Source organism: Astatotilapia calliptera, chromosome 14, assembly GCF_964374335.1.
Source record: "Astatotilapia calliptera chromosome 14, fAstCal68.1, whole genome shotgun sequence".
In the NCBI taxonomy this organism is placed as follows: Eukaryota; Metazoa; Chordata; class Actinopteri; order Cichliformes; family Cichlidae; genus Astatotilapia; species Astatotilapia calliptera.
Genome location: NC_137435.1, coordinates 24221010 through 24342905, shown reverse-complemented (window position 1 = coordinate 24342905; position 121896 = coordinate 24221010). Strand labels below are relative to the sequence as shown.

The 121896-nt window shown below is 40.7% G+C and overlaps 1 protein-coding gene across 2 annotated transcripts; it reads right to left on the bottom strand.

Annotated features, from left to right (window-relative positions):
• Positions 1-9954: 9954 nt before the first annotated feature.
• clmpb (CXADR like membrane protein b) lies at positions 9955-89650 on the bottom strand. 2 transcript variants are annotated; one of them, XM_026193119.2, is made up of 7 exons: positions 89238-89650; positions 35876-36027; positions 26571-26775; positions 23504-23671; positions 13407-13529; positions 12762-12903; positions 9955-10535 (listed from the first exon to the last, which is right to left on the bottom strand). In XM_026193119.2, exons 1-7 carry the CDS (start codon positions 89284-89286, stop codon positions 10199-10201), a joined length of 1176 nt encoding a protein of 391 aa, XP_026048904.1. In that variant the 5' UTR covers positions 89287-89650; the 3' UTR covers positions 9955-10198. The 2 variants fall into 2 exon arrangements, with proteins under 2 accessions (XP_026048904.1, XP_080145128.1); XM_080289002.1 differs by lacking the exon at positions 89238-89650 and adding an exon at positions 65570-65708.
• Positions 89651-121896: the final 32246 nt, after the last annotated feature.

Genomic DNA, 121896 nt, shown 5'->3' with positions numbered 1-121896 from the left:
ACAAGATACAGCAATTTGTATATTTGCTAATTGTACATTTCACATTTGGATGTGCACGTGTGCATTTAAATGTACATCTATACAGTTAAAGGTTAAAGAGGAAGATTAAAAAGGTATTACCTTTATTCAATAAAACAGCGTACTTTAAATGTTAGCAAATTCAGGCACAGAACTCTGAGGTTGCTCAACATTAAAGTATATCAATTTGTTTATGAATATTCCTCAATTGCATTTACTTACTGAAAATATCCTGAGCTTCCGAGATGCTTATGCTAACTAGCTAGCTGATAGGCTAGCTGTGCTATTTTCTACTCCTCAGGTAATAGCTACCGTAAGTTATCCTCGCTCAACAGTGTGTCACCCGTAATCTGTGACATTCAGAAACCAAAACAGTGATCTGCACTCACAACTGTTTCTTCTGACTGAAAAATCTTGAATAACTTAATGGTATCCATGCAAGATAGGGCTTTTCAAAAAGCTTGTTCTCTGCTGCCTCTCCTAGTCTTAGCTGTAGGAGAAGATGCCCAATATCCACAGAAAATGTGTGCGCTGTTATTGTTGCTCAAGGAGCAGCTAGACCACAGTTCACTGATAGTGATAAATAGTGTTTACTATCTGAACTGTAGACCAGCCACAGTATCCCACATTAACTTGAAGTAGGAGAAGCCTGCAGAGTCAGGCAAAAATCCCCTAGAGGTCTCTGTTTATGTGGACATTATTTCACACACAGCTTCAATAGTGAGCTGTTATTTTCTCTATAAAATCATCATTCCTTACTGTTTCTCTCTCTATGTATATTAAAAATGGGATGTGTAAAGACGACATCCAGAAGGACAGTGGAATTCATAATTTAAACACTATTGTTTTTCTATTTTTTTAACAGAACTCCATAAAGCATTTAGCATATTAGCTAAATAAAACAAAGGCCTACACCTGTAAGCTAGTCCTAGAGCACACAGTGCACCTTTTGTGTCATTTATTTTTCACTACTAAATAACCACCTGCATCATTTCCTACAGTTGTAGAGGATTTGGATGAATCTTCTGTAATAGCTATGTTTGAGCCATTGTGCTCATTGTGAATTTTGTATATATAAATAAATGTTTCCAGTGCAGCCTGCAAGAAAATGCTAGGTTACATTAGATTTAGTAAAACATGTATTTTGTTTTTTTTTTAAATGGATTCTGAAAAAAAGTAGTACAAGAGTAGAAGAAAAAAATGTGTTTACTATCACAGACTGAACTTGATGGTAAAGTCCACAGATGTGTGGTTGTTTTTGCAAGAGGACAGGGACAGTTAGGTGTGCTATAGCTGTAACAATAAAATTCTAGTTTACTAAATTCATATCGATCCATATTGTTTTGTGTTTTAAGTCTCATGTTTTCATTATTAAACAACTATCAGGTATTTCAAATCATATTTGGGCTGTCAGTGTTAGTTTGCTATTGCACAGTTTACCCTCACACATGCATAATTTTTCCATAACTCTGAGTGTTTTTAATGTAGAATGACGGCCAGATATAGTAACACTATTAACCTCACTATCTGAACTAATGGCAGCACTATAATTAGTACAGTTGTCAAAGAGTTAAATATAGTTGAGATGTGGGGCACAGTGCAATATTCATTATCCAGAAATGATCTGTGTAAAGACTCCTGTTATGTGATAAGTCCATACACTGTATTGCTATCAGTGTTGTGGTAAAATACTTATAATAATAATATTTCAGGATTAGTAAATACATGGACGCATCTTAAAAGGAAAGACTTGAGCATATCCCACCTTTTCAAAACAAGAGTCTACACCCCTTCTTAATAATTTCTATATGCCTGTGTGTTTGTCTTTGTACACATGTCAAGTGCCACCAGAGGCTTTAAGAAGAGCTTCATGTATACAATACCTGCATGAGACCCAGTGACATTATTACTTGGATGCTTTCTCCTAGGGCATATTGAACAACAGCACAAGCAGCTATATAATCTGCTAAGTCTGCTTTCTTTTTGACAAACAGGCTTAATGATGTGTGGTGTGTATTCTAGAAGTTACCTGCCGCTCTGCATTTAGTTTTTTAATTTTCATTTGAGATTTCTGATTATCGACTGATGCCTAATAGTGTGTCACTTAGGATTTCAGTCATCTCATTAAGAGCCTCTCTGCTTCACAGATAGTGAGAGCTATCACCAGTCAACACCAGGGGGTGCAATTATATTAGTGTCTTCAGTTCAGGATGCCTCGTGCAGCAGTCTTTGGCTTACTTTGCAGATTACAGAGGGCCACCGAGGGCAAAATATGAATCTTTATTAATTAAACTATAATGCCTGCTCGGAGCCAAAAGATTTCTTATCTGTGTGATGACACATTAGATCATTTTAGTATTTATTTGGGTTAATTAGTGTATCTGTGCTATTTCATTATTGTGACACATCATGTTGATAGATGATCTGAAGAAACCAGTAGTGTGCATCTTTCGATCCACTGAAATCTATTTTTTATGAGGCATGGTTTATGCAAACACATGCTTCATAATGTGATTAATGTTTTTTATAAGTCACTGTGAGTCTAATCCACTCTTTCAGGCAGTTCATTAATTTAACTCCAGGTTTGCTTTTGTTGTTGTTGTAAAATGACGCCACTTATCATATCACTTATTCTTTCAGCTACCTATTTGTCTATTCATTTAAATTTGCTTGCATACCGAAGTGCTTACCAATATCATGTCTGAAAAGTAAATTAATTTCAGTGCTTCACATCAGTGCCTAACTATTTAATGCTTGTTTGATTAATGCGCACAATTTGTTTTTACTGAATATTAATATTTTTACAATATTAGCCCACCGTACAGCTACTGCTGTTATTTAACAAAAATAGCAGAGACATGCATGCGTGATATGTGAACACATTTGTAATGCGCAAATCTGGAAATTTCCCAGTGTGTGCCTAAATGTCATTGATGTTGCGTACGCATACATTGATAAGTTTGTGCATGTGTGTGGGTGGGCATGGCAGTGCGATGGGTTTATGATGGTGTCGTCACACATGGCTAATCATGTGGAACAATGGGCACGGTGGCATGGAACGGGGTGGGGAAATGTGATCTGGCCTCGAAAATGTGATCCTGTTTAATATGGATGCTGTGTTTTGAAAAGATGTAAATTTAGCAAGCACTCTGCAGCCAACTACTTAACAAGCAGATGTCAGGGAACACATTGGTAATTGTATTATCCCTCACAGTTTGCTCCTGTGCCTTTATCAGTGTTTTCCTCCACATATGGGACTATGCATTTTTGAAGCAGAGGCAAAGTCACCCCAATCTCCTTAACCAGAGAAGACGCATGCACTCCATCTTGGCAGCTGGACAGATTGTCAACATAAGAAGAACTTTTCAGAGGGAAGAGATGAATGTCAGTCAATAAGTGGCTGACAGGTTGATAGATATATCGCTGACCTTGTTGTCAGTGGCTTGAGTGTCACGTTGAGAGGCAGAAGAACAGCAGACGGTTGAGGAGGAAGCAGAAGAAGGAGCCCTCTAACAAACGCTGCCTCCTAAGCAGACGAGAGGTTCACATTTGGATGGGCTTAGTTAGTACAGAATGTAATGGCTGTTTTTAATATACAGAACTATAACAGTAAATTTATGTTTAAAAAACTGACTATGGTGTTCTGAACTGTAGTGAACCAATAATTCCAGGGCTAGTTGTTCTGCCAGTCCATATACTGTACAGCAATGGTCCCCAACCTTTTTTGAGCCTAGAACCGGTTTATGTCCGACAATATTTTCACGGACCGGCCTTTAAGGTGTTGCAGATAAATACAACAAAATAAAACCAGTACCACTACCAAAAAAAAAGAAGAGTTGTTCATAACACAAGGGAAAATACCCAGGGAAACTGAATTAACAATAAAAACTGATAAAAACCCTGAAAACCATAAATTTCACATCTGAGCCTCAACTCTCGTGGCCCGGTACCAAACGACTCAGGGATTGGGGACCACTGCTGTACAGTACACAGGACCTAAGAGTAAAGTTTTAACACAATAACTATTTTACAAAGCTACACTATATGAAGCTTTACAAAATGGTTCACACTCTTCAACATTTACCTTTTTTTTTTTTTTCAAAAACCATGCACTGTTAACATTCATGTTTGCTTTTGTTTTCCCCTTCAGCGTTTTATTATTTCCTGCAAGTAGGTCATGAATGAAATGTTGCTGTCAGCTGTCAAATTCCAGTCCCATCAGCCAAATCATACGAATATGACGATTGCGTGAATACATATTTACAGTACCTTACTCAGTAAAGAACATCAAGCAAGTTTATATTCCACATTAATTCTTGACATGTCTGAAAAAACAAAATGTGCAAAATATGAGAACAGGGAGTGAAAAAAATCGTCTAAAGAGCAGTGAAAGGGCTGTGAAAGTATTTGCCTTTTTCCTTTCTTTTTTTCCCCACACTTATATTTTTCAGATCATTAGCAAATTTGAATATTAGACAAAGATAACCTGGGGAAAAACAAAATGCAGTTTGAAAATTGTAATTTTGTACGCAAAAAACAAACAAATTTAAAAAATAATTTACGATCCAAATCAAGATGCCAGACGACAATATAAGTTGTCATTGAATATTTTATTTGCAAATGAAAGAGTAATAACTCAGAGATCGTAAAAATATACATTTTTTTGACTCGTGATATTTACATGGATTGTTTTCATCGAACGAAGAAACCAAAAAATCGTATACTGTTTTACAAAACCAAGAAGACGCCACATTAGAAAAACAAATGCGAGTAAAGAAAACAAAGGTGTCTTACATTTCCCTTTAGTAACGCCGTGATGAGCGTGTCTCCCCTTGACACTGAAACAATGGAGCCAAGAGAAACAGCCAACCACTCAGATCCCACACAGGCCGATGATGAGCTTGGCGCACAAAATAGTGTGATATACAAGGATTTTGGAAAAAAAAAAAAAGAAATCAAATAAAAAAACAAACTAAGGAAGATAACAAAATAAAGCTTCATAAAATTTTTATGTGGATATATTTACAAGTTTTGATTTGTATTTTTTTTAAACCGATTACAGTTATGTTACATCAAAGCAAAGCATTCCCAATCATCTGCTCATTTCCTATATAACATGCAGGTATCTTTGCTTTCTTTCCCTCTTGAAGTTGAATTAAGCCCCATCAGTCTCCTTTTGGAAAAAAGTATTAATACATCACATTCCCTTATGCTGACATACAAGGCCAAACCACAAAGTCCGAGCATCACTTTGCCCTGCTCAACAACTTTAATCAGAACACAACTGACATTTAATTCAAACATAAAACAATGTGGCTACATGAGAGTCATACTCCTATCATATAATGCAAGATAACCATTACTGATTTTACTGCACCTTTGAGTGATGATAATAAGACAGTATATAGTACTGATGGATACTGTACTAAGGGATGATAGTGGATGCGCTGCTGACACTGACTTGTTTTAAGACTTTCCTCCTCCTCTCTGCTGAACTGACATTGAAGCGCCTTAAAATTCATTTGTTGGAAAGAGCACAAGTTTGCCGGGCCACTAAGCTGCACACATGAGAGGAGAGATGCAACGCGAGGGCTCATAAACTGGGGAATCTGCCACCTGAGACTTGCAGATGCTGGAAAGCAAATCAAAAAGCTTGGAGGAATTTAACAGCTGGAAGACTCGCATCCCATCCTCCACCTCCACTGCTACTTTCATCAGTGGTGGAGGGAATTTCAATGACAAGAGCCTACATTCCTGGCTCAGTATCAATCCTGTTACACCACTCCTAATTCCCAGGACTACACTTGCAGATTCCTAAAAAAAAGTCTTTAGGCATATGCCATCCAGATTGTTAAGATGCATAGCAGTGTCTGTCTTTCTAAGTGCAAGTGTGTGTGTTTTGTTACACTAGCTGCTTTTGTATATGTGCATGTGTGTGTGTGTAAGACAGCAGATGTCCTCTGGGTGGATGCACTGTTGTGTGTCCCTTTCTGTGCTGTATTTAGTATCCTGGTTCCATCAGTCAGCTGTAATACCTTCAGACATTCGATCCATCAAATTGATTCTGAAGGAGCAGAAAAAACAAGAAATGTGGTTTGGCTTTTGTTTGCGTACACCGTGTACGTGTTTGTGACGATGTGCGTGCCAACTGTGAATGTACATGAGGCACACACCTGTGTTTTTGTGTGCACCTGAATACAGCGTATACATGTCTGTATGTGTGTGTATATACAACTTTTACCTGTTTGTGTTAAATGTGCGTACGCATGCACCTTGAGATGCCATCAGTACACCCAGGGCCAAGTGCATTCTGTGTTAAAAGACAGCAAGACCAAGGAGGGAGCGCACAAGTGGCCTCCAGAGCTCATGATAGTTATGAATTATGGACGTGCTTTATCTCAGGACGCCACCCCCACGAGCAAAAACAAGACTACCGCCTGCGAAGCCAAGTTCAATAGGCATACAAGTCAGTGAAAACTAAAATAAACACTGCCAGTCTGCAGTCATATCAATTTGGATAGAAGTTGCTTTGCCTGGCTGGATCCTTCTCATTCAGTGAATGGCTAACATGGGAATGTGTGGGTGTGGCCCGAGGGCTTGTACCGAATTTACATGCATACACCCACACACTCACGCACATTCACATGCATGCATGCACGCATGCACCCTCGCACACTCAGACGCACACATACACAGTAGCTTCCCTGCTCAAATATGAATTGCTGTCTGTAGTTAAATATAAAAGGCATTGTTTTGTTTCGTGTTTTTCTAAATTTACCTCACACTTAGTCATGTGTGAAATCCCGTGTGTGAAATCAAACCAAGTGTGCTTTTCAGACAGATGCTGGTTTTCTGAACATTTTAGGTTAAAAAACTTCATTGCACAAGAAACATTTCACTATAATGTGGAATTCAGATTTAGAAGTTACAGGTATATAAGTATTGATGGAGGAAAGAGCAACTTACTTTAAACCAGTAAAGGGATCTTCAGTTACCGTTTGTCCTGAGAGGCAATGGGGTCATAAAACTAACAAAAAAAAAATTTTTTTTTATATGTCCAAACCAAGATAATTAATTTATTTGCCAAACATTCATCATCAATTAACTATACAGACTGTGCATGGTTTGATTATACTATAAATTTTGCTCATTTAGTGGTCTTCCACTTTCATAGCTGAGCTCAGCAATTTAAAAACACAAGGACTGAAAATGCAGAATAGTGAATTTTTCTTTTGGCGAGCTAGAGTTCAGAGTAGTATAAATTCTGCTCTGATGAAGATTTTCATCATAACTAGCAAATTATCGCTGTGGAGACCTGGTCAAGGATACACAATGATAGCTAGATAGTTAAAATGCTATCTCAGAGTATATGCTAGGTAAGATGGGATTGCCACGGTTACTGGTTGAGCACCTTCATCATGTAATGCTCTCTGTTGTTCCCACCTGTTTGTTCATTTAGAACAGGTATGTGCAACATAACTCTCCAGAAGGCCATGCTGACTTAAATAAAGTAAGCATAGGTCAACATACTGGATGGCCACTAATTGGTTAACATAATTAATATTTCTAACATAAATGAAAACTCCACCTGATTGCTTTAAAACTATTACATATCTTTACATATTACGTTAAATATCAGTAAATATCTATTTCATACATTCACCTTGAAATTCCTATCTGAAGGCAGCTTCTTATAGATTTTTAGTTAGGGTTAGTTTGTTTTCCTTTGTTGACCATGTTAAGATAGTGCTGGCAGTGGTTTTAGTTCCAGTTTAGCATGATTTTAAACCCAACTAATCCTAAATTAATAATTCTTTTTTTTGTCAGTTGTTGGAATGAATTTGGGAACTTTTTTACATATCAAATGTGTTGATATTGGGTAAAAGGGCAATTTTATCCCAATGGTAGGATAAAATGAGGAAGGTCAAAGGGTCACTAAAACAGAAAGAAAACAATTACTGTCACACTAATTAATAAAATCTATACCTCTTATGGGAATCTGTCCAGTATGTATGATGGGATCTTGTCTTAGACAAAACAAATTGATTTTAATTGTTTATACCTTGTGTTGCACCGAATTTGTTTTGATGTAAATCTGGTGACACAGGGGCTTCACATGTTCACACAGCATGTGTATAAAAACACACGGTCTAAATTCACTTTGGGTTTCCCTTTTGACTCTTTTGTAAGGGGGGGGGGGGGGGGGGATCTCCCCTTACATACCCTTGTGTTTTAAATTAAATGACATCATGTGCGTATATCTATCTGTATGTACAATATAAAACAAGACTGATTACAGAATGTACAGTACATAGTCCCGTGGCATGGGATTGCTTTGCTCACCAGGGATAATTCACTCTGCTTGGCGGTCCCTAGGCTGCCTCGCTTATTACTAGGGGCAAGTTTGTTTAGGTGTATCTCTCAGTATTTGCTGCTGTTGACCTTCAAAGCTGGATGTGAGACTTAACCACTGGTGTGCTGAAGATAAGGACAAAGAAAAAAAAAACATCAAAGGAAAGAGGGATTGCGAAGGCACACTAGATAGGCTACTTGCCCTTTTTTCAGCTACTTTCAATCAAATTGCACTGGGTATGTCTGAGGACATGACAAAAGCGGGACTGGCTGATAAGCACAGTTTAACCAATGACCAAGCAGGACCTGGTGACTGAGCAAGACAGCAATCAAGTGCCACACCACTTTAATGGATCCAATGAGAGTACTGACAATGATACCACACACACGCTGTACAATAGAAATCTCTAGAATCATACTCCTTGCTCCCTTCATTCAAATTGAACCTCGTGGTCAATTCTTTGTGCCTTGGCTTGAGCATTGATTCGGTATGTTTACAGGAGGCTGAAAACAATGGGATCCACCATCTTTGTACAGCACACATTCATGGTGAAAAATTTTGGTTTCAGTTCAGAAATGTAGTAGGTAAACAAAAGAGTTAAAAAAGCCATAATAACAATAATAATTGTAATAATAATAACCCATCCTAGGGATTGGTGGCACTTCTTAATATGAATGAATGGACACATGGCTGTCTGTCACTCTTTACAACCTGTTCATAGAGAAGATACACAGAAAAGAAAAACAAGTCCAGCTGGTTCTAATAGAATGCTTATCCCTATATTTAAAGTATCACTACAAGCCTAATAAATACTATTTAATTATTCAGGGAGGATATTTGGTACCAGAAAAAGATGTCCATAGATGCACACAGGATCCGCGAGGGGGAAGAGGGGAGGCTAACGACTGGGGGTAAGACTGATTTGACTTAACATCAGTGCTACATCCTTGTACCTGAAGTATCCCCTGCTGATTGGTAAAGCAGATGAGCTGTTTGTGAGGCAACTGAATCAGTCTCACAACTGTCATGGTTTCTCATGGGTTCCTCATGAGAGCACGAAAAGACCAAGAGCACCGAGGCAGATGATGCACATGCCACGCGCCGTGCCTGTCTACACGGATGGGCACGATTGGCCCAGCCCATGGGAAGCAAAGGGGGGCTTTTGTGGTTTCGGAGCAGGTGCTGGAAGCAGCAAGTCAGGGCTGCAGGGTGACATGAATCTGAGAATCACCACCAACCCCGTCCTCCGAGAGGGAGAGAGAAAAAAAAGTTGCTGTCATACGTTTTTCTGCTTTCGTCCTTATTTTTCTCCATCCTGCTTGCACTCATATCTTACAACTGATGCTCAAAAGCAATGAGACTCCATTGGTTCAGACTTTAGATTTACGCTATTATCCAGACTATTTCCCTTTTTTCCCCCTACTGTATGCCTAACCCTTGGATTTCATGAATAAATAAAAGCTTTACTAGGGGCTTCTTCCACCTCACTGCTCATGGTGCTTCCCTGTGCCTTCCGAAGTCAAGTGAAGGAACTCAAGAAAATAAGTTCTGCCTTTAGCCATGAGACAAACTTAGGTCACTGCTTTTTCTTTTGTTTTGTTGTTTTATGTAATTCAATAGGGGGCAAGCATGTCTTATTTTTCCCTTTTTAAATATGCATTCATTAAAAGTACTTTTCGACTTATAGTATTGATTCTTTTAATTACATCCTTTTAACTAGTCGCATTTCTTTGTTTATGGAAGAGTCTTAGTCTTTGGGACGGGGCTGGTGGGCTTGGAAAGGGATGGGAGTCTCGCATGGCTGTAAGAAGGGGCTGGCTTTCAGTCCTACACAGTCTGAAAGGCCTTGGTCTGGGCGGGCACCATGAGGGTTGGGGGTGTAGGCGCGGACATGTTCCTGGAGTTGAATTTGGGAGTGGCAGGGGGCTCAGTGGTTTTAGGGGGCACCACTGTAGTGTAGGATGGAGGGGACTGGGGGAAGCCAGGAGGGTGTCCATTTTCCTTGAGAGCTGCTACAGCAGGTGGGCGAGGGCGGTGACCACGCTGGGCAGTGTTGTGCACCATGGACTGGGTGGAGGAGGCACCGGAGCGTGAACTGCCGGAGCGGGATGAGGACAAGGAGTTGGGCTTTACTAGCTTGGCCTTGGGAGCCTCGGCATCCTCCCTGTGGTTAAAAACACACAGAAAACACAATCGTGACAAAAGTCCATATCATTTTTAATTTAGCTGAATTAACTGTACCTGTACTTGAAATTAGAACCGTACAAACATACAATAAACTGCAAAAGAGTACACGGAAGTGCCATTTCAATATATTATTCTAAGGTCTAGGACACATGGGAGTAGTATTATGTAGGGAGGCTCATGTAATTCATGAGATTCCTGCAGCGTCTAACTTTTGTGAAACACATTTGCATGAAATAATGAAATCTGCTGAAATCACTTGTTCCCCAGATACAATTGTTACAAGGGGGGGATAAAAAGTTTTTGCTGTGAACACAGTGAAAACTTTATAATTCTACTTTTGCCTCAGCTTTTAATAACAGGGTTAAAATATTCCAAGAAATATTCCAATAAACTGCTGGGTAAAAGTAACCTGAAAGAGTTTGTCCCTGACCCTACCATTAAACAGCAACTCTGAAGACATTTTTGCTGTCATTGGTGTTTGGATGGTACTTGAATTAGTGAGGATCTGTTCAGAAAGTTAGAAATAGAAACTTCTCAGCTGTGCACTACTGGCAACACTGCAACGTCTCACCAGGCACACCACAGAGGGTCCCCATAGCCCTTGCATAAAGTGAACAGTTTTTAAACAGTGTTGGGTGGTTCAAAAGCCATACCCATGAGATCTGCATCGCTCTGGTGGTCTGGTACAGCAACAACAGTGGAAAAGCTCAGACGTAGAATGTTATGAAAACAGAAAGCACTTCATTACACCTACTTTATTTACTCCTAAGCTATGCTGCATTATTCATTGTTACATCGGTAAATATGCACCTACACCAAGTCCACTCTGTCACAAAAACGTTGCTCTTACAAGGTCCACAGAGTCCACCTGTGCATTCAGGTCTTAAAGGGATAAATAAAAACTATTGTGAGATCTCAGCTCCATGAGCACACAGGCACACACTGAAATACAAGGGTGGTTTGAAAAGAAAGCTCCTAAAAGATAATCGATGAAAACTACCTTGTAGTCGTTTCCCCTTTTAGACACACAGAAACACAAAAAAAGCACAGGCAGCACGACGGGATGACATCGAGCACATGCAGGCATAAAGGGGCTGTGGCTGTTTCAATTAGAATGTGACTTGCTTAGCTGTAGTTTAAAACCGTTCCAGTGGAATCAGTGCTCACACACAGCAGGTTAACATGCACCAATCAACATCAGTTCATCCAACCAACCACGTGTTACACAGCGCTGCAGCTAAACTGTCTTACACTTATCTTATTTCAGAAGCATGTTGTCATATAACAATTTTTACTTGAGGGCGATTTTTTAAATATTTCATTATTTTATGTTTTCATTTTTGTCTGCAAAAAAAACCTGTCACATGGACACTTAAACATGCATAAATTATTAATAGAATATTTATGTTTTTCATAAAAATTGTAACAGGTAGTCTTTACTGGGCTACTGGTGAGATTTTAGTGAAACTTGCACACAGTGGTCACTTAACAGCTCTTCACCCAAACTGTGCTCAAGGTCACGTACACGTTTTTCATTCTCAGTGGATTTTAAACAAGAAAACTTCTCACCTTCTTTCTGTACTTCACACTTTTCAGTAACTTGTGAACTGTGAAGGACTATGAGCCAGGTGAACTACTACATCACTGATGTAGTGAACAAAAGTGCTCTGCCGGTGTCATAACCGTTGCAGTGTGCATAATTGCGGCAACCAAGGAAATTTACACAAGCTTGCAGCAAATCAGAGAAGTTTGCATCTTTCTCACTTTGGACAGCAGCGCTAAAAGCAAATACTTTTAGCCTTGCGAAAGTTTCTGAAAATGATACAGACAGAAAATGATACAAAAGGAATGCCCCTTACATTCTAGTACAAATTGAAGGGGTTAGAATATATTGCATACAGAGTATGCAGAATACAAGTATCTGCAAAATCAATGTGCTGGTCGTCAGCTGATTTGTGCAACGCAGCAACTAGATTAAGGGTAAAATGCAGAAATACTCAAAAAAGTCATCACCATTGATTACAAGTGATTACAGCCAGGAAACAAATGTTTGAGTTCAACAAAAAATTTAAACTGCAGCTAAGCAGAACGCAACAGCCCCACAGAGCCCCACAAGTAACAAAGACTGACACGCTAACACACATAAAACCTGCAAAATGGTGAAAAAATGAAACAATCACTGGACAAATGATGATTAATAAACCTGATCTCATTTGGGGTCTCCTCTTCCTCGTACTTCTTCTTCTCTTTCTTCCGGAAGACGAGCCAGATGATTAATATCACAATGAGGACACCGAGGGATATACCCACCACTGCGCCCGCAACCATCCCCACATCCCTCACGTCTGTGAACAAGAAAGGAGGTAGTTGATGAAAGATTGAGTCACTTACGGTCTCTGGTCTCATATTATTCATAGTTTTCCCATGAACTCTTAAATTCACAAATACTTATCCTTCATGCCCATTTGCTGGAAAAACACTCCCTATCTTTTTGCTACAGCACCTGAGTTCTAGTTAAGAATTGAAAACTGTTTATGCTGAACCACTTGATTTGCCTTGTGTCTACACATGACCATAATCGTGCTGGGCCTTTGATGCAATGTACTAGTTTTAGAGTGAAACGTGACATGGGGCAGGGGTGGTGACCATAGCCAGCAATTTTGGTTTAGTCCAGTTGAAGCACTGAAGGAGAATAAAGAGGGTGAAAGGAGCTAGATGGAAAGGCAGGGAGGGGAATAAATGTATTTCTAGCTGCTGTTTGAAACAATAACCATCAATCAGAGTGGCAGTTTGGTGCGAGGTGAATGCTGTTAGGTCAACTCCATCGCCCTTTTCTCCCCAAACTCACGTTTTATTGTGACCTCGATGGTGCAGTTTTCCTCTCCCACGTCATTGCTTGCAGTGCACCTGTAGACACCTGTGCTGTCCATGGTGAGATTCCTCAGGGTCACAATCTCTGGGTTCTTCAGATCTGGGGAGAACAAGAAAAGCAATGCAATATCAATTATAAAGGAGAGACAACTGAAATGTCTATAATGACGGAAGGAAGAACTTAGAGGTAGAGAGACAGACAGACATTGGAGTGTTTATCTTAGAGAGAAGCCCATCATGGGAGCGTGTTTGACAGACCGATGTAGCCCCAAAGTCCCATGGGATATTTAGTCATCCCCACCAATGACAGCCATCCCAGACCAATAAATAATGGCTGTGTATTACTGTCCAGTGAAATCTAATTAGGTTGAACAGGTGTTGTTTGGTGGATGTAATTAATTTTGAAGGTTTTTAGTTGGACACGTGCAATTATGGATGCAAGTTAATGTCTCTGTGTTTAGTCTGTATAGTTTATCTCCCCACTAAAACACATTAACCAATCAAATAAAATAAAACCCCCAAAACATTTAAAGTTTTAAAACTAATTTTCCTGTTCACTTGATGCCAGTTCAGATCGTTCTCTGCATGTCACTCACTCGCTGATACGCACACACACACACACACACTCTGAAAATATTCTTTTTTTTTTTTTATTTAATTTAAATTTTTTAAATTTGAGATTCTTGAGTTTAGACATATAAACATATAATACAGAATCCAGCTCTTCCAGTGATTTAAGGAATATGAGTTTTCAATATTTCTTCAGATGTTTTCTAGCTCAAAATTTTCTTTTGCCATTAGACATGTTTTGCTTATGGCTGTTCAGCTAGTTTCCAAGTTCTTCTGTGTGAATTTCAGTTCTGCACTTTGGCTGTCAGGTGAATGATTCGGTGTATTTCAGCCCATTAAACATGTTTTTCATCAAAGATCTAATTAGTTCCCGGATCTAAAAAACAAAACAAAACTATGCAGACTCGCTGCCTCAAAAAACAAAATTGTGTACAGCTTACTTAAGATGACTAAGTTAGGGCAACTTATTCATTTTGAGTATACTGTACAACCTCATTAGTTCCCAGAACACAAAATCTATGCAAACTAGTGCCTAAAAAAATGGAATAAAGCTTACTTAATATACTGAACAAGTATCGTACAGACCGCCTGGACTTACTTGGTAATTTTGGCTGTAAAAGGGCCAGAAATCATACTGTAAGTCAGTGGTTCTCAAACGTTTTTTCCGAAGCCCCACTTTGTTTTACAAGAAAATTTCGCCCCCCCACCCGGCACAAAGTACATCAACACACACCCATATTTTGTTTTCAAACTCCACTGCAGTTTATTTCACACCTCAAACACTTAGTAAACAATTAAACACAGGAAAGTAAACTGAAATAAATTACAGGTAGCAATAAAATAAACTACTAAGGCTACAACCACACGTACACGGGTATTTTTGAAAATGGAAACTTTCCGTTTTCGTTTAAGAAAAAAAAAAAAAAGAAAAAAAAAGCTCCATCCACATGTAAACGCTAAAAACGAAATGTTGGCCAATCAGAAGTCCAGAAGCCTGGGAGGGAAAGACTAAACAGGGTTTTGTACACTGACAAAACCTGAAGTACTTCCTAAAAGTTTGTGTTTTGCTGGAAAGTCAGATAATTTTGTGTTACTTTTCAAGTGCCTTCAAAATTTCAAATGTTAATAACTAAAGACAGCATTTTGGTTGGTGTAGACTCACAACTAGGAAAGAACAAAATGCATACAGCATATACAAATTTAATTTAAAAAAATGTATTCAAATGTCCGATGTCCGAACTTCACTGTGACGCCTCTGTCTTTCTAAATGGAGCGACAGTAACTGCGTATGTATATGTAAATGTGTGTATATGTTTACGTGTGGACAAAAGGCCCAAACCATAGAAAAAGCTGCGTTTTCACAGGGAACATCAGGCACTGGGACACTTTCTGAAAGAGATTCTTCAGCTGGTGGAATGTTGGTCATTGAGACTGTCAGAAGGACGTTCTTCATTTGAAAGAACATCAGATAATTATAGATTTTCAAAGGGAACTCCTTCACTGGGAAGAACATCAGATATTTGCAGCTTTTCAAATGGAGGTCCTTCACGGGGAAGAACTTCAGACTTTGTAAGAATTTCTGTAGGAGGTTCTTTGACTTGTGTAAATTTAGGCACTGGCAGATTTTCAAATGGAGGTCCTTCACGGGGAACACTATTGGACATTGTCAGTCTTTCAAATGGAAGTTCTTCATTTAGAAGAACCATCAGGAAAACTTGAAGGGGGCTTGAAGATTTTGGATATGTGGATCTTTGCTACATCAGCAACCATCCTGAACAACACTGGTGCAAAGTTACATAGAATTTCTTGAGGATATTTCTGTCTGATCTTCGTCAGGATACTTTGGACCGTATCGTGTCAGATGGAGTGGGTGAAGATGGCATGGCCTTCCATCACTGAGATTTTTGGGGACACGATCCAAAGTGGCCTTGGTGACACTCGTGGAGAGTATGCTTAAACTCTGGGAGGCCATGTTCAAGACGGGACGAGGAGGAAGCTCCCAAACAACCTGCAGGATGTGGGGAACGACCTCTATCACCACCTCCTGGGCGGTGGGAAGTTTGGTGCTTTGTGGTTCCTGCTGCTTCTCTTTCAGGATTTGAATGTAATCCTCCAATGCGCTGAGGAGTTTAGGTGTTCGGTAGAATAAAAATTTTTCCTGCTAAAGTCTGAGAAACTCCATCATCATTGCAATCTAAAAGTAAAAGGAGACATTTAATCACCACAACTCTCAGTTCCTCAGAAATTTCCTGATATTTTCTGTCAGTTTTGGTTTGCATGGATCTGGGTCTTACCTGAGCCCTGTAGCCGGGAAGATGGCAGTAGATCTTTACAGCTGTGTCATAAATGGGTGTGTTGAACAACACCTGTCAAAGAAATAGCAAATTACTCACTGTTATTTAAAACGATTCTCAATTTGTCAACTTTTCTACATCAAATTCTGAAAATTGTTGAAATGCAGTATAAACAAAAGCTGTCACATACCCTGATGGGTTTGTAGATTCCTCGACTTGCTTCCATTTAGATGTTATAGTCGTATCGCAGTCTGGAACAAAAACTGTCAAATACTCTCCAATGATGGTGTAAGGTAAGATCTTCACCTGAAAATGCTCTGAACATGACGGTTTTGCTTGCACAGATGAGCTGTTCTTATCCAGTCTTTAAGTCTGACATGATTAGCTGTGTCTGGGCCCAAACGTCGCTGCAGGTCCCTAAGTCAAACGATCACTGCGGCATCACTGAGAGTTGAAAAACTCTCCAAACTCTTTCATCTGTAATAAAATAATCAGTGTGGCTGCTCTACCATGTGTAACATCCATGCAGCATCCACGAAAACAGAATTTATTAAATTTAACAGAGTTAGAAGTTAGCACGGAATTAGCTCGCTAGCTTCCATCTAAATATAATATATGTTGTTCTGACTGAGGGATTTCTGAAACCAATTAAGACGTTGAGCTTTGCTATCACTTCAGACATAAATGAAGACAGTAAAGTAAACAGCATTGACTTTTTTTAGAGTTACTGAAGTTTGGCTAGCTGGTATATAATGATGTGCTATGTGGTGGCTAGCAACCAGTGTTGGGACTAACGCGTTATTAAGTAACGCGTTACAGTAACTACGTTATTATTGTGATAACGAGCACGGTAACTAGTTATTATGCCAAAACCAGGAACGCGTTACTCGTTAGATAGGCTCGTTATTCGTTACTTCGTGTGGTGGCTATCGCGGAGCTTCCACAGATTCAATAACATTAGCAAGTGGTGGAAGCCAGCAGGTGGATGAAGGAAAAGGGAGGCAAGAGGAGAGACCCGAAGCGGCCGCTGGTCCAAGAGTGTCAGGTGAACTGAACTTCAGGTAAGAAGTTATGACCTGCAGTCCATCTGGGTCAGATATAAACCAAGTTTAGGTGGAGTTTATTTTCGTTATACTGACTTTTTCGTACTGCGTGCTAGCTAGCATGACGGAGTTTCTATACAGCTGGGTGGGTGCTATGTTACTGATGTTGAACTTTATTTTGTTCGTAAGGTTAATTATTAGAGTTGCCAACCATCCCGTAAAAAACGGAATCGTCTCGTATTCAGAGAAAATATTACGAGTTTCGTGTTGGGGTGAAAAGAAACAGTTTGTCCCGGACTTCAGCTACAATGAAAAAGACACAAAGCTGGAGTTATTCTGTGTCTTTGTTGCAAAGTTTCCTCTTCTTCTCTCATCCTCACCCTCCCTCTCCTGTTTCTACTTCAATCATGAAACTGATCAATGATCAGCTGATCGGCTTTTCTCTCTTGTTTATTTATCGCCCACTTTGCGCCAGAAAGAGGAAACCAGCGGATGTCGCGCTAAACAACAGCAGCACTTTTAAGCTTGATCAGCTGTTGTTAGAGTTTATTTAATATTAATTTCTAGTATCAGCTGATGTTGGCTGGAGCCACAGCTGTAAACCTGCTGGTCATGATATCAGTTTGGTTATCTGGTGAGAGGGAAACATGAAGATGAAACCAGGAGATGTCCTTACTGAATCATCAGAGCTGTGATGGAGAAACAGGTTTACCTTTTAGGTGACATGAATGAGTTGAAGAGAAGCTATGAACTGTTTCTGAAAGATAAATAACACCAGGTTCCTTTTTTTACTTAGCTGACAGCTGGTAACTGTGCAGGGGCGGGTCTAGCAAAGTGTTGCCAGGGGGCCAGGTAGGGCATTAAAAGGGAGAGGGGGGCACAAAGAAATACTTTCTTATTCTCATTTAAAATGTCTCACTTTTAAAAAAATAATTATCTGAGTCTTACAACAAACAATATATATACATATATATACCATCAAGACAGTGTACATCACTGTCACAACAGTGTTTATTTTCATTCAAAGGCTTTATGGTTTTTCCTATAATGGTGGGCCGGTCTCTAGTCAAAATGCCCGGGACGATTTTTTTGTCCCAGTCCAGCTCTGTATGCAGCTCATCTGCAGTCTGGTGTTACCTACATCTTCCTATTCAGAAGGCAGAATTTCCGAGTTCTGAGTACAATCGAAAGCACCACGACTGCAGTTTTTGTGTTGGATGTAAAAAGCAGGCTAGGATAGAATCAGGCGTGGGATTTCTCTCGTGGAAATGTGCACACTATTTTTTCCTTTCTATTGGTAGGTGGCACAGTGCACTTGTGGCAAGTAAGCAAGCTAGAAGACTGGCAATCTTGCTGGGTATCCAGTTACGGAAGCAACACATCAACAAGAGAATTCTGAGTAAAACCAAAGTTACTTTCCCTAGTAAACTAGTTACTCTGAAAGTAATGAGTAACTTGAAGTAACTGAGTTACTTTTGATAGAAGTAACTAGTAATGTAACTAAGTTACTAATTTAAAGTAACTTACCCAACACTGCTAGCAACACAGAAGGATAAATGCAAACTTTTTTCCACTCGATAAAAGTTAACGTGAGGGTTCCCGATGGTTAGGGACAAATGCAGTTGCATTGCAGGATGCTGTAAACGGACCAAACTTCAGTCGGGAGAACAACTGAGATAATCCATCCACAATATAAGGTTAGTTGTTAATATACTGCTGCACTGCCTGGGCTGTAGTTACATCGTAAGGTTTATAAACTGAGCTTTAAAATGAATAGCGGTAATAAAAACCGAGAGAGACCGACAGTGATCACTGATTGTTTTTAGAGGCTTGTTGTGTCATGGTCCTGGGCCATGTGGGCCCAGTATTCTTAGTTTTCATGTATTTTTGTATTTTGTTCTTTATTTAGGCCATGCTTCCTGGGTTGATCTGTTACGTTGTTCCTTATGTGTTTTCCCTTCGTGACTCTTACCCCCTGTGTGCCCCTCTGTGTATTTATGAGCCCTCGTCTCTCTTTGTGCTTTATTCTATGTTTTCCCCAGCCCGTTATGTCTGCGTTCTCCCCGTGCTCTCTCTCCTCCTGTTTGAACCTCTGTGTACTTCCTGCTTTACTTTGCCCATCTCCCATCAGTGTTACGTTCACTCCTGCCGTGTCTTGTTATGATTATCAGTGTCACCTGTGTTCCCCGTGTGCATCCACTTCCCCTGATCTTCCCTCATGTGTATTTAGTCTCTGTGTTTCGTACAGTCTGTGTCGCGTCGTCTGTGTTCTCACCTCCATGTTTTCACGGTCAGTCCTTGCAGTGATCATCATAGTCTGAGTTTTCTTAGTTTGTCGCAGTATTAGTTTTCCCAGTTTAGTTATAGTCTAGTCACGCCATCCCTGCTTTGTTTGTGCACTTTGTCTTCAGCCATAATAAAGGCTCGCTTTCTGTTAAGTCCACTCCCGTCTACTCACTTGTGTATGCACCTGGGTCCATCACACACACCACCGCACGGCCTGTCTCTGCAGACCGTGACATGTTGAGATTAAATAGAACAAGATAAAAGCATTAAAACATGCTAAAAACACAACAGCCTTAATAAAAGTAGAGCAGTTTGAGCCCTAAATCACTTAAAGACCAGATAGTCTGATTTAAGAATGCAAAATTCTAGAACAGCCAATATGGAAACTCTTGATATGAGTTTTATCTTATTAACTGAAAAGAAATCACGCTATGTATTTTGCACTACATTACACTAAACAATTTATTGTATAAGTAAATAAAGTGTAGGTTAGGTCACTCCTGTGAAAAGATGCATACAAACTGATGAATCACAAAAGATAGAACGTCAACTTACAGTATGCCTTTTCATATTATATGCTTGCTTATCTTCATTTTCTAACAGTAGATGGGAACTTATGCAGTAAAGCAATGGCTTACAACACAGTGGACTGTGCAGTGGACTAATGCATACATTTAAAGCCTGACAGCAGCTGGTATATACACAGCTACAACAGTCTACAAAGGTTGTTTTCTGTTCACCAAAGCAAATATGATTGAAGAGATTTTTTTACTTCCCCAAAAAGCAAATAAAGAGATTAAACAAGGATTTATTGAACAATGGTTTATGCACTTGAATTAGGAAGGATAAGAAAAGTGACTCTATTGACTGCAATCTGCAATCTACTGACATCTAATGGTGAGATTTTACACACTGTAACTTTAATGATACTTGAAAATAGGCCAGGAACTGCACTCCTTGGTCTGACCCTGTTCAGTCAGCACACACAGTCTGTGTAATATGTGAATAATAATAAATATGACTTTTCCTCTTTTCCATAAAAAGTTCCCAGTAGGGTTTTTGACCTTTGGCACCATGGAGCTGTGGGCTTTAAAAAAAAAAAAGTCTTCCACACTGTACCCTGTAATTACTGTACTTCTAATTTCTGAAAAAATACTCTAAAGCATCTTCTAATACTTCAAAATCTATTTGGGTGATTTGGACACGACAATGATTAACTGAAGTATAAAAGTATGCGCTCCAAGGTTCATGTTGGGGCCTTTGGGGTCAGGAGCAAATTAGATTTAGTCCCTCCGAAGGTCAAACTTAGCATCAGAATGGTGCGAAGGAAAGGTGATTGAAGTGACTTTGAACTTGGCATGGCTACGGGTGCAAAATGGTTTGATCTGAGTATTTCTGAAACTGCTGATCTACTGGGTGGGAATTTCCCACACGACCATCTCTGGAGGTGAAGGACAAAAGAAGAAGTAGCAAGCCTGAAAAAACACATCTAAGAGAGTCTTTACTGGACTGTGTGCACATAGATAAAATACAGATTTTCAGCCTGGTAACCTCAATTACCTTTTTATGCCTTAACCTGCATAATTTGTGTCAACTGCATTAGCCCTTTTAAGCATGAATTATGACAACCTCAATCTGGATTTTTTTCTTAAGTATTTTTATTCATCTTTAGGCATGAAAAAAAGATTTTTGAACTTCATTTTTTTTAAACATGCACTTTTCAAAGAGTTTTTTACATGTCCACTTAGGTGGACAACATACATTTTGAGTGGGTGGCACGGTATGGAGTGACACATCAGTGTCCAATGTAGTGGTTTATGTGCAAGTATACCATCAGCAATGTGTTTTTTTGTACTATGATACATCAGTACTCTGCATACTGCAACAGAGCACTGATTTTTCCTGTCATTTAACATTGACTGTGTTTGGAGTGCAATATAAGATTTTCCATTTATATTATGTTCCATACTTAACCTTTTCCGAGACTTAGGCAGGATGTTAAGCAGGATCATGGCATCACATAGGTGTTAAAAATACACAGTGGCTGATTTTCATGTAAACAAATAAAAAAACATTCTGATGAAGAGCCACTAAAGGAAGTTTTTGGAGTAACCCTCAGCAGTAATTTGGACATGAAATAGTTAGTAGACATGTTATTAACCCTATGAGGAAATCTTTAAGTCTACTGAGGTACAGAGCCATAATTTAAACTACAGGAAACAGTTTTATTCAAATACAGTTTATTGTCAAAATGTTCTGGTGCTGATCGGTGACTGCCTTTGTACAACTTACCCATCATAAAGTGACCAAAATATTGTGGAACCAGTTCATAGTGTTTAATTGCTTGTGTGTTGGAATATATTAAACACGAAAACCAGGAGCTGCAGAAACCCAGTAATGCTGAAGACACATGTAAGGAATTTATCTTGGTTTCATGATGCAAAAAGGGAGTTACAGTCACATATGATCAAAGAATTCAGGCGAAGAAGTAAAACTAGCAACACATTTAGGTAACAACGGCATAACTGTGAAGACCATGTAGACCAATTTCTAATTTCCACAAACAAAGTTCATTCCTTCAGACTTGAAAATGTTGAAGTAGAATCATGATAAACACTTCTCTCCACACTTGTCACCTTGGTAAATCAAGGCAAGCCTTGAAAGCCCCTAGAGTCTCATATTTCAGTCCCAACACTCATTTAGCAGAGCACAAAGAGAGTTTCTGGGAAACGTTATCAGAGGCATAGATCTGTGTGGGCAGTATAGGGGTGTGAGTCTGAAGCTGAATGCGATTAGATTAAATGTTCTTGATGGCTTATGCTTAAAGGCATGAAGACTGTTGCTGAATGTTGACCTCTTGTTGGCTCCACAACATCAGTGAGCTGCACAGATTTTACCTACACTACTAAAATTTACTTACTCCAACTGAATCACAAACTTTTTGGATGCCTGTGTCACATTGCAAGCCATTAAAAATTAACCAAAAGACCAATATTGATGGTAACAGAGGAGAGAAAACAGAGATTGGCACCCTGACGTTGTTTCTCCTGGTTTAGAGAATGCACAATAGGGGGGAGGTGCCCTGCTATTAGCTTTTCTGTTACAACCCATCCCTGTTCTTATTTAGAGGCAGATATGCCTGGTTATGATTCAAGAGGAATGCCAGAATCCACACCATGTGAGTGAAGTATGCCTCAAGGCTACTGCGGAGCCAGTGCCTCTTTGGTACAGAATATAGTCTGAGCTGCCAATCCAGTTCTGCCTATTACATTTGATTTTCTCCACTTTACACACAAACAGTCACACTGACTTCGTGCATGTAGGTATTCACTTGAGCCAGGCTGACATTTCAATGTCACAGAAATATTCATCAGATCACAGCATCAGCTCTTGTGTTTATATAAGTCATCCCAATAGAATACAACTAGAAATCACAAGGCTGTGTTCTGTTTGATTTTCTGGAAAAAAAATAAAAAACTAGTACACATTATGTGGTCCTGGGTTTACTGTTCAAATTTGGAGAGAGAGGCGAACTAAAGATAATAGAGGCATGAAGAATCAGCGGATTAACTGGGACAGCCTGAGCCCATCAAAGTGCCCTTGAGCAAAGTGCTGCAAGTGTTAATTATTCCAGTGAAGCAGCTCAAGGAGCAGCAGTAGACAATATAGCTGGCACTGGCAAATTTAGGTGTCAGTGTTTGCAAATGTATGAATGTGAAAATGGGAAGAGGTGAAGGGAAGATGACGCGCTCAGCAAAACTTGCCTTCGACAAGCAGCCTATGAAAATCACTAATATGAAAATGAATCTTCGTGGCATTCCTCTGCAGAGGGGTCGAATAGTGAATCAGCATGTAAGCGTAGTGCCGATTATTTTTCTTACCTATCAGCGCCAGGTTTGGCAGTTTTCCCAGGCTCTTGCCTTTGTCCAGCACTCGCTCCCACTTGTAGCTAATGGGGTCTGAACCATCGCTGGATTTGCAGCTCAGCTTGACATCACTGCCCTCTTGGAGCTTGCCATCCATCCGGCATCTCGGCTTGGAAGGCTTGACTGCAAGAAAACAAAAGAATCAAAAAATGCTTGAATCAATATTTGCAACAAAACTTCTTATCACAGTTAAACATAAAGTGTATAAAAGACTCACAGTGTTTAACAAATTTACTAAACCACATGCCATAAAAACAAGAACACACTAAACCTGTCATCTTTCAAAAACTTGTTTAAAGCTAAGACGCATATAACAAACTGAATTCATGTTTTTAAATCCAAATCTCAGCCAGCACACTGGACTTCTCCAAGAAGTTCAGAAATAAATCAATCACTACAATTAATGTTTCTGTTCACGAATGTAAGTAAAAGACTGTAAATTAGCATCTCAACCAAAGGAAATAATGTGCTTTATTTTATTCTGCTTTTTCATAAGTAAAACAGTGAATCTTAAAAATCATGGATAACAACATAAAATATATTTAGCAATAAAAATGTCAATTAAACAGCTTTCACATGCATACAACCATTACAGGAACATCAATAATTATTTTACAATTACATTGCTGCTAATTTAGGGCAGTTGTGACATAAACCTTACACTGCATGGTGGTCTAGTGAATTCGTTAAGCAGCATATATATTAATACAATAATTAAGCAAAAATAAATGCGTTCACCGAAATGATTAATTTTTAATATGTGCATATAATGTAGTCATCAATTTGCCAGTGACGCATGCATTAAAATATGGTTTCCATTACTACTCTGCAGAAAATCGTGGCCTACGTGTATCATGTGGGCTTGCCACAACATTTCCTATGCCAATTATAGGAACTTTGCATTTCATAAAATGAATCTTTATTTTGAAAGGGAAGGGCTGACATTTTTTATTTTGAATGCTGAATATTGAGTTATGTTTGAAATAGACTTCTTTGAACATAACATCTACTGAAGCGGGAGTTATTTTATAATGTGAAACTGTCCACCACCTGTGTTTATCGCCCCAGACTAAAGCACTACATTCAAATGAAAAGCAAGAAATAAAATGTAGATAATAACATAGCTTGTTAGGCTGCATAAAGCTGAAATATTTGACGTAGATTGTAAACTTTATTTGATGTGTTCTATCAGTATTTTTTATTGGTGCAACTGTTTGAGGGATGTTCAGTTACCTTGCCATCACAGTCATTTCTGGTAACACAAATTGAAGAAAAAAGCAACATCCTCCCGTAGAGAATGGATCAATTCAACCCCAAGGCTGGCTGTGAATACTTATGGTAATATGTTCTCATGTCAAAGGTTTTGGTCATAGTCTATTAGCTAAAGGCTTAATACAGTATAGCTAGAATCTGCTGAGCCCTGCTCTGTTGGATACATGCTGAAAGGCACTGCGACACTTTAAAAGCATGAAAATAGCATACTGTTTCCCCCTCCCGAGTGACATATTTTTAAATCAGTGGTGAGCTAAATTTAAATATCTATTTTTTATTTTTGTCACGCTGACATATTTCCAATGCTGACTTTTGTGTTTGGCTTAGGATGCTTGTCAGTGAAGTTGCAGCAGTAGTAACTGCGAAATGCTAACATGCAGTGAATTAACAGTAGCCAGTGGAGAGAAAAAAAAATCAGATAGCTTATGTGCATTTCTCCTTTTGTTTGTCTTTCTTTTCTCGACACCCTGCAGGCAGTATTCTGCTCACAGACTTTGTAAAGAATATAATGAGAGAAGCTGATCAGGGAGCATTGATGCATTCGTCTGTGCGTCTCTGAGCTCTGTCGGGGTCGGTTAAGCCATACTGCAGAAGGAGCAGTTGGACGGCGTAACCTCAGCTCATAACCCCAATACTAATAAACGCAACATATACACATTTAAAATCTTCACATGCAAATCCATACGCTCATTCAGGCGTGATTGTGCAAGCTTGCACAGAAACATACCCGACCACTGGAGAAGCGCACAAACTATGGCACACACACACGCCGTCTCATGCCAAGCCAGCTACCAGCTCAGCTGCCAAGCCATTATCTTAGCGTAGGGAGCGCGAGAAAAAAATGCAAATGTTCGCCTCTCTCAAAATCGAAAGTGTCACTGGGAAGCTGAGGGCAATTTGTAAAATTCGAGGCACTAACTCACTGAAATGTCTTTATGGAAGAGAGAGGGGAGTGAGAGCGAAAGGATTAACAGACTGTTCCATTAGAAAACCAATAACCACGGGTTGAACTAATCTCCCATGATGTTTTAATAAATCGCATGCTTTTTTGACATTGAGAACGATCTCACTCCTCCCGCCGGACTTTGTGGCCAGCTATTGCAGCTGTCTGTCCTTCATAGTTGTTCAGCTATTTCTGATATGCAGACAGAGAAGCGCATTACCACTGAGGTAGTTGTATTGTTGAGTCATTTATAGCCATCTGCATAATGTGCAAATTAGAACAACACGCTTCCCGTACCAAAATGGGATTTTCTGTATTTATAAGATCTAAGAGTCACTTGGGCAATTAATATTTCTAAGTAGCTTATCTGTACTTAAACTGATGTAAGCTAACTTTTTAACATGATGAACATCAAACTGGTCTGTTGTCTTGTACTGTATATGTCATAGAGGACACGAGTACATTAGAATCTAGCTTGAAATTTGCCCATGTAATGCAGTCTCTAACTCAATCATTTCTGTGCCCTGCCAAACCTACTTGCATGTTTCTGGTCTCACCTCATCAACAAACCAATCCAAATGGACCCAAACAGCACGAACAAAATCAAATCACACTGTCTGAATCAAATTGAATCATTAGATCAGTCAGCATGACAGAGGAAATGTGCCAGGCTAATGATCCAGTGATTAGGTCTGTGTGTGTAAGAAGTGTGTGTATGTGTGTTTGTGTATGAGGATTTTCCATGTACAAATGAATTTCTTCATAACCCAATGGTATGCGCACGTGCATTGATGTATCCACACTTACCCAATACAATGAGGTTGACTTGGCTCCAGTGGTACTTTCCCCCACTCTTGACTTTACAGTAGTACTCCCCCGTGTCGCTCAGCAGCAGGTCACTGATGAGTAGGGAGGCGTCTCCACCCAGGTACTCCCCAGCAAAGGACAGATGGTTGGGCTCAGTATCCATGGGGTCGCTGATGTACACGTTTCCCCCAAAGAAGGTAATAATCTAGATGTGGAGAAAGAAAAGATAATCAAGGATTTAGTTCAGACCAGAGACTGTTGTCTGAAATGAAATTCTTGCACAAGTGAAAAAACTCCTGATGTATTACAGCGAGGGATTGACTGATTCATAATTGCTCCGGTTCTACTTATCTTGATTCTATCTTTCTTTTGAAGGAATTCTCCCATTTCTTCCTGGACCTGGTACTAACATTTTAGCAGCTGGTGATGTCATTTCTTAACTGATTTATGCAAGTAATTCCCCAAATAAGATTTTCATCTCTTAACAGCACATTTGGTTCGCTTAATTCCTATGTCCCAACAGTATTACCCTTGATATATTTCACTAGTAGGCTGCCATTTACATTTTAAATAACATGGCTCTAATGGCTGTGTATGCTCAGTTAAGACAGTTCCACGTAGTTCCTCTCTGGAGGCACAGTCTTGAGAAAAACAGAATACCAGCACTCATGGGTAACATTGTTAACAATCACTTTTTAATTAACACTTGGGAAATAATATTTTACAAATGAATGCATTTGCTGGAATGCCAGTATCCTGCCAGTGTTCATTTAGCTGATTATCTGTGAGTGTTGTTATCTCTTTATGGTGTTTCCACAAATAAAGCTGTCAAATGAAAAAGAAAAAACCCCCACAACACCCTCCCAAACAATTCTATTTTATTATTCTGGCCCTAAGATAAAAGATTAAAGTGCACACAGTGGCACTAAAAGTGATGTCACCAGAAAACAACTTCAGAAACAGCAAAGTACATAATATCATACAGATGATACAAAATGGCTATAGAATGACACGTTTGTAACTCCCCTTTTCAAAGGATATACAAATAAAACTGAAAAGAAAAATGTAAAAAAAAAAATAATGGAAAAGGTAAAAATCAGCTTTTAGGCCATTTTAGTCAGATTATGATCAGGCTTGGCTTCAAACACCATAATTCTCAATGATTAGTCCCTTTTAAATGAAATGGTTCTTATATAGTGCTTTTCTACTCTACTTGAGCACACAAAGCGCTTTATACAGCATACCTCATTCAGCCACTCACACCAGCACTTTCTTTTATGCTTTAGTACTTTCATTCACACACATTCACACTCCAATGGCTGCATTGGAGAGCAACATGGAGTTAGTATCTTGCCCAAAGATCTTTGGCATGCAGACTGGAGCTGCCGGTTCTCAAATGGCCAACCTTCTGATTAGTAGATGACCTGCTCTACTTCTTGAGCTAAGGTAGAAAGGTAAATCCCCTCAGAAAAAATGCTTGCGAGTCACACAGCTTCACTCACCACCCCCACTACCAGTATCACATAAACCAGTGAGTTTGTGTATGCTACTGCCACTGTAATCATAGAAACATTTGGTTATAAGCTCAAGAATATGTGCAGAGCGTGCCTGTGGAGGAAGCCCAGAAGGATATTGGCTATTACAGTTGGCTATCAGAGCTGGAGATAGGCATCATCACAGAGATCAGATATCCATAACAGGATAACAATGTGTTCATAACAGAGCTTCTACAAAGTACCAAACAAAGGCTCATAACACTGGCTATTAGGTTAAAGGGATACACAACCAGAGAGAATAAATGGCTTGTTCTCCAAAGACCTATCCAAGGTGTTTTCCCAGCTGCAACCATAACACCTTGGATAGGCAACAATGGGACAAGGACGGATCTCACCACAGCTGAGACTGAGTAAGAGCAAGGATGTGGTGTCATAAAGCCTCCAACTCCAAGTGGCTGGTGGACCTAAGAGCAGACCACAGCAACCTCTCAGAACAAAATCAATGACAAAGGTCAACAAAATAGCTGGGCAGTACCAGTACCTCACACGACTCATGCCTGTTAGTTTAAGAAGCTTACAGCACTCCAGAACACGTGGCAGCATAAATAACTGGGGTGCTAACAACAGGTGCTAACATAGGGCAGGACAATCCTGATCACAAAGGTTTTGTGCCCCATAAGGGCACAAAGCTGTTGAGCTCCTAGCTGATTACCTGCTTCTCTGCAACATGAAAGCTCAGGTGTCATAGCAACCGAGATTAGTTAGTTAATTAGTTTATTAAGATCCCCATTAGCTCCTGCAATAGCAGTTTTTTCTAACAGAAAAACTTTTACATAAATAAAACATGTGCTACATGAAAGACCATAAGATGTAGTTACTAGTCATCACATAAGCAAATCTCATAAAGTCATTGGAAACAACAGAGCACCAGCTACTTGACACGGCAGAACACCAGGACTCCAAGACCAGGCAGATCAACCTGAGCACCCGCTGTTCTGACTACAAGAAAGAGTATGAACCGGCACCCCACACTTACAAAGTGGAGTGCTGGACTCAACACACTGATAACCTTAATCGGAAATTCCTTGTAGGTACGCAAAAAGATGTTGTTGTTAGAGCCTGCGATTGACATAATCTGTTTGATTCTCCCTTTTTTCCCTTCTATTTACCACCAAGGTTCATTGATGTTTGCAGACACCGGGTGTTCAAAGGAAAAAAATGAGCTAATTTGAAGTTTGTAGCATCTGTAAACCTGCACCAGAAAGCTTTCATTTTCTCTTCCCTGGCTGTTTACAGTTTGTCTTTGTTTATTTCTAGCCTTTCCTTGTGTGTCTTTTGCTCTCTCACGCTCTTGCTTTATCCACACACACAAACAGAAACAAACACAGCTGTCACAGTGGCCTATTACTCAGGGCAAGTGAGAGCCTGCAGATGGGGACCGCTAAATGCTGGTGCCACAGCGCATCAGTGCCTAAGAAGCAGGGGCACCTGCTGTGATCACAGGTGATGACTGGCCATTTACACACACACGTATATACCCAAACCTACTCACAAACTTGCCGTTTACCAAACATGTGGCACACCATGAATGCAAACAGAAACATATCACTGTGCCACAGCTACACACAGAAAGTAACCGGGCTCTAACACCAAAACAAAAAAGGGCATACCTGTACCTGTCCTGTGGGCATGCAACTGTTGCCTTCATGAAATCAGAACATTAATTACTCACAAACCAAACTACATGTGTATATGTGTTTTTGCTTCTGGTAATGTCTGTACGGTCTGTTAGTGAATTGTTCTATTAAGGCAAGGTGTTTTGTTGATTCAGTAAAATACTGTACACAAATAATTAAGTGTCTCTGCTTTTTCACACAGGTCATGAAATGATGATAATGATGACAAAATGCAACCCCAAACCATGAAAAAGCTTCTTCTGCTTTACAGATGGCTGTAGACGCTCACTCTTGTACTGTTCTCCTGACTTTCCCCATGCTTACTGTGGACAGTTTGAAGCAAACATTGACATGCTTCAGTCTTTTCTCCTTGTTTCCCTTCAAATGACTTAATGACAGCTACTCGTCCAGTTTCCTCAAATGTTTTTAAGGCAATTCTGTACATGATGAGGAGATTTGGAAAGCTTTCAGCTAATAAAGCTTTGGGAATCACCCTGTTGGTGCAAAAATACAGTTTGGCAGAATTTCTGCATGTGAATGTCGCGCACTTTTCATAGGTTTAAGTATATAAATGGAAACAAATGATGTGTTTTTAGTTTCTTTGCTAAGTTGTCTGTTATGTGCAGATGCAACATTCTTGAGTCAGGCGCCTGTTTTATGCTTAACAAACAAAAAGCATAATTCTGAAAAAGGTACAAGGACTGGACTGAAAATGACTGAAACATGTCCAAAGAAAAACTTTGACCTTCAGAAGGCCTGGAGAAAGTCTGGCTCCTTGGAAGCAAACTATAAAGACATGAGGGGTGGCTCAAAACTTTTGCACAGCACAATATAGAATTTTTTATATCACATCATTTTATCAAAAACATTAACACAGTAGAATTGCTGCTCTGATCAAAGCAGCTTGTTAAAGATTACTGGAAGCAGATTATATGAACAGTGTGGCTAACATTCAAATATTTAAGCTGTTCGGTTTTTAAAGTGTTTTCCATAAATAATTTTATAGTCAATGAAGAATACACAGAGGAAACAAATATACAACAATGACTCTGTCATTTTACTCTACTACTAATATATTTATCATCTCTGTGGACGATAATTGTCCTCGCAATAATGCCAGTTCAATATCTTCAGTTTTACATGCTGAAGGGCAGCAATTATGCATAGCAAATAGCAACAACACACAATATGCACTAACTAATGTGGCACTGTGGCAGGAGCAATTTCCCAAGAAAGGATGGAAATGAAATTAATAACTTCATCTTTATTAACCATCGCTGGTCTTTGCTGAAACTACACTATGATAGGCTATAAAATGCCGTCTTTGAGTAACTCTCATCATCTAAGACCAACACAGCTGAGAACAGTGAGAGAAGGGCAGTTTTTTTTGTTTTTACTCTTCATCTGACTAAATGGAGTTGAATTTTGTGCCCCTCTGTGTCTTAAACACATGTAGCCTGTACATTTGCTAACAGAGGCTAAATGTTGACAAGATGCTCTTTCCATCTCAACACGGCCTTGGAGCAGAACAAAAGAATGATTTATTCATTCGGCTACAGGCGTAGTCTCTTTCCTAATCAAATTTTCAAACGTTTGATTTTAATTAATGGTGCCTTCAATGTTATCCTCCCGTTAAATATTCATCGCAATGTGGCAGCCCCAGTCTGAATAATCAAAGTGTAAGCCACCAGTTTCCCCCTTTCTTTCATTCCTAGCCCCGCCGCTTCCCTTCCACACTTTGCTATTCATTCCTTTCTCTGTGCCAACGCAAGAGCGCATGAAGAAATGGGTTCAGAAGAAAATGGAAGTCCCTTCCTTCCAACAGAACGCTGTTGAGATGTTTTGCTCTCTCGCGCTCTCTTATGAGATTCTAAGCTCAATTTGAATGAAAAAAATGGCGGTTTTTCAAACACCAGTGAAATTATACCAGAATGTTATCAAAGGCTTTAAAAAACAAAACCAAATTAGCCGTTTAAAGATTTCAGTTATCAGAATCAGAATCAGAATACTTTATTGATCCCTGGGGGAAATTATTTTTTGTTACAGTGCTCCATTTTAAACCAACATTAAGACAAGACAGACAATACGCTAACTAAGAATAGTACAATATATACATATATATACATACATACATACATAAGTCACTTATAAATAAATATTTGGAAAAGAAACATGTGTAGTTGTAGCAGCAAACAGTGTGTTAAGTGGATGCGTTGTACAGGGAGATGGCCACAGGCAGGAATGATTTCCTGTGTCGTTCAGTGGTGCTTTTCGGTAATCTCAGTCTCTCACTGAACGTGCTCCTGTGACTGACCAACATGTCATGGAGTGGGTGGGAGGTGTTATCCAACATTGTCTTTATCTTGGACAGCATCCGCCTCTCCGACACCACCTTGAAGGAGTCCAGCTCCATCCCCACAACATTGCTGGCCTTACGGATCAGTTTATTAAGTCTGTTGGCATCTGCGACCCTCAGCCTGCTCCCCCAGCATGCAACAGCATAGAGGATCGCACTGGCCACCACAGACTCATAGAAAATCCTCAGCATTTTCTGGCAGATGTTGAAGGACCTCAGTCGCCTCAAAAAATAGAGACGACTCTGGCCCTTCCTGTAAAGTGCTGTGGTGTTTTTAGCCCAGTCCAGTTTATTGTCAATGTGTACTCCAAGGTATTTATAGTCCTCCACAATGTCAACACTGACCCCCTGGATTGAAACAGGGGTCAAGTGTTTCCTGGTCTTCCTGAAGTCCACGATCAGTTCCTTGGTCTTTGCCACGTTGAGCTGCAGATGATTCTGCTCACACCACGTGACAAAGGAGTCGACCACAGCCCGGTACTCTGTCTCATCATCCCTGCTGATGCATCCAACCACCGCAGAGTCATCAGAAAACTTCTGAAGATGGCAGGTCTCTGTGCAGTGGCTGAAGTCTGTGGTGTAGAGGGTGAAGAGGAAGGGGGAGAGGACAGTCCCCTGTGGTGCCCCTGTGTTGCTAATCACCTTGTCAGACACACACTGTGGGAGACGTACATATTGTGGTCTTCCTGTCAGGTAATCAACAATCCAGGACACCAGAGAAGCATCCACCTGCATCGCTGCTAACTTATCACCCAGGAGGGTCGGCCTGATGGTGTTGAAAGCACTGGAAAAGTCAAAAAACATGACCCTCACAGTGCTCGCCGGCTGGTCCAGATGGGTGTAGACACGATTGAGCAGGTAGATGATGGCGTCCTCTGTTCCGAGACGAGGCTGATAAGCGAACTGAAGGGGATCCAGATGTGGTCTTACTATGGGTCGCAGCTGGTCCAGGATGAGCCTTTCCAGGGTCTTCATGATGTGGGAGGTCAGTGCCACGGGCCTGTAATCCTGGGGGCCACTGGGACGAGGCGTCTTTGGTACAGGGACGAGGCATGATGTCTTCCACATCACCGGGACCCTCTGCAGACTCAGACTCAGCATAAACAGTTTATGAAAGACTCCACACAGCTGGGGGGCACAGGCCTTGAGGACAAGGGGACTCACTCCGTCTGGTCCAGCAGACTTGCCTGAGTGAAGTCTCCTCATTTGCATCTCAACCTGGTATTGAGTGAAGGTGATGGGTGGGGGAGGGGTGTCAGGAATCTCACAGGAGGCAACATGTGAAGAGAGAGGCTGGCACAGTGGTGTGGCTCTGGATTCCAGGCTGACTACAGGTGAGGTTGTGGGGGTGTGAGCAGACACTGTGGTGTCGAATCTATTGAAAAACAGATTCAACTCGTCGGCTCTATTCTCACCTCCCTCAGCTCCCCTGCTGTTGGTTGGCCTGAATCCAGTGATGGTCTTCATGCCCCTCCACACCTCTCTCATGCTGTTCTGCTGGAGTTTCCACTCCAGCTTCCTCCTGTAATTGTCCTTAGCCTCTCTGATCTTGTCCTTTAGTAACACCTGGACCTTCCTCACCTCCTCTTTGTTGCCCCCTCTGAAAGCCCTCTTCTTGTTGTTGAGGAGGGCTTTGATGTCCTTAGTCACCCACGGCTTGTTATTTGGGTAACAATGAACAGTCTGAGCTGGAACAATGGAGTCGGTGCAGAAAGTTATGTAGTCTGTGATACACTCAGTAAGCCCATTGATGTCCTCGGCGTGAGGCTCACAGAGTGTTTCCCAGTCGGTCACCTCGAAACAGCCCTGTAGTTCCGCTATTGCCTCCTCTGACCACCTCCTAACAGTCCTGGTGGTCACAGGTTCCCTCCTCACAATTGGCACATAGCGGGGGGTGAGGTGAATCAGGTTATGATCTGACCTACCAAGTGGGGGGAGGGAGGAGGAGCTGTATGCATCCTTGACGTTAGCATACAGTAAGTCTAAAGTTTTCTCTCCCCTGGTGGGACAGTCCACATATTGTTTGAATGTTGGTAGTGTATTGTCCAGTGATACATGGTTGAAGTCACCCGAGATCACAATAAAGGCACTCGGGTGCTGAGTCTGTAGCCGAGCTATGGCAGAGTGGATAGTGTCACATGCAGCTGTGGGGTTAGCAGAGGGGGGAACATAAACAGCCACCAAGATGACGTGAGAGAATTCCCTGGGTAAATAATACGGCCTGAGTCCAACAGCACACAGTTCAGTGTCCGGGCAACAAATCCTTTCTTTGATTGTTATGTTGGCAGGGTTACACCACCGGTTGTTAACTAAAACAGCAAGCCCACCTCCTTTACGCTTACCGCTAGCGATGCTGTCCCTGTCCGCCCGAACAGTGTGGAAGCCTTCCACGGAAGCATTCTCATCGGGAATGACCTGGTGCAGCCATGATTCGGTGAAACACATCAGGCTACACTCTCGGTATTCCCTCTGACTCCGTACCAGTGCAGTTATCCTCCTGGTACAGGCTGATAGACTTTATGAAGCCAGAATTAGAATATTTTATTGTGCCAACTAAAACTTTAAAATACAAACAAGGGGAATTTTTTTTTATAAATGCTGTAATTCCTTTACAGTTAATGCAATACTTTTTGTAAAGCTGAAACTGCACTTAAAGCACACCTTGACTGCTTGATTTAAAATTCAGTGTGACTGCACACAAAGGGGGAAAAAAACTTAAACCTTTAAAAACTTTAAAATGAAGGAATTTCTTTATTTCGTTTAACAGATGTTTTCCTTTTTTAAAGCATTGAATTTTACTATTTCCAGAAAAAGCCTATACACTTCTGCAAAAACAAAAAAACAAAACAAGAAAAGAAGCACAAAACTAAGTACTTTATGTCCTTGCCCCAAAACATTTGGACATATTTGCCAGAATGTCTTTGTACCCACAGTGTACGATTATTGCATTTACCTGACTGCTGATTTTGACTACTTTTCAGAGAGTTCTCATGTATGATCTGTTTTGAGACCGTTTCCTGTCAACCTTGCCAATTCTGCTTGCGTCCCTGAATGCCTGATTGCACGTGAGCCCTTGTATGTTTATTAAATAGTAGATTTGAACCTGATTCTGTTGTTTGGTCTAATTTCTGATTTCAATTCCTTTTGGGGTGGAAGGTTGCTGCAGCTGTAATCTTCAATTGCCTCTATAATTACATATTTTACAAAACTAAGATGAATTTGTCAGCTTGATAGTAATGAAAAGGTCATTAGGTTTGTTTTTTATTTCCACTTGTTACAGTGTTTATCTCCCACTAGTTAAAAAAGTTAAAAGTAAAAGTGCCAAGGTTAGAAATATATAATGTGTTGGTGAACACAATTGCTCCTTTGTGAATGCCACTGAAAGTTGAAGTGCCTTAGTAATTTTGGGATTGTGTTAATGTGCAACTATTATAGGTCCTGCTGGAAATCAGCAAGCGTAACCCAAATGGAGAAAAGCTAAAATGTTTTTTTTGTGTGTGTGAAAAAGGGAAGTGGAAAGAGAGGAAGAAAAGAAAAACTATGCAAGGCATATACAGTCTATACATATACCTCACATGTTGTTCTTCTGGTTTTTAGCCTAAATGTCACTGTCATTGCCATTTCATCCCAGTAAAGGTCAGTCTTGGTGTTGCAATAACTTTGCAGCAACTACTAAATATTACCCAAGTCATGGCAGAGTAAGACGGCAGGGACTTTTAACAATTCAGATGCTTCTAAACTGTATTAAATGCAGGGAAAAAAGGAATACAATCTTACCACTTTCTGTGGGGAGTTTGGTTTCTGCAGTAGCCACTCAATGTCAAGAGGGACGGATGATGAGAACTGGTGGTGGCATGGCAAGGTGGCATTGTCCCCAACGACCTTTTTCATCTCTGTCTGGGCCCCCACTGACAGAAGGCTAACTAGAACTGAGGGAGAACAAGAGAAAGAGAGAGAGAGAGAGAAAAAAACTTGAGACAGAGGTAGAGACATGTCAGACGGGGTCACTAGCTCGATCTAAGCTTGAGGCAAGAGACAGATGCTGTGGACAGGAAGCGAAACCACAATGATAGAGGAAACCGGGTGCGAGGATACATCCAAATATTGAAGGGAGACAGAACAGATGGATTCTGTTCAGAGGGAATAAAGTTTGATTGAGGAGTTGAAGGAAAAATACTAAAAAAAGCTATTCACAGCTGCAGTTTGGGGGAATTATGGATGGGTACTGTGCCGACACATCTGACACATGGACAATTCTGCCAGAAAACCCCGAAAAGATACAATTAATGAGTCACTTCCATTGCAAAAAAGTCCAAAAGCTATCCCAGGCCACCTTCCCATTAACAGTGAATGTCAGTATGGAAAGTCCCAACCGCACAGAAAACGCACATACCAAAAACTCCCACTGTCGACTCAGTTAAGACCGACAGTCGCAGTAAAAGGTAGCAGTAATTGCGAGCGTGTGCACAAGTGAGTGACTCTGGGCACTGGCCAGACTAGTGTGGCCTGCGTATCAGTGGGGGAGCAGCAGGGCTAATTTATTGGAGGATGCTGGACAGCCTAGAGGGCTTGAATGGAATTAGCCAGAGGCGTCACAGGGGATGCTGGGAAAGTGAAACTGTGGATAGTGTTTGTGCGTGCTCGCGTTCGTGCATGTGCTGGACTGTGTGTGTCAAGAAGCAGTGGTGCAATGGTGAGATATGTTTAGAAAGACTGCAGAGCTTGACTGTGCTTACGCACTCACGTGTGACGTACAGTTTTGGCCCTGCTATATTCATCTTAACTACCTGCCTTTAATTTAAGTGTGCTGTGCTGAATAATCATATAGCTCCAGGGGAATTTGACTGCTTGGAATTAAAGTTATCCTGCCTAACAGATGCTCATTTGAAGTGAAATGTTCAGACTGTGTAAATATTGTTGCTCCTATTCATTATCATGCCACCTTACTAGACACTCAACATGGCCTGCTGTTTGAACAGAATAAATAAACGTAGTGTGGGACACACATCTGAATGAAAGCTGTGCACTTTGTTTTGTCTGTTATGCTGATACTGACTGACAGAATAGTTTTGTGTTTAGAATATATCCTCATATACGTTCCACGGGAAGCCATGTGAATGCATCAGCGCTTACTGGGCGCCTGTCCACTTGTGAACCGGTTCACCCTCATAGGAGCTAACGCCCTATCCCATAAGTGATCTCAGGGCCAATGAAAATGTCAGCTCAGTGCTGTGAAACGGGTGACTCAGTGCTGATACAGCACACAAAGAGATGAAGAGTAACCTCACAGAAACTAATTCTCCTTAAAGAGCTTCATCCTTGCTGAGATGACGTCATCTGCTTGAGTTCAGTTGCTCTTCAAGTTTTGATTAAAGGTTGTGCGGATCGGCGGCGGTGTTAAGAAACCCCCCCCCCCCGATGGGGAAGTGATTAACACTGAACATCTTGGGAGGATGCAGTGCTTTCCTAACGAAACCATGGGTTCAGGCGTTCACAGAGGCAGCACAAAGAGGGACAACACAGTTTTAAGCTAGAGGCTTTTATGCTGTGGTTTGTGTACAGATTATTCCTAATTTTTTTGATTTTTTTCTGAGACTTGTGCCACAATTCCTAGGTGTGTATTGTAGCTTCTCTGTTCCATGTTTTAATGGCCAGAGAGACATGTATATTAACGGATCTAGGACCTTTCTGTGTTTATAAAAAGACTAGAAAGTACTTGCTCCTCTTTCCTCCAATAAACCAAAGACATGCTTATTTGGTTAACTGGTGATTTCAAATTTTGGTAGTCTCAGTTTGATAGCCCGTCACTTTTTCACGCCTTTAGCTGACGTCAGCCAGGTTATGCTTCACTCCTGACCACCCTAAGTAGGGAAAGAAGTTAAGAAAAAGATGAATGAGAGGCTGGATAGAAAGTAACCTCCAAAGCCACTTTATATGCAAACCCAAGCGTTTAGCAGAAGTTAGTCTTTCCACTTTTTCTCCAGTGAAAAAACACAAAGAAAGGTACAAGACCACATATGACACAACTTTTTCCTAAGATAGATTCATGCCTGTTGCTAAAGGGCTTCACTGGGGTTCTTGGTTAGGTTTGTTTTGCTCTGAGAAGCTGATGCTCTAGTGTGCCATCCAGTGGCAATAAAAGCTTGTGCACAGTGTGAATCCTCAACATTATGTCTTGATTTTCCGAGTCCCACATTCTAAACTTAAGATTTGGGCTACTCGTTGCCAGTTAAATGTAAAGTTTCCAATTGGAATTTGCCATTTGGAGGAACAAAGAGAGGGAATTGAAAGTACTTTGTGGCTGGCTGAGAGCTTCTGTGTCCCTTTGGCACCCGAGGAGCAACAGGACAAATTGCTGAGGTCCTTCTGCTCTGCTTGCCCACCTGCCCAGTTCAAATCATTAGTCAGCAGAAAAGGATGGGCCACCCCTCCTCACAGAGAAGCTTCTGCACCTTAAGGGTATCCCCTTTCATGACTTTTTAATGCAGCATTTTCAGGGGTTATTCATCTTGTTAGCCTCCCTGCTGATATTGCTTTGAATGTCAGAAAAGAGAGTGAGGGCTTTGCAGCATTAGAAAATATTCAAGAGGAAGAAAGTTCAGGCCATGTGTGAATGCACAGCTGGTTGAGCTTGATGGTTCGAGTTAATGCTTGATGGTGGTACAGGGTCTGCTGGGAGACCTGTGCCCACTCCCCTCCTCAGGCTAGCCTCTGTAATCGGTGCTCCCACAGTCATCAGCAGCCTGGGGCTGAACCCGGCACTGTGTAGCTGGCCTGATAAGAGCTTTGTGCTTCCCTCCTCGCCTCCCACCTCATCCTTAACTGCCCACCGCTTCAGCTGTAGGCTCTGTAAATGGAAGAGTTCCCCTGAAAGATAGATAGGGCCAATGTGTCTGAAGAATGAGGGGAATTGCCATCTTTTCCCACACAAAGTACTTTACTTTTCATTAACTGTCTCTAAACTGACCTTCAAAAAAGCGACCTGTGTCAGCTCACTAACGTTGACTTGTGGGTGTTAAATATTCCCTTTATCATCAAACAGTAAAGTTTTCAGTTCCAGGTATTTAATTTATTCCTTAGAAATGAAACAAAAAGCAAACGCCTAATATTTTTTTCCATCTGTGACAGAAAATATTTTTCATTTTTAACAGAAAGAATTGGCAGACAAATCAGACGGGGTTTTTTTGGTCGATATGCAGTCCGTGCTACCCACTTTCCCATTTATTTATGGTCTTGCAGAGGGGCTTTTGTGCTGTGGAATGGATGACACAGTGCTCCCAAAATAAGCTTGCCTTGATGTGAGTTTGAGCTTGCATTTGGTTTGGCCTCATTCACCGTGTGCACAGCTGGGGTGGCTGGACTGCAAGACCCCATCATTTGTGTCAACATCAACACATCAGCTATGAGACACATCAGAATTAATCTCTGTGGCAGATTTGCAAACACTATGGAAATTCTGTTTGGCTTTGGTATGGGCTCGTGACCTTGGGCTTCAATTTGCAGCTAAGGTGACCCAGAAAGAATAATAAAAGAAAAGTGAGCCATATAACCTTCAGCTTCAGTAACATCCCTGGTCACAGCAGCGTGCATGCTTTCACGTGACCTTATAAGATTCCATAGGGGCATGGAAAAGACCATCTAAATAAACACTGTCTTCTTGAGGGGGAGATAAATGTGGTACGGGCTTGCGATATGTTGGCTTGTGCCATATCCCAAAGCATATCCTCTATCCCGCTTTCTCTCTATCTCTCTCTCTCTCTCTCATTATGCCTTCTTGTTACAGCTCTGCTTGGTTCAGTTTCGTGCCTCCATTTGTGACTGCGTTCGGTCTTCACCCACAGAAAGAAAGGAAGGAAAGAAGACAATCATAATTAACAAAAGTGGGAGCTAAAAGAGAGGGAGGTTTAGGGAGAGAGATTGTGAGTGCAGGACACATTTGACAAAGAGAGCGAGAGTGAGAGGCTTGGGTGAAATATGGAGGAACCAATTTCTATGAAAAGACCCTAGGGGGAGTTGTGCTCCAGTAAATCCGCCTTACAGAGCCCTGCAATCTCATTATAGTGTAGCCAGTGAGACGGACAGACAGACAAACAAGACAGGCCCGGATCTTTCGCACTGCCCAAAGTCAAGCCCCATATCCCCTCAGTCAGCACATCAGCCTGGCTGGGGCCTTTGCCACGTCCGACGCTTATGACCTCTGGTACTCAAACATGGCACATCAGAAAGTGGGGGGAGGCGGGGTGGAGGGGTGTGGGACAGTGACAGGGCGGGGAGAAATAGCTTGAGGGAGGGGTGGAGGAATGGTGCAATGCCTTGATTTGACCACTTATGCTAGCTCAATCACTGGTGTGGATGAAGGATTATACCGCCACAAAGGTGGTTTTATACACAGGTTAGCATATGCACACACACCCCGCCCCTACAGACAGGAGGGACGGCTGGTTTATCTTTTTTGACAATTTCTGACAATTTCCTGCTGTGTGCATTCATGCTGCTTTTTCGTCATGTGCAAACATCTATATTTCATGTAAATTCCCAGCTGCCGGTGTATATGATTTATGCTGTATGTGGGTAGATACTCTTTCACAAAGACACCTCCACTCCAGATGCAAGGGACTATCTCGTGCTGACAGCAAATCAGCGCCTCAACATCAGGACCTATGATTTGGAATATCGCTACTTTACACATACAGACACAAGTCGCATTTGAGTTACATTTACAGCCTTACAGCAGCAGGGAAAAGCAACAATCATCTCCCAGTCCTGCCAATCTTTCCCACAACTGTTTATCTTCTGTCAAATAGAGACTCTGTTAAATACAGGGAGTGCATTATTAGGCAAGTTGTATTTTTGAGGAATAATTTTATTATTGAACAACAACCATGTTCTCAATGAACCCAAAAAACTCATTAATATCAAAGCTGAATGTTTTTGGAAGTATTTTTTAGTTTGTTTTTAGTTTTAGCTATTTTAGGGGGATATCTGTGTGTGCAGGTGACTATTACTGTGCATAATTATTAGGCAACTTAACAAAAAACAAATATATACCCATTTCAATTATTTATTTTTACCAGTGAAACCAATATAACATCTCCATATTCACAAATATACATTTCTGACATTCAAAAACAAAACAAAAACAAATCAGTGACCAATATAGCCACCTTTCTTTGCAAGGACACTCAAAAGCCTGCCATCCATGGATTCTGTCAGTGTTTTGATCTGTTCACCATCAACATTGCGTGCAGCAGCAACCACAGCCTCCCAGACACTGTTCAGAGAGGTGTACTGTTTTCCTTCCTTGTAAATCTCACATTTGATGATGGACCACAGGTTCTCAATGGGGTTCAGATCAGGTGAACAAGGAGGCCATGTCATTAGTTTTTCTTCTTTTATACCCTTTCTTGCCAGCCACGCTGTGGAGTACTTGGACGCGTGTGATGGAGCATTGTCCTGCATGAAAATAATGTTTTTCTTGAAGGATGCAGACTTCTTCCTGTACCACTGCTTGAAGAAGGTGTCTTCCAGAAACTGGCAGTAGGACTGGGAGTTGAGCTTGACTCCATCCTCAACCCGAAAAGGCCCCACAAGCTCATCTTTGATGATGCCAGCCCAAACCAGTACTCCACCTCCACCTTGCTGGCGTCTGAGTCGGACTGGAGCTCTCTGCCCTTTACCAATCCAGCCACGGGCCCATCAAGACTCACTCTCATTTCATCAGTCCATAAAACCTTAGAAAAATCAGTCTTGAGATATTTCTTGGCCCAGTCTTGACGTTTCAGCTTGTGTGTCTTGTTCAGTGGTGGTCGTCTTTCAGCCTTTCTTACCTTGCCCATGTCTCTGAGTATTGCACACCTTGTGCTTTTGGGCACTCCAGTGATGTTGCAGCTCTGAAATATGGCCAAACTGGTGGCAAGTGGCATCTTGGCAGCTGCACGCTTGACTTTTCTCAGTTCATGGGCAGTTATTTTGCGCCTTGGTTTTTCCACACGCTTCTTGCGACCCTGTTGACTATTTTGAATGAAACGCTTGATTGTTCGATGATCACGCTTCAGAAGCTTTGCAATTTTGAGACTGCTGCATCCCTCTGTAAGATATCTCACTATTTTTGACTTTTCTGAGCCTGTCAAGTCCTTCTTTTGACCCATTTTGCCAAAGGAAAGGACGTTGCCTAATAATTATGCACACCTGATATAGGGTGTTGATGTCATTAGACCACACCCCTTCTCATTACAGAGATGCACATCACCTAATATGCTTAATTGGTAGTAGGCTTTCGAGCCTATACAGCTTGGAGTAAGACAACATGCATGAAGAGGATGATGTGGGCAAAATACTCATTTGCCTAATAATTCTGCACTCCCTGTACAGGGCAAGGAGGAAGAGGAGAGTCTGGATTAGGAACTTCATCAAACTTTTATCTATTTAACTAGCAAAATCTCACACAGGAAATACAAATCTCATTTATCCATCCATGCTGCTGACATAGAGCTAGTGTTTTTTAGCTGACTTGGAGAAGAGCACAGGGCATGAGACAACGGCAACATACTCACAGGTCAGCGTGTTTTATAGGCTGTAGCTTCCCTCCACTCACAGCTCTCCTATGTGACTGAACGGGCCATTCAAATGCCAAACATATACAGCATAGTGTATGAGTGTGGTACATCTCTAAATATAGGTCACATCTTGTCCCTTTTTCTTTTCTTTTCTTTTCTGATATTTCAGAAAAATTGAGGAATGTGCAAAACATGTTTCAGCAGACGAGAGGCTGCCTTCAGTTGTTAGAACAAATGCAACACTTACAAAAAGAGCCACCATGCATGCTCTGTGAGAGAGTCCTTTACTCATCCAAACACAGCCCTCTCTTTTAGTCATATCTTTTTAAGTGGTAAGTCTCTTTAAATGTTCCAAGTTATCACACCACATTAAAACATATGTTTTGCATATGGCGCACTATAGTGGTCTCCTTGTAGTTTCAAGGTCCAACTCATGAATATATACTGTGCCTGTGGAAATCAAACGGGCTGTTTGGTTTTCCCTGACTGGAGGCTGCTCTTTGACGGGATAAAATCCCATAATCCTTTTTGCCTCACACCCAGCGACCATTGCAACCCTCTGCTGACATTGAATTTTTTGTCAGTAGCATTTTACAATAAGGTACATAGAGTCGTTATTGAGTAATGTGTAAGGAGCAAATAAGACCAAAGCACTAATTAGTAACTGCTAACCAGAATAACTCTTTACTTAAATATTACTACTAGAAATATGTCAGTAATTTATGATTACTACACTATTATCATTTTGTGTCCATATACAGTGGGGCAAAAAAGTATTTAGTCAGCCACCGATTGTGCAAGTTCCCCCACTTAAAATGATGACAGAGGTCAGTAATTTGCACCAGAGGTACACTTCAACTGTGAGAGACAGAATGTGAAAAAAAAATCCATGAATCCACATGGTAGGATTTGTAAAGAATTTATTCGTAAATTAGGGTGGAAAATAAGTATTTGGTCACCTCAAACAAGGAAAATCTCTGGCTCTCACAGACCTGTAACGTCTTCTGTAAGAAGCTTTTCTGTCCCCCACTCGTTACCTGTATGAATGGCACCTGTTTGAACTCATCATCTGTATAAAAGACACCTGTCCACAGCCTCAAACAGTCAGACTCCAAACTCCGCCATGGCCAAGACCAAAGAGCTTTCGAAGGACACCAGGAAAAGTATTGTAGACCTGCACCAGACTGGGAAGAGTGAATCTACAATAGGCAAGCAGCTTGGTGTGAAAAAATCAACTGTGGGAGCAATCATCAGAAAATGGAAGACATACAAGACCACTGATAATCTCCCTCGATCTGGGGCTCCACGCAAGATCTCATCCCGTGGGGTCAAAATGATCATGAGAACGGTGAGCAAAGATCCCAGAACCACACGGGGGGACCTGGTGAATGACCTGCAGAGAGCTGGGACCAAAGTAACAAAGGTCACCATCAGTAACACACTACAACGGCAGGGAATCAAATCCCGCAGTGCCAGACGTGTTCCGCTGCTGAAGCCAGTGCATGTCCAGGCCCGTCTGAAGTTTGCCAGAGAGCACATGGATGATACAGCAGAGGATTGGGAGAATGTCATGTGGTCAGATGAAACCAAAGTAGAACTTTTTGGTATGAACTCAACTCGTCGTGTTTGGAGGAAGAAGAATACTGAGTTTCATCCCAAGAACACCATACCTACTGTGAAGCATGGGGGTGGAAACATCATGCTATGGGGCTGTTTTTCTGCCAAGGGGACAGGACGACTGATCCGTGTTAAGGACAGAATGAATGGGGCCATGTATCGTGAGATTTTGAGCCAAAACCTCCTTCCATCAGTGAGAACTTTGAAGATGAAACGAGGCTGGGTCTTCCAACATGACAATGATCCAAAACACACCGCCCGGGCAACAAAGGAGTGGCTCCGTAAGAAGCATTTGAAAGTCCTGGAGTGGCCTAGCCAGTCTCCAGGCCTCAACCCCATAGAAAATCTGTGGCGGGAGTTGAAAGTCCGTGTTACTCGGCGACAGCCCCAAAACATCACTGCTCTCGAGAAGATCTGCATGGAGGAATGGGCCAAAATACCAGCTACTGTGTGTGCAAACCTGGTAAAGACCTATAGTAAACGTTTGACCTCTGTTATTGCCAACAAAGGTTATGTTACAAAGTATTGAGTTGTATTTTTGTTATTGACCAAATACTTATTTTCCACCCTGATTTACGAATAAATCCTTTACAAATCCTACCATGTGGATTCATGGATTTGTTTTTTCACATTCTGTCTCTCACAGTTGAAGTGTACCTCTGGTGCAAATTACTGACCTCTGTCATCATTTTAGGTGGGGGAACTTGCACAATCGGTGGCTGACTAAATACTTTTTTGCCCCACTGTATGGAAAGCATCGCATCCCTAACCACTGACAAGCAGTCACTCCAAATGCAGTACCAACCTTGGCTTAGTCCTTGGTATCGTAATTTGGTATTTGGGTTCATGGTAACATTGATTTAAGACTCATATTGAACATCTGGTTCAAATTCAATGACTTATGAACCAGATGTTAAGTGCTGTAACAAGGCTTTTTTTTGGAGTTGAAGAATGCAGGTGATGCCTTTTTTTCCACCCTTTAAATTATTATACAATATTTATGTCTGTTCTTCAATATAGAGGTATTCTGTACCGTCCTGCTGCTCAAACAATACTACACCAGCTAAAACCTCTTAAAAAAGGTGCATTATGTACTATTACAAATGGAAATGGTGTACTCATTGGTTTCCTCTGAAGAAAATAATTAACTGGAAGAAACCAGAATAACGTGTCATCTCAAAGCTCTCCTCTGATTTAAATCTTGTAACTTTAAATCAGGATCCAGTAAGTATCTAGCACTCAATATTAAATATATATATATATATATATATATATATATATATATATATATATATATATATATAAATAAAATATTGTGTACCACTTATCAGGTATCGTGCACTGATTAAATGTGAAGTACTTCGAACTGATGGCTTCTTGCACTGCTGTTACCATTTGCATCCTGTGCTGTTATGTTTGTGTCATGTTCTCAGATGTCTTTGGTGAAGCAGAGTTTAGTCCCAACAAGCCTGGCCATTAATAATCACAACATCACGAGCTCGTACAGCCAATCTGAATATTTAAACCTCTTTAATTTGTAGCACTATTAAATATGAGGGCCACTAGATCAATGAGAAAACTGAAGCTTTACACAAAAAGTTGTAAAAGTGAAGGCCATCCGTTTCCTGTTCATCTTCGATGAGGAGTTTCTAAGAAATCTGGCTCGAGCAGTAATGGGTGGGTTTAGGAGGAAATGAACAGAATAATTTCCACAATAATCCCTCGAAGCTGCAGAGGGAGGGCAGATGGGAAAAGAGAAGGAAGACTAATTGGAAAAGAAAAAGGAGATAAAATACCACCGACGTTTGAATGATGTGGCAAATGCTCACCTTGTGATGCTGTTATTACCTTCATTAGCATACCTTTCATGGCCTTGTCATTGCTGTCATGTCAAGAGATGGCATCAGCATCCCGCTGATAGATCCCCAAAATAGATCCGAAATTAGTTTCACAACAGGCACTTTTAATTCCCCCAAAGTATTCTGCATTTTCCCTTAGCAAAATAAGAATGAAGAAACGAAAATGGGAAAAAGATAATTACATCATTCCCCAGGGGTCTGAGCGAGTCAGTGAAACCTGCTTACACTGCTGCATCTGGTGGCACAACCTACACTCTTGGGTGTAGCTGCTCAACTGCAAAGTCTTCTACTTTTCTCTTAAAACAATCCAAAAAGCAAAGGCTTCTCAAAGCCTTTGTAGCATTTTCTTCAGCCTGGAGGCTGCTTTTACCATTCAGTCAATTTTGGTTTTGTCTTTTTTCCAAGAGAAGATAAACACATATTTTACATATACTGTATAATCAAAGTTAAAGGGAACACTGAAACACGACACACTACTGCATGAAGTTTGAGTAATTCTTTCCACCTTTCTGCGGCTTTTGTATGAAAAAAAAGACCAAGTGGAAAGACGGACATGCAGAAGACTTGGACAAACTCCAGTCTCTTTAACAACAAAACTCTGTCTTTGGCAAAAAGTTCTTCTTTCTTCTTCATCTTCTTTTTTTTTGGAAAACCAATTCATCATTTTATAAAGGACTCTCCACATTTAAAATGTTAATTACAGCAATGCATCTTGGAGACTGACCTGTAGAATAATCTCCAAAAGCCTGCGTGGAGTAAAACCGTTTACAGGGTTATATTCAGGTTAAAGGAACTAACAAACAAACAAACACACACAAAAAACACCATTTAAGACCCCCCCATCAAAGTCTTTACACTAAACAAGGTCCAAATGTCAAATGGTCTGTTTTGTGCCAGATAACACGCTTCAGTCAAATGGGGCTTGGACAGTGACCTCTCTGTGCAACATCAGACCCTCCCAACATCTGGCAGTGACTAAACAAACCAGCATGTGTGGATAGTCGCTTTATTCTGCGTGAGAGTCTGCATATCTGAGAAAAGCATTGCAGCAAAGAAGAGAGAGAGGAAGTTAACGTCTTACAGAAACATATCACCAAGGTGACTGAAGCTGTGTGTGGGTACGTGTGAATGTGTGTAAAGGGCACATCTTCCCTGCAGCACATGCATGCAGCCTTGAATAAACCTGCTGCATCCCCCACTGAGGAAACACGTTTTAATGGAGGAGTAGAGGACAGTCAGTCATTATATATAAGAAGTCACAAAAAAGCACTCTGAAATTAAACTCTCTGCTGTTGCCGAGGATATTTTTGCTGGGACTCATTCTCTCTCGTATGGGTCTTCGACTGAACAGAAAACAATTGCTCGTTTTCAAAGTGGTAAGTCAGCAATTTGGGATATCAAACGAAAACAACTGCAAATCCAGTTACAGAAATTATATTTGCTTTGGCAGAAATCAGATTTGCCTTTCCCCCACGCAAACAAAACTATCTTTCCATTCCTGTGCAGACCATTTTTCTTATTTTTCTCTATTCAACAAACTTTGATCCCAGGGCTCAACCATCCCTTGATCTCAGCAGCATTAAGGAGTTTTGTTGGTAGGAGTTTGAGAATAAGAGTGAAAAATATACATCACAGAGATCCCTAGCGTATTTACAATCACAGCCGAATAGATAACTCAGTCGGAGGCTGTTCTTTGCTGACTTCAAGCTCTGTTCGACCCCGTATGCCTGACAGATGGTGCAGTCAGAAACAAGATGAGCTGTATTCATTAAAAGACTGTAGAAGACAGGTTCTCCTGCTGCTGATCAACTTAAAGCTTTCCTGTTGAGCTTTCAAATGGTATGATATCATCAGCTAAGCACTGCTGGAGTTAGGACAGATGGACTAGTTATGCTACAGCCATAAAGCCCACAGCGCACATATAAACAGCTCCTACAGCTTTTGCTGGCACATCAGGTGACTGCAGGAGCTGTTCTCTGTTCACAAAATGTTCCTCAATTTCCTCAGTTATTTATGTGGTCTAATCTCAATTTGTGGCTGGCAAGCATGTGAATGAACTCCTCTCACATTGTTGGAGTGGCTGGACATGGGGACTGACCTCAGTGGATCAATACTTAATAAGCTTTTGTGCTGCCAAGTCCATTTTGCTGCAATCTGCAATTTTTTTTTTTATGTCCATTAGGTTGAAAATAGAGCTGACTAGGTGCATGGCCACAAGAAGCGGGGTGCATCGTGGTCGCACAAATGATGGATGCTTCACGATAATCTGCGACCGATGAAAACTTCAAATACTATCTGCCTCGTGCGCTATAAACTACAGCACCCCTGGCTTTTATTAAACGCAATTCAATGCCCCAGCTGTGTTTCAAAGACACGTTTAACAACCTGTGGGAAGATAATAAAAGCCACAGTGGGCTATATGGTTAGGTTTGCAGGCACGTGACGAACAAGGGGAATAGGAAGAAAACAAGTCTGCAGCTAGTGTTATATTTGTAGCAGCACTAAAGTTTAGCTTTAGAGGCAATATAAGATCCAATCTGGACATGTAAACACTGCATTTGGGGAGCTCATAGTCATGAGTGTGTGGGGATTCTGGATGCTTCTCATCTTCTTCTTCACATGCAGATTTGCTTCCATTATTTAGGTCATTGTGTTTATTTGTCAATGTCTAAAGTCCAAGTTCACCTGGGGTTCGACGGCAAAGCTTCTCCCAGCTAATTTACTTCGCCGGATCCACGAGAGAATAGGAACTGAGCACAGCAGAGCAGCTCCCCTGTTGTACATTTCATCGGCTAATTGAAAACAGACGGGGCGCTAACTCCCCCTCTTCATCCGCCCAGCGCTGGCTGCGTCACTGACATATTAGGGCTGTCGCCGGTCTTATGGTATGCATTTGACACGCCATTCTTACTTGATTGGTTACGCGGAAAATAATAAAGCAGGGGACAGCTCATACACAAATGAGAGGATGATACTGTTGCTGCCGCTCGTGCCGTAGCTGCTCCTGTAGAGGACAAAGAGGTAAGTTCTCCGTTCAAGCCACTGACGTGGAAGGACACGTCAATGGCTGCAATTTCCCCAGAGGTGAGCAGATGCTACGTCTGTTTTGGCAGCTGTATGCTGAAAGGTGTTGACTGGTGGGGTAGCTGACAGAGCCAGAGTGGTGGCTGTATGATGGCCAGGGAGGTCAACAGGGGCTGTGAGGTTTCCAGGAAAGGCCTCACTTAGGCTCATTTAGGAGAACTAATGGACCAACCTACCATCTGTCCTTATGATTAGCTAAGGCCATTCGTGCAGGACACTAAACTTATTCACCTGCTACACAGACACACACAAAACACACTTACACTGTATATGTGTGTGCAGCTGAACTAACACATGGCACACATATCCACTCTGTTATTTTAATATATTTAAAGGTGTGTGGAATGCATCTGTGTGCAAGAGCAATAGTCCTCAGTGGCATTTTTGAGAAAAGAAAGTTTGTGTAAGTCTCAGTCTGGTTCTGTGATACAGAAACAGACACACACACACACACACACACACACACACACACACACACACACACACACACACACACACACACACTCTCCTCCAAATAAATATGCTTGCCCTTTGTGCTGCTCAGCACTACTCCCCACCATGTCTCGAAAAGGAATGCCCACGCGGCCACATACGAGGGCGGAGAGAAGATTGAAACCAGATGAATTGAGCTTGGGTACAGCCTGCTCAACAGAGTCATATTTCACTCCCCAAAGCCTGATTAAAACTAGGTGCAGCTCTAGCTGGGCCAGTGCAGCTTTTCTCTTGCTAGGAGAAGGACATTTGGTTGCAGAAACTCTGGGCTAGAAGGAAACGGGGCGAAGGTCACACCTAAGGTTTTGGAAATTTGCACATAATCTCTCAGTAGACAGTTGAAAAAGCACAGACAGTTCCTAAATTTCTAAAAAAAAAAAAAAAAAAAAAATCCCCCAAATTCCAGAGTCTTTCTCTAAAGATGCATTTGACATGCCTTAAAGGTATGCATGTATTGTTGGCTTTTAAATTTGATATTTAAACTAGGCCACTTATGTGTAATAACAGATGTGCCAAAGGAAATGAGAGCCTGAATTGTAGAGCCAGGGTCATTAATATACAAACGTTGCTGTAGATGAAGAATCTGATACGGGGAAAAGCAAATAAAGCCATCAGTCTTACTAGACTCAGGTTTTGTGATATGATTCCAAAATATGAATTCTTATTACAATTGTAGAAACAACAACAACATACCTCGTATTAATATACTAATAGTAGGGCCTTTTTAGATCCTAGATTTAAAGATTCTCCCCTGAGAATTTAACTTTGTTCCTCTGAAGTATCATTTGAAGCATAAAGGAACAATAAACCTTAAAGAGTGCAGTGTGCCTGTTAACAAAAACTCCTGAATACTTACAAGATATGACTGCATTTCCAAGATCTCTGAGGCATAATGTTCATGTTTGTGTCCACAGACATTAGAGTCAGTGTTGTGCAATGTTGCATTCTCTGGACGAGAATTCACTTGGAAAGAGGAAAAACAGCCAAACATGCCACATGTTGTTTCCTACTGCCTTTACCAGTTAGCCTGCACACCCAGTGAGCGCGCCTTGACAGTCGTGGAGGTCATGTTTTTGCACACATGTGTGTGGCTGGAGAAAGAGGGTGTCCTTTGCATTCTTTCTGGGTGAATGTGAAGAGCGAGACAGCGGGAGAATGTGACAGCGAAGAAGACTGGGTTCTGTAGATGCACTCACATGTAAGTTCCACGCACAGAACCGACCGATTACCGACCCGTTTTTGTTGGCCGTCTGTAGTCGTCTCTCCTTAGGTAGTGAATTAGAGACGGGAGACTTTTGTACTCTTTCCAGCGCAGGCTGCATTCTCTTTCCTTCCCATGCAGCTGGTCGGCCACACTCACGACTCAATGCCAAACACACTCCCCTCTATCCCCCTGACATTTCAGCTATGTTACCGCTGAGAGAGTTGTGGCTCGCCTGCCTGCCGCCTGCCTGCACACATGAGTAAATAAAGCCCAGCTCATTTCATTTAGCCATAATGTTTAATCTACATTTGCTTGGTCAATGAGAGGTTAATCTCATTACCTTGTGCTAAATGGCATGCTCGGGCATCCTCAGACAAAACGAAGGTTAGACACAAGTTAATTAAAAGAGTAATTAAAAGAAGACAGTAAGTCCCAATATGTTAGTTTCTGTGACACCGGTGCACTGACATTATAAAAAGAGACTATTCTAATGTTGTCTGTCACCAATAACAAATCACTTTGTTACTAACAAATGAGACTAGTAATACTGCAAAAATATATAAAAAAGGAAAGGTTGAACATGTGCTTCAAACTAACTTTTAGTGCTGGCTGTGGTTTACTCATGGTGAGTGGGTTTATTAAATGTAAGCCTCACCGCAGCACCCACACACCTATTAAAAATGTTAATCAACTCCAACAGGTTCCTAAAAACTTGACATGCAATTAGTTGGGCTGAATTGCAGAAGGTTTAAATGCCTGTAATTTATTGGGATAATACACTCCAGGAGCACCCTACTGCAATCTGCCTGAGGTGCTTTCAAAATAAAAGATAAAAACAAAAATAAGAGCGGGTAAAGAAAAGTTGAGCCAATTTAGATCATTAGATCATGAGACAAAAAAAGTAAAAACAGGGTATATTTTCCCCTAAAGTCATATAAATAAACTTTCACTTTTTCTTCTGTCTTGTTTATCATATTGTGGTGTGACATTATTAATCCCGTCTAATGGGATCATAAACAATTAATTTACATAAGTCTATAAATACAACACAGAACACGACACAGGATTTACATCATGGACATTTACGTCATACGAAATGTCTAATCTTACTTTAATAATGTTCCTTCCACATCATCTCTGTGATTTCCATTAGACGCTTTTCAGTGCTCCTGTCCTGTTAGCATAACTTAGGGAGCTTGGGATATAGCCTGCTAGTTGCCTGCCCTGCGGGTACTACTACCGGCTCCAGCCTTCCTCCAGATGAATCATAAACAAGTCCCTTGGCCTCCGTGACTTAATCCCCTGTGACATCGCCACAGGGAAATGGAAAAATAGGGAGCGTAGGGAAAGGAAAACACGCCGCGTGCACAAATTCCGAGTGAATTAAACATTAGGATGAATGTGTATGAGGTGTATCTGAGGATATGTCATCGAATCGAGGTGGTAGTTTAACAGATGATAGAATCAGGATCTGGAGGTGATGTAAGTGGTGGTGAGGGGGAAAGGACACTCTTTAATTTGTGCTTTATAGAAGCTATAGAAGTCATCTCAGGCTTTACCTTCGATCCCCTCTCCCTTTTTTTTTGGTATGTTTGTATTATACAAATTCATGTCCCACAGTCTCTCATTTGGCCACACAGCTTAAGCTCGGGTAGTCTACAGAGTGTGGCAGCTAAAGCTATAATCAACATCATGCTCCTTTTAGGCATGAGAAAGCATACCCAGGAGGAAGCAATAAATGGATTTATTTTAGGAGCCAGAATGTAGAATCTTAGATCGGGCCAGACATGCTAAGTGCTTTGTCCCTCATGCATCAGCCCTTGGGCAGTATTTCCTGCCTAATTAAAAAAAGAACAAGGTGCAGGAGGAAAACGATGTAGGCAGCTTGCTTGAACAGAATTGGGAGGGAGCAGCCCCGGTCTGCTCGCGTATTTTTCTTCTCTTAAAGTTTGGGATATGATTCTCACTTTGCTGGCAATCTGCGGGTTTTGCTGATGTAAGGGGCTTTTGTCTCGAGATTAATGAAAGACGTTTGGCTCTTTGACATTTTGGATCCCACACAAAGGTTAAAAACAGCCTCTGACCAGCGAAAGGTTTATGCGCCACCGAGGATGCTCTCCTCACTCAGGGAAGCAATTTTTTTTCATCCTACATTTTTTCTCCCATTTTCATCAACACAAGAAAAAGAAAATAAAGTGAAGCTCAGCTGTATTTCAAACAAACTACATTACGCCCACATCTCTCTTGTGCTGACAAATTATGCATTTTATCTACCAAGTGCGTGCAAGTATGTGTCCATGTGTTGCATATTACAGTAAGCTGAGAACAAACTGTTTAACCTACAGTACGTCCACTAACAGCACCTCAGTTTTGTGTGGGTGAGCTGGGAGAGCTATTATTATCTATTCACACTCTGGTGGAAATTACAGCGCCCGTCTGTCTGTCTGGTCAGGTGACTTGCGGTGCATCCTCTCCTCCCTGAAACTTAAAGCCACAGGTTTTAACTTTTGACCATCCCAGAAGAGTCTGGATGGCTCCATGAAATAAAAATTGTTGGAGGAACTGTTGAGATAAAATCTTATCCTTATTATTGTGGTGGAACTGCTCAAATGTCATATTCCTGAGTTTAAATTGGAATTTATGATTAAACGATCAAAGTATACTTTTATTGTTGCGATTAGCATAGAAACTTTATGCGTGATTAAATTAAAAAAAAGGAAGAGGATAGCCAGGTTAAAAAAATAAAAATAAATCACTGTACAGTATGTGAATTTCACTTCACTTGCTATAGGTTATATTGCAGAGACATCTCAAAAAACCATCTCTGTGCATCTGCCTTCACATGGGAAATGGTTATGGATAGCACCAACACCACCGCCCCATCCCCATCATCCATCCTATCTCTCAGCATATATATCAGATCTCATGATGAACACATGCACACAGTCAGTTATTGCCAAAGAAGCACACTTTTTGCCCTGCGTGTCGCCTGCTCAGTGGAGAGTACATAATGCCTGAGCCATGCATGGCTGGACCAATGCCAGGATGATGAAAATGTTCTTCCCTGAGTCCACAACAAGAAAGTGTCCAGACATTTTAGCTTTTCTCTTATGCCACATGCTGGCAAGGTACATCCCTAACTACTAATTCCATCAGAGGAGTTAGCAGGGCCTGTGTAAACTCACCACAGCTTAGATCAACATAATGTCTGTTTCCAAAATAAATCACTAAGTAACAGAAGAAGAACCAAATAAGAGCCTGAGCTCCAACACCGAGCTCCTAACAGACTCTAGCTTAAAGAAAGAGACGCAATGAGTAGAATTTGTTGTATTATGAGAAAAGGAAACGTAATTAGCAACCTGAACTAAAACATTTGTTTCAGGAAAGCTCCTGTACTGCATTGGAAAGCAATTGTGAATTCAATTATCCAAAAGAAAGTGCAATTTTAAGGCTAAATATCAGGGGAAAAAAATGCCTTCTGCAGCGAAGATCCATTTGGAGCAGGCATGTGTTTATTTATCGCAATGTAGCCAATCAGGGACATTTTATCTCGCCTTATCCTTGGTGGATTACGTACTAATCTGTTTGCTGAAGGGAAAAAAAAAGAACGAGAGGCAGTGAAAATGGCTTTTCTCTATCATCCTTCCCTCTATTAATATTTCTATTAGGGGTGCCTCGCAATGATGTGATGTGACACTTGTGGCTCTGCATGAGAAGCAAGGCTAATGGGGGACAGAGACAGCAAGAGAAAGAGATGATTTTATTCCACCTGAGATGTGGCACCACTGTTAGTTTGCGTGCACGCTGTACATCTATGCATAATGTCTTCCTTAAAAGCATTTGTAAGGTGCATGTACTATGAGTGCATTTGAATGAGATATGCTGAAATTATTAGTGCAGACATTCGTTTGGCGTTCATTTAAGATCCGCGCAGAGCAGTACACCGATTTAGCCTCACTGTGAGTGATGGGATGACAAGAAGACTCCTGGAAGGTTTAATGAACACAACAGTGTAGCCTAGGGTTAGGTGTTCAGGTACAAATACAATGTCCTCTTCTGGACAATGCAAATTTGATTATGCATTTGAGAAAGCAAACACAAAAGCATGTTATGACACTCATGTACATACTACTTAGATTGTTCAGACCTGGCAGTTCATAGTCACATTAGTAGCTAGCACTCTAATGTGAGAGAGCAATGCTGCCCACAGCAATCTGCTACTGATTCTATGGTTTGACCTTCAAGCCATAGTGTCCTTCATCCCTGGATGCTTTCCTCCTCACTAATGCAAGTAAGGAGGAGTGGGAATAACATAAGCCATCAGAGGAACATGGCCAGCAACTCCCTTTCTTTAGTCGGTCCAATCTAAATAGCTAATGTATTCTTGTCAATACAGTAACAGTACGCTGCTTGTACATGTAAATACATGTAAATACACTAACGTGTGGAAACACACCCAAATGCACATAAAATGTACATAAAATGGTAAAGCGCTCATTGAAAAGGCAGTTTAGATGCTGATCATGACTAGAAGGAGGCCATGTCCCTTCCTTCCAATCCTCAAGCTACCCTGTACAGTGTACGTTGGCCATTTTAACTGCTAAATGCAGAGAAAAAGATGCCCAATGACATTTGAAAGGCTGCCCATTGCTATTGAGTTCCCACTGGCAATTTCCCTGCATACTGCTACATTTTTTGCTAAAGAACGCAGTAGATTAAGAATGAGAGTGAATGCCTGCTCTCTAGTTGTCTGTTTCCTAATGTCACTGGGTTTTAGCAGGAATTAACTTTAATGCCAATCTGTTTCCCACACCTGAATGTCACCGATTTTTAATTGGCCTGCTTGTGAAATGGTAGTGTTATTTATGTCCAGAAGCCACTGATGGATCATAAGTGACTATGCTTTCATTGCATTCTGACAAATTCAGCATACCCTGTGCCACATGGTGGCCTGAACATGTACCATTGCAAATAAGCTGAGGACCATTTTCAATGAATGCTGAAGTTGTTTCCTAACATTCCTACTCAACTTAAGTGGTGCAATACAAATGACAATATACTGGGGAAAATAGATTATAAATTAAGCAGTACACATAATGCACTTCATTTTAATGCAGAAAAAAATATCAGTCTGTAGGAGCAAATGCAGTACCCTGGGATTTACCCCGAGAGTAAAATATTCAAAGGTCAGAGGTCAAACTAGTCACAGCTGCTCTAAAGTCCTATGCCGATGGGCTCCTGGGACACATAGAGACTAATCAGTTACACATATTCACTCTCTGGCTGTCTACTGCTCTCTTGCACAAAAACACACACACAGGCATCAGTGACTTTACACTGCAGAATTATTTCATGAAACAAACAGTATTGAGTATCACAACACAACCTAAAGCCACTTTTCCATTAGTACATACTCGGATCGACTTGGCACGGTCCGCCACAGTTTTCAGGGTTTTCCATTAGGTCATAGTACCCGGATTTCAAGCGATCCGAGCAGGTACTAAAATGTGATGTTGTCAGACTTCATGAGAGCATCACATTCACGGAAATCAAAACTGCCATTTCTGAAACCCGGCAACGAGAGAAATGGCTACAAAAAACAACGCCGTCATACCTGAGTCTGACAAAAAGCCACAGACCAAGCAGCATGCATTTTCTTGCCTCGATGTCCACATTTGTTGTTGCGTCCGTGTCGCATATTAATTACACTGCTATGACAACGACCACACACATTAAGAGGTACTAAATTGTAATGAAAAACAGTCGATCTGAGTCAAGTTGTGGCAAACCGTGGCAAGTCAATCCAAGTACATACTAACGGAAAAGGGGCTTAAAAGCTCTGCCATGCCTTTTCTTCTATTTGACAATTGTGACAGTCGTATGTGATAGGTGTCACTTGTGCCACGCTGATGGCTTCACAATAGCCCCTTGAGCACAGTAAAACTTGAAGCACACAGCACGTAAATGAGCTCCCAGAGAATCATTATTCAAGGTAAGCAGCAGGAAGAGATCTGTCTTGTGTGTTTTGAGGGAACGGGTCAGGCTTTTCTAAACAAAAAGTCAATTTTTATGATTGCACCGACACGATTGTTAATGTGTTTGAGACTGGGCACAGTGTGCTCTTTCCGTTTCTTTTATCTCTGCAAAAGGCTGTCTGTGAATGTAAACCTCTGTGAACTCGCTGTGCCCCCCTTTAGCTGTCTGGAAAACCCATGACATGCAATAAGGCCCGTCACTGACAAGTACCTAATGATCCTTCTGGCTCAGGCAAACAGTCAAGTTTCCAAATCCCATCTGTATTTCACCAGTCACCCCAAGGAAAACACAGTTCCACTGTCAGTGGTTAGAGTTTTGAAATGCAACAGGAATCTAAGGAAAGAGCCAAATGCGAATGACTCGTGCAAAAGTGAAAAAAAGAAAAGAAAAAAGAACCCAAAACCTTGAGGTTTCCGCTTTCAGGAAACAAAATGAGTCGTTTCTGTATACAGAACAAAGTGCCTCACAGGAAGCATTTAGGATCAGATAAACACGTGAAGAAGATTGATAAACATATAAAGAAAACTACAAAATACTGAAAGAAATAAAAGCTGTTGCTATGGTGCCTGTTTTTGTAACTCGGTGTGCGTTTCTGTGGAAGTGCTGCCTTTAATTCTAGCAGACACTGAATTCCTGCCAGCAGAGGTTATTTTACTGTATCCTTTTTCTGTGACTTTACATGGTAATCAGGTAAGTCTGGGGATAAGAATAGCTGCCCCTCCATGACACAGTGCACATTAAGAATTACTGAGCCACAGACACACACTCACATAGTGTGCACAGATGAACAAATACAGCAAAAACCTAGGAAAAAAATACAAAAAGATCTCTGCTTCCCTTCTTCTCTCACATGCAAACGCACACTCATGCTGGTTGACCCTTTGCGTCTACGACCAACAGCGCAGACATTCCTCATTCTGGCTCAGCCTACGCTTTGTTTGGATTAGCTGAGAGGGAGCAGAACCCTTCTGGTCTCTGTGGCTGCACGGCACACGTCAGCCTGCTGCTGGGTTTGCACTCACACCAAAATACACACATACACATGACAAGACATGTACTCAAGTAGCTGCATGCACATGTTCACATGTATCTTCAAATCTAGAAACACCTCTGCATGCGCATTAGCTGACAGCGATAAGCAAATTTAACTAAAAAACACGCAGATATAGACACACACTTGCACACGCGCGCACTCACACTGATGCGCACGACAATGGCCAGTCATCTGGCCTTATACAGGCATCGTGGCGACCCATTGCCTTTCATGGGAACTGACTTCCTGACATCCTGTCCTCAGGCTCTGTGTTCTCTGCAGCCCGACTAGTTCGCAGCAGGAGAGGAGGGGTGTGATGGAGGGATGAGAGAAAACAGAGAGAAAGATGGAGGAAGAAAAATGCAGATGAGTAGCAGGGTAGGCTGAAAATGGATGAGATGGAGGCGAAAGAAAGAAAGGTACAGGGAAAGCAGTGAGAGTAGGAATGTGACATAGACAGAAGCAGGGGAAAACACATTTTAAACAAAGAACACACAACAGGAGACAGAGGGTGAAGTGTGCTCTCACAGTGTTTAGGTTATAGGCGTTTGGCAGCAGTCTATTCTCCTCGCAAAGCCTCTGTTCCCAGACTCCAAAACACCTGAGAGACTCCAGCGAGATCCAAGCTGAGTCGAGGCGGCTGGTCTGTCAGCGCAGTCAGTAGAAGAGTTCTCTTTGTGTCATCAGCTTCTCAGCAGCTAAAGTTAATTTCACACTAAGTCCTGTCTTCATTATAAATGGAGTCATCCTTGCACAGAAGAGTACCACCGGCTGACATATAACATAAGATATCTTGGCACTTTTTGCATACCAAGCTAATGCAATGTAAGAAAATTGAATTTTACACATGTTTGTTGCGGGGAAAGGATGAAAAGTAGTGATGCAATGAAGCAAAATGTCAAGACTGCTTAGAGTAGTGGTGACACAGAACATGACGGAGCTTACCTGAGGAGGAAAATGGCAAAAATATGCTGGCTCAAACTAATTTTAACGAATGATAATGGTATTTAAACAGATGGCGAATAATGCTGTTGCTGGTTATTAAAACATTTGAACTATTAATAAACCAGAAAAAAAAACTACTTTCTCACCTATGCAGTGAATGAATCACAAGGTCAGCGTGGCCAAAACATTAAATTATAAGAAGCCTATGAGGAAGATTATGACTATGCTTCCTGATAGGTCTGCTGGAAAATAATAAAGCTGCAACCAAATAATGTATAATGGGGCACCAGTTTAGGCAACTCATATGCAGTAAGGCTAATGCATGCTAGGCTAAATAGTTAAAAATAGATAAAGAATTAATTGAAAACAGTTATGTATAAATCAAAGAAGTAATGAAATCTTTTTGTAGGAACTGGCCTCAAATGTTGTTTAGCCTGATACTAATGGTTCAGGACTGATGACCTTTTCAGTGTGTGGACCATGCAGAGGACTTTGTTTCAACACTGACAGACCATACCTAGGCTTTATCACTGACATCATTATGGCTATTATATTATAGTTTCCCTTCACGTGTTAGCAGTGTCTTTGGCCTGCCAAGGTGTACCATTGTTTTTTTTTCCTTTCTCATATCAGTATGAGGCCAAAATATGATGGCAACTCACAGATCAAACAAGCAATGTTGATCACTGTGCTGGCATTTGTAGGAACCTACCCACTGTTGTAGGTAAAGTAGGGACGAACCATGAACCAGTGTTAAGATGCTGAAACAAATCTAATCTCCAATTTGCTACTTAAAGAACTTAAAGGATTTGCTGCTTAAATCCTGTCGCCTGATACCACAGGTCTTATAAAATTAATGCCTTAAAATTACAATGACCTGTTTTGGTTTGTATTGTTTTTTTCTTGGAAGTTTCAATTAAAAGAGGGTGACAGAAGCTTTCTAATTTATTGACTTTTAAACAAAATTTTCCCAATAATGACTTTTTAAACTTTCCTCCAAATGTAGATCCTATAGTCCAAAAGCACATTTTTATCAATCAAAGTCTACTTTCTTGGTAATTTTTGTTTTTCCATGATTTCCTGCATAACTTGACAGTAGAATTTCAGATGTATCATGACAATAACTTTCCTCTAGGGTTGACACAACAATAGAAATTCAAACTCAGGACCAATACCCAGGAAAATACATAATACCAGTTTTGTTACAAAAGATATCAAAAAGAAGCATAACAAAAAAGGATTACAATAATACAAACAATAATTTCAATAGCAACACTATTTTTAAGCTTTTTGATTTACTACAACAAAAACAAAAAACAAACAAAAAATGCATAATGGTAAGGGCTTTAAAGATTCTCTTGGGTAGCTAAAAATAAAAAAAGACTGTTTTTGCTTATCAGAGGTACTACTGTGCTTCTGGTGATGTGTTGTTTTTGCTGATAAAATAAAATTGGTAAGGTAGGCTGCTACTGTTTTGGTTTTGTTACTGGCAGACTTTAATCAAGCTTCGATCTGTTAAAAAACAAACAAACACGTTTTTCAACATAAATGATGATCATGTTAACACATTACAAACAGGCAGAACTACCCTCAGCCACTGTGGTCACTAAAAACATTAATAAAAACAATGCTAATGTGGCTAAAAGTAATCAGTAACTAATTACTGATTACTTCCCCCAAAAAGTAATCCCGTTACTTTACTTTATTTACTTATTTTCAAAAGTAATTAATTACTTAGTTACTTGGTTACTTTTTAAAAACACGATTTACAACCTGAAGAGGTGATAAAGTGATAGATCTTTCAGCCCAATTCTACTTTTTCTGCATAATCCATCATATAAAATGTAATCAAATGGAAAGGTCCCATTTTAAAACTTGTTTTATCAGTTTTAATCTTTTAACTTTATGTATCAAGCAAAAATTTAATTATATGCAACATTCTCTGACTGGAAGAAATTAGTTTAACATTTAAACCTATTTTCTGCACATTCCAGCACATAAAATAAAATATTTTTTGTGTTTACACTCAGTCATTCAAATAGATGCAAGTAAAACGCAGCAGAACATAAATAAAGTCAAAGACTAGCGGTCCTGTTGCTCTATTTTCACCTGTATAGCAGGAGTGGGGTAGGCGGAGGTTTACCCTGGTGCAGGTGTGCCGCAGCGGTCAGTGGAAGAATCTGAGTTTCTCTGTGAGTTTCCCATTATGTGGTAGCGCACTCAGTGCTTGCTTGGAAGTTTAGGGGTTTTTTTTCGCTGTAAAAAGAAGTTTTCTTCCCACGCACAACGGACACTAATGTTTTTGTGACTTTTTATGGAATCAAACTCAAAGTAAGGTCAGTGCTTCCACGCTTTAAACGCTGCACGCTCATACTCTCTCCCACACTGGATATATTATCCATTGTTGATCTGCACACAACTGTTGTCATGAACGTCGCACTCGCTTACGTCATTGTCGTGAGACATTCTCGCATAAAAATCACGGTTTTAGTAACGCAGTAACGCAGCGTGCTTACAGGAAAGTAACGGTAATTTAATTACCGTTTTTGCAATAGTAATCCCTTACTTTACTCGTTACTTGAAAAAAGTAATCAGATTACATTAACGTGTTACTGCCCATCTCTGCTCATTGGCTAATCAAGTCATTAGCCAGTGAGCGTCCAGTTTTAGAGTCAGATCCATCCCGCCTCACCAGCAGAAAGGCTCATCTCAAGGCTTCAAAACAGCACTTCAGAAAACAGTGGGTGATGTAACAGTTTTATATTAAGGCTGCTAGTAATGGGAGAGGTTGTGTACCTGCCTGCCAGTATAGATACTGTTGTAAATGAGTATCCAGCATTGCAGATAATAGTACTTGGATTTGGATCCGAGTATCAATTTTTTTGACAACCTTACTCTTTTCATTTCCTGTGGAAGCACAGTTGCTAATTTCCCTTTATTCTATCCATAATAGGCCTATTTATGAAAAACGAGTTATTTCACACAAATACGCAATGGTAAATTTTTATAATTGAATAGGTTAAGAAAATGGTTTCATATATTGAGTTCTGTCATATATGTACATGCAAATGGTATGTAAATGGTTTTTATGGTTTTTAGAGCTTTCCCTTTCCTGCTTTTCTGCTCTGTAATGATACATCTACAATTATAGTCTTAAAAAGAGCTATAATTCTGTTCCCATTTATGCACTAGGTGCAAATATCGCTGCAGCACTTCTTTGCTGTTCTGTTACAAACACTGTATGGTTCCACGTCCCTACCTTCCTGCTCCAACAGCAGGTTTGGGCTGACTGAACCATAAGACTTTAGTCTCCAGCACAACTCTTGGGAGTCATAACTGACTCCTTAAAAATGAATGAGACAGGCCAAGGCAACAGTACATGGAAGCATTTTTTTGTGAAGTTACCGGAACTTCACAGTCAAGAATATTGATTTTGGGTTAAACCACAGGGATGTGATTAAAAGCACTACACGAACAGCTGGGTGGATATTCATGCCGTTTTGGAAAGACTCCACTTTATGTGCTCACCCTGAGGGAGGAAAAGCAAAACAGGGAAGATGGTAGCCAAAGTAATGCACGTATACAGTGTACTGCAGGGTGGCAACTGGTTTTGGGATGACATCCCATGGTGGCGGTGACTCAGCAACCAAGTCTCACACAAACAGGCTTTTAAAGACAGCTAATCATACGTAAGTTCTGCAGTGTAACCTGAACATCTGCCAATATCCTCTTCTGTCAGTGCCATTAGCTAATACATTCGGATTGGCATAACAGGTCATGATTCAAAGCAACAGGATGACCATTTAAAAAGCACTCTTTTCTTTATGCTTCGGGCCATTTTAACACGTGCTGGTATTTTGGTGCATGCTGAACGAGCCTTCAAGGAAAAATAATGCATGTTCCCATCAGTCATGCTACACTGCAGTGCACCACAACCCCCTGCGTTTCCATGCACCCTCGACCCAATCCATCATTCCTGAGTTAGGTGGCCTCAAGGCACTGTCTAGGATGCCTCTCTAAAGGAATGGGGAAAAACAAAAGGGGAAAAGTCAGAAAGGGAGCAATACAGAAAGACAGTGAGTTACAGACAGAAAGACAAGAGCACAGATAGAAATTAAAAAGAGACAGAGCCAGATAGTTTCACTAAGGGTGTGGTGTATGGCAGACTGCAGGGGGCCGTTTCCTAACTGCTTCTCTTTGCAGCTGCTGCTGTGAAACTGCATTTTATGGTTTCCCTGTGATGGAACTGAAGCAGACTTTTCCTTTAATTTTCTTCAAGCTTTTCCTTTCTTTAGTCCCTCCTTGTCCCCATTTTGTGCTTTTTTCTCTAAAAGAGCTAAACTCACGACTTGCTGTGATGTCTCCTTTTTTTCTGTTGTAGTGCACTGTTTGCTCTTTTGTCCCCCCCCACCTTCTGTGCTTATTCTCATGTTTTCTTACGTTTCGGCCACTGAAACAAAACAGAAAATCTCTTTTTTTCCTTCTCTTTCAGTTGCATTATTAAATCCCTATCTCCTGCTCTCTTTTTCTCTCTTTCAACTTTTTTTTTTGATCTATCTCCTATTTCCCCTGCACTCTTCTACTGTCTCATTAGCTGACAGCTACAGCAGTACTCCAGTGAGAGGGCCAGATGAAACCCTGAGAGTACTGTGACCTTTGTTTCACATTGGGGCCACTATCAGTGACAAGCCATCAGCTGCAATGCCTTCTAAGGTGTACACTCACATGCACATGCATGCACGTACCAACACATGTGCTATGTCCTAACAGGCTGCACAAAACACACAAATCTTGAGTACCCAGATGAAGTACACTCATCGAGCACATTCTGGTGTGTCATGGTCTGAGTGTCTCTCAGCAGGCTTCAGCCTTCAGCTAGCTGTTCACCAAGGCTAAAGAGGTGACACATCCAGCAGAAGGAAATGGCAGCTCCTCCCATTTCTTATTTCCTTACATGATCCATGGCATAGCTGGGAATGGGGGAGGTTATGAGGCTAGGATCCTCCTGGGACTAGAGTCCTTGAGACATATGCACACATAAAGAGAAAACACAACACGCACACACATGGGCCATGCTGTAAATAATCCCCATCACCCTGTGTTTTAATCAGCTTCAGGGACGCATGGGTGCTCCATCAATGTAGTGGTGAGGTGGGTAAAGCATGTCTGCTGACCTGTAAGGTCAGTGAGCAAGCACTCTGGTTGACCCCTTAGACATGGTGACAAGTTAGTAAAATGCTGCACCATAAACTCAGAATGAATCCTGGGCCAGGAAGACTAAGAGCCTTGAGATGTTATAAAGACAGTCAAAGCACTTTTGGTTAAATCTTACACTACCTGTTAAGCAGTTGATTCTGCACACAAAGATGAAAGAAACAATCATTATTAGGTAGGAACCTCAGCTGAGATGATTGCCGGATGTCAGAACGAGAAGAGCTGCTGTCAAGACACCGGCTGCTGATTGCCTTGATTAGCTTCTCTTTACACACCTTGAATATAAATGGGCTTTATTATTTTATAAAGGCAATATCATCAGTATGTGTTTCTGTATTGTTTCTTTATGGTGCCAAAGCTGTTACAACAAATACTTCACATCATTTTGAATCAGAAAAACACAACAAAGTTTAGAGTGCTAAGAAATGGAAAAGGAAAAAGAAGCGGAACAGTTTAGCACATGACATCATGTGAAAGCCTCGGGTCTTTTGATTGAGAGTGGTGATGACGCAGGGCAGAAAGAGGGTTGGGACTAAGCAGTTTGCACATAAACATACTGTGCCAAGGAGAAAGGTCTTTTACTGTGCCAAGTTTTTTCATATTTTTCTGGATGCTGCAAGGACCAGCTGCGCCATATTATTTGTAAGTCCACAAACATCTGGAACTCAACCCAACCAATCGATCCTGGCCCATCAGCGACTGACTCGCTGAATTTTTCCAGACCACTAGCCTCTCATTTGATAAATCTAAGAAGCTTTTGCTTGTTTCTCTGTGGTTACACACTGACTGGCTTTTTCCTCTTTGGTCCATTTTAACATACCAGCTGAGTGAGTAAACCTTGTAGCGTCACATAACTTGAAATATATTTTCTCACGAAATGAACTGCCTAAAGTATCATAACCTATTCCAGAATTGTTTTAGCCTGAACTTTCAAGTACTACGTTGGGGCTTACCATTTCAACTTTTGACTGAACAGATTACCTTTGTAAAGCAGAATAAATCAAAGCAAGAATGAGTGATTAATAGCTCTGGGAAAATGATACTCAAGAAGACATGCTGGCTGGTTGCATGCCTGTGGATTTACACTATCATGAAAAGATTCCCATTTCATATTTGACTATTAGCAGCTTTATCGTGATTTGCAAGTTAGCAACTATGCAGAAGAAGCCGAGCCAAGAATGCAAAGCCTGAACTGGTTCATCTCCAGAACCTTGTAGCGTCGTTTCTGCTCCAAGCTGAGGCGAAAGACACTGGTCATAACTCAAAAATAACAAAGTTTAGTTTTTGATGAACATACAGATCCAAAAAGACCACACTAACCTTCAACCTCTAATGTTTCTGATTAGTAGCTCTCTGCAAGACAAAACAGCCTTTCTCTCAATAAATCTTCATACATTGACCAACCACAACAATATAACCACTGACACTTACCTTACATTGTTCAGCATACAGCGTTGCAGACCACGCACACCAAGCACTCTGCTGCAAGGTTTCCTCTGCACCGCCAGCAGCCTCCATGAATTGGAAAAAACTCCATTTTGTGCAGCATAAAAAAACTCCTACTTCTCCCGAAACATGACGAATAGCCAAGGTGTTGATCTATCCTCAAAACTGCACAGAACCCAGAAGACAGCGTCCTAGCCCACAACCATCAGGAACCAAAAGATTTGCTACTGTTTTGAACCTACAAATTGTGACGCTGGTTTAAAGTTGTGGGGGATCAGTGTAAATAAGTCACATCTGAGTCTTTTCTGGGGATTTTCTTCCACTTGATAAGATGCGAGACATGCCAGTTATGCAATGGCTTTTGGAATCTGTGCTTTTTTAAATGGAATCTTCTCTGACAAGGCTGCATGTGCAACCACTCGAATGCACCAGATTCATCCATTCAAGGACACTTAATAGACACAAACACCTTTACCTCAAACACAAACAAATTCTAGTCAGCTGTGTCAATGACCAGCATGGCAGTGTTAGGGGTGTCAAGCTAAATTTCAGAGTAATGGGGGAGGTGTCTCTCTTGCTCAAATGGATCATTGCACTCCACCTCACAGGGTGAGGCAAGGGAGAATTTACAGGGACAGGCAGAGCTTCAAAGTAGACAGTGATATAGTTGTTTAGTCACTGACCTGGCCAGATGCACTTTAACTCGCGTGATGGGAAAGAGTTAATAAAATCGGTCATAACCTCACCAAATGGAAAGAAATTTGAAGGGTCTACTGTATCAGCTAATGACACTCTTTAAAAAGCCAAACTCTTACTCATCACTGATTAAAGTACCTGCGATCATTAACAGGCAGCAGGATTCAAGAAAGTACATATTAGACCAAGAGAGGTCAGCCGGGCTGTTAAACAAGCTAATTAACATAAACTCTTAACAGCTCATAAGGATGTGTGGTAAGATAAGGTTTAACGCTTTAACCATTAAGGCCTTCTATCATTAGTGTGTCGGAATTCAAAATTGACACCAAGAGCTGCATCTGGCAAGAGCTATGAGAACAAAAGTGATAAGAATCGGCTCCCACACTGGCCACTACCGACACTGCTCCATCGTTACAATCAATAAAGTAGGTAAGTGGGCTGAGATCCAACTGCCTCCAGTATGTTTTTTATCTCTAATGAAATGCTCTGTAATTATTAATTTAAGTGTTAATCATAGTCAATACAGTCATGAGATTTTATTTTTGTGAAGTCACTGAGGTAATCTTCCATCTTTCCTGCCTCACGCTCAGCTATCATCCAGAGTCAAAGGTGATTAAATATTTAGATTGGTGCAACTTTGACGTTTTAGAGTTGATTATTCCCTCTGCTCCCCGGTCTAAATGAGACCAAATCAGACAGAGTTCAAAGGGTTTGTTTAAGCAAGATTGCTTTGCAAAATGTAGCAGATACACAACAACGCTGGGTGGCGAGCTGCAGAGAAGGGAAAATAGAAGTGGAATATGTTGGAGCTGTTTTTATTTTGGTCTACCTCTAGAGAAAAGCTACACTACATTAACAATCAGGGACCGCATAGCAAGAACAAACATCCACATTATATGAACCGGAGAAAAACAAAGAAGATAAAAGTGTCTTTCGTATGTGAGCTTTTACAGATTTCACTCTGAGCTTCTGGCCTTCCCCCACAATGAGTCCAAGTTAAACACACCTCATGCATCCTGCTGCTCACACTCACAGTCTGACGCCAAAGGAGAGGAATTTAAATACATGGGAACAACTACAGTATCTGCTTGTTCCACCAAAGTCCTACTATTAAAAGCTAGGTTTTTTTCAATGTTTTATGAATTTAAAAGAGAGTAACACTATTTGTGCGATGTTGAATTTTCTCAAAATCCAAGGCCACACAACAATCAAAGCAGCAAAAAGACTACTACTACTTGGGTGAGCCTGATACGCACCAATTTATCCTCAAGGAAATCTGTCTTACCCAGTTCTTCACGTAAAAGCAATAAAGCGTTTTTGTTATGTAAACATAATTGTTCAGTGTAGGAGTGAGACATTTATGTGAAAGGACTAGGACGTTGTGATTCAGATCTTTGGAGGGGGAAATGTGGGTGTTTTTGAATGGAAGGTTCTTAGGATCCAGAATGCAGCACACCCGTCACACAAAAATAATAGGGTCTGTGTTTGAAATGTCTATTATGGTGTTTGTTCTGGCTACGGAGAGATCTCATTTTGGCTCGGTCACACCTTAATTTGCAAAGCTTTGCAAAGGTGATAGACTGAGGGTTGACGAAGAACACACGCACACAAAGAAATGATTGTAAGGTTGACTCTGGAAGTGACGGGCGGGCTCCAGGTGGTTTTAATTGTGCATTAGGTCTGCTTATTACGACTGACTGAGAGCTTCACAATAAGATGAGCTAAATACTCTTAAACACCTTGTTTTTTTTAACTTGCTGTCTATTGTTCTTCTTCACATTCAGTCTCTTTTTTTCCCTTTCATTCTTCCTTTCCGTCTGTTTTTCTTTCTCCTTTCTTTGTCTTTTTCTCGCCCCTCATGCTTGTGCAGACTGTGCAACAGAAATCTGAAACCCATCTCAAAGCAGGCTTAACAGTCAGACTTATTTTATTGTGAATACTGCAGTTCAGGTTGGGTTTGGACATTAAATGTTAGAGTCACTGTTAGCAATGCGTCTTTAAAACTGTGTCATTCAACTCATGACACACAAGTTACCCATTTTATTGCAGAAGGACTCAGATTTACTGCAAGTTTGTTTGATGGTTTTTTGCACACAGAACTGTGCAAAATGCTTGATCCCTCAAATCTACATTTGCCTTCCATGGAACCAAACGTGTATTTCTTTTTAAAGCAGTCTTGAGAAAGAGTTATTCAAGCTTTTGCTTTGGATACTGGATGCTTTTTCACTCATTTTCATTCCAGTCTTTGCACCAGTTTCATAATTATATTGACCCTAGAATCGCTGAGTGATTTTTACCCGAACCAATACATTTACATGATTTCTCTCTGCTGCAGCTGTTAGCATGTTGAGGAGACTGTGCCTTCACCAGGGAAGTCTCAAATGTCCCAGGAATGGGTGGATCAAAGACCAGCTTTCCAGTATCATTATTATTATTTTTTTAGCAATTTTTTTGAATTCCAGAATTGAATTCCATTTGGAGCATTATTTTAGGGTCACTTTTTTCATTTTGTTAGATGTGGCACAGTTAAAAGTAAAAAGCAGACCACTCTGATTTGTCATGTGTTGTCATATTTTGATATATTTTGATGACAAGTACTTTTTGTTGGTCATATATCGGGTAGAAATCACCCGGCATTAGTGATTGTGCTACTATTTATAGCGATAGTGTTCTAGGGTTAAGTATGAATATATAATTATCTTTGGTTCAAATCATGGCCAGGATGTACCGAGGGAGAGATAAAAGCGAGTATCTACAGCCTCTTGTAAAACTCGATGGAGACTATGTCATGGTTTGAGGTATTTTAGCCAGTGGTGTGGAAGAAAATTATGAATCCAGAAAGTGTCATCATCATCTAGAAAAATATTGTGCAGAAAAGGGTGTGTGTGTGTGTGTGTGTGTGTGTGTGTGTGTGTGTGTGTGTGTGTGTGTGTGTGTGTGTGTGATCTAAAGAAGAGTTTCAAGAAGACTGGAGAACTATTCCTGAAGACTACAATAAATTTAAATAAAGCTTGCCCAAGAGATTTCAGGCTGTGTTGAAAAATTTTGTTAGTTATACCTATTGCTGACTTTCAAGCTCATTACACTTCTAGAAACTATACATTTGCCTTATTTAGTATATTTTATATACTATTTGCACATTAAAAAAAAAATACACCTAGAAAAAAAAAAAAAATGTCTGACTTTTGCACAGGATTGTAAATTGGCCAGTATCTCCTTTAATGTCATCTTCTGGGGGGCCAGACACTGCTCTCTTCATGTTCTGGTACCTGTGTCAAACTGACCCAACCTCTATGTCAAAGGCCATTACTGGTGACTAGGACTGATCTCCAGAGGCCAGACAATGTTCAGTAGAAAAACCCATGATGTCAAAGCCTGAAGAAGCAAAAGGCAGGAGTCTTTTTCCCCCCAGTTCACTATATTTAGACCCTTAAATTTCATCCTCTTCTCCAAAATGATGGGTTGGTGTTTTGATATATTGGCGCAATTGCAAGTGTATTTCTAGGAATGGTAAAAGTGGTGCTTTACTGCACAAGCAGATGACCTTGAAGGTCAAGCGCTTGACTATTATGGTATTTTCTCTGATACAGTATGGTCTTTACAAAATAAAGAGAAGTGACATTGACAAAACTGGATAGGAAGAAACTAATGGCGATATCAACGTACTAAAAGCCACACAGACTAGTAAGCAATCTGCCCTCACCTCCAACTGGTCACATGGCTTCCCCTCCCTAAGCCCAGTTCTGTTTGAGTTTTCTTCCTGTTAAACGGGTGTTTTTCCTTCCCACTGTCTCAGGGGGTCGTACGTTTTCTCTGTATTATCATAGTGTCAAAGTTCTCTGAGGTGGTTATTTTTATGATTTGGCATAACAATAATATAGATAAAATTGAATTGAACTGAATCTATATTAAATATTCATAGATGCAGACTTGCATGATATACAGAGAAAAGCACATAATACATAACACGTTCACAGTGAGGTGCAGATGCTAAAATCAGGGACGTTTGCTGGTCTGTACTGTATGTGAGCTCATAGGCAGAGTTGCCGTTTAAAACAATAATCCACACGTATTCCCTCACTGACACGGGGATGCATTTTAATCACCTTATTTGCATTCTCTGAAGTCAAATATGCTTTTGCTGAGGATTTATTACAGGTTCACTGCTGACTGCAAGGGATACAAAGATCTTTGGCCCTAAAACACACACACTTTTACTCAATAATGCAAACCTATTTGTTCTTGCGCAAATCTCTATTGTATAATATCTGTGGAGCATCTGGCCCTGCACGGTGCAGTAGTAAATAACCCATCCCTTTGAAGGGAGGGACCTGCTAATGAAGTCAACTGTATGCCACTGCACTGCGTAACTCAGAGGCTTGCTGGCTACATGGCAGGACTCCCACACACCAGGGCACTGTGCTTTGCTTCACTAGTGTCTCATACCGCAGCGACATAGATTGATTCAGGAATATGAGCGATCATGCTGCTTTTAACTTGTCTGCTCTCCTCTCGCTTTTGCTCTGTCTCTCCATATGGCAGAGATAGCTTTGAATGCTGTGATTAGAAGTCAGCTGATAGAACTGGGAATCAGAAGGGGATGCAGATGATGAAGACAGATAAAAGAATCCTCTCCAGTGTAGGGGCCCTCCTCCTTAATGCGTGCCACACTATCATCTTGATGTCTTTGTGCTGGAACATTGTTCCCTAGTTTGGAAAATGAGGTAAATCGGATTCAGAAAACAAGTGGATTAACTTAATCACCCCTCGGCTTTGACAATGACCTTCGCTTCTCTGGCATAATAAGGATTAGTTAGAAGTGGAAGGACATATGCCATGCAAAAGAAAAAGATTATAGTTATCCCATGACAGGATGATTGAAACGTGCTATTGCTTCATGGTGAGAGACCGTGATAAGAGGCCATGGAGCCGTGCATCATAAGACTGGGATATGTGATATTCAAAAGAAAACTGCAAGTGATATTTGCAACCCAGTACTGTGAAATGCGTTCGGTGTGGCTTTTTCAGACAGAAATCAGCTTTTAGTGTATTGAAATGTACATAAACACATTGAAGCAAGACAATAGAAAGGTTTACGTTTACATTTAGGCTATTGATTTCATGCAGGCTAGCATACATTCTCCATGACTCCGGCCATTATTGGGAGGGAAATGGCATAATATTTCTCATAAACCAAGCTACATTATTGATTCCCGACCAGGAAGGAAGTTATTCTCAGGACTGTATGAAAGACAATACAGGCACAGGGCATTATAGTCGACGAGGTCATACAACTTCAGAATAGGTGTTGACCTGTGGCCTGACTTTTAGGAAAGGTGGGGTCATTCGAGAATAAAAAGTCCCCAGGAAAGCTGCTACAGGCAACTAGAGGAAACAAGATCTTCAGTGGAGGAGGACGGATGGCAATTGATCTCCAGCAACAGAACAGGGTGATCAATCATCACCATCACAGCATGTCCTACCAGAATACTTCAGCTCTGGAAACGGATCCTTTTAAAAGTTAAAAAAAAAAAAAACAGGTTTGGCGGACAGACAGAGAGGGGACAGTGTGCTGACGTGAGTTCAGTGAAGGACGAGGCTGTCCTCCGCTGCTGTTGTTGTTGTTGGGATCAGGATTTATGCTATTGTTGCTATTGTCAGCCGGAGAGGGGTTATCTATGAAAGGAGGCTTATTGAGGAAAAGCTGCGTGTGTGTGAGTGTTTGTGTGCATCTCTTTTGATGTATCAGTAAATCTGCGAAACTACGGTGAATGCGCTTGTGCGTGTGAAGTGTCAGGACGAAGGAGGATGGCGGGGGAGGTGGGGAGCAAACATTTTTTTTCCTCTCTTCTTCCAGTCTTCCTCTGTTCTTTCCCTTCTCGCCTCTCTCGCTTTATTTATTTATTTTATCTCTGTGTGTCTCACATCCCCCTCCTCCTCCAGCAACAAGGAATGACATTAAAATGTGGCGAACACGGTTACATAATGGGAGCTGGTAGGTGAGCTACGTCTGCATGCATTTATCTGCTTATCACTGTCTGCGCTAACAGTCTGTGCTATTTGTCGAGTAGTGACATCTCTCTGTGTGTGAGTGTGTTTGAGTGGGAATTGTTGCTATTTGTTTTTATCACCCGTGTGCAATTTGTTCACAGGTTACCCTAATGCCCTTGGAAAGACTCTATCCTGAAATAGAAAGCATGCACTGTAAACCGAAGACATAAACACACACTCTGCCTTCCTAAATCTAGATGAAAAAGCAGGACTCCATCGTCCATCTATTGCAGCAAGATGCACCAATTTAGGGCTGAGAAAGATTGCCAGCACATAATGTTCTCTTTATCTACCATGCTTTCTTTCTGTTCCCCATTTTCCAACCTCTTGCTTGACTGTGCGTTTATTTCCCAGCATTGCTCAGAGTGGCTCACTCTGAGCAATGCCAGACAGTTTGGCTAGTGTGTGCTAGTCCTGTACGACATGAGGAAATCTGTGAAGTGAAGTGGTGAGACCACTCGCACACAGCAGCACTGGCAATGGCATTGTCTCTTTAGAGGCAAGCGTAAACAAATTGATTGGGCCGCTATACTGCAGTTGCTCATGCTGACTCACCCTGTGCACCAGCAAGAGAGAAACGCTGGGCACAGGGAACCCAGGACACTCATAAAGTGGTCTCATCTTTCCCTTTCTCTACCCCATTTGCTACCCCTCCTCCACCCTTGCCAAGGTTATCCAGCGGGAGGTGAGAGTGGAAAAGGTAGCAGTGGTCGGGGTAGGGAGAGGAAGAAAAGATGACAGGCCACCTAAAGCAGCTTCACTAAGCAGCCGTGGACATCGCAAGGCCCTTCAACAGAGCACTTCCTCTGATTAGTAATCTGTCCCTGTGGATATGGCGTGTAAACCTGACAGCGAGGGAGCGTGTCTGAGACCGTTAGAGGGATTGTTACTGCACCATCTTAAGCTGGCTGTTTGGCTGGAGGGGGGTAACGACGTGCGGCAATGACGCTGGGGGCGGATGCACCATTTTTCTATTCCAAAATGAGCCCAATGTCACCGTAACAGTGCAGCGCTCCTCCGAGGGCATCGCAGGCCAGGGGGGAAAATGATGGATGAGTTGCCAAGCAGCCTCTCCTGCCTCACCACTGTGTACACACACACACACACCCTCGCACATAAACTCAAACATGCATTCAAAGTCAGGGAAATGCACTGACAGTATACTCACACGAAGACAATGCGTACCGTGCAAGATGTTCACAAAAAGGCTTCTGCAGATATACACGGTTTCATGCACACCTGCACAGGTACAATACACATACACACACACCAATATGCTCACGCCAGGCCATCTGGAGATACACACACTCACACACACATACAGACACACACACACAAGCACACACTCTGAGTGATTTATTTGTGTCCACATGACTAATAATTAATCACCAGGATGTAAACACTCCAGATGTGGATATTTACAGGAGTTATCAGTAACACAAACACACACATGCATTCCTAGAGCCCACAGCACTAGCTTCATTAGGACTGCAGCCCCGGCTAATACCATAGGATCAATGATAGATATTCTCTCTCCCTTTCTTCTCTTTCCTCCCACCTCCTTTATGTCTCTGACCCAAAAGCAGCAGTGCGCTGCCATGCAGAGAATCCTGCAGCATGTATTCCTTCTGTGACCGAGCAGTGGCCTCCAATAAGGCCCTCAGGTCATCCCATAGCTATTACCTCTCCGACACATCGCACCAAACACACACACAGCCCACTATTCAATGGATTACCACTTATGAGGGTTAGGAGTATTACATTTAAAAGCAATTACCAAAAGAGCTGATTACCTGCAGAAAATTGTAGCCGCTAATATGGCAAGGGTAGTTAATTTATTACAGACTCCTGAGTTTAAAGTTAAATAAGGATAATTTAAATCTACTATTTCACAATACACAAGGAAACGCCACAATTTAGATGCCACAGTTGTACTGAGCAATGCAATAACTCTGATCTTATTACTGCATATTTACAGTAACTGCAACAGATTACAGATGTCATCTTTTTGGAATCAGATTACTTTAATTCCATTACATCTAATCAAATACTCTGCCTCAGCCCTGCTGAGCTCACAGAAAACAGCATCTTTGACAGTCTTCATGCAGATGCAGGCCTACGCGGGCAGTGAAGGAGAAATATGGTCGGCCTCTGGTGAGTAAGGCACGTATAGCTGAGTGGCCATCTATCACGCCCCTGCAGCGGGGAGCTATGCAGGCGCTGTCTGCTCAGACCCCCTCGTCTCATGAGAGGAAGTGGGGACTAGGAAGAGACAGGACAGTAAGAGAAAGGGCTCATAAACATATTCCGCCTGGAAGGGGGAGGGTGCCATGTGAAATCCTCTGACATCGGGGTTGGAGGAAAAATGTCTGGCCTCTTAGATTGATGGACTAAGCTTCTGAGCGTGTAGTGTTTTTCCTGCAGCCCAATACACAAGGGTGTACGCCTATGATTACACGTAGTCAAGCCCCGGCTGGGAGTGGATGGTGGCTACAGTCCAAATATTAGGATTAATGACCATGCTGGTAAGTCTAGTGAAATATCAGTCATGCTTCTATTGCGTTCCAATGCCATGCAGGCAAACACTGGCAATGTAGGAGAACATTTGGAGTCTACCAAAAAAAGAAAGAAAGAAAGGCATCTATTTGTTTTTCTGCTCTTCACTCAAATATGCTTTAGCTGTGGCAGGAGTGATAAATAAACAATAAGTAGGATTACTTGAGCTCAACTACAGGTGTGTTAAACAAAAATCAATACATAAAATAATGAAGGCTTGCAAAACCTACATTCTGCTGCTCATGCTAATTAATTCAGATAATAATGTGTGCAGTAATACATCGAAATGTCCACCCACAAGACAGGGCGGATTAAATACCCTTCTCTAACCCCTACAGCATAACCTCTATTCTCCCTTCCACTGAATCTGAATTTCGATTATATGTGCTGAAACAGGAGTGAAATATGGAAATGAAGGCGATGTTAGAGTGGGCGGTGCTCTAACCATGTCGCAAGGAATGCTCAATGCAATAACTTTTGATAATAATCAAAAATAAGCCGATGCAGTTGCATTGTGATTTCCCCAAAGACTCGGTGTAGTACAGTTACCAGATGACAATCAAGCGCTAACTTGCATGTCAATGGTAAAGGTCTCCCGATCGGGCGCCACAGGGGCGAGTGACAGAGCTATTGATGTCACCTCAGAAAAACTGTGCCCTGGTCTATCTATCTTAGCACAGGACCGCCCGCTTTAGATAAATGACAGCGCAGGTATATGCATGGAGCCAAAGGTTAGTCGTATCATTTGCCTCAATCTTGTTGTAACAAGACTGCTTTAAATTGTCCCTCTAACCCGTTGCTCTACATACTAAATACCACCAAAGCATAAAGTAAACGTTTAATGGCTTGTGCTGTAACCTCATCTGCAGTAGGCCTACAACTCAAGCATGTATTTTTCCAGCGAGACAAAAAAGAAAGTTTCATGTGCTTTCAGGGTAAATTAGTATATTTTGCTGAAAAGGCATGTAATCTGTCATGCTTGGTGCTTTCAGCATGCAGCGAACACATGTGGCCAGCTGCCAATGCAGATTGTTGCTTACTGTGCTCTTTTTGTGGTGCCCTTGCCACTATGCATCTTTAGTGTCCTGTAATTGAAAACCGTCACCTCTGTGACGGTCCTGCAACTTCGGGGGCACCCGTGTCTCACGCCATGCATGGCTAATCTCTCCGTATTGATCAGGTCACGTGATGAAAGGCAGATATGTTATAGCCAACAGCGAAACCTGCACAAGAAGGCTGAAATCTGATGCTAAAAGGAGCCTTAGTGGTCCTTCTGCTGTAACATGGAAAATGTACAAATGCCTGTGTGGCTTATGCACACACTTTTGCATGCCGACATAAGTTCTTTGGAAATCTTGCCTGATATCTTGTGGCAGCCCCATACTGTAGATGAAGCTTCAGAAGACAAGCATTGATTTCAAACAAATCTACTCAGACATCTCCTCTTTCTGGTTCGGTACACCTTTCCGCTGCTAATGAGCAGCCATCTTTATTCCCTACCGAGTAAGATGTTCTTTTTTTCATGCTTTGTGTCAGGGAATACTGGCGATTCATTACCAGGGAGGAGAGATGGAGGAGGGAAAAAAAGGAATATGATGGTTAAGCCTGAGCTTTAAGACAGACAACGACGTCCCTTAATCCCCTCTGAGCAGCCGTAAGCCTTCGGTTATCACTCGTTAGAATTGTGCATCCCTTAAACACATTAACTTAGGCCCTAACGCTGGCCCCTTTTGTATGACACAGCAGCTGCTCATAGCAGACAGTCAGTAGGCTAAGAGGGCGTAAACATGCTAATTGCTGTCAAACACATTTAAATGGGTAGCAAGGATGTTTTTAATGCATGCAGCACATTTCACAGCAATCAACATTATCCTAGACAGTGCTCAAGGAAGCCACAATTCCACACTGCCACTCAGATGTGTCAAGAATGGGAATCAGGTATGAGCCTCACACACTGACAGCTTCTCTATCAATGATGTATGCACGTGGTTGTATAATATGTCTTTGTGTCATACATGCATCTGGATTGCTCTGATTATCAGCATACAGGTTCAAAAGACAGAGAGAACCTTTGAGTCTATGATCAGTTCCTCACTCTACTCCATTATGTACTAAAATAAAACTCCGAACACGACATACACCACCCCTGACAACAGGATGCAGTCTATTAGAGGTGTTAGAGTCATTCAGTCTTCCTTTTTTCTTCACAAATAAGCCATACTATAAAAGAAACATGGCATATAGAGTTAGGTATTTGAACAAATATACCAGCTACATATCATTTGTTGAGTCATTGCATTTTTACCGGTCTTTTCCTAGGCGAGTAAGTTGTACGTTAGCTTAGTTTTGCTAATGTAGTAGCATAGCAACTACAAGGTAGTCCTTCCATTTCGCTTTGTTCGCTTAGGTTTGAGAGTAGCGTAAAGGCGCCTACGAAGAGTCTTATTAGAATAATTGTATAGATATATAAATTCTTTTATTAATTTGGCAGGTTAGAACATTTTAATATGTTGACCAACCTTGTTTCAGGGTTTGATCACTGTGTTTCCAAAAGAGGCAACTTGCCCCACAGCAAGAGGGTCCTGAGTTCAATTCCACCATCAGGCCAGGGTCTTTCTATTCACTCCATATGTTTGCATGGGTTCTCTCCGGGTACTCTGGTTTCCTCTCACAGTCCAAAGATAAGCAGTTAGTGCGGTTAGGTTAACTGGAAACTCTAAATTGCCCATAGGTGTAAATGTGAGTGCGAATGTTTGTGTCTCCCTATGTGTTAGCCCTGAGACAGACCAGCGACCTGTCCAGGGTGTACCCTACCTCTCGCTCTATGATAGCTGGGATAGGCTCCAGCCCCCCCGCGACCCTGATAAAGATAAGCAAAAGAGAATGGATGGACGGTTGGAACTTGATTCCTAAATAGTGCCCACTGTGTTTTTTACATTATTTTAACAAATGACCAAATTTATCCTACCCAATTTCCACCACAGCTTCACAACAGCTTCCGAGTATAGCTCAAACATTATTTTAACCTAGTGTTTTTCTTCAATTTCCATTTGCCACCATTCAGTGCACTTAGATAAACAGAGCCTGATGGTGCTTGTGATCTCCAGCTGTGCTGTGGGTCACACTGACAAGGGAGAACCACAAGGAATGGAAGACCATTACAACAAAGGAGAGCTTGTTATATATTCTGACTGCGGCATGGCTAAGATGCTTGGTGTTTGCTGAGACAGCAGATGACTTGGCTTGCTCTCTCGGCCCCTTGCTCAACCAACACAGGATAGACTTAATTGCCTCATTAGCAAAAGGGCCAGCGACGAGTCGGCCTCTTCCACATTGTTCAATGTCAAGAGTGCAACCGAGAGGAAAGGTTAATAGAGTAAACAACATCTCCCTCTTCTAAATAGAAAATTTTGTTTATTTTTCTACTATGATGGGTCAGTGGCCCAAAGCTTTATTTCATTCCACACTGACAGATTTTTAATGTAATCTTATCAGCATATTGCATATAGCAACCTTCATTATTCCTAATTTCTGAGTACAACACAGCTCGCTGTAGCTGTGTGGTAACTCCCAGTGCTGCCTTTTTTTAAAGCTTGGTCCCGTCTAGAAAGCAGAGTCATCACGCCAACTTTAATTATTTTAAGAGCTTGAATTTGCAAACTCTGCTATTTCCTCCTCCTCAGCTTCTTTGGATCCCAGACAGCAAATCAAGCCAAATGCTATAGCACTCTTGATTTCCCTATTGAAGAAAGACATAGCATTAAAAAAAATAGGGTTGATGCTGGGAGAAAAACGGAAAGTCCAAAATAGAAAAAAGCTACATGCTTAAGAATTTTAAGAGAGACATCAAACTCGAAGTAAAGTGCAGTTTTCGCTTGCTACTACAACAGTTTTAGACACTTAAACACTTCCATCCAGCAACTACAATAAGACAAGTTTCATACAAAATGTGACAGTTTGGACAACATTGCCAAACCATAACAGGCATCTTGAATGCAGTCCTAAGCCCCTGTCTGTTTCTTAGCAAGAGATGTGGTACTCTGTAAGTTGAGCCTGACAAACTCCATGACAGACCAGGCTAAAGAGGGCCGCACTCGGGGAAACTGTAGAAAATGTCACAAACAGAATGGCAAAAACATAATTTTTGTTGAATGAGCTCTGCATTGGCTAATTGCAGGGTTGTTGTGCTGCAGAGCACTCGGGTATATATGTGGCTATGCAGCAGTAGCAAACATAAAAACTTTCCACACTGTTCTCTTTATATCTATACAAAGCCATATAGTTGCTTTCCTGGTCCTGGAAAAAATATAGAGGCTGTTAAGATGTAAATGTAACATTTATACTTTAGATACCTTTAGGCTGTGGACTCTCCCTCCTTTGCTGCAGGGCAGTTTATAGGAGAGTGTACACACACACACACACACACACACACACACACACACACACACACACACACACACACACACACACACACACACACACACACACACACACACATACACACACACACACACATGCACACACAGAAATATGTACAGCTAAACATCTGCATGGGCAGTATAGCGTAAAGGCTCCATTTCATCAACAAGTCAAGTCTAACGAGTCGGAAAAAAAGGTGGTGGTGCCATCTGTTCTGAACTACTTTGCCGGGAAGGGGGGAAAAGAGACGGGAGGGCAAGAGGGGAAAAAAGCTTTTTCAGCACTGACATCATGCTGTACCCTGACCACAGCCTGAGTGCCTGCATAAGTTACTTTATCAAAAGTGAAAACAACAAAACTTCTCAACCTTTTCACCCGGTAAAAGGCTCTGGGTGCTTAAATCTGAAAATACTGACTGCAATGCAATCAGCGGTATTATATACTTAATTTGTGGACAATGGAGCAGCTGATGAATGATATTCGGTTTACAATGTTTTCGCTGTGGTATGAAAGACCAAGTGGCCGGCATTGTGGTTGGATAATGAAATCATCCATCACGCAACATCCACTGCAGGAGAACAGGACTGCCAACCCAAGCCTGGACCCTAATTATGGAATTTTACAGTTTCTACTAAAGCGCAATTACACAAGGTGAGGTTCTGATGACAAGGGATTTTATTCCTATGAAGAATTATCAGCAGAATTGCATATTATAAAGAGCTTTAAAAGGTCATTTCCAAACTTTTGTTACAGTCCATAAAGAGATTAAGGCCACTGTTTAAACTTACTAAAGTTACAACTTTCTTGCCTCCCTGCTGATATAAAACTGTCCTAGATCTCAGCTGGACAGTGGGCAGAGATCTGACTTCATGCTATCATCCACTAAGGGAGGAAGGGATCCTCCAGATGGTGCTCAGGTCTCGTGCAGGTAACCACTTTTTTCTTATGCCTCTCTAATCAATGACCATCGAATTCTCGCTGTCTCCAACAGCATCCATCTTTGGGTCTTTCCTGGCTGCGCTGTGATGACCAAGCGCAGGTGAAGATAAATGTCTGAAGGGCAGAAGGGCCTCTGCTGATTAAAGCAACGAAGGCTTTAGGGAAGACTGGCAGGCAAAAGAGGAAATGGAGTGAGACAAAGGAGCGTGCGCATTCAAAACACCTAATGGAGTGTCCTGCTTGCTGGGCTACTCGACTGCTTCAAATTGAAAGGAACGGCAGGCGTCTAACTAGAGCGACGTGGAACATTTCCTCCTGTTCAGTCAGTCAGAAAAGTGTGAGAAGAGGGTGGAAAGAAAAACTCACTTAGGATCTCATTGTTTGGCTTAGTGCAAGTTGCTTTCATTCATTTGCAGTCAATTTGTGGAATTGAATTACAGCCGAACTCCACGCAGAGAGAAAGGCAAATCAATATTTTGTGCATTGGTGACACGCTGGAATTAATTCATATACATTTCGGAATTGAAAAAAAAAATCCTCTCTGATTTATGTAGATTTATGGAGATGATTCCCTGTGGTCATAGTCCGGCTGTGCTCTCTTGCTGATTCCCATCTAAGCAGCATGATGCCATTTAAACTTACAAGTTGGAATCTGGACACAATAATCAATAATCACAGTGTGACATGAGGCACCACACACACTGGGTTCTGACAGGTGCACCCCATGACCAATTAAAGTAAGACTGGTAGGAAATGATCAATTATTGGCAGACAGTACACTGGAAATGGAACCATGCGCGAGACTTGTCCAAAAATGAAGACTTTCGAGCGTTCGGTCGAGGTCCAGTCTTTTGAGTAAACAAGTTATATGAAACCAATAAATTCACATGTTGTTATTTTCAATCATCCTAACAAGCTTCCAGGTGACTTTGGTGAGGCATGGATGCTTGACCGCTGTGTGCTGATAATTGCTTATAAATGTTTAATCAGTAGTGTAACTTTATTTTCTTTGAGTAAGTGTAAGCCCTGTCCCAACCTGCTTGAAAATGAAAGGCAGCTGAGCAATAGGCTTTTTTAGCAGTTTATTTTTCTGCACAGTTGGATTGCACAGCTGCATAGAAAACAAGAGATATACCTGGTTTCAGAGACAGAGAACATAGATCAAAAGCATGTTCTGCTTAGAGAAGACAAGCATGCCAGCTTTATTCCGCGCTGCCAGTTTTCACTAAGGCAGAAAGCACTTGAAAGCACCACAACAGTGCTGGGAGCTCAGAGATGATAGCATCTCAACCCCCACCACTGATAAACAAATCATTTTAAATGGTGTTTTTGCAAGGTGTGTGGATTTTGATTGCAGCTGAAGAACGCTTGATTGGCAATAGGCCGCATCCTGCTTCTAGTACTGTCAATAGCCGCAAAGAAATTAATATCAAGACAGACCTTCCGTGTGGTGAATCAATGGGAGACACTTCTTTGCTCCACCTCACCAATCGCATCAGTGTTTATCTCAGCTTTGTTCACTCTTTGATCTGCCCGCTGCTTACATAACACAATCATAGACCTTGATTAAAACATTTATGCTCACAAGCAGCAAATCACTTCAGATTTTCCAAGAAATTATAAAGCTAGTAACCGAGTTAGCTTCATTTACTTTCACAGTGTATCACTTCTGCAAATGAGGCAAGAATCCTCCCTTTGGAGCAAATGGCCACGGTAGAATAGATCACAGATTGCTGAGAACAACACAATGTTTCCAACCACTCATTCACTTTCCTACACATTTTCTCCCTATCAGAATTATGTGTGTGTGTGTGTGTGTATATATATATATATATATATATAACAATTCTGTAACTGTAACTTCGGTCGTTGCTGTGCTTTTTTTGGAAATCGAATTTCCCAGAGGAACCCACCCGAGGGATTAATAAAGTTCTATCTTATCTTATCTCTTATCTTATAGTTTATTCAAATTTTAAACAGCTTACTTCATTTTTGTACAATCTGATCCTGATGTGGCAAATCTGCAACCCGTTTTTACAACCTGTTCTCACTTTAAAGACATTTCATACTGACACTTGGTCAGAACCTGTAATGCTTTTGATAAATCTTCACCATAATTTTCTACAAGTTAGTTTGACAGAAATGGTCACTGTCATTGGATGTGTAACTTTGGTAACCAAGGATGTGTTCGAGATCATGGATGGAGGCCATCCATCACTATTGCTTGTTAAGCAGGTTAAAAGGACGAGAACGTGTTTTCTAACAAAGTGGCAGTATTTACTAAAAGTGCTGTACTCTCATTTCTTTATTTTTTGGTAAATAATTGGGAAGTAGGTGTGATAATTTACTGAGACATGTGCAAACATAAATGCAAATACAGCATATGAGGCAAAACAATATATTTAGAATTCTAAGGAGCCTTTGGTATGAACACCTTTAAGCAGGAATGGCTCTCCAGGCTTCTTGAAGGACATTCAAAGCTCTCCTTTGGATGTTGGCTGCCTTTCTCTTCTCTGTCAAGATGATCCCACACTGCTTCGGTGATATTGAGGTCTGGGCTCTGTGGAAGCAAATCCATGACTGATAGTGATCCAGTGTGTGTTTTTCTGTCCAGGTATGCATTTACTGCACTGGCAGAGTGTTTGGGATCACTGTCGTGCTAAAAAATGAAGCCTTTGCCAATCAGATGCTTTCCAGATAGAATTGCATGGTGAATTAAAATGTGACTGTATTTTTTTGTGGTCCTAATTCCATGGATTTTAACAAAGATCTATAATATCATGCAGTTCCAGACGATGAAAGAGCCTCCACTGTGTTTTACAGATGGCTGTAGCTACTCTCTCCTGACTACCTTTGTACTGACGACAGTTTGAACCAGAAATTTTAAATTGTGATTCGGAACTGTTGCAGCTGATTAGCAGTCCAGTTCTTGTATCATTTGACATACCTCGACACACTGTGACAAGCATTATTTTTTGCTATTTTTTCATAGATTCAGCTAATTCGGCTAATGTTTTTACACAAGTCTGCTAGTAAACATACACCTAAAGAAACAATTCATTATTTGAAATGTTTTTGCTCTAACTTGTCTGTTATGTGAGGACACAGTATTTACTGTATGCTGATTCATGAGTCAGTGTTAAGCACTGACTCATGGTGACTAAGCACTGACCATTCCTTGGTCAGGAACAAGGAATGGAGTGAAAAAGCAAACCTTTAGAAATCCTGGAGAAACATCTGGCTCCTTGGAAGCCAAATATAAAGAAATGAGGGGTGGCTCAAGAATTTTGCACAGTACTATAAAAGGATGTTCAAAAGAGCAAATCTGTTTATCAGCAGATAAGTCAGCAGAATATGGTGTGGTGCAGAGGAAACAAAAAAGGGTCGTGCTAATCGGTTGTGGGAGCAAGCTAGGCTGTTGCTACTTTAATTCACTGCTAACATGATCATATGAAATATGCATGCTTAGCACTAAAATATTGTATTGTTCACGATGGCTGCAGGTTAAAGAAAAAGCATGGTTAACTAAATCTATATACTTAGGTCAGCTGGTGAGAGAGCTATGTGAAGTGGGGTCAAGTGATGAGGTGAAGGGTTATTTTGTAAGGTGAACGCTGCCTTGAGCTCATCTAATAAGACACTTGATCAAAATGACAAAATGAGTTATTGATTTTTTGATTTATCAATTCAGATGCACCCCTTCCCCAAGGTGACATCTGGTCCAGCCTGTTGTGAAACAGCCAAAACAAAAAACCTGTGGAGGCGTTCCTGGTTTCAGTACTGCTTTCAACAAATGATGAGTATACAGAACGAATCTGGATTGCACAACACACTTTAGGCAAACATATTCTTGCTGCGTGCTTGATTCCAACATGTTCTTGAGATTTGTTTGCCTCATGGAGTTCACTGGTAAATGGTCGGGGTGAATCCTAGCTATTCAGAGGGCAAGTTCTGAATCCCGAAGTTTTAGTTTAAACATTAAATACTCTAAACAATGCTGTGCTAAATACTGCAATCAAGTTGTGTCTCATTCTTATAGCCACTGTTGACTTTTTCAGTAAATAACAAAGACCACAATCTTTCCCTATCCCTATGTGACGGGAGTTCCTTTAACATAACCATAAATAAGATTTAAGCTGGTTTAGTTGTTATGAATGGATATTGTAAAAGAAGATCAAATGGTTGCAGTAAACAAGTAAAGAACATGGCTAGAGCACATTTTCTTGCCAGATGCAAACATTAAAAATAAAAGCAGATGCAGGTGGAACGATTATGTTTCCCGTAAAGTGTATGTGCTTTTGCTGTTTTATTTTACAGCTACTCTCCTTTTTTCCCCCTAATTGCGATGGTTCATTTTCTTCCAATTTGTTAATCAACTGATCAAAAAAATGTTTAAGCCCTAAAAGCTCATTTGCAAAATATTAGCGACTTAATAGAAGAAAATATTTCCTCCACTCAGTAACCAGATTCACTTTCCTTTAAAATGTGTCACAGCTCACTCAATCTGATCATCCTGACTATCAGTGGAGTCTTGACGTTCATTAATACTGCTGTTCAGCCCAGCATAGACTGCACATGTGTCTCTGGTTAATGTGAACGTGAGCTTCTCCAGAACATCTGTCATAGATTAGCAGTAAAGTGAAATAGGCAGTTCCTGTTCATACGTTCCAAAACAATCTGGGAGTAATTTTCCCAGTGACGGATGAAAGGGGCCGGGTTTGTGTAGGTCAGAAACACTACACAAACCCACCTCTGTCTACGCATGTGTGTTTCATTTTGCAGGACGCAAGCGACAAACGGCTCGTGCAGAATAACGACCGGGTGGCTCGGAAATTGCGGGTGTGGTGAAACGAAGATGAAGGAACTGCCAAACAAAGAAATATTGTGGAAAACTGCAGACGATTCCAGCGGTACAATCTTTGTATATTTTTCCTTCGGATGTCTTCGGTTTCAGTGAAAACACAAACCTGCCTCGATCCTCCAGGAATAAAAGCACTTACTGTACAAAGCAGTTAGACTTTCACCTACAAACGCTCTCATTCAAAGCGTGGCATTCGGTTTGCTGCGACAGAATAGAAAGACCTTCCAACTAAAAGCACCACAATCAATGAAACATGAAGAATCCCCCCAGGTACAAAAAGAGGATGGCTTGTTATTCAGGGAACCATGCTGTCATTTAAAGGCCATACACATCAGAAGGAAAGTGCTTGGAAGGCAAATCAGTGTTTGCTAATGATATGGTTCAATTGTTTTGAGGACAGCAGGACCTCTGCACTCATCTGTAGGCCTCTTCAGTCACCATTGTTGCAGGTTTTGTATTCCAGAGGGCTCTGCCCTTGATGAGCCAGTCAGATTCTGCATTTTTGTTTTGAGTAATACAATCCTCTCTGGATGGAAGTGTTTTTACACTTTGTTCTGCATGTAAAATAACTGACATTGTAGGTGCAAGGGAAGTCATTCAACAAAAAGCATTGGTACAAAATTTCCTTCAACAGCTGCAGCTACACTTTACTGTAAGTCCTGCATTCGCGCTAAATGATAGGGATTTTTACACACACTTTGTGTAAAATCACACTAGTCCCAATGTGTGAAACAACTAAGAAAATTAACTGAACTTGGTAATTCAAGTAAAATTGAAAATAACTGAATGGTTTATGCTTTAAAAACATGAGATTAGTCTTCATGCAAGTAAGAAGTCAAACATCACACAAGTTCAAGTCCTGCAAAGCAGAGCTTCCAGAGTCACCACATATCCCCCCCCCCCAAAAAAAAAACAAAAAACAAAAAACAAAATACCTTCAAAGCTGAAAATATAGAACGGGGATGCCAAATGATAACACTGACGCATGACATGAGTCAAAAGAAGATCAAAACTAAGCCTTAATGTATGGTAACTAGACGTCAAATATCGGAACGTCTTTGGGTGTGCAGGAATGTCAGAAGTCTTTGGCAGGGTGTGTGTGTGTGTGTGGGAGTGTGATTCAGGCACAAACACATCAAGATGTCACTTCATAACCTCTGGCTCAGGAGGCTCCTGTCATCTTCACATTTCAGAGATCCTCTGCCTACCCCGGCAGACATGCTAAATATAGAATGGGACAGAATTTCTGTTTGGAGCCACTGCTCTCTTTATCTACATCACACACTAGCATACTTGCATAGGCACTGCCATCTTCTCAGTGTTATACTGTATGAATGTGGACATCAGCACACATCTTAATGCTAAGAGCCTGCTGTACTGCAGTGATCACATTGCAGTTTTCTTAGACACTGAGGCCCAAAAGGCCATGCAGGAAAAAGAAAAAGAAGCAAAGGTGCTAAGGTTCGGCTCTCATATAAAAGCTAATCATACTTTCAAATTAGATTTCCGTCAAGTGACTTAGATTGTGTTATTACTTTTTGGACAGTCATTTCACTTTCAAATTCCCCCCATTCAGAATCATTTAATCCTGGCACTGGGACAGACACGCAATCAATCACTGGTCTCCATTACCTGGCCAAATTGCCACGTGCCCTGTGCTCTTACTGAGTTACTTGATTTGTTCAGTTTTGTATGACCTTGTTCTGATTCTTACTTCACATCAGCAGAGTTACCGAAGGGAGCTATTGAACTCTCTGTGGCAATTAATTGTGCTACTTATCTGTAATGTGACCAGTGGATATTACATTTCCAACAGATATTAATTTAAGGATGTCTCAGGACTTGCGAAGCCAAATCCAAATTAAAAGAAAAGGAGCCCCTATTAATGACTATTGATCCTCTTTTAGAATAAAACAGCCACCTCCTCCCTCTGCTTGGCCTTTTAGTTGATCTTGAATTAATGCAGGCTATAAATTCAGAGGAAAAAAGTCCTTCGGTATGGTACAGCCATAAGCAGCCAAGCTTGAAAAGCTGCATATCCCCTCGGTTGGGGGGTGGGTGAATACTCTTTTGGATGACTGATGGATGTTTTGTTCTTGGATGAGAGACGTGTGACCCCGGTTCCAACTGTATTGAACATGCCATCCAGTCACATCGCTGCACAAACTAGTTTTCTTTCCGTTGTCTTAAACATGACAAAGGAGGGGAAAAATACCTCACCATGGCAACAAGTCATTTAATACTCAAGGCGCAGTCATATGGTTATTTTAAGAAAAGCAAACAACTGCTATTATTTAGGGATAATGTGTAATGTTTTCGCCTTCTCCTGAATGAGCCGGTTGCATTATTTAAGATCGTCATTACCGGAAAAGCACTGCTGGTGTTATGATAATCTGCATGCTTAGCTTAAAATAGCCTACATCATTGCCCAGTGTTACAGAGTGCTTTTTGACCTAAACCTAAAATTTACTTGCATGCAGTGTTCTCTGCAGAGTCAGCTCCTTTAGTTTAACAGAGGATCAGTATGCATTACAGCGTACCACACTCTTTGGACTTGCTGGTCTACCAGTGTAAGCCATGACAGGTTAGCTTATCCATACATATCTCCATCCTTCAACTATCTATTTATTTTATACCAGGTCCAGAGGGACGAGGATCTCTCCACTGAACGCATTAGGCATTGGACAGGGTATTCCACAGACATATCACCACAATATGTCAGTGACTGAATAATGGGAGACGAAGATAACAAACTCTCCAAGCATTTACAAGCCTGCAGCACAAACCACATCAAGCATAAGCAAATAACATCAGTTGTATGTCTAAACTAATGGAATAGAAAATTAAAAACAAATGCCGAGGTCTTTTGATTTCTCTCCAGACTGCAATACGCAACAAGCAGCAAGCCACACAGAAACTACCAGAGCACGACCTCGGAACTCAGACCAGAGCGCACGAGCCGTGTGGATTTCTCCTCATATGGCTACACTCAACCAATCTAACTCTCAACCAGGGTGGGGGTTCAAAGTTTTTCTAGCACCCAGTCAAAGACAATTTTCAAACTTTAAAATCTTTTGTTAGTTTGTCTTTTCAAATCTGTGGCTTTCAAAACTAGTTTTCCCCTCAGTTACACCACAGGTGATGAGACAGCAGTGGGGTGAATAACACCTCGTACTGGCTGTCATTTTTAACACACCGTCCCGCAGTGCTAACTGTAACTTCCAGTCAGAGAGGTCACAGTGGAATTAAACATTCCTCATTGAGCTTCAGACCTGGAAACAGTTCCAGGCCCCCTCTACATTACAATCCCATAATATTAGTAACAGTAATAATAGAAGCAGGATTACTGTTAACACAGCAAATAGCAGTAGTGATAAAATCAAGCCTTGGAGACAAATGAAACTTCTGTTTCTATAAAATAAAAAGAGGTCCATCTATGGTTTATGATATAATAAAATAAGAGTAACAATTTAAAAAAAAAAAGACTTTTTAGAGATCCTTTCAAGATATCCTATCCTAACAATTATCCTAACAAATCTAATCACTGACATCCAGAAGAGCTAGAATAGAGATCTTTTTTTAACCTAGTGTTTTCTTGGTGGTTACTGAAATTAATGAATTATTTCCCTTTGTTTAAATATGACAAAGGAGGTTTTTGTGCATCTGCTGCGGGCCTGCCTTTGAAGAAAATGCCAATACAAGAACGCGCAGGGTCAATAAATCTTGAAAGCAGATTTGAAGGGAGGGGTCAGGTGAACTTTTATCCCCTTCACGTTGCTTTAATTTGTCCCATTTTCGAGAGCTCCCAGCTTGAGAGAAAGCGCACGGTTGGCTACAGCGCGTTTGCGTTTTTGAAGATGAATCTAAATGTAAATGTAGTCATTTCTCACCCAAATCTTAAAGTGTCATAAGGGGGAAGAGAAAATAGACAACAGATATATTCTGACATCATTCTGAACCGAAGCTGTCAGATGTGGTCTTAACGACACGTGAAACAACGAAAGAGAATTATATTTAAATATATACGAAAAATGAACCTCGGTGTTCACATCCGCAATTTTCAGAGCAACACGCCTGCGCTGCTTTTACATAAATAAATCCGGTCTTTTAAAGAAATGGAAAGTGACTTACCCAGAAACAAAGAGCGAGAGATTGCAGACATCACGGCTCGAAATCCCATATGTAACGGAGCTGGAAACAATGCGCTCAGACTGCCTTCAAATTCATTCGGCTGACCTAAGCGCAAGCACAACGAAGCGGCACCATCAGCGAATTAAGGACCGAAATCAGAGATAAATAAATCTTCATTGAGCTTATGAGTCCAACGACATCATATGTTGCACACGCCCGACATATCTAAGCCTCCCGAGAAGAAAAAGGAGAAGAGGAGGAGGAAGAAACGAGGCTCTTTCTTTTCATTGTAATTTTGATCGCAGGCTACTTGGCGTCAAATCAAAGTTCCCTGGCTGTCTGGCTCTGGCGTGGGACGTGTTGTCTCAGAGTCCCCTCTGTCTCCTCCTCAGCAGTCACTCCTCCTATCCTCCTCCGCTGCACAAAATGCCAGAGAGGAGAAGGAGGAGGAGGAGGGAGAATAGGTGGATGATGATGAGGGGATGCTGAAGGATGGAGACCTCTAGAGTCTGAAGTTCTCTTACACATGCTTGAGCATCCGGCAACACACGCTCTGCTTGTTGGGTGGCTGGGAGTCATAGTTAGGTGCAGCAGACAGGAGTCTGACAGGAATCTGTTTACGTATCACTGAATGAAAATCATGCAAGCTGAAAAATAGCTACACACAGTCCCATTAAACAAAACTGCATGTGAAGTTGAGACACTGGAATTATATTTTTGTATCTTTGATCTGTATATTAATGCAATATACAGTAAATGAACAATGCTCTTTGTAAGGCAGAATTCACCACCTGAGAACCAGAGTTTTGATAACAAAACTTTATCATTGCATTTTTTCCTTCTTATTTTTTTAACATAAGCCATTAACACTTAAAATTACAGCATTCTGCTCCGTATCAATAAAACACTGACTGGTTGGCACTGGTGTTTATTCCACTGAAGAGAAAAAAAAGGGACCAACAGGAAAAAGGGGCGTGATTAGGGTTCATGACTGTGTGACCAAACATTTAAAGGTTTACAACCAGTTATTAGAGACGAAAATAATTTAGAACTGGTATAACATGTCTTACTGTGTAGTTACCAGAAGTTAAATAGCAGCTAGACTATCTTTGTTATTATATTTTTCTGTGATGTTAATATTTTTCCACTTTAGATAACACCGAATGTCTTGAAAAGCTGCACCTTTATATTTGTGTCCCTTCTTGCTACGAGCCGCTGCAGAAAATGTCATGTGTCTTTATGAGAAATAATAAGGCTTGCGTGTAAATGAATGGCCTTCTCAATACAGTAATTTTTTAATTTTTTAATTTTTTTTAAATCAGTGAAGCCAACATATATTTTAAGAGACTATAATATGCAGGCTATAATGTTTGTCCCATTTTCTCTAAAGCTTATTTTTCCTTGTATTCCTCATAACTACAGTGTTTCAAAAAACAGCACAACGTTGTTGTTTTTTTTAAAATCTGCTATACGTATTTTACTTTTTTACAAATGTTCATATATTTGTGGGAAAGTTCTTTGTCTTTTGGTGATACTACAGCTACTATACTACATCATTATTTCAAATATTGCTGTCTTAAACTGTTTTTTGAGGATTTGGTGTGACTTTATAATAGGAACAGGGAAATCCAGAAGTCCACATGTTAAAGCCCCCAAAAGGTATGCATTTTGTAACTATATTATTCAGGCTATGATGATGTTATAATTAAAGGAATTAAATTTAAAGATTTGTCTGGAATCATAGGGCATATTTGTTCTCGTTTACCATGTTATATTTTGACCATGATCTGATTATTCTGTGCATCTTTACAAAACTGTCATCCCACACCCGGTACTGGCACCAGTTATATAAACAAGCAAAAAGAAAAAAAAAGGGGGAAAGCTGCTGTCTGTTGATGGTTGTTGTCAGACCTTGAGACAAATTAATCCCCCTCTTCTGTGTCTCAACAATCAGCCAAAACAACAAAAAAGGATTTTCACTCGCCTGTGGCCCCTCTCTTCTCTCTCTTCCCCCCTCAAGAGGCCTGCTCTTCAGCACCAGCCTTCCGCCATTCCTTTCCGTTCCAATAACTAGATAGCTTGAAACAATGTTTCACACGCACAAGTAGACACGCACAAGTAGACACACACACACACACACACACACACACACACACACACACACACACACACACACACACACACACACACACACACACACACACACACACACACGCTTTTGAAAAAAGAAGAACAGAAAAGAAGATATGTGCACAGAAAGCAGAGGATGAGACTCAACAACATAATTCCAGATGTTGTGAGAAATAGCGGTAGTGGTAAAACTGAGGTCTTTAGTGTCGCGTGTCCCTTTTGTCTCTCTTCCCTGTTTGCATTCTCTTTCTCCTGCTTTTCCATGAAAAGAAAAAAAAACATCCCAGTTTCATCACAGCTCTTTTCTGCAGAGGTCAGTATTTACAGAAAGTGAGCAGCATGCACTGTAGTGAAATACAAAAGCAAGGAATCCTCGGAACTGATGCAATATTAGCAGTGTAACTGATGGATCGCCAGGTTCAAAAGACACGTTTCACCTGCAGTGACAACAGTCCTCCTGGATTCTTAGTCCAGATAAACACACTTGAATGAAAATGCACCTGACAGCCAACATATATCAGTTTTCCCCTTTTAAAATGAGTCTTTCTGCACAAAAATGAGATCTGGAAGCAGAGGAGAGTATGTGGCTGTAGAATACATTAAACAACAGTGACACTATCATTTCAAATGAGGAGCTTTGTTATGTATAAGCTGATGACAGCGCAACATGAGGTATGAGGGCATATCTTTTGTTGACAGTAGCGATTGTGCAATAGGTTACTTTGTCTTGCATGCAGTGTAAATTGTGCCACGGAAGGCAACCTGTCTGTGTTTGGTAGTTTGGCCTTGGTGCATGATATAGCACCCCAATGCAGATGGCCTCACAGATGGTTGATATTTATACCACAGGGCCTTGAAAAGTCACCAGTGTGGAAACCACTCTTTCTCCCTGATTAGTTTCACATCACCAAGAGCACGACAATATCTCACCGCACGGAAAGCATATGACTGGTTGCGAGATTCATTACGAGGCTTTAGCTAAGGGCATGATAAGCATTGTTTTAAAATAAACATCATTTGCTGTGAGGGGTGCCCCCTTTTTCAGGTGATGATGATGCTGCGTTGGGACTCTCCCTCGTTCTTTTCCTTTCAGCACATGAAGATGTAATCCTCCCAAGTGCAATGTCCATGATTTTTTAAATATCTTCCAGGCCCAACACGGCTTGCATTTTAGCTGGGAGCACTCCTGACTTATGTACTTTAAGTGGATTTGAAATTTAAATTGGAGCAACAAGATGCACCTCGGACCTCCTGTCAGAGACGGAGCACTTCACCAACTGTGTTCCCGTCCGCCAGAACAGCTGTATCTCCCTCATCATGACATCACAGGGACGTGTTACTGTTTTGTTGACGCCAGGACGATACCGAGCAAACACACGCGAGGCACTGCAGGGATGTCGGGCTTTGGCCATGTCTCTCTACTTGACTTAAGGCAAGGATAGAAGTGGATGGTTAAAAGGATTCTTGAGTAACAATATGAATGAGGAGAAAAAAAAAAAGAAACTCTTTTGTCTAGGGCTTCCTATTTTTAGCAACCAATGTGATGCTTTGCCGTTAGTGTTTCACGGCTCATGGATCCTTTATAATTTAATGAGGGAGAGGGCGGCCCTCTGAGATTTACAGCGAACATCTCAAGGCGACATTGGCCACGCGGCTTATTGATCCAAATTGGATGTTTGTTTATGGTTCAGTAAAGCTCTTTCCCTCCTGCACTGTGCAACCACGCCACAGAAGCAAATTGTCTTCTTTAGCCAATAAAATGAATATAGTCTTCATCTGTTGTTGTAGTCGTCTCCTTAAGCACATAAGCATGACATCCAGCGGTGATGTGTTAAGGAGCAGTGGATGGTGTATACACAACAACCACAAATATGGAGCAACCTGAGATTTTGTAGCATATATGGCAGAAAGTTCATAGATTTACAGGATCATGATTATCTGATTATGCAGTGTTTGTGTGGGGATATTTTAAAGGATATCATTCAGTTAGCTGGACTCTTTGGTGTCATTACTGCAGATTGCTTATACAGTGTGATAAAGAAGAAGCAGCTATTTCCAGTTTTAGACCACTTCCCATTCCACATTCCTGCGAGTGCAATGCCTGTCTCCGTGTACTGTAAAGCCCAGTGAGTTCAGAAGTGGTGGTCCGCCTCAATTTATTTATGAGCCTTTCTGGGGAAACACGAGGCAGGGAAGGATGGAGTTTAAAAACATGTTATCATGCTCTAATTAAAGGCGAGGCCAAACAGAATGGCATCAAAGAAGCTAACAGCGTGCCCGGCTTTATTATACTATGGCACATCTTTCAGTCTGCAGTGAGCAGGTAAATGAATGAACTGAATGGGAATGGGCAAATGAACAATGTGGATGAAATCATCAAGCAAAATGAGAGAAAATGACTGAATAAACCGAGCACACATGATGGGGTCATTTGGAAGAATGAAAGAGCCAGGATTGTTTCAATGAAAATGCATGACTGAGATAAAGAAAATAAATAAATTAAAAAATGGTTGCCCGCTCCAGTCCAGAATAAACAGATCAATCATATTTGGATATAATTTTCACTGCATTGGAAGCTGCTTTAGAATTTATTTCCCCCAACACTAACAGTTTCCATGCCAGCAGCTACAGGAAAATGCTGTCTTCTGCTTGTCTCTAGAAATCACCCAAAAGGAGAAAATCAAATAAATGTTTAATTAGAGAAGGTTGTATGAGCTATTTAGACATGGATTTTCAACAAAGTAGGGCTTTGAATGAACACCACACTACCACCACCAAGGTGCCATGTGCTACCTGAGAGCCTTGCACCTTAATCACTCAAATATACAGTCCATGCTGGAATAAAAATGCATTTTTTTAGTCAAATACTGCTGACAAGTCAACTTAATTTTAGCAAAACAATCACTTATAAACTCATTTCGACATAATTGCCATGATCTGCTCATCTGCAAAAATTCATCTACAGGGTATATTAGCTCTTCTGTGTCTTACTTGCTCGCTAAAATGGTCTTCTCTGTGTTTTGCATGAGATTAGCTTTTTTTGGTGGCTAATCTCATACAAATGAAAATGTGTAGTCAAACTTTTCTATTTATAGTTTTACTTCTGTGAAATGATACAACAGTCTTAATGCTCATTACCAGAACATTCAAGGAGCCTTTGTCACAAGCTAGCAAATTAGCTGATTAGCCTCAAGTTTAAGCATAAATTGAATGCCTTTGTCATTGATCGCTTTGCCTCTTCAGCTTTATTGACACAGGACAGAGTGCTCACAATCCCATCTTCGTTTAGCAAATAAACAAGGCTTGATTGAGGTATAAGCAAAGGCGGAGGGAAGCGAGTGAAGTGCTGTTTGTTTGATTTGTCTGATTTAGAAGTTCCTCTGTCCTTTCCCACCCTTGTTCAATACCCAACACAACTATTACCCTCTCTGCCCTCTCTTTGATGAAGAAGTCTTCAGCCCAGTCACTGGGGAGTGAGTGATGTGAGCCGTATGGTCGGGAAGAGCCAGCATAAATCAGCAGATGCTTTGCATCATACTGTGTGTCAGGTGTGGGCTGAGGAATCAATCTTCAACATGTCTCCATTTACCAGTATAGAAAATGACCAAAGTGTAGATAATCACTTTAAAAGTAACACCACGGGGTACACTTTTGAATTACCTTTGGTCTGTCCACACCGCTATAGGTGAATTATTTATGCATAGGATTCAAATCTACAATCAATCAAAAGAAATTAAAACATTGTTCTTTTCAAAAAACAGACAAAAAAAATAAACAACTTATCTAGATATTGTCTTATCTTCTAGTACCAAAGTGCAACCAGGTAAACTGACCCAACTATGTGTCTATTAAAATATGAAAGTTTGTGCTGTGATGTTAAAGGCCTTTTCAACAAATATGCTCCATTTATCTACTGACTGACTAACAGGTGCATCTCTATCAACTTGCATTCTTCCAGATCCTGCAATGTCAGATGCGTGGTTGGAGTTTTGAAGCCATTTGTGTCAAAAATGTTTGTCACTTAGCTAAGGACCAAAAGTAGTTTTGCTACTACTATGAATTTTAAGCCTAACAACCAAGATGTGGCTGAAGTGCAGACTTTGATTCAAGGGATTTGACAAAGTGTCTGTAAAGACCAACCCGACACAGTGTTATCTTGATCACTTTTAGGAGTGTTTATTGACGTTTCACACATACAGTTTTGTTTGGTTCGGCACCCGGTTCACCAACTTTCCAGCTGGTCTACAGCTTCACTATAAAAAGGAGACTTTGTTAGGAAAATCATCACCACCTGTCCCACCAGCCTCCCTGGCACCACTCCCTTGAGCTCACTGCGCCACCCCAGCTGAGCCAGGGACCACACCTCCACCACAGTATTGTATTAGCTCAGGGGTAGGCAACACCAGGCCTCAAGTGCCGGTGTCCTGAGGGTTTTAGATCTCACCCAGGGCCAACACACTTGAATCAAATGATTAGTTCATTACCAGGCCTCTGGGGAACTTCAAGACATGCTGAGGAGGTAATTTAGCAATTTGAATCAGCTGTGATGGATCAAGGACACATCTAAAACCTGCAGGACACCGGCCCTTGAGGCCTGGAGTTGCCTAACCCTGTATTAGCTAGTTTGGAATTCATCACTTTTTATACATAGAATCACATTTTGAGAGGTTCAGATTTTCTTAGAAAATTAACTGAGAAGCAGCTCCCTCATTATTCTATGGAAAAAAGATTTAGAGTTGATTCAAAGTTTTGAACTTATAATTGGTTGCTCTTTACAGAAACTCTTAAAATGAGCTCCGAAGACATAATGATGCAAGGGAAAGAGGCCATTGTTCAGGCCATAGGCTGAAAACCCCAAAACTATCGGTGGGATAGCAACAACTTCAGTAGCAGTGAGCTCAACAATGTGGTATATTCTTAAAAAGAAGGAATGCACTGGTAAACTCAGCAACACCAAACAGTTTGAAAGACCCATGAACACAAGTAAAGTGGATAAATGCAGAATATTTGCATTTCTTAAGAAAAAAACAAAAACTCAAGATGGGTGGTGACTAGAGCAGAGCGATATGACCAAAAATATTTATCACGATATACATTTGAAAATTTGCGATAACGATATAACTGACGATATAATTGACACTAGACAAAATACTTTACAACTCCACAACTTTATTAGTGCAAAAAACCCCATCAATGTATTTTCACTTAAACAAGCAGCTGCTTTTTATGTGCATTAAAGTTATGTAAAAACGTAACAGTGCAAATTCCTTGCTGGCAGTTTAACCAAAAGGCATTTCCAGTGGAAATTGGCTGACATATCCTCAGCATAACCATGTATAATATCCACAAAACTTAAAAAGAGGTTATACACACACAATACGGTAATATTATGTTGAAGCACAGTACGTATCACTCCGCCAGGCGCCTGCCTATGGAGTTAAATCAGGGCCATAATGTTTGTGTAGTTAAAAGAAAAATTTGAAATCGAAAATATGTAAACTGAAAGCAAAAGTCACATTTTTAGAGTGAACTTTGAAAAAGAAAGAGTTGGATTTCTTCTCCCACTCTTCACACACTAATAGCAACAACACAGGAGAAATGCCAGCAGAGGCATCCAGTATCCGTAGTTTCAGGTGCTGCACATCTCGTATCTTCACACCATAGACAATTGCCTTCAGATGACCCCAAAGATAAAAGTCTAATGGGGTCAGATCGGGAGACCTTGGGGCCCATTCAACTGGTCCACGACGACCAATCCACTTTCCAGGAAATTGTTCATCTAGGAATACTCGGACCTGGCACCCATAATGTGGTGGTGCACCATCTTGCTGGGAAAACTCAGGGAACGTGCCAGCTTCAGTGCATAAAGAGGGAAACACATCATCATGTAGCAATTTCAAATATCCAATGGCCTTGAGGTTACCATTGATGAAGAATGGACCCACTATCGTTGTACCCCATATACCACACCAAACCATCACTTTTGTTGTTCCAACAGCCTTGGAGGGATCCATCCAATGTGGGTTAGTGTCAGACCAATAGCGGTGGTTTTGTTTGTTAACTTCACCATTCACATAAAAGTTTGCCTCATCACTGAACAAAATCTTCGGCGTAAACTGAGGGTCCTGTTCCAAGTTTTGTTTTGCCCATTCTGCAAATTCTGTGCGCCGATCTGGGTCATCCTCGGTGAGATGCTGCAGTAGCTGGAGTTTGTAAGGGTACCATTTGTGAGTAGCTAATATCCGCCGAAGGGATGTTCGATTAATGCCACTCTCCAGTGACATGCGGCGAGTGCTACGCTCTGGGCTCTTGCTGAATGAAGCTAGGACAGCCACTGATGTTTCTTCATTAGTGACAGTTTTCTTGCGTCCACATTTTGGCAAATGCAACCCTGAACCAGTTTCACGAAACTTAGCAAGCAGTTTTCTAACTGTAGCATGGGAGATGGGTGGTCTCGTAGGGTGTCTTGCATTGAAATCTGCTGCAATGACCCGGTTACTGCGTTCACCAGATATCAACACAATTTCGATCCGCTCCTCACGTGTTAACCTCTTCGACATGTCAATGGCTGTGAACAAAGAGAAACTTGTAACTCATGAAAGAATAAAGTTACGGTGAAACCAAGCTGTTAAGGTTCAAAATTGAGGAGGGAGAGTACAAACCACCCATGGTCCAGAGGATCTTGGTCCAACAATGATTTTAATGAACACACGTGTGGGAAGACACTCTGTACGCAGACAGCCAGTAGTCCTCGACTTAATCAAAGCATGAACAGATATTTTATAGCATCAGGGTTTGATTTACTGACGCCCCTTCATGCGTCACAGATACATTTTATACATAGATTTATACAAGATGATCTTCTGGCTTTTACCCCAGAAGATCATCTTCTATTTTCATGGCTGGCCCTTCCTGTCTACCTTTCAGTTCTTGTCTTGTTCCTCTTTCTTGCCGAGACAACAAGGAACGGTTCCTCTTTTACCGAGACACTTTTGCAGTTACAGCCAGACATGAGTAACCTCTTCTCTAAATAAATCTAACTAATGTGTGTGTGTGTGTGTGTGTGTTGACCTCACATGCTCTCTGTGTCACCTGTTGCACTTCTGACCTTTCACCAGAACGGAGGCTCACTGAGACTATGTGTATGTCTTCTACTAAATAAATGTTTTAACCAAGAACCTCTACTAAAACCTTAATATAAAATGATCTGATATATAAGTGTTTTGTAAGCATGTATTGCAATTCCTTCTATGGCTCCAAGTCACTTGCACAATAGATTGTCCGAACATCGCGCCGAACAAAGCTTCCGACCCCCAATTAATTGACCGAGCTCCAACTCTTTAATAAGCACAGATATGCATTGTGTATAAAATAGTCATAACTGCTTAAGGCCTTCTTAAAGCTATCTGTTACATTGTTAAAGCAATGATCATTTTGAATAACCTAGTAATTCAAATGGCCTCGTCTGGCCTGCTCCTCAAAATAACTATCTGCTTTCACTTCTGCATACAACTTCCTGTCAGCCTGCAACTCAGTCTTTCTGAAAGAGACACTGTTTAAACCTCTGAATGCAATATCCATGCTGCAGATTATATTCTTAATGCAATGGTACTGATGACAATTATTTAACAATAGCAGTAAGGCAAGGCAAGGCAAGGCAAGGCAAGTTTATTTGTATAGCACAATTCAACAACAAGGTGATTCAAAGTGCTTTACAGAGACATTAGAAACAAGAACAAATAAAAAGCATGATTTAAAATTGATTAAAACAAGCAAATAAACTAACTAACTAATTAACAAACAAACAAACAAACAAACAAACAAAACAGTATATAAAATCAAAACAGATAAAATCAGAACAGTAGATAAAATCAGTAAAATAATTTCCCTGCTCCACAAAGCACACCATTGTTTTTCTTGTGACATTACCAATAAGTTTGATGTGTCACATGGCCCTCTTCCTATTGAAAAAACAAAAGTTGTATCCAAGATGGCCAACTTCTAAATGGCCACCATGGTCACCACCCATCTTGAGGAGTTTGCCCCCTCACATATACTAATGTGCCACAAACAGGACTTTAATATCAGCAACCATTCCCATGTTATTACAGTGTATCCATATAAATGGCCCACCCTGTAGTTTGTTTTACATCACATATAGATTTTGCTTTGATTGAACTTTGGTGCCTAATAAACATAGTTAAATATTTATTTGCTAAACAACAAATTCTTTTCCTCAAGAGCAAAGGAGAGTGAAATACCTATATAACTACAATTAAAATTCATTGTTTCAGATGTCCCAAAGAAGGCAGAAGGGATTAGCAGTTCATGCAAACAACAAGTGTAAACTGAAATTACTTGCAAGCAAGAGAATAAATAACTGGAGTTTGTAGGTTCTGGGTCGGTAAAGGTAAAAATCTGAATTCCATGAAATATTCTACTATATTTACTTTTATTTTAATCAAATCAGACATTGGGCAGTAATCAAGGATGGATTCTGACTTTTGTGCCAGAGCAACTTGATAACTTTTTTGTGGTGTTTTGTGCTTGAAGCTACTTATTTTTACAACATGAAGATAAGGAAAATGTTGTTCCAGAGCCAGTCAAACAAATAAATAAAAAAGGGACACATAGAGCTGAAGGATAAAATGAGCTGTGTGTGATTTTTCTTTTTTTGAACTAGACATAAAAAGATGATGTAGGATTATGTGGTGAGTGTGTGCTTTGGGGGCTGCCTGAATAACCCCTGAATTTAACAGGAAAAAAAAAATCTTTTTCTGAAGAAGGAAAAAAAGGTTGCAAACAATCCCATGCTCCAAGCTGATAACTATTTTAAAGTCCAGGCAATCTTCCAGAGCAACTACAGACTGAGGCGTGACTGATGCAGTGACCAGTGAAGCGAGATCATTTCTTTGACAAGAAAAGAAGACAAGAAATGAAAAATTCAACACAAAGCAATAATATCCTTATCGACCACTGTGGATGTGTGTGCTGTATTGGCTACTTAGCATTCACAGTACAAAGCGGTAATCATGAAGAGGGGATTTAGGAGCATTTGCAAGAGAGGATTTACACACTAATCAATCAATTGATCTATCCATTCACTTGCTGTCCAAACTGGTGTTTGATTCTGGTTGATTTCTTGACTCCAGCTCTCACAAGCAGCGCTTGAGCAAGTTTACCCTTTAGCATATAAGTGTACTTATGTTAAATATGTGCTGTTGTCTGTCGAGGAGAATTATAGCAACACAAAAAATAAGGAATGAAAATGGAAGCTAAAATACGTGTTACCGAAAAGCCCAATTTTCAGTTCTTACTTTTTATGATGGTGTCTGCAAACAGTTTGAATGATTAACATTATCCGACAACTCACATCAAACGTGTTTGTCACAACAGCGCATTTTCAAAAATGGAGCAGACACCATGAGGATAAAAAAGTTAATTTCCAGTTATCACTGTTATGACTGATCTATTTTCTGGCTGAGCGCACAAGTCTCCATCTCTGTCTTGACCTTTTCAGCTGGGCACAGTTTTCATTTGCCATCAAAGTTTGAAGAAAGAAGAGATATAGATCAGCACATCTTCTCTGTGATGAAAGCATAGCTGTTAGATTCCGTATTTTATCCTGGGTAACTTTTTGGAAAAAATCAAATAACAGCAGTTTAAGGCTTCACAGGTGCCACGCTAATGCCATCTTGATTTTCCACCTTCTTCCTGTGAGAAGTTTATTTGTGACCTTCCTAATTTGTCCTGATGGACTCATTCCCATGCGCACACCTAGTCGCAGCTTCAATAGGACAAATCATGATGGGAGTCATTCCATATAAGACTAACAATAGCTGGAGAAAGAGGCAGGTGCACCCACCACTCTCCTGGGAAGGGCTGCTTGCATATGAGGGGGAAAGTTCAGAGCTGCATGTGCAGGTTCCAATAACACAAGTAATGAATATGGTAATAGAGGCTCACCTGGCCTCATATGTCAGTCATGTTTGAATCAGGTAAAGTGGGACATACTGTGGAAACTATAATGCTTGAGAGACGCAGACAGAAGAAACACAATCAAATGCAGTTCCAAGTATGAGAGTCCTCTGGGAGGCCCTGTGGCTAACTCTGTATAGAAATAGAGAAATTGCTTCAGCCTCTTGCAACAACAGTATGTTTTCGTTTCATATAATCAAATGCATCAAAATAACACACACTATATATATATAAATATATATATATATATATATATATATATATATATATAGTTCGTGCAAGATGAGCTGGTCTGAGTATGTCAGAAACTGCTGAGCTATTGTGATTTTCCCACATAACCATCTCTAGGGTTTACAGAGAATTGTCCAAAAAAGACAAATATCCATTGAGCAGCAGTTCTCAGTGTGAAAATGCTGTTGATGTCTGAGGAAAAAGTAGTATGGTCTGTGTGCTTTTAGCAGACAGGAAGCAGTAACTCTAATAACCAGTCGTTACAACCAAGTTATGCAGAAGAGCTCTGAATGCACAACATGTTAAACCTCAAAGCAGATGGGCTACAGGAGCTGAAGACCACACTGGGTGCCACCCATGTCAGTCAGGAAACTGAGGCTACAATTTGCACAGGCTCACCAAAAGTGGCCGGTAAAACATTGGAGTAACGTTGCCTGATTGAATAAGTCTTAATTTCTGCTGCCACATTCAGATAATACATATTCAGATGGTTCCTTCCAGCAAGATAACAGAACGTCATCTTAAAGTATTTTTTTGAACATGCCAATGAGTTCACTCAGATGGCCTCCACAATTACCAAATCTCAATCCAATAGAGCATCTTTGGTATGTGGTAAAACTGACGAATCTGGAAATTTTGCTTAAAAGGAGTGAAAAAAATGAAAATTCTGCTGAAAAGGAAGAAGAAGCTGAAATTTGTGTTGAAACGAGTTAAAAAAGTTGAAAAGTTAATTGAAAAACATGTTGCCATAAGCCGGATTCAAACCCGGACCTCCTGCTCTGAGGACGGCTGCTCATCTCACAGAGCTAAAACACAGCTCACCCCAGCAAGCAAAATCAGTGACCACACTGATAATGTGGTCCATTCATTTCAATGGGACAAAACAATTGCATAAAAAATGTAATATCTGAAAAATTATGAGCACCAAAAGTCATAGCAGGAAAGAGCAGAAATAGTAATAGAAATAGTAATATTATAAAATTTGAACAGTGAAAATAGCACCAAAACTGAGGAAGTAGTTAAGTGCCAAAAAACGTACAGAAGCAACTAGAATATAGTGGAATAAATAATAAAGAGAAACAGAAACTCTAATCATAGATAAAAAAAACAACAACCCTATACTACAGTGTAGCTGAGATACAGCATGATGTTGTCTTGCATCAGCCCTTGAGACTGAAGATGCAGTGTGCTTGAAACTGCTGTTTACTTGCCACTGAAATACTCCTTGCAACATGTTCTCACATGTAATGAGCTCAGACACTGAACTGGGGTTTTATAAGAAACAAATTACAACCTAGCATGCAGCTGTCACTTTGCTTTAGTCAGAAGGGCCACCCACTAAATATCACCTAGCTCATTACTGTACCAAGCTTTACAGCTGCTGAAAAAGGCAATCTATATAGAGATTTCTCTAATAAGGACACCCTGCAATGTACAAAAAGGAACCATTCTGGCATATGTTCACTCTGGTTGCATTGTGATGTGGGTATTAACAGCCCAAATATGCTGATTTGCAATTAACAAACTATTAAAGATTTCAGGACCAAGTCAAGGATTTCTCTTTAAAATAGGGAAAGTCAGTGTTACTGCATATACACTAACAAGGTAAGGTTAAACTAGGTATTTTTTGTACACAACATGCCCTGCAGGGATAGTTGCCATTTATGCATGACTGAACTGGTCTGCACCATGCAGGGTCAGCTGCTGCACTGTAGGTGGAGAGTACAGCTGTATTTAATGCTTCTAACAAAAGTGTTCATTAAATAAGCTAAAGAAGGAACTTAAGTAAATTAAAGGCGAAATGCTTTCCAGGTCCACTTCAGTGGATGTGTTCGCTTGCACTGCAATCCACTTTGATCGTGCTCCAATACTGCCAGCACTTGCTGTTTTTCCACTGCAAACACAAGTTGTGAATCTTGACTCACATAACACTGACTGATTTGTGGCCTCAGAAAATGAGTTTGCTGGGCTGATGCCAGCTGCGCAGCCCCTCTGTTTTCTCATTCGGTTGCTTCCTGTCTCATTTTCCATCGACAGAGTTTCATAATCATAATTTTCCCTTTCTCTGCTCTGTCTCCCTTCCCTTGGTGAGGGCTTTCACTGCTATTGTAATACCCGAGGATGGCTTTACAGCTCTTCGTTTGCAGACACAGGCAATCATGATATGTATTTTGACTTCAGACTTCTGTCTGATTCTTAAATCTGACACCAGCTACAAGTTCCTCTTCATAACGAGTCACATTAAGTTTGGAACACAGCAAATGGGGCCGTGTGCACAGTCCAGCTTGTGGTCAAGGTTTTAAAAACAGAACAAGAAAATAGCGTGTTCTGCATGGGCTCATATGCTGCGTGTGGTAGCCTTGACAACACTGTTAATTTCAACATAAAACTCAGCCATGCCATGGGAATACAAATAAGAAAAGACCATATGGCTTCTGTAATTCTACCTGTCACATTCAGCACCAAAAATAACTCCCTGAACAGTTAAATCATGTTTTTTCCCCCACAGATGAATGGGTAGAATGATTATCTCCTAGTCTAGAGTGACAGCTCACAAATTGGATATTTTTGGAGGATGATATAATCACAGTGTCATATCACTTTCATTTCTTTGTCTCTTTTAAAAAGTGCCCCCGAAACAGTATGATCAAAGCAATCAGGAGATTATCTTCCCTGATGATATTTAAAGTGGTTGATAACATTGTGCTCCGTGTCTCCCAGGAAAAGCATTTGAGAGGCGGAAGGGGAGGATTTGTTTTTCTTTTTTCACCCCATCATCTGCGTTCTCATTTGGCAGGAGACAAAGGGATAGTTAGAGGTCAAAGAAAAAGCTGAAGCTAAAAGAAAACGTTTTGTAGCTTTAGGATGGAGGGAAGGAAACGATAGTCAAACAAAACTGGGGAGACAAGTGTTTGAGCAGGGTGTCAGAGAGAGAGAGCAAGCACGTGTATGAGAGAGGGACAGAGAGGAGAGCTGCTTCTGGTGCTTGCATAGTAGAAGAGGAGGAGTTCTCCTACCTGCATTAGCACTGCAATGTCAGCGAGGACTAGTGGCTATCAGTGAACGTATGAATGGGTTTTTGCAAAGCTTGAGCAAAAAACTATTTATGGAGTTCATTAATTTGCTTCGGACAGAGTAGTAATTCCAAGACATTTTCTAAAAATAGCACGCATAAGTCTCTGATACCCTTTCTCTTCCTTTCCCTTTTTTTTTTTTTGCTTCTGAGTGAATTTGTTCATTTTTAGGGAAGGGTGTGACACTTTGTGATTTATTTGTTAATTGCTATGGAGGTGAAGGAGGGAGCAATGCACTGATGTCCAGCCAGCACACAACGAAGACAGAGAGAAAAGAAGGATCAACACTAAGCGCAGGCTGTTAAAAATAGCTGCCCTCCATGACATTTTTCTATACCTTGCAGCGGTTCAGCTCCTAATAATAGCAAATACACACACATAGCTCTGTGCAACTGCAGACAGAGATGGGAGAGGCAGACCAGCATGCCCGGAGGCGTGATGCGTTATGTTAAAGTAATCCTGAGAACTCACCGCTTATATCACCCAGTCCCTTAGCTTTGTTTAATGAGCTCATAGATGGAGATTGAAAGACAAAGATGGCATTTTGTTGTCGTTGCTGCTTTGTTTTTTTTAAGCTAAAAGGAATAATTTTCAGTCTTGATTGGAATATCAAGGCTTGGGAAACACTGTGAAGCCTTTAGAAGAAAGTCTCAGATCCCCAGGTTATTCAGTTGTCATACAGCGATTCTAATTACATTCTTTTCAAAGCACCACTCCAGAAACATCATGGTCAAGTACACAAGGCCATGTGGGAATAGTCCAACAAATGATTGATGCTTCCCTCCACAATAGCATAATACTAAATAGGACTTTGAAATTCATTAAATACTTCCCTTACTTTAGATAATCCCGTGCAAACCAGAACCAATTAACTTGCAGATCACTCTTGCACTGCGCTCAATATAATCCATTTCCAGACATTTTACATATTTGGCCACTGTGGTGGAATATCCTCTGTCGCTTGCTGTTTGTGATCGGTGAGTACACAATCTGTCCTTTCTACTCACAAGTCACGCAAGTGGGGAAAATAATAGAATATTACATGGACGTGGAGCGTTACTTAAAGAAACTCTTTTTAAAAAAATATATTATTCTCATTATGTTTTTACTCTGGCTGATCCTGACATGTGCTCGTTGAAGTGAGAGAGGCTTTTGGTGTGATTCAGCAAACAGATTACTCAAAATGTGACAGAAAAAAAACCCAACGAGACCTCCTGTGTCATAAAGTATGGAGGAGCTCAGGCTTCCTCACCGCACAAAGGGTGGGGGCATCATTCAGAGGAAATTCAGAAGGAAATTGAAAACAGTCTTGTGCAATATGATTTCTAATTTGCTCTTTGCCGTGGCAATGTAAAAGCAATACTGTTTCAGAGTGAAACATTTGCAGGCACAAATTGTATGCGCAGTGCAACATGGATCCTGTCGTTAACAACATGTGGGTCACACTTTTCCCTCTGAAAGCAAGATGGTACATTTAATGGAACAGATTGACAATGTGTTTATGTTACAACGAGCTGCTGTGAACCCAATTACATAATTAAATGTTCCACGTAAGGAATTTTCTCAGTGAGCTTTTGTGTTTTGAGGGCAGATCACTAGACTAATAAAAATAAATAGGAATCTATTGTGGAGTTTTTAGAGTATTGTAAAAGCCAGGCTACTTATGTTATTAGAGTGATTTTTGATGATATCCTCTTTATCCTTCAGTCATTTAAGCTCAGGTCCTCTACCAGAGGCCTGGGAGCTTGAGGGTCCTCGGCAGTATCTTAGCTGTTCCTAGGACTGTGCTCTTTTGGACAGAGATCTCCGATGTTGTTCCTGGGATCTGCTAGAATCACTTGCCTAGCTTTGGAGTCACTGCACCTAGCGCTCTGATTACCACTGGCACCACTGTTACCTTCACCTTCCACATCTTCTTGAGCTATTCTCTGAGCCCTTGGTACTTCTCCAGCTCCTTGTGTTCTTTCTTCCTGAAGTTGCCCTTATTCGCTATAGCTACATCTACCACTACAGCTGCCTTCCTCTGCTTGTCCACCACTACTATGTCCGGTAGGTTAGCCATCGCTAGTTTGTCCGTCTGTATCTGGAAGTCCCACAGGATCTTAGCTCGGTCATTCTCCACCACCCTGGGGGGCGTCTCCCATTTTGACCTCAGGACTTCCAGGCCATACTTTGCACAGATGTTCCTGTACACTATGCCGAACACTTGGTTATGGTTCCATGTATGCCCTGCCTGCTAGCATCTTGTACCCTGCTGTTATGTGCTGGATTGTCTCAGGGGCATCTTTTTGCAGACTGCAAAAAGATGTGGTAGACCCCTCCTTTCATGGATCTTGTACTTAGAGCTTGTTTCTGTGCTGTCATGACTAGTGTCTCTGCACTGCCTTTTAGTCCAGCTTTGTCCACCAACTGGAAGGATTTCTGGGTTTGAGCCACTTCTGCTTTCTACCGGTGCTAAATACCATGCAAGGGCTTGTCCATCCATGATCGTTCTTTTCCTTGCTGCTCTAAGCACATGGTAGGTTGTAACCATCTTCCCTGTACTCGTGAATGTTTGTTGTTTCTGGATAGTGGTTCTGACACACACCAGTCCTTGGCCTCCATCCCTTTGCTTAGCCTACACTCTCAGGATGCTGGATTTGGGGTGAAACCCTCCATGCATGGTCAGGAGCTTCCTCGTCTTCATGTCAGTGGCTTCTGTCTCCTCCTTTGGCCAGTCCATTACAGCTTAGTAATCGTACCAGTGGTGTTTATGGTGACTGCGGTCCCAGCTGCCTTCAGATTTTCCTAACAAGCTGCTCTCTTGTAGTTTTGGGCTCATCCGCCACTTTGTAATAATCATCCTCAGATTTTGCATGAAGCTCCAGACTGTAATTGATCACTTGATTGTAATCTGTGTGCAACATCAGGGAATTGTGGCTGGACTGTAGGGAATGAAATACTTATTTCACTCAATGACATTCAAATAAATTTATAACTTTTATGTAACGTGTTCTTTTTCTGGATCTTTGGTTGATCCAGAAACTACCTTAAAAATTAGAGACTGTTCTTTTCTTTGTAAGTGAGCGAATGTACAAGTTCAGCACGACGTCAAATACTTATTTTCTCCCACTGTAATAGGCCAAAGTTGCTTATTTAATAAATGTAAAATTTGCATAAAAACATAATATGTGCAAGATCTGTCATCCCAACAAAGAGCAAATTTTTTTTATTGGTACCCTTTTGCGCATAAACAGAGCTGCAATTAAATTTTTGCCCGTCTCAAACATCTACGATGATTCCTTTACAAAGACTGAATAGAGGCTTTTTAAATCCCAAATGGTTATGTCATAATCCAGTAAATTCGGGAGTCTAATTGGATTTTTGAAAGGCCCAGAATAGTGCCAGAATATTAAATACTAGCTCTGTCAAATTCTGTAATGGAAAAGGGGTCAAGTGGAAAAGCCATCAGCGACACCCACGCCCACTGCAGCCTTGAAGTAATTTAACCCAATGCCAAAATGCGGTCAGTCACCAGAGCCGAACTCTAATGGCTAAAAGTTAAACTGCGGAACAAATATGAGAAGTGAGCCTTTCAACATCCAAATATAGACACTGAAGATTGTAACACAGAACTAAGGAACTAATTAAAGCCAGTCTGTGTGACACACAGTGCTATGCAAGCATACAAGTCAGCCGAATGCTCTTCAGTATTCTGAGAATGACGGCGTTGAGACGCAGCATCTTCAAACGTGTCTCATTCCACATCACAACAGACCCCACCAAAAGCAAGACATCACGCTTCTGTCCACGTTCTTGAAATAGCTTGCATCTAAGGAGAAGGAAAAGAGAAAAGACAGCAACAGGACTAACAAAGTACACCAGTTCTCCAAGCTGTCCTTTTAAAAAATGCAAATCAAGCCTGGCTGAATTTATTGTAGCTCAGACACTGGCTAAAGGGGCTGATGTTTAAAAATAACACCTTGTGAGTCGTGACCCAAATTTGCCTCAAAAATAACTCCCTGGAAGACCAGAAGTGAACGGTGGAACATGGGAGACAGAAACCAAATCTCATTTGCATTTCACTCACCGCCCGGATGCTGCCAGCATTATTTATTGATAACGTTTTGAAACAAGAAAAATGCACGAGTTGGGAAGAATTGAGATATCAGATATTTGGTAATTGGCTCATTGAGCACTCTAATTTATAACACTGTTATTAAAGAGATCAGATGAGATGAAAACCTTATATTTTTAAAGCTAAATCAAAGATTTTTTTTTTTCAATGATTTCTATTTGGAAAACTTGCCTTAGGATTGATAGTCTTAGATAACTTGTACACATGTTGTCCAGTGTAAGGTTTGGAACTTGACCTTTCCTCCCCTTGGGCTTTATCATCAAGATGTTTCCATGACATCTGAGTTACTTGGAGCATTTTCATTTAATTAGAGCCTGAACCCGGTCCAGAGCCTTTTTCTCCCTATGAATATTTCAGACACATCAGTGGAGGCGATAGCTCTGGGTACCAAGCGATTACCTCCCTGTCATTTCTTTTAATTGCTTCTAATGCCACTTAAACTGCTAATGGTTGTCATACTTGGAGAGAGCTCAAAATTCAAAGGTGTTTATGGTAGAGAACATTAATTTTCCACTTGATAAAAACTTCCCTGCAAGAGAATCCTGACAGGTGAGGAATTGGAAGTCTATGTGCCATAATCACTCCTCCTTGTGCACACTAATGAATGCAGGGCTTGATCCATTTCCCAATCTGCCTTCTGTAATGAAAAGAAGAAGAGGCCTTCCCCTGAAGCACTTCCTTGTAAGCCAGGTTAACACTCACACACACACACATGCCACCCCTGTGACTTACAGATTGGATTTGCTGTTAAATTATTCACTGCTCTCTATCTACACAACTGCCCCCTGAACAGGCTCCCGTATTGTTTGGTCTGATATGTTATTTGCATCTAAAGTGCTGGCAGTACTTCAAGAGGCAGGTGGTTGAAGGTGGGTCAGACAAAGGTTTGTGCAGCATACAGGTGGTTCACAAGCAAAACAAAAAGCTTAAATGTGGGTTAAGACTTTGTCATTTTTATTTGTTTTTTGTATTGTTAGATGATTAGAAATGAGAACCTACACAGAGGATGTTCAAACTTCTCATTGTAGGCTACTGAACATCAAATTGTTTTTTTTGTTGTTAAATTCTCAGTTTAATAAACGTTAAACATTTTCAGGATGCAACTCATTCTTTTTGTGAACAAAGCAGTGCTGTGCTATCTTGGCTGACAAATAGATGCCGTACAAACAGTTTGAGCACATATTGTATTTTCCACTTTGTAGCTGAACGCTTACATTGTGGCTCGGAGTGGATGTCTTTTCACACACTATTACACCAATGCTCAAAACAACATAACTAACAATAAAGCAAAGGAAAAGCCCGCCTTGCCAAACTCTGCAGGCACAATATCTGCAGCCTGTCATAAGACGAGCAATGAATTCACTGGTTTCTGGTACCTGAACAAATCGCTGAAAAGAGGCTATCACTGAGATGAGCGCTATCTCCAGTGTGCAGTACCACCAGTCACACACTGAGCCAAGTCTGAGATTTCAGCATACAAGTCACGCACGGTTTCTAAGCGCTGTCAGCAAAGCATACTTGAGTGTGTACAAAAGCTTTGGGAAACAGAGAGGTCAAAGGTAACTATCGAGACTCTTATTAAAAAAAAAAAATTATTATTACCTAACACAATATATCTATTTTATCAAGGATTTAAAAAAAAATATATATATATCTTGGTACATATACAATAAAAACAAATCTACATCAGCAAAAATACATACAACATATAAGTGAAGATAAACACTGACAATAAATGTATATGTGTATATATCTCATTGGCACATACTGTAAAAGAGAGTTTTAATCTGAAAGGAAAATAGCCTGATTTGGGGGGAAATCGAAGATCATCTGAAAGCTTGTTCCAGTTGGAACAGTTAAAATGGTTAAAACATGCGGAGCAACAGTTCAGCAACGGATCACAGTAGAGGGCAGAAGCTAGTAGAGCCAAGAGTCCAAATCAGAAATCCACCATTTAGCTATTTAGCCATTCCACTGAATTCAACTAGAACAAGCTTTCAGATAATCTTCGATTTCCCCTCGGACATAATGTGAGCTTTTTTCCTCCTACAAAGTCCAAGCAAGAGATGATTACAGTGATCCACCTGGAAGATAAAGCATAAATAAGCTTATGTTGGTCCTAAAGCAGCAGGCTTTAGCACCGACACATGACAAGTGAAAGTGACATTTGAGTGCATGAAGTCAAAATGTTGGAATTTGGCCAAAAGAGGACATATACAGAGAAACAAAGGAGGAATCCAGTGTGAGTTTCAGAGTTTAAACAACTCCAGTTAATTTTCTTGATGCATGCTCAATCATCCAAGTAAGTAAATCCCAAAAGGTTTCCCCAACTTTATAAACCTTATAAACAGTACATTTGCGCAATAACTGAAACCAGTCCACTGAATGAACAACCTGCAGTCAGCTGAGACTCAAGAAGACACTTGGATGAGTGACGAAACGTTTGTCCCACTGAAAACGCTACGTCCAGATGAACAGAATCAACCTTTTGGGAACTCCAGTTATTAAAAACAGCAACAACAGCAAAAAACCAGGGGTTATTTCAACAATTAAATACTTTACTTAAAGACAAGCATTTTAAATCTATAGGAATGAGCAGCCATGAAAGTCTGTGATCTCTGACCACTGAAGAGTTGTGGTCATCTAAAGCGTCACAGGCAAAGGTGAGAGGCAAACCTTCAGCGCTCTGGTTTGTTCTGTGGGTGATCTGAGCACCATTAGTCATCCTTCACCTTTTCCCAACAGTAGGTAAGCTTATTTGAACTCCTACAGTAATCAGGAAATCTGAGAAGATAACCAGGTCACCAGTCAACAACGTGTCAGAAGCTTAGTTATTTAGGAATTATTTAGGAAGCTAAATCTCGCTGTTTTTGTTGTAGGTGTTACTGTTTTTTAGTGATACAAACAATAGTTTTTGATATTAAAATATGTCCAAATAGCTTGACTGCCATGACTTTGTCTGGGGTTATGAGCCAGTGTTAATATGGTGTATGCATACTTGCACTTCTTATTTTTGTACTTTATGGGATGGTTCTTGAAATCCTATAAGCTAATCCTGTGACTGCTCATCACAGGAACTTCCTGACCTGAGTTCTGTGCTCTGGGATCTCTGTCACTGCTCCACTGTCTATTTTTTTTTCTCTCTTCAACTCGCATTTCATGCCCCAACAGTGTTCAACCTATCAAACTGTACCAACCTCTACATGCTCAGTTTACACTCCACTGAGCCGATGTCATCATTCCTACATATCTTGCCAGGTAGAACTGGCCTCCTTTTCTCCTTCCTGTTGTTCAACTGCTAAAAATAAAGCTCCCTTTTGCGAAGCTGCCATGAGGCTCCAGTCTGGTCCTCCACAGGGCTTAAAACTTCACTTCCTGACACAGTGACTCCACTTTCAAGATTCACAGGCAAACCTGGGTGCTGCATATAGCTGGAGAATTAGATCAAGATGGTGTCTTATCAAAGGAACAAAAACAATTCTTAAAATCAAAGAATAGTATGTATATTGTATCAGATAAACTCTGCTAGTTTGTAAAATGAAAAAAATCACTCATCAACCTGATTTTTGTACTTTTGCACTGAAATCAAATCACTTGCATGGGCTTCTTCCGTCTGTACGCAAGTCTATGCCTTAATATGTGGCCAGCATAAAAGTGACTGGCATAAAACAACTTAAATGTTTCTTAACAGCAGGCAAAACCAGCGTTAAAGATGCTGAGCTGAAGTCCCGTCCCAATTTCCAATGAACAAAAATACCATGTTAGAAAAATAAGAAAAATTAAATTACCCAGTTGTCTCAACGATGTTGAGATTAGTTTTGAAAAACAAAAGTAAAAGGAAAAAAAATCATCTTTGAAAGCGCTGAAAAACCATGCTGAAATTGCACTTTGTGTTTAGTGGTCTCAGTCCAGAGACAATAGGGCCACTGCAGCCCGTATCTTCTTTCTATGCAGATCTAGCCAAAGCTATCATGTAAAAATCTAGGATAACGCGTTTCAAGACCTAAGAGAAACTGCCCCTTAGGGACTGTTTCTCTTAGGTCTCATGGAAACTAGTTCATAAAATACATAGGATAGTTGCTGTGAGTGAAAACTCTGCAGACCGTGCTTCAGCGTCCTCTTTAACCCAAAGTGCACGCACTGTAAATGAGTCACACATTTTTACACTGTGGCAGCAACTTTGTAGAACTTCTTAAGACTTCCTCTGTCTAACAGGCACAATTACAGCTCAAAGTGTGCTGAGTGGAATAGAACTGACAACAAAGGAGCATAGGATCTGTCCACACTTGAAGGCTTAAAAGCTAAAAACAGTAAAAAGCCCAAATAGGAATATATTTCCTTGGAATTTATAAAGTAATTCACATGGACACGAGTGCATCTTGTTCTTTGATGTCAGGATCCGAAGCACTTTAGCCACTGAATTTTTTTTAAGAAGAGATGTCTAGATTGACATTACATTGACATTGACAAACATTAAAGACGGAAAAAAAAATCAAGACAAATGTGAATAGGTCTGTGTTGATTGTTTAATAGGACATGAGGCAGGAACTTACGAGAGAAATGTTGTGTTTGAGATGTTTTTAATAATGTTTCGATGCACTGCTGACGGCCAGATGGCTTTCTCTTTTTGCTGTGTCTTTCTGAATAGAACAAAATGAGGAATGATACAGCAGCTGAATTAGTCAGTTGAATTTTTTTTTTAAAAGGTCACAATGCTTAGTCAGTGGAATTATGACTTTAGGAGGAATATTTCAGTAACTGTCCCGCTGTTGACGTGCTGATGATATTAGAGAAAAAAAGCCCAGCAGCACTTTTTCAGCACGTTCACTGTACAGATAGCCCATGTAACGCCCAGTTGTTTTCCTGTTTTATAAGGTGAGCCAATAGAATTAATCTGAGTATGAATATTAAAAATAATAAGCATTAGTATGTGTCTTCAGGAAGCCGATTTTCCTATCTGTGGCAAGCTTTCTTCAGAAATGAAGCCTCAAAGAGGCAAAAATCAACAGACTATTGATTTATGTCAGTAATGTGTGGCGAGCCTGTTTTTCAGTAGGTAATGGGTGAGAATGACATGGGTTAGCACTACCAGCAGTGTACAGCAGCCATTTCCTTATTAAAACAATGCATTTGAAAGTCTCTTTCAAGAGAAGCAGTCGTTGTGTGCCAGTCGCTGCTCACCTTGAATACCGGACACGTTCACCTGTGAGCAAGCAGAGAGCAAATCTCTGTTTCTACACAGATGGGACAGGACAGATGGAGATTTTAACAGGGCAGCAAATGTCCTTGGGCACTAAAGAATTTAAATCTTGTAGGTAACTGCCCAACATTAGCCGAATGAAAACTTGTGACAAACCCAACCAATGATTTCATTCCACAAAGATCAGTCAGTGTCTATACTTTCAAATGAAAATGTTAGAGCTGAAAGCCATTGGCACCATCAGTGCAACATGCTAGGCACATGTGACAGCCTTATTTAAAAAAATGCATGTAACAAAAAAGTGTTCCCTTATAGAAAAGCAGATATGTGCTTTTTATTATTATTAGAATTAAAACAGTTTTTTAGTAAATTATTGTTAACTTGCCCCACGTCCTTTGCATGCTGCCAGATGGTCAGCTTTGCATGGTATTGGAACATCACACCAAAGAACTGCAGCTGAAAATAAGCCAGCTGGCTAACACTGGCATATAGAAGAGTAGCTCCTTTTAAATAAATAAAATGAATAAATAATAAATGCAGTGTTTAGATGTGAATTGATGCAGCACAAATTAACATTCTTCTATGTGAAGATTTAGTGCCTATAATGCAGTAAAAATTCATGTATCTATAATACCAATGTAAAAATCACTCACAAGCTCTCAAATTAACCTAATTGTATATAAGGCAGAAAGAAGAAGTGTCTCAAATCCAGAAAGCTGGACTGAAAGAGAGCACAGAGGCATTAATCATGGCAGCACAAGATCCATAGAGGCTGGGGTCTATCACACCAGGCAAGACCCCAGGTGCAGGCTGTGTAAAGATGCCCCTGAGACAATCCAGCACATAACAGCAGGGTGCAAGATGCTAGCTGGCAGGGCATACATGAAATGTCATTACCAAGTGGCCGGCATAGTGTACAGGAACATCTGTGCCGGGTACAACCTGGAAGTCCTGAAGTCAAAATGGGAGATGCCCCCTGGGGTGGTTGAGAATGACCGAGCTAAGATCCTGTGGGACTTCCAGATATAGACAGGCAAATTAGTGGTGGCTAACCAACTGGACATAATAGTGGTGGACAAGCAGAGGAAGACGGCCGTAGTGATAGATGTAGCGATACCGAATGACAGCAACATCAGGAAGAAGGAACACGAGAATCTGGAGAAGTACCAAGGGCTCAGAGAAGAGCTCGAGAGGATGTGGAGGGTGAAGGTAACAGTGGTCCCAGTGGTAATTGGAGCACTCGGTGCAGTGACTTCCAAGCTAGGCGAGTGGCTCCAACAGATCCCAGGAACAACATCCGAGATCATTGTCCAGAAGAGCGCAGTCATGGGAACAACTAAGATACTGCGCAGGACCCTAAAGCTCCCTCTGGTAAAGGACCTGAGCTTGAAGGATAGACTGCTCGCAGTGGCAAGAGGGGAATTGTTTAAAAAATAAAAAATAAAATATATATATAGTTGAGTATAACAAACCAACCACAGTACTATAAGTAGTCATTATGGATGGATATAGATGTACATTTGATGTACATTTCAATAGCAGCAAAATCTCAGGTGGGAGACTCAGTGAGATGCAGTTCAAGTAACTAAAGACAATATCAGTAATCGGAACCTTACACTTTGACATATGCAATATTCCAAGAATAAGATTAATTATCACGTGTTTCTTTACTAGTTTCATTTTCACAGTGTCTTGGATCTCTTACTTTAATAAAACTGAATATATATAACTGATGTATCATTCAGGACAACTAGGGCTATTTAATTTTATGTGATATTATAATGCCCCACAATATTATATATAGTAAACTGATGATTTAAATTCCCGTCAACATATATATGTCCGTGAGTTTGAGCTCTACAAACAAAAGCCCACATTGTTATCTAACAAATGAAACTATCATGTGTGGAAGTCGTCATCACTGGTGAGACCCAAAAAGTTAACAATAAGCTTTGACTGTGGCTGCAAGATCTCACGAGGCCACGAGGTCAAGTGTGCTAAACCGTAAGAGCAAAGCCCCTTGGTTCAGAGCTCCTTATCTTTCTTCACTCATGAGGTGATTGCCTTCATCATTTTCCTTTTCTACAGAGGAACCTTTTCCTTTCCAGGTCTTTCCAAGAGATTTTTTCCATTTCTGGCTTGGCAGATATATTGGGACCTCTGAGCGACTATAGGACAGCCAAATCAAATCCCTTTGCCATTACTGGAGCAGTAAATGAAGCATGACTGAAACAGTGCCTGCAGTTCTCGCATTTTCTTTCTTTATATTCCAAAGCTGTAATTGACACGTGAAGATAAGGCTTCCGTCTTTATAAATCAATACACTAAAAGAAAATACTCTCAGCAACATTGTGACACTGTTACTGCTATTATTATGGGCTTTTTTTTTTATTGATTTCCTCCAGATAGCCTCACTAGCCTGTCCCCTAGTGATGCCTGCCACCTCCATACACTCAGCATCCTATGTGCGGATGCAGAACCACAGTAGAGCAGCATTGATTTTTTTTCACCACCTTGATTTTAAAGGACAACGGAAGGAGAGTCTATTGCCCTGAAGAATCTGCCTTAATGGGAATGCAGATAGATGCCTTGTCTGCTGGCAGGTGTCACTCAAAGGGGAGCTTTTGTGCTTGTGTTCTCAGGGAAACACTGACCATTTTATGGAAAAGTCAAACTTTGTCGTAATTAGTCTGTGAAAGGGGGTGGGCTAACAAGCTTAGGGACACAATTTGTTTATGTGCTCCTCAGGCTAATTTCTCAGCTGGAGCACTGTTTACTTAGTGCATACAATTACTGAACATATTAGTGTGCCCACTGGCCAATGTCATTAGGGTCGTGTGTTATATAACATCTTAGAACTGGAAACTCTGTGTCTATTAATGATACTAAATCACACGTATATTAAAACAGTATTTTTGAAAAGAAAAATGCAATTTATTGGATTATTTATGGCACATTACTAAAACCAAAAAATAACAACAAAAGAAAAGAAAACTACAATATATCCTGTATCTACAGAATCTGTGAGCAGACACCCCTTAAATGACACATGACTCCAGTAAGGTGAACAATGAATCACAGCAGTTAATCGCCGCTCTCTATTAGCCAACGTGTCAAACCAAAAAATGGTTCCCGCAGGTGTAGTTATTGTAATTAGTTTGCTCAAAGCAACTGGAGGAAAGAGCCAGCACTCTTGCCAGCGGGAGGTAAGAGTGAGCGAGAGGAGAATAGATTGGAGTTGGCTTCAAAGTGTGAAAAAAGTGGAGGCAAAGACAATGAAGAAGTGCCACCATTTATAGAAGTACAAGAAACCAAGGACAAGCACGTCAGTGAAACTGACCCAGAGGTATTATGGTTCATTGAATATATTCTCATCCCTCTGTCAACATGCTTCTACCAATTCGTGAAGGATGATTCTTGCCAGCTGTGGCTGCACATTTATGGCGAGAGGGGAGGAGAACCTTGTGACCTCTGAAGTACGAGAGGGTTTGCCTCAATTAGCGCCATATTAGGGAGCATGGGCTAGCCTCTCAGTCCAAGTGGATGATCTCTTTAATTACATCTACAGAAGATATATATATATATATATATATATATTTTTTTTTTTTATAGCTGTGTTGAGAGAGGACCTTGGCTGGAAAGTCCTTACTGCACATTAACACTTGGATATGCTTTGCTCCCACCTTTAACTACAAAAAACTCAGACACAGTCAGTGGCTTTTAGCAGCCCTTTGAGGTGATTCATATTTCTTTTGATACAATTTGCTTAAGCACTTATCTGTCACCGATCTACAGGTTACATCCAGCTGAGCTCTGCATGCATGTCTTCTCTGCATTGTAATGGAAGTGTGTACATCTACTCAAGGTACTTTATTTATTCATTACTTAAAAAAGAAAACAAGATTTTTGGAGACAAACCTGCAAAGAATTTATTTTTATTATTATGTAGAACTCACTTAACATTTGACTAAACTATACAAGTACAGTCAACTGACAGAAAATTGGCCCTTGATAATCCTTTACCACTTACAACAGCCTTCTCAATACTTTTAGAAAATTCAAAGTATAAGAAGGAAATAGAAAATCCATTCATCCACTTGCTTTTTTAAAAATCTGTTCATACATACAAACATTTTTGAAGCCACAACTTGTAGCTGAATACAAACTAATTAAAAATGAGCACAAAGTTTACAATAATACAAGACCAATACTAACCTAAGAAAACTAATGACATTACTGTACAATATGTACATTTTTCTGCATTGCCTTTACATTTTACTTTTTATTTATTATTATTTAAATTCCCATTTTTAAGAGTAGGCTTGATTGCATAACAATACCCGCACAGATATATAGTTATAGATTTATGTAAGTAAAAGCTGCGAATGCTTTCTACACCACTGGTCTTTATGCCAGAGAGACTTTACAATAAGTGAGCATGCTGTTGCCTCTTGAGATGTGCACACACTTATGAGTAGCTGATAGATTTAAAAGGGTCACCTTGGCTTGGAGGCTGTCACCTTGCCGCTGGCCTGGTTGTCTTCCTTTTTCCTGAAGCAGCAGTTCTTAGAGTATGAGTGATTATATGTGTGAGAAAGTGTGCGTAGCATTTATCAACACCTTCCTGCGACTGCTTTTAAAATCTCACTTCAAACTGCTCTATAGTTTTATTGATCGATATTTACTTTAGTCCAGTGGAGAATTTAGTTTTGTGTTTGGCTTTGCAAAAGAATAATTTGCAAGAATCAGCTGAGTGAAACAAAAGGCTAATTGATGTGTAAGAGGCAGAGAACATAAACAGTATGCAAACGAATGTGACAGAAATGGATTCTCCTTCGAGCAAGGGTTAACTACATTTTTTCTTATGACTTAATACGGGTCTCTGTGGCATTAATCTACATCAGTACATCAGATAGCCAGATGGCAGAGAGTCATTGTGGGAATAGATAATTGACAGGCAGAAAAGCTTTAACGACAGACAGAGAGAGGGGGCAGAAGCAGAGGCAACACACAATGAAATTCTGCGAGACACCGTGACTTCAGCATCGACAGCACTTGAGCACCAACTTTATATACCTGTCCATTCTGGCAATATTTCATCTGACAGTTTTTGGATTTAACAATTTAATTTTCAGATATGAGCTGTACTTGCTGTAACTAAATTCTTTAATTAGCTAGCATATTAACTACTCTAGCGGGGCATAGACCTTATATATTTAAGTCATTGTGTATGATGTAAAAGGTGGTCTAAAGCATTTTTGTTTGTTTTAACAGCTGTTTTGTTGTTGTTTTTTGAGTATATATATGCTAGGCCATATAATTAATACTTTGCAGACAAATATAAAGCAAAAAAAAAAAAAAACAACAACTGATAACCGACTTTGTTACAGTCATGTCACTTTGTATAAATACAATGTGTAACATGATTTATATATTTAAAAAAGGTGATTTATATCTTGTCAGGCTTTAGTTTGCATATGAAAAAGAACAAAATGACAAAGTAATTTGGGCTGACAATATTGAAAACAAAAGGGTGCCATTGTTAGTCATCTGCATTCTACTTTTGACAAGGCCAAAGGGCTTCTAAGCCCTGCAGGTCAGCAGTGAAAGACCTGAGAGAAAATTTGATTTAACATGAAACTGTTCTGCTGTCTTAAACTGTAATTTTTAATTGTAATTTATTTTTTTATTAATCCTTTATTTATCCAGGTAAAAAAATCTCATTGAGATTAAAAATCTCATTTCCAAGAGAGACCTGGCATCATAGCAACAAAAGTCACATACCACATAGGTATATAACATTTAAAACAAATACAATATCCCATACAAACAATCATTTCCAAAGCAACTGTGGTCTTTAACTCAAGACAATGATGAATTTTGAGCACCATCTCCTCCAGTTTTTTGGTTTGATCACACAGTACCCCACAAAAATCTATTTGGGACAACCCTACAGGTTATTATACATATGATGTCTCATAAAGCCACCTGAGACGTTCACATCGTACAGACATCCAGCTGGCTACACAGAATAAGCTGCTTTTTACACTTGTTTCCTTAGCAAGCTGCTTTGTAACGTGTCTCTACTCAAGCTCCCACATTTAGGGCTGTCTCTGAATTAATTTCTTATGGGTCGGTATTAATGTCTGCTCTACTCTGTAGCTGAGAAGTGGTAGTTGAGGTGGGGTGCTCCCTCTGGTCCTGCCTTAGGCTTTCTATGTATGTACATGGAAGAGCAGGAAAGCATGCATTAGGCTTTTCATGTTTTTACGGTGAAGGGCAGGGAGTCCCCACAATGAAGCCATATCACCAAATATAAATGACTACAGAAAATAATAATAATAATAATAATATCTTTTGTTAGCACCACTAAATTTATATAAAGAAGCTTTTTAGTATCTCCTACGAAGGGATTAATCCATCCATGTTGGTGTTGCCTTACACAAGAATTATTTCAGGATTTCTCAGTCTGGTTAATAGTTTGATAAGATAAGACTTTGTTGATCCCACGATGGGGAAATTTTTGCGTTACCTCAGCTTAGATATCAGAAGGAAATACAAAAATACAAAGACTACTATCCTTTTTTACTTACCACTGCCGAATGGGAGAACCCAACAAGTCTTACCATTATAGAGATGCTCTGACTGAGACTTCAATGAGTCATCACAACGTTATGACTCACTGTTGCATGTTAAATGGTATATAAATAGCTTTAGCCACTGAACAAAATACATACTAAACACTAAGATCATGATTATAGGACAAACAGCTTGATTGCTATTCCCTGAGTAATGTCATACTCAGTCCTATTAACTATAAATGATTCTGTTCCAGTCATACAGTATACAGGATTAAATGGAAGATAAAACAGTGCCATATTCCAGATGTGCGGTGGTTGTGACGCATCACCTGCTGTCAAAGCGGAAGACCTGTGGTTTTTAGATGTTCTGTTCCACCCACTGATTCTGCATTTCAGCACAACCTTGTCTAAAAATACTTGAAAAAATGAGTAAAGCAAACTCACAAACAAAACCGTAGCCAGTGCCTTTCCAAAGGGACTGGGTAATCCCTGGACATCTGTTGGTGAGGCATCCGCAGAGATGGGCCTGTGGAGAAGAAAGTATGGTCTGTGTTTTTGGCCTTTGCCTTGCTTGTGATGATGATGGGCAATATCCTACGCAGAACAGTAGGAGCTGGTTGGACTAATGGCAGCAAAAGCAGTTACAGAGCACAAGGAGATCTTTCAGACATGGATACTGCCTTGACTCTGTTTTACACCAAACCTTTCTGTTTAGAAATGTGGATTAAAGAAAGGAGGTTTTTTTTTTTTCAAAGGCAGATAAATGTTGCATTTTTGTCATTTCTCCCCATCTTTTTTCTTTTTCACACACATAAACACACATTAAATAACCACAGCAACAACATGCAGAGAAGCAAGGGACCTGTGCTTTTTGTACACATCACTGTTGTTGTTTGCTTCCACACTGCGACACTGGACTTTGTTTACATGGTAAGTACTGTGACAGAAACCAACACTTAAAATCCAGATCACCAGGCAGGAAATCGTCTGTTTACACTTAGTATAAGTATAGCTATACTCTACGCTACATTAGTCTGAGCAACCTCTTCATTTACAGGGAGCAGATATAAACAGGATGACGTGCAAGTTGAAAACTCCGAAATTGTGATAAATCACATGATATGTGAGATGCTTTTAGTTATTGGTGTACTATATTTATATAGTCAAAATATGGTACAGTGTATATTAGTATGTTGTCTTAATAATGTAGTTAGTTGTTAAAATGCAATTATTTCAGTGAATCTTGTGAAACAGTGTATCGTAAGTGTTCGTGTTTGTTTGGCTCTTCTCCGGTGGAACGACTGGGAAGTCAATGGGAAAGAAGCTGTCTATCCCCACACATCCGCGA

Excerpts from the sequence above, each read along its gene's own strand:
- clmpb (XM_026193119.2), bottom strand. The coding sequence starts at position 89,286 with ATGGGATTTCGAGCCGTGATGTCTGCAATCTCTCGCTCTTTGTTTCTG. Across the intron at positions 36,028-89,237 it reads CTCTCGCTCTTTGTTTCTGG|TTCTAGTTAGCCTTCTGTCA; the intron begins GTAAGTCACTTT and ends GTTCTCCCTCAG. Across the intron at positions 26,776-35,875 it reads CAAACTCCCCACAGAAAGTG|ATTATTACCTTCTTTGGGGG; the intron begins GTAAGATTGTAT and ends CTCCACATCTAG.